The sequence below is a fragment of the Panthera pardus genome, unplaced genomic scaffold, assembly GCF_024362965.1.
Source record: "Panthera pardus isolate Hobbes unplaced genomic scaffold, ASM2436296v1 HiC_scaffold_1, whole genome shotgun sequence".
In the NCBI taxonomy this organism is placed as follows: Eukaryota; Metazoa; Chordata; class Mammalia; order Carnivora; family Felidae; genus Panthera; species Panthera pardus.
Window position 1 is genome coordinate 57,707,930 of NW_026526654.1, and position 144,179 is coordinate 57,852,108.

At 34.8% G+C, this 144,179-nt stretch overlaps 1 pseudogene; it reads right to left on the bottom strand.

The window, feature by feature from the left end:
* Positions 1–122,018: 122,018 nt before the first annotated feature.
* On the bottom strand, positions 122,019–123,005 carry LOC109265828 (nuclear ubiquitous casein and cyclin-dependent kinase substrate 1-like; annotated as a pseudogene).
* Positions 123,006–144,179: the final 21,174 nt, after the last annotated feature.

The window sequence follows — 144,179 nt, forward strand, 5'->3', positions numbered from 1 at the left end:
TGCACGGACTGGTGGGAGAGAACCGGGGTGGAGGGGCAGCCTGCTGGCCAAGCAGAGCCCCGAGTCTGGCTGGCAAAAGCGGAGGGGCCGGACGGAGTGCGTTCCCACAGCAAGCAGGACCTGACATCTGGAAGGTTATAAGCTAACAGCTCTGCTCTGAAAGCGGGAAGGCTGGAGGACAAAGGGAGGGAGAGTTGCTGAGCCCCGGACGACAGAGCTATTTGGCGAGGAACAAAGGCGCTCACCAGCGCCATCTCCCTCGCCCATCCCCCAGCCAAAATCCCAAAGGGATCCAGTCCCTTCCAGGGAACTTGCTCCCTCCGCGCACACACCCAACGCTGTGCTTCTGCGAAGCCACCCCTCTGGCAGCAGGTCTGACTCACTCCAGCTGCCACAGGGCCCCTCCTGAAGTGGATCACCTAAGGAGAAGCAAGCTAAGCCTGCCCCTCCTGCCCCTGTGCACCTTGCCTACCCACCCCAGCTAATACGCCAGATCCCCAGCACCACAAGCCTGGCAGTGTGCAAGTAGCCCAGATGGGCCACGCCACCCCACAGTGAATCCCGCCCCTAGGAGAGGGGAAGAGAAGGCACACAACAGTCTGACTGTGGCCCCAGCAGTGGGCTGGGGGCAGACATCAGGTCTGACTACGACTCCGCCCACCAACTCCAGTTATACACCACAGACAGGGGAAGTGCCCTGCAGGTCCTCACCAATCCAGGGACTATCCAAAATGACCAAACGGAAGAATTCCCCTCAAAAGAATCTCCAGGAAATAACAACAGCCAATGAACTGATCAAAAAGGATTTAAATAAGAAAACAGAAAGTGAATTTAGAATAATGGTCATAAAATTAATCGCTGGGCTTGAAAACAGTATAGAGCACAGCAGAGAATCTCTTGCTACGGAGATAAAGGGACTAAGGAACAGTCAGGAGGAGCTGAAAAACGCTTTAAACAAAATGCAAAATAAAATGGAAACGACGATGGCTCGGATTGAAGAGGCAGAGGAGAGAATAGGTGAACTAGAAGATAAAGTTATGGAAAAAGAGGAAGCTGAGAAAAAGATAAAAAAATCCAGGAGGAAGAGGGGAAAATTAGAGAACTAAGTGATACACTAAAAAGAAATAATATACGCATAATTGGTATCCCAGAGGAGGAAGAGAGAGGGAAAGGTACTGAAGGGGTACTTGAAAAAATAATAGCTGAGAACTTCTCTGAACTGGGGAAAGAAAAAGGCATTGAAATCCAAGGGGCACAGAGAACTCCCTTCAGATATAACTTGAATTGATCTTCTGCACAACATATCATAGTGAAACTGGTAAAATACAAGGATAAAGAGGAAATTCTGAAAGCAGCTAGGGATAAACATGCTCTAACATATAAAGGGAGACTGATAAGACTCCTGACGGATCTCTCTTTTGAAACTTGGCAGGCCAGAACGGATTGGCACGAGATCTTCAATGTATTGAACAGAAAAAAATATGCAGCCGAGAATCCTTTATTCAGCAAGTCTGTCATTTAGAATAGAAGGAGAGATAAAGGTCTTCCCAAACAAACAAAAACTGAAGGAATTTGTCACCACTAAACCAGCCCTACAAGAGATCCTAAGGGGGATCCTGTGAGACAAAGTACCAGAGACATCGCTACAAGCATAAAACATACAGGCATCACAATGACTCTAAACCCTTATCTTTCTATAATAACACTGAATGTAAATGGATTAAATGCACCAACCAAAAGACATAGGGTATCAGAATGGATAAAAAAACAAGACCCATCTATTTGCTGTCTACAAGAGATTCATTTTAGATCTGAGGACACCTTTAGATTGAGAGTGAGGGGATGGAGAACTATTTATCATGCTACTGGAAGCCAAAAGAAAGCTGGAGTCGCCATACTTATATCAGACATACTGGACTTTCAATTAAAGGCTGTAACAAGAGATGAAGAAGGGCATTATATAATAATCACAGGGTCTATCCATCAGGAAGAGCTAACAATTATAAATGTCTATGCGCCGAATACCGGAGCCCCCAAATATATAAAACAATTACTCACAAACATAAGCAACCTTATTGATAAGAATGTGGTAATTGCAGGGGACTTTAACACTCCACTTATAGAAATGGATAGATCATCTAGACACACGGTCAATAAAGAAACGAGGGCCCTGAATAACACATTGGATCAGATGGACTTGACAGATATATTTAGAACTCTGCATCCCAAAGCAACAGAATATACTTTCTTCTCGAGTGCACATGGAACATTCTCCAAGATAGATCATATACTGGGTCACAAAACAGCCCTTCATAAGTATACAAGAATTGAAATTATACCATGCATACTTTCAGACCACAATGCTATGAAGCTTGACATTAACCACAGGAAAAAGTCTGGAAAACCTCCAAAAGCATGGAGGTTAAAGAACACTCTACTAAAGAATGAATGGGTCAACCAGGCAATTAGAGAAGAAATTTAAAAATATATGGAAAAAAACGAAAATGAAAATACAACAATCCAAATGCTTTGGGATGCAGCGAAGGCAGTCCTGAGAGGAAAATACATTGCAATCCAGGCCTATCTCAAGAAACAAGAAAAATCCCAAATACAAAATCTAACGGCACACCTAAAGGAAATAGAAGCAGAACAGCAAAGGCAGCCTAAACCCAGCAGAAGAAGAGAAATCATAAAGATCAGAGCAGAAATAAACAATATAGAATCTAAAAAAACTGTAGAGCAGATCAACGAAACCAAGAGTTGGTTTTTGAAAAAATAAACAAAAGTGACAAACCTCTAGCCAGTCTTCTAAAAAGAAAAGGGAGATGACCCAAATAGATAAAATCATGAATGAAAATGGGATTATTACAACCAATCCCTCAGAGATACAAACAATTATCAGGGAATACTATGAAAAATTATATGCCAACAAACTGGACAACCTGGAAGAAATGGACAAATTCCTAAACACCCACACACTTCCAAAACTCAATCAGGAGGAAATAGAAAGCTTGAACAGACCCATAACCAGCGAAGAAATTGAATCGGTTATCAAAAATCTCCCAACAAATAAGAGTCCAGGACCAGATGGCTTCCCAGGGGAGTTCTACCAGATGTTTAAAGCAGAGATAATATCTATCCTTCTCAAGCTATTCCAAGAAATAGAAAGGGAAGGAAAACTTCCAGACTCATTCTATGAAGCCAGTATTACTTTGATTGCTAAACCAGACAGAGACCCAGTAAAAAAAGAGAACTACAGGCCAATATCCCTGATGAATCTGGATGCAAAAATTCTCAATAAGATACTAGCAAATCGAATTCAACGTCCTATAAAAAGAATTATTCACCATGATCAAGTGGGATTCATTCCTGGGATGCAGGGCTGGTTCAACATTCGCAAATCAATCAACGTGATACATCACATTAATAAAAGAAAAGAGAAGAACCATATGATCCTGTCAATCGATGAAGAAAAGGCCTTTGACAAAATCCAGCACGCTTTCTTAATAAAACCCTTGAGAAAGTCGGGATAGAAGGAACATACTTAAACATCATAAAAGCTATTTATGAAAAGCCCACAGCTAACATCATCCTCAATGGGGAAAAACTGAGAGCTTTTTCCCTGAGATCAGGAACACGACAGGGATGCCCACTCTCACCACTGTTGTTTAACATAGTGTTGGAAGTTCTAGCATCAGCAATCAGACAACAAAAGGAAATCAAAGGCATCAAAATTGGCAAAGATGAAGTCAAGCTTTCCCTTTTTGCAGATGACATGATATTATACATGGAAAACCCGAGAGACTCCACCAGAAGTCTGCTAGAACTGATACATGAATTCAGCAAAGTTGCAGGATACAAAATCAATGTGCAGAAATCAGTTGCATTCTTATACACTAACAATGAAGCAACAGAAAGGCAAATAAAGAAACTGATCCCATTCACAATTGCACCAAGAAGCATAAAATACCTAGGAATAAATCTAACCAAAGATGTAAAAGATCTGTATGCTGAAAACTATAGAAAGCTTATGAAGGAAATTGAAGAAGATATAAAGAAATGGAAAGACATTCCCTGCTCATGGATTGGAAGAATAAATATTGTCAAAATGTCAATACTACCCAAAGCTATCTACACATTCAATGCAATCCCAATCAAAATTGCACCAGCATTCTTCTCGAAACTAGAACAAGCAATCCTAAAATTCATATGGAACCACAAAAGACCCCGAGTAGCCAAAGTAATTTTGAAGAAGAAGACCAAAGCAGGAAGCATCACAATCCCAGACTTTAGCCTCTACTACAAAGCTGTCATCATCAAGACAGCACGGTATTGGCACAAAAACAGACACATAGACCAATGGAATAGAATAGAAACCCCAGAACTAGACCCACAAACGTATGGCCAACTCATCTTTGACAAAGCAGGAAAGAACATCCAATGGAAAAAAGACAGTCTCTTTAACAAATGGTGCTGGGAGAACTGGACAGCAACATGCAGAAGGTTGAAACTAGACCACTTTCTCACACCATTCACAAAAATAAACTCAAAATGGATAAAGGACCTGAATGTGAGACAGGAAACCATCAAAACCCTAGAGGAGAAAGCAGGAAAAGACCTCTCTGACCTCAGCCATAGCAATCTCTTACTCGACACATCCCCAAAGGCAAGGGAATTAAAAGCAAAAATGAATTACTGGGACCTTATGAAGATAAAAAGCTTCTGCACTGCAAAGGAAACAACCAACCAAACTAAAAGGCAACCAACGGAATGGGAAAAGATATTTGCAAATGACATATCGGACAAAGGGCTAGTATCCAAAATCTATAAAGAGCTCACTAAACTCCACACCCAAAAAACAAATAACCCACTGAAGAAATGAGCAGAAAACATGAAAAGACACTTCTCTAAAGAAGATATCTGGATGGCCAACAGGCACATGAAAAGATGCTCAATGTCGCTCCTCATCAGGGAAATACAAATCAAAACCACACCCAGATATCACCTCACGCCAGTCAGAGTGGCCAAAATGAATAAATCAGGAGACTATAGATGCTGGAGAGGATGTGGAGAAACGGGGACCCTCTTGCGCTGTTGGTGGGAATGCAAATTGGTGCAGCCACTCTGGAACACAGTGTGGAGGTTCCTCAAAAAATTAAAAATAGACCTACCCTATGACCCAGCAATAGCACTGCTAGGAATTTACCCAAGGGATACAGGAGTGCTGATGCATAGGGGCACTTGTACCCCAATGTTTATAGCAGCACTCTCAACAATAGCCAAATTATGGAAAGAGCCTAAATGTCCATCAACTGATGAATGGATAAAGAAATTGTGGTTTATATACGCAATGGAGTACTACATGGCAATGAGAAAGAACGAAATATGGCCCTTTGTAGCAACGTGGATGGAACTGGAGAGTGTGATGCTATGTGAAATAGGCCATACGGAGAAAGAAAGATACCATATTTTTTCACTCTTATGTGGATCCTGAGAAACTTAACAGAAACCCATGGGGGAGGGGAAGGAAAAAAAAAAAGAGGTTAGAGTGGGAGAGAGCCAAAGCATAAGAGACACTTAAAAACTGAGAACAAACCGAGGGTTGATGGGGGGTGGGAGGGAGGGGAGGGTGGGTGATGGGAATTGAGGAGGGCACCTTTTGTGATAAGCACTGGGTGTTGTATGGAAACCAATTTCACAATAAATTTCATATATTGAAAAAAAAAACACAATAGTTGGAAATGGACAGAGTGGTAAGTGCCTTAGCCAAGGGAGTACAGTGAAATACTTGTTGCCTACACAGGGAAATCCCAATTAAAAAGAAGATAGCTTTCCCTGAAGAACTCCTGAAATCTACAGAAAGTCGTTGCATGAGGTCCTGTGAAGGATAGGGGTGAGAATAGGCAATAAAAAGCAGGAGGTTGGTCTACAGAGTTTAGACAAAGACAACTTTGGTCCCCAGAAAGCTACAAAACTCTGAAATCTTCTCTATCCAGTTTATCCCAAGAATCAGGAAGCACATAAACTGGAGAGATTGAATCAAAAGTCTCCGGACTGGAAGACCTAGACACAGTAAAGAGAAGAATTAAAGAAAGTATAGGAGAGAAAGCAACAGATTAAACAAACATTATCTCAGTGAATGGTGAGGATGTTACAGGACTGATTTTTTCCTATTCAATCACTTACAGAATTTTTTTCTTCTGGGAAAAAGTTAGCCTTGGAAAGCCTGTGGGAACTGACTTTTGGGATGACTCCACAAAATATTTCTTACTCCCTGGCCATCCTATATTCGGTTCCACCAGATAAGCAAACCTGTCCTTAACAGAACTTTCAGTTATCTGTTTAGTACTTACATTTTAAATCTGAGACGCCAAAAAAGAATCGATAGTTTGTTGAGAGTCTTCATCAGGAAAGACAGAAGCTAAACAAAAGAAAAACAAAAATAATGGAAATAGGAAAAGAATACAGTAAATGCAACAGAATAAAGTGTCAAAAACTGCAAACTCTGATTAAAGTCCTCAGAGAGAAAACTTAATGCATCTGTAACATCAAAAAAAAATCACAAAAAACGCACTGAATACAAAGTTAATATAAAACGATACCAGTCAATGTCAATAATTAATAGAAAAGTTGGAAAACTAAATTAATGAAATCCTTAAAAGTAGGAGGAGTATTGAAACATAGAAAATAAAATAAAATAAATAGATAATTAAGGGTGTGTGGAATCCAACTAACAGTATTTTCAAAAAGAGAAAGTACTTGGAACACAGGGAAAATATTCAGATAATGACACAAGAAAACTTTCTTTGACTGTAGGTAATCACCTCAAAAGGGTCTAGAAAGGACCCTCAGAACGAAATAAAGACGCAGCCCAAGGCATGTATCAGTGTGAATTTTCAGAATACCAGGATTAAAATAAAGATTCTAAATCCTTTCAGAGTAAAAGAAAAAGTAACACAGGAAGGATGGGAAATAAACAAAATATCTTAATATCAACAGCAAAAGAGAGTAAGACAACGGAGGCATAATTTGAAAATTCTTATTGAAAATAATCTGTATTGGAGATTTCTATAGGGTATAGAATATAATAATTTTCTGATGGACAGCAAGCTTAAAAAGATATTTCCTATTTTTATAAATCAACTGGAAAATATTTTTCACCAAAACAAGATAAACCAACAAAAAAGGGAACAGGCTGCTCCATGGATGAGAAAGGAATAAGAGAGAGAAGAATATCAAAAGAGAGAGTAGAAATAAGAACACAGGGGCGCCTGGGTGGCTCAGCTGGTTACATATCTGACTTCAGCTAAGGTCATGATCTCGCAGTTGATGGGTTTGAGCCCCTCGTAGGGCTCTGTACTGACAGCTTAGAGCCTGGAGCGGCTTCAGATTCTGTGTCTCCCTCTCTCTCTGCCCCTCCCCCGCTCATGCTCTGTTTCTCTCTCAAAAACAAACAAACAAGCAAACAAAAAAATATTGAAATATTAACAATAACTAATATCTCTTCAACATTTATGTACAAAGTATAGAATTAATACTTAAAATAATTGTCTGAAGTATGAATAAATACCACAGTTGTACTATTGAATGGGAGAAACCAGCACAAAAGAGAACAAGCTATATTACTTGTATTTCTATGAAATCAAAAGTAAAAAAGTAAGGTGCCTAACATAGACATCTTTATTCTAGTGGAAATGCTAAACTATAATGATGCAAAATAGATAAGAAAAACGAATCTTTTAAAATCACAAACCATAGAAAGTTTTTTGTTTTTTTTTGTTTTTTTTTTTTTTACAGAAAAGGTTTTAGGTCACAATTAAGATTTAGGGTGACTATATTGCATATGCAAAAAAATAGGATAATTTTCAGAACTGTGGAAATCACCTGCCGTGACTGGAAATCATTCCAAGTCTTTGCGTCCCACTCTATGACTACAAATGATTACCTCTAATTGCATGGACCACCTTTCTAAAGATTAGGAAAGAAAAATACTTGGGCTGCTCACAATTTTTCTTGGACTAATTCTGTGTTCTCATTAGCATACCTGTTCCCTTCAGTTTCTGCCCTCATTGGTACCTTGTAAACAGTTTTTAATAATTCCCCTTCCGTATTCATTCAAATGCCGACCTTTATATTTCAAAAGAAAATTAGTAGTGAGGAAAGCTTCTCAACACACATACACAAAACAGAGGGCAAATTATTTAACTTACACTTGAATGTTTTTCACTCTGAGCTCACATTAGCTCTACTCACATCTCACTTATATTTTTTCACCCCATACCTGTAAATGAGTTAATTTTGGATAACCTTTAACTGAGTAACTTAATTGTGGAAAAGATCACTTGTGTCATTTTACACTCTTGTAAATAAAAATTGTTTTTTTAAAATTTCACATATGTATATAAAACTTCATATATACATATATATGAGATTTTTGTAGCAGCATGGTAAAAATCTGTAAGAATAAATGGATAAATATAATATTAATTTAGGTATAACAGCTTGCTGGTCTATTTTTTTAATACGTCTAACATTTATTGAGAATTACTATTCTATTTTTTACACACAAATTTTAGTTAAAACAGAATTAATGTACCTTAAATTTGTGTTAAGTCACTAGGGATAGGGAGATATCTTTAAAAGAGTCATGTGTATGGAAGTTTATTTCTGCAATGTTCAATTGCCTTTTTAATGCACTTTTTAACGGTTGTAGTTACCTATGTTAATCTGGAAACACTTTAATGTTAATGACATTTTTGTAGTAGTAGTAAAAATACTCCAAAGTCAATAATATGTCTCAAAATATGATTATAGGGATGGAGAGAAATATGTTAGGCTGTTTGCTCTTCAATAATTCATAATTTCTTGAATGTTCACATTCATCACCTTAGTTTAAAGAACAATCTGCCCGTAACTCTGTTGGAAATGTGCTTATTTGTTTAGACAGATGGGCATGCCCTGAGGTTCATTTTCTAGCTTAAATGCACAATTGGCTTTATTATTTTAAGGAGCAACTGATGAAAAAAAGTTGTGGAATGAAGAGTTTGTAGGACTGTTCAACAAAGGAGATGCAATATGGCAAATCATTTAATTGTCAAGACTCCTCGACATGTTTTTGTTGTTGAAGATATGATGTTTTTATTAAGAATAAATTTTAAATACTTGAATTGCAATGATTAGGCTAAATTTGAAAAAAAATTAATGCAAACTAGAGTTTTTTGACACTCAAAAGAAAAAACGTAAACATGTATATCATCATCCAAACTAAGAATTAATAGTCACTACTTATGATGGGTCAGACATATGTAGTTATTTTTTACAACAAAAAGCAAAGGGTCTCATTCCAGAAAAGCTTAATTTTCCCATTATTTAAATGTTTTTTTAATATGAATTTCCATTAATTTCTGTGAAATGAAAAATTTTTATGTGTATAGAATTTCAGTAAAATGATAGAAATTATACATCTCCCAACAAATAACATTTAAGACTTAAAAGAGTCTGGGGTGCCTGGGTGGCTCAGTTGGTTAAGTGTCTGACTTCAGCTCAGGCCATGATCCCTCAGTTCATGGGTTTGAGCCCCGCATCGGGCTCTGTGCTGACAGCTCAGAGCCTGGAGCCTACTTCAGATTCTGTGTCTCTCCCTCTTTCCACCCCTCCCATGCTCATGCTCTGTTTCTCTGTCTCTCAATAATAAATAAACGTTAAAAAAAAAGAGGCCTGTGTTCTAGAATTTCACTTCTTCTTAACTGACTTGCTCTAAGGGTGTGTCCCTTAACTTTTCCATGTCTCTGGCTCTTCCTTAGTAGCTTACAGACAAAAACATTAATGTATATCATAAGATGTTTTGAGAAGTGTTAAACTAAATTCTGGAGATATAAAACCCAAACTGGGAGGAAGGGCAGGAGAGAAGGAAGGGAGGGAGGGAGGAAGGGAGAGAGGAAAGAAGGAAAGAAGGAAGGAAGGAAGGATAATTAAAACAGAATAGTTTTATTCAGCTCTGAAAATAACCTTCAACATACCCTTGGGAATGTTGAGTCAACACTATTGGTGATATATCCAAACAGGACATTTAATTTAAAGAATTTTTAAATAGATTCTTGGACATTTTCTCACACATATTTTTTTTTCCAGGATTTGTTGCATATCTAAGAGTTGGTTAATTAAAGTTCATCCTATTCCAGAGTATTCCAATATTCTATCCTATTCCAATATTCTGGAATAGGATAGAATTATATCTCAAATCGTTGGCTAAATATTTGACATCTACCTTCACTGATGCAATAGCAATTTTTAAGGCAAATACCTTGAGCTCTTTACCAGTATAAATTCTACTTTGATATTAATAGATTATTGAATTATCTTTTCATGTAGTTACATAGAAAGAATAAATGCAACTACCCTATGGCCCATAAATTGCATCAGTAGGTATTTATCCAAAGGATAAAAAAATACTGATTCACAGGGGCATATGCACCCTGATGTTTATAGCAGCATTATCAACAATAACCAAACTATGGAAAGAGCCCAAGTGTCCATCAACTGATGAATGGATAAAGAAGGTGTGAGAAATATGTAAAGACTAAAAAGAATTAAACCTTGCCATTTGCAACGATGTGGATGGAGCTAGAGTACATTGTGCTAAGTAAACTAAGTCAGAGAAAGAAATATCATATGATTTCACACATATGTGGAATTTAAGAAATAAAACAGATGAACCTGGGGAAGGGGGAAAAAAAGAGTGAGGAAAGCAAACCACAAGGGACCCTTAACTGAAGAGAACAAATTGAGGGTTGATGGAGGGCTTCTGAGAAGGAGATGGGCTAAATGGGTGATGGGTATTAAGGAGGGCACTTGTTTTGTTGAGAACTGAATGTTATATCTAAATGATGAATCACTAAATTCTACTCCAGAAATCAATATTACACTATATGTTAACTAAATAGAATTTAAATATATTTTTGAAAGATAAATGCATGTAATTCAAGATTGACTTGTACTTCACCTTAGTCTGAAAATGTGTCTGGAAGTGGAAGGGAATATGAAGTTCAAATTATTTGCAGTTGAAGCAAATTGATACATGTTATAGAGAATTCAGACTATTTTTCTAATCAAAATCAACATATAATCATGTCATTATCTTCATTTATTATTTATTTCTTGATAAATTATATATTTATTGACACAGTAAAAGAATATAGCAAAGTTTAGACTGGCATCATAAACTGCTAAAAGCACATAATTTTCTTCTTGAAGCTTCCAATGACTCTATGCAAAATTTGCATTTATTTTCATCTCAATTTGGCAGAAAATCTGATTGTAGATTTCCTGTCTTATAAACATTTTAATTCTCTTGGTTTCATCTCATACACTATTTTTTTTCAAATTTCATAGCCATATATCAGTTATTTACAGCACAGAATGCCAAGACACTATCATTTCTGACAATGAATCAGCCTTAGTTCAATTAAGTTTAGGAAACTTGTAGAGATAGCGTCAATATCAAAGTTACCACTATCAACAGTGATTACTCTCTATCAGTTGCACACATTTTAAGTATGGCAAACAAACAAACCAAAAAACACTAAGATGCTCTGAAGTGAATCTTAAGGGGAGATGGTAAAATTTGGTAAGTTTTCTTTGCTCAAGACGTCCCTCTATGTTTAAAATCAGGAATGCTAATTCATGGTGCGTATATTGGGGCTGGCTAATTGCACGCACACAGACTTATTTGATAGCTCAAATAATAAATAAGTACACTATTCCATACTTGTATATTATGTTCTGCCATATTAACTGGAGTCATATTCATTAGCAGAGAGAGTTCTTTCCTCCTTTGCTGAGCCTGTTTCTTTTCCAGTCATCATTCACTGCACTTACACTCATGAAATATACAGTATAGAAAATGCTGTAGAACAAGAGACCAGGAGCACAGTCCAGAGGATGGCCTGTTTTAGACAGCTGACGAACTAAAATACTTCTTACATTTTAAAAGAGTTGCAAAAACAAATCTAAACAAAACACAAAGAACAAAGTGCACAAGAGAATTCAGGTAGCCTACAAAACCTAAATATTTACTTTTTGCCCCTTTAAAGAAAAAAAATTGTCAGGCTTTCCACAATAGTGACCATCGTGTGTGTGTGTGTGTGTGTGTGTGTGTGTGTGTGTGTGTGTGTGTGTGTGTGTTTACTTTGAATTACTCTCAAATTTTTTCTGAGGTTGTTACTGATTTATAAATCCATAAAGAATGGAGCCAAAAATCCTTTCTATCTCTTTCCTTGAAAATAGAGTCTGACAAAAATTTGCAGGACTTAGTTATTATTTTTATTTTGCCAGTATGTATTTCCTGATCCTATCTTATCTAGCTTTAAGTTCCCATAAACAAGGCAGGCCCAGATCCACTATATGTATGTATGTCGTTGTGTATGTGTATGTGTGTGTGTGTGTGTGTGTGTGTGTGTATACATATATGTATAAATTTACATACATACACAAGCTACATATATATGCACATGTACATACATACACATGTGTATGTATGCATTCTTGTGCTTTGGGAAGCAAAAAATGCATATTGTCTCTCAAATTGTCTACTCTCTATAAATACTTTCATTAGTGGGAATAAAGAAGTGAAAATATTCTATCAGTTGAGGGAGTTTTTTCTATTTTGTTCTTGATTCCTTAGAGAAACTATTGTCATAGACTATGATTAACAAATATATAATAAAATGTTTTGCTGAATTGATTGGGACTATATTATAAAGATCCCATCTACCAAGGACCTTGACATCCATATGTTGGAGTACAGAAAGAATATAAAATAATAATTTTCTGTATTATGAATTGTACTGTAGTATGGTTTATATACTACATTATTCAATTTCTTTCCCGCAACATTCCTGCAAATACCAATCATGCTTATCCAATACATGAAGAAATCCAGGTAAAATTTAGTAACTGCCTTAAGTATCAACTCTTCCAAATAAATACAACAACCTGGGAATAAATGATAAAGGAATGTAAAATATATGCAACGATAAATGAAAAGCTTACGTCACTTAGAAGAAAGGGAATCATCGCAGGTATGTGCTTGATCTCATATAAAATGAAATTTTTGGTTGATATAATTCAAGGTCATTAGGGCCAAAAAAGTAAATTAAAAATACTGAAATCCTATATAGTCAAGAAAAATTATACTTTACTGCTAGAATACTATCTTAGGCCAACTAGCTTAGTAAATGGCCCTTAGGAAGGGATTTTCAAATAGGTTAATTATTCAGAATGTTCTTACTACATATAAGGCAATAAGTGGGTCAGATTTGGGGAGAGGGATACATTGAGCTATGACACAGCACCAGAGACATCAGCCTGTCCTTCTGAGAGCTCTGGAGCTGAGATAGTGCATTAGATTTGGTAAGAATTGAAGTAAAAGGGTTAGGCCATTGTATTCTGTATCAGTCAATGGGGTTATGGGTACCCCTGGTTAGGGGATATAACCTTCCACACGGAAGGACAAATTCCACAAAAAATACTTGCAGCTAGGAATGAATGTCAAGTTCCTAAAGTAGAGAGTAGTTATCAGACCATAATATACATTATCGCCTCCTCTTTGCTCTTCTCAAGTCCTCTTGCTTCACACAGTCATTTTATTCCATCTGGGAACAGCTCCTTAAGATTCTGGTTGGTCTTCCCCCCTAGGGATTCATAGAGTAGGCAAGTTTGTGGGGGGAAAATGCAGCACTGGTCTTGAGGCTGCAACAGTTATTCATCATCTATTTCTTGTTCATTTCTACCAACCTTTCTAAATTCCCTTTACTTTTTCCAGTGTCATTGTAGACCCATGCTGTCTATCTGGTAGGGTGATCTAGACCCTCCTACTTGAGGAGTCTGAGTTCCTGGTTGACATAGATAAGCACGAGGCTGAGGGAAGTAGTTGCCACTAAAAGATCAGGATCTCTGGCCCCATTGCCAGATTGAGAAAGTTCACAGATTCAGAAAACTTTGAGGACAAGCTGGGTCCACACAAGAAAAAACAAAAACAAAAAACAAACAAACAAACAAAAAAACTGAAACAACATGGCAAACTTTTTCATAGTAAATCTCCTAGTTCTTCTCCAAAGAGACCTATAGCCCTTGTTTGGGTAACTACTAGGGAAAGGAGAGTATCAGATGTGTTGAGAAAAGTAACACAAAACTCTAGACTGTAGAAGCTCCAAAAATTAGTAGTAATGTATTTGTTAATATGTACAAAAAAAAAAGCATGTGACCACATTAACCACAATATGGAGAGAGAAATTGGGAACATACTGTTGTTAGAGTCCTTTTTCTATACATAAAGAAGTGTATTCTTATCTGAAGGTAGACTTTGGTTAATAAAAACTATGTTATAAATCTTAGGGCAACCATAGAAAATAAAACAATATGTTTAAAAGAATTAGAAATTAGAAATCAATATGGAGATACGTGGGACTGTACTATATGATTAATCCTAAAGAAAGCAGATAAACAGGAAACATAATAACACAAGGAACAAGTAGAAAACAACTAATATGTTGTTATATTTTAGTCCAAACATAGCGATAATCATATAAAATATACATGCTCTGAGCATGCCAATTAAGAGATTGCCAGATTAGGTGAAAAAATAAGAACTAGGTCTGTGCTGTCCACAACCAACCTACTTTAAAAATAGCGACATAGCAATGTACACATTTAATGTAATACCTATAGGGGCTCCTCGTTGGCTCAGTCAGTTGAGCTTCCAACTTCGACTCAGTTCATGATCTCACAGTTCACTTATGAATTTGAACCCCACGTTAGACTCTGTGCTGACAGCTCAGAGCCTGGAGCCTGCTTCAGATTCTGTGTCTCCCTCGCTCTCTGCCCCTCCCCCCAGGTCATGCACGCGTGCTCTCCCTCTCTCTCTCTCCCTCTCAAAAATAAATAAACATTAAAAAATTTAATGCAGGGGCGCCTGGGTGGCTCATTCGTTTGAGTGTCTGGCTTCGGCTCAGGTCATGATCTCGTGGTCTGTGAGTTCGAGCCCTGAGTCGGGCACTGTGCTGACAGCTCAGAGCCTGGAGCCTGCTTCGGATCTGTGTCCCCCTCTCTCTCTGCCCCTCCCCGACTCATGCTCTGTCTCTGTCTCAGAAATAAATAAACATTAAAAAAAAATTTTACAAATTTAATGCAATACCTATAAAAATACCACGAGCATTTTTTGCAAAACTAGAACAATCCTAAAATTTGTATAGAAACAGAAAAGACCCTGAATAGCTAAAGCAATCCTGAAAAAGAAAAACAAAACTGGAGCCATCACAATTCCAGATTTCAAGCTATACTACAAAGATCATCAGGACAGTATGGTATGGCACAAAAAACAGACACATAGATCTATTAAACAGAATGGAAAACTTGGAAGTTGACCCACAACTATATAGTCAATTTATCTTAGACAAAGAAAAAAAGAATATCCAATGGAAAAAAGTCTCTCCAACAACTGGTGTGGGGAAAACTGGACAGCAACATGCAGAAAAATGAAATGGGACCGCTTTCTTACACCATACACAAAAATAAATTTAAAATGGATGAAAGACCTAAATGTGAGACAAGGAACCATCAAGATCCTAGAGGAGAACACAGGCAGCAACTTCTCTGATTTTGCCTGAAGCAAGTTCTTACTAGACACATCACTGAAGGTAAGGGGAACAAAAGCAAACATGAACTATTGGGACCTCATCAAAATAAAAAGCTTCTGCACAGTGAAGAAAATAATCAACAAATCTAAAAGGCAGCCTACAGAATAGAAGATATTTGCAAATGAAATATATGATAAAGGGCTAGTATCCCATATCTATAAAGAACTTATCAAAATCAGCACCCAAAAAAAAAAAAAAAAAAACCACCCAGATAGAAATGGGCAGAAGACATGAATAGATACTTTTCCAAAGAAGACATCCAGATGGCTAATAGATACATGAAAGGATGCTCAACATCACTCACCATTATGGAAATACAAATCAAAACCATTATGATATAACATCTCACACCTGTCGAAGAGCTAAAATTAACAATAAACAACTGATGTTGACAATAATTCAAAGAAAGAGGAACCCTCTTGCACTGCTGATGGGAATGCAAACTGGTACAGCCACTCTGGAGACCAGTATGGAGGTTTCTCAAAAACAAACATAAAACTACCCTATGATCCAGCAATTGCACTATTAGATATTAACCCAAAGAATACAAATATATATATTTGAAGGGGTACAGGCATCCCAATGTTTATAGCAGCATTATCAACAATAGTCAAACTATGGAAGGGGCCAAATATCCATCAACTGATGAATGGATAAAGAACATGTTGTGCGTGTGTGTGTACACACACACGTGCGCGCGCACACACACACACACATACATACACATACACAGTGGAATGTTACTCAGCCATCAAAAAAGAATGAAATTGCCATTTGCGATGATGTGAATGGAGGTAGAATGTATTATGCTAAGCAAAATAAGTCAATCAGAAAAAGAAATACCATAGGATTTCACTCATATGTTGAATTTCAGAAACAAAAAAAGTGAACAAATGGGAAGGGGTGGGAGAGAGGCGAGAGGGAAATAAACCACAAAAGACTCTCAGTGATAGAGAACAAACTGAGGGATGATATAGGGAGATGGGAGGAGGATGGTTTAGATGGGTGATGGGACTAAGGAGGACCCTTGTAATAAGCACTGAGTTTATATGTAAGTGACACATCACTGAATTCAATTCCTAAAACAAATATCGCAGTATATGTTAATTAACTGAAATTTAAATCATAATAGAAAAGGAAACAAAAATAAGTTAAAAGTAGAAGGGCAGACCACTAACTAAAAGACAGATTAGGTGTCAGACAAAGGAAACACCAGAACAAGAAATTGTGCCATGGACAAGAAGTAGCATTACATAATGATAGAGGGGTTAATTTTACAAGAAGATCTAATCATTCTAAATATGTGTGCGTTTAAGAGAGTTTCAGTACACAATAAAGTTTTATAAAATTGAAAGAACTAGGTAAGTCCACAGTTATAACTCTGGACTTTAACTCTCTTTTTAATAAAATATTTAACACATCTACAAAAATTCAGTAAGAATAGAGAAGACCTAAATAAAACATGAATCAATTTGAACACATTATCATAACATGCTGCCTCCAACAAGAGATACTGTACACATTTTATCAACTGTATATGAACATTCACCAACCTAGACCATATTCTGAGTATAGACCATCGATAAATTTAACAGTATACACATCAATACTTTTTGTTATTCAGCTTTGAGAATCTTATAATTCATTTCATGGTTTGTCATTTAATTTACTTTCTATTACTTTTTCTTTTCTTTGAATTATGGAAGTGTTAAATAGATGTAAAACAAAACAAACAAAACAAAAACATGGGAAATTATTAGTCATTCTTTTGTATTTTGTCATAATCATGAAAAACGAAAATATCTGCCAATTTCTGAACATTTATTCAGAATTTATACCAATAAGTCATACCTGGATGATAAAGTATCATGGTTCAGATATGACAATCCCACACAGGAATGAAGATCTGTCTACTCCATATCCTATGTTTGTTAAACCATCCCAAGACATTTTTCTTGACTACTTAAATGAAGCTCCACCAGTGCAGTTTTCCCTTAAAATTTCTTGATACAAAATGATTCTGGAAAATTGTCTGCCTAAGACAAACAAAATTTCAAGAACTGCTAACCTTATACAATTAAACCTTAAAATACACATTCTCCTAGATTTACTGATATACATCCTAAATCATATTTTAACCAAGAGCTTTAAATCTCTTTTTGAAAGAGTGGGATATGAAGTCTAAAATGATAAGCACCTATGATCTATAATCCTCTTTTAGAATAATTATTGGAACACTATCAAAATTCCACACCAAAATATCTATAACATTAAGTGTGCTTTACAGGATGTGCACATTGAGGAACTAAGTAAATGTTGTGCCTTGTTAGATAAAGGAAACAACATATGCTGCAGCTTATAAATATGTATTTAATTTAATCCCCAACAGGGCAAATGAGTCATGTATAATAAATGAAATATGTTTAAAAACAGAATTTATTCATAAATTATTTTAATTGTCAGTATTAAAAAGGATAACATTTGTTTTGATTTTAGCAGTGTTTTATAATGTATTATATAAATTTTGTACAAAATAAATTCCTATGCTTCGATTCATGAATACAGATTCATGTAAAATATAAACCCTTATCAATCCCACAGCAATGGATTGTCAAAAAATGGACTATAAGAAAATATTTATGATAAACATAGACATAGGCATCAATTGCCTGATGGAAGGTCCACATAGATAACTTTGTTATTAATGATCTGAGAGAAAGAATAAACAGGTTTTAAATAAGACCTTCATAAACATATCAAAATAGGGCTACTTCATGGAACTTTGAAGAATATATTAGAAAGTAAAGAAATCAAAGAATTACATTTTACAGTGATAAAGGGATCATCACTTGAAAGTGGAAATGCAAACTAATCTTATAAGAAAAATAATCAGATGCTATCAAAGGGATGGGTTGTTTGGAAAAATAGAATTTATTAGTGTTTGTAAAAGGTGGTGCTAAGCTAACAGTGAAATGAGTGAGCATTGTGCTGTGGTGCCCAGAAATATTAGTACGTGTGACTCAGTATTCAGAGTTTGTCACTATGAAAGGTATTTCCATTTCTTTTCAAGCACTCCTGGTGGGAACAAAATTACATATTTTAAAAATCTGAAGCTGTTATGATCATGAAATATAAACAGCATTAACCAGCTTTAAGAGCAATGCATAGCACTGAACCTTGGAGGAAAATAATGTATAAATAAAATCTTAAAAGATTAATAATTTTTCCAGAGCAAAATCTTCAAAGTAATATTATTGGGTATTTTTAAATATGAATCTCAATAGTTGATTGAAATATTTTTTTCCAGAATATTATAAAATGAGTAGGGATGGTCTTCTCATTTATAACTTACTTGAACAATAAATATTATCTTGTAGTACCCAAAACATTCATTTTTATGGGTTGATTTGAAAACAATTAAACAAGGTGAAATGAATGAATCCTATGATACAGGTTGAAGAAACATAAATGAGTTGTCAGGAATTCCGAAAGATGTGGCTTCCTTACGCTCTTCTATTTTTTTTCAATTGTATTTTCTTCTCTCTGGAAACAGTAAACATATTTTTCCCATTGCAATCCATTCCTCAAGAGTTACTGATTCGGAGATGGTAGCAGATCTCTCAGTCTGACCTTTAGGATATTTTTCCTGCAATTAGTTATTTGTAGCTTGTAGTTGTAAGCACAACAGAGCAGTCAGTGACTCAAAGAAGCAGCTAATCTTGATGTGGTTATAACTCTTACTAGAATGTTAGGGAATAAAAGCTTGTTTTCCCACTCAGGCACAGAGGGAAGTTAGTGTGAAGTCGTTATTTTGGTATTCACTATTTTTAAAATTCAGCAATATTAGCTAATAAATAGAAAATGTTTGACCATACATTACTGTTTCCAGACCCAAGACCTATTCTCTGTATTTTACCTTTGTCAGGAATACCCTTAATTGTTTTACATGCACCATTTCAATTCATATCCCAAGAAAAACTCTGAATTAATAATGTAACTGAGGGTTATAAAATTAAAACCATGTTGACATAATGCATATCAAAATAACTTTATTCCAGTGGAAATTAGTACAAACCATATATTTCAAGTCATGAAAATAAAAGTTGGAAGTTAGATTAGTAGTAAAAATTAATCAAATTGCCACCCCTACACCTCAATGTTTGTTGTGTGTATTATTATAAAAGATTATAAAAGTCTATTTTTTACTCTCTGACCTTTTTTCCAAGGTCAGTTTATGAGGGAATTTCATGAAGATAAATGGAAGGGGACTTCAGTTTAGTTACAAATGCAAGGACATCTCATTTTCACAGGTAAATAGGAGTGAACTGCCCTAAGTGTGAAAAGCTATTTCTCAACTAAAATAGGAAAAGATCAGATCAAACCACCTGTGACCATATCTAGCGCAAATCACCCTGGTAAGAGAGCAAAATCAGTTCATTTTCTTCTTGAGAACAAAACATATTTGCCAGAGGTTTGTTGTTTCTCTGCCTCTCGCTGACATAGAGAAATAATAAGCCAATTTCTCCCCAGTGCCTAAGTCACTCCCTCACAGTAGATTTAGATACCGAAGAAGAAAATGTTAACTTCCTTCTGATCCATAAACTTGCACTGAATGCATTGTTACTAAAAGATAATTTAAAAAAAAAAAGTAGAATGGCTATGAAATATGCTTATTTTTCAATTGCAGGTTTGGGTGTTTATGTATGTGTGTACATGTACACATATATTTGTATATGTGTTAATACTCTCGTGTATGTTATATGAAATAAAGGTTATGATGTAACTAATAGAGACATTATTTTACTGTTTGTCTATTTACAATTATACTTGACTGAGTAGATATTCTGAGTGTAGAAAATAATGAAACTGAGTTACTTTTAAGTGCATCAAATATTTGGTATTTTTAACATTTGATAGCAAATAAAATCTTGCTTTTTAAAAAAAACCTTTCTGAATTTCTTAAGAACATTCAAATTTAGAAGGGAATTTCTTGGTCTTTGTGTGATCTTAGGGAGTAATTTCACCTGAGTAGTATTTTCTTTATGTTGAAAATCAGAGTGTTGAAACATTTCCCTACTGTGATTGCTTCTAAAATATAATTCTGTGATTCAGTGAATTATCTAAGCACAACATGTGTATCAACTTTGACACTTTGATGTTATTTGTATTTTAAATTCAAACGTTCCCTTATTCAATTAAGATTTATTGACCATCTATCATGTGTCAGGGTCTATGGTAGACAGGGGAGACAAAATTACACCAAACCCAATTTATCAACATGGAATATATAATTAAATTATCAGAATAACATATGTCAAAGATGCCTTAGATATCACTTAGGGCAGTAGTTATCATTAAAAAATGAATAATCTGATTCCAAAACATGTTATGAAATTGATCAAATTGTATCGAACTTAGTGAAGATTGGATTTTCATATTTCTTGGCTTTGTTTCAAAGTGTTTATTGTATTTTGCTTTATAACATATGTTACATACTTGATAATACATACGTGGTTTTGTATCTATACACTTTACATATTAGAAGATTTTTCATATTTAAAAAAATTAATTCCAGTATAGTTAACATAGTTAAACTATTATATTAGTTTCAGGTGTACAATATACAATTCTTTGCATTACTCATGCGTATCATAATTAAGTGTACTCCCCTTCCCTGTTTCAGCCATCCCCCAACCACCTCCCATCAGATTGCTTTCACAAATCATCAATTCTCTATATTTAAGAGTCTGGTTTTGTTTTTGGTTTGTCTCATTTTTCATTCATTTGTTCTCATGTTCATTTGTTTCTTAAAGTCCACATGTGAGTGAAATCATGTATTTGTCTTTCTCTGACATAGTTCACTTAACATTATACACTCTAGATCCATTTATATTGTTGCAAATGGCAAGATTTCTTTTCTATGGTTGAGTACTATTCCATTATTTACATACACCACTTCTTTATCCATTCATATAGCAATGGATAGATGGGTTGCTTCCATATTTTAACTATTGTAAATAATGCTACAATAAACATAGGGGTGCATATATCCTTTTGAGTTAGTGTTTTTATATTATCTAGGTAAATACCCAGTGGTGAAATTACTGGATCATATGGTAATTCTATTTTTAATTTTTGAGGAGCTTTTATACTGTTTTTCACAGTGGGTACACTAGTTTGCATTCCCTTCAACAGTGTACAAAGGTTTCTTTTTCTCCACATCCTCACCAACATTTGTTTCATGAGTTTTTGATTTTAGCCATTCTGACAGATGTAGTTTCTTACTCTGGTTTTGATTTACATTTATCTGATGATAAGTGATGTTGAGCATCTTTTCATGTATTTATTGGCTATCTGTATGTCTTCTTTGGAGAAATGTCTGTTCATGTAGTCTTCCCATTTTTAATTGTGTTGTGTTTTGTTTGGGGCTGTCGAGTTGTATAAGTTCTTTATGTATTTTAGATACTAACTCTTTATTGGATATGTCATTTACAAATATCTTTTCCCATTCAGTAGGTTGCCTTTGGTTTTGTTGATTGTTTCCTTCACTGTGCAGAAGCTTTTTATTTTGATATAGTACCAATAGTTTATTTTTGCTTTTGTTTCCCTTGCTTAGGAAACATATCATCATGTGATATTACAGCCGATGTCAAAGAATTATTGCCTCTGTTCTCTTCTGGGATTTTTATGGTTTCAGGTCTTATATTTAGTCCTTAATCCATTTTGGGTTTATTTTTGTGAATGGTATAAAGAAGTGATCCAGTTTCATTCTTTTCCATGTAGCTGTCCAGTTTTCCCAATGTTTCCCATTGCATATTCTTGCCTCCTTTGTTGAAGATTAATTGAATATATAATTATGGGGTTATTTCTGCATTTTCTAGTATATTCTATTGGTCTATGTGTCTGTTTTTGTGCCAGTATTATATTGTTTTCATTGCTACAGCTTTGTAGTATATCGTGAAATCTGGAATTGTGATACATCCAGTTTTGTTTTTTTCTTTTTCAAGATTGCTTTGGCTATTTGGGGTCTTTTGTGTTTCCATACAAATTTCAGGATGGTTTGTTCTAGTTCTTCAAAAATGCTGTTGGTAATTTAATAAGGGTTGCATTAGATGTGTAGATTGCTTTGGGTAGTATGGACATTTTAGCAATATTTTTTCTCCCAATACATGAGAATGCAATATCTTTCCATTTGTTTGTGTCATCTCCAATTTCTTTCACCAGTGTTAGAATTTTCAGATTACAGGCTTTAACCTTGCTGGTTAAGTTTATTCCTAGGGTTTTATTGTTTTTGGTGCAATTGAAAATGGGATTGTTTTATTTATTTATCTTTATACTACTTAATTATTAATGAATAAAAATGCAACACATTTCTGTATATTGATTTTGTATCTTGTGACTTTACTCAATTCATTTGTCAGTTCTAGTAGTTGTTTTGTCGACTCTATAGGGTGTTCTTCTATATAGTATCATGTCATCTGCAAATAGTTAAAGTTTCACTTCTTCCTTACCAATTTGAATGCATTTTATTTTTCTTGTCTAATTGCTGTGGCTAGGACTTCCAGTATTACATTGAATAAAAGTGGAGAGAGTGAACATTCTCATCTTCTCCCTGATCTTAGAGGAAAAGCTGTCAGGTTTTCACTATTGAGTATGATGTTGGCTGTGGGTTTTTCATAGATGGTCTATTTTGTTGAGGTATCTTCCCTCTAAACCTACTTCGTTGAAGGTTTTTATCACAAATGAATGTTGTACTTTGTCAACTGCTTCTTCTGCATCTACTGAAATGATCATTTGATTTTTATCCTTTCTCTTGTTAATGTGATATATCACATTGATTGATTTGTGATTATTGAACCACCCCTGCATTCCAGGAATAAATCCCCCTTGGTTGTAGTGAATGAATTTTTAATGTACTGTTGGATTCTGTTTGCTAATATTTTGTAAGGGATTTTTGTATCTATGTTCATCAGAGGTATTGACCTATAGGTATGTTCTTTGTGGTATCTTTATCTGGTTTTGGTATCAGGATAATGCTAACCTCACAGAATGAATTTGGTAGCTTTCCTTCTACTTTTCTTTTGGAATAGTTTGAGAAAAATAGATATTAACTCATCTTTAAATGTTTGGTGGTATTCTCCTGTGAAATAATCTAGTCCTGGACTTTTGTTTATTGGGATTTTTTTTTGATTCCTGATTCAATTTCATTGCGGATAATGATTCAGTTTTGGGAAGTTATGTTTCTAGAGATTTATCCCTTTCTTCTAGGTTGTCCAATTTGTTGGCATATAATTTTTAATAATATTCACTTACAGTCCTTTGTATTTGTGTGGTGTCAGTTGTTATCTTTCCTCTTTCATTTCTGATTTTCTTTATCTGAGAGTTTCCTTCCTCTCTTCTCTCTTCTCTCTCTCTCTCTCTCTCTCTGTTTTGCAAGTGGTTGACTAAAAGGGTTGTCAATTTTGTTCATCTTTTCAGAGAAGGAGCTCCTAGTTTCATCGATCTCTTCTATTGTTTGTTTTGTTTCTATTATGTTTTTTTCTAGTCTAATCTTTATTATTTCCTTCCTTTTACTAGTTTTGGGATTTGTTCTGTTTCTAGCTCCTTTAGGTGTCAATTTAGTTTTTTATTTGAGATTTTTCTTCTTGAGGTAGACCTGTATTGCTATAAACTTTCTTCTTATAAGTGCTATTGCTGCATACCAAAGATGGGGACCATTGTGTTTTCATGTTTATTTGTCTCCATGTATTTGTTTGTTTGTTTGTTTGTTTCTTCTTTGATTTCTTGGTTGACCCATTTATTGTTTAGTGATGTGTCATTTAACCTCCATGCATTTGTGTTCTTTCAAGATTTTTTCTCATGGTTGATTTCTAGTTTCATAGTTTTGGGGTGGAAAGATGCATGGTATGACTTTGAGCTTTTGAATTTGTGGAGACTTTTCTTGTGGGCTAATATGTGATCTATTCTGGAGAATGTTCCATGTGCACAAGAAAAGAATGTGTATTGTGCTTTTTAAGGATGGGATCTTATGAATATATCTGCTAGATACATCTGGTCCAATGTGTCATTCAAAGTCACTGTTTCCTTGTTGATGTGTTTCTGTATAGATGATCTGTTCATCGAAATAAGTGTTGTATTAAAGTTCCCTACTATTATTGTATTACTATAGATTACTTCCTTTATGTTTGTTATTAGCTGTTTTATGTATTTGGTTGCTCCCACTTTGGATGCATAAATATTTACAACTTTTATATTTTCTTGTTGGATTATTCCATTTAACATATCATATGTCCTTCTTTGCCTTTGCTACAGTCTTTGCTTTAAAGTCTATTTTGTCTTGTGTAAGTATTTCTACACCAGCTTTCTTTTCACTTCCATTTGCATGATAAATTCTTTTCATTCCTTCACTTTCAATCCGTAATTTTCTTTAGGTCTGAAAGACACTCTTTCAGATGTGTCTTCTAGGCAGCGTATAATAAGTCTTGCTTTTTTTTATCCATTCTTTCACTGTATGTCTTTTGATTAGAGTTTTTGGTCCATTTATATTCCAAGTAATTATTGATATGTACTTATTGCCATTTTGTGACTTGTTTTATGGTTGTTTTTGTAGTTTTTCTCTGTTCCTTTCTTCTTGTTCTTTTCTCCCATGGTTTGTTGGCTTTCTTAGGTGATATACTTAGGTGATATACCTTTATTTTTATTTTTTCTGTATCTTTTACTGGTTTTTGATTTGTGGTTACCATTATGTTGTATATAACATCATCTGCATATAGCAGTCTATATTAATTTGATGGTTTCTTAAGTTTGAGCCCATTCTTTACTCTTTCCTCCCCACAGTTTAGGTATATGTTGTCATACTTGACATCCTTTTATTTTGTGAATCCCTTGACTGATTTTTATAGATATACTTAATTTTACTGTTTTTGTGCTTCATACTTTTCTTACTTCTACTTATGGTCTTTCCTTTCCAGTCAAAAGGTCCCCTTTAACATTTCTTTTAGGGCTGGGTTAGTGGTCATGAATTCCTTTGTCTGGGAGACTCTATCACTCCTTCCATTCTGAATGACAGCGTGGCTGGATAGAGTATTTTTGGCTCTTTTTTTTTTCCTTTCAGCATTTTGAATACATCATGCCTCTCTGTGCTGGCGTACAAAGTTTCTGTTGAAAAATCTGCACATAGCCTTATGGGGTTTCCTTTTTATGTAACTGATTTATTTTCTCTTACTGTTTTTAAAATTCTCTACTTAACACTACCTTTTGCTATTTTAATTAGTATGTGTCTTAACGTGGCCCTTCTTGGAATGATCTTGTTGGAGGCTCTTTGTGCCTCTTGGATCTGGATTCCTGTTTCCTTTCCCAGATATGGAAGTTTTTAGCGATTATTTCTTCAAATAAATGTTATGCCCTCTTTTCTCATTCTTTTTCTGGGATCCCTATAATGTGAATGTTACTATGTTAAATTGTGTGACTGAGTTCCCTAAGTCTTTTATGTTTTTTTAAAGTTTAGGCTCTGTGCTGACAGCTCAGAGCCTGGAGCCTGTTTCAGATTCTGTGTCTCCCTCTCTCTCTGACCCTCCCCTGTTTGTGCTGTGTCTCTCTCTGTCTCAAAAATAAATAAATGTTAAAAAAATTTGTTTTAAAGTTTATTTTGAGAGGAGATGGAGAAAGTGAGTGAGGGGTGGGCAGAGAGAGAGGGGGAGAGAATCCCAAGGAGGTTCTATGCTGTAAGCATGGAGCCCAAAACAGTGCTTGAACTCACAAATCATGACATAATGACTTGAACCAAAATCAAAAATAGGACACTTAACTGACTGAGCCACCCAGGCACCCCACTCTTTTAGATTTTTATCATTATTTTTTTTCTCTTTCTTCTATTCAGAGTGATTATTATTACTCTGCCCTCCAGGTCACTGATCCACTCTTCTGCTTCTTGTAATCTATGTATTCCATCTACTATGTACTTAATTTCAGTTATTGAGTTCTTCATCTCTGATTAGTTTCTTATGTTTTCTATATCTTTGTGAAGTATCTCACTGAAGTCCTAAATTCTTATGTCCAGCGAGTATCTTTATGACCATTGTTTTAAATTTTCTATCAGTTGTAATACTTAACTCCATTTCATGTAGTTTTCTTGCTGTAATTGTGTCCTGTTTGTTCATTTGGTACATATCCCTGTGTCTCCTCATTTTGCCCAACTCTCTGTTTGTTTCAGTGTATTAAGGAAGTCCGTTACATCTCTTGCTCTTGAAAGTAATGGCCTTATGAAGAAGAGGTTGTATCGCACCCTATAGTGCAATGCCCCCTGTTCACCAGGGCCTGGTATTTCAAAGGTGTCTCCTATGTGTTCTGTGTGTGTTGTGGGTTCCCGAATGTTGTGGCTAATTCGGGATATGCGGTACCAGCAAGTGGGGTATGCCGTACCAGCAAGTTCTGTGTCACCACAGGAGGGTACCTACAGCCACCAGGGATGAGACAGTCTTGGTGGAAGGAGGGGGTCTGCAGAATTGTGCAGGGGCAGAACAGTGATGTTAGCATGATTTGCACAGGTCCCCTGCAGGAGGGGCCCTGCAGCTGCCTGAAACTCTTGCCAAGGCCAAAGGATTGGAGAGGGTGGACCCACAGATATGTGTGGGGGTGGAGCCAGTGGTGTTGGCAAGTTATGGAGAGTGTTATTGCTGTGCTGGTACCTGCAGGTGTCTGTGTAAACAGGCTGGGGTGGGTGGAAGGAAATGGTGCCTGCCAGCTCTTTGTATCTGGAGAAGTCTCCCAATGATCCTGCCCCTCCAGCACAGGCTCTGCGATTGGTAAACAAATCTCCTTTCATATACCCAAGGCAGTTTTTAAACTGCTGCTTCTATGCTGTATCTTTGAGGAGCTATTTGTTGTGCTATTTCTTTAAGGGTGGGGACTCAGATTTATGTCACCTTCTGGCTTTCCCAGAACCAAACCTACTGATTTTTAAAGTTCCAGGTCTTAGGCCTCACTGTAAGAATTTGCGAAATTCAGCCCCTATGGTTTTCAAAGCTAAATGTTTAGGGGGTTCATTTTCCCCAGGTGGGTTCCCATCCTTGATGTATCTGTTTCTCTCCCTTCTCTGTACCTAGTGTCCCTTCCTCCCACAGACAGTCCGGCTAGTCTGTTTAGCTCCTGACAGCATCTCCAGTCTCCCTACCTTCTGTGATGTGGCCTCTTCTCCACATTTAGCTGTGGAGAGTCTGTTCTGCCAGTCTTTGGGTTGTTTTCTGAGTTATTTACAGTTTGGGTGTTATCTATAGTTGTATCTATGGGGTGAGTGAGTACCTACTCCATCTTCTGCTTTACAAATTCTTTTTTGTTTGTTTTATTTTCATATTTTTAATTCTTCTTTATTCAGCATTATATCACAAGCATTTTCTGAATTCATTTTTTCAAAATCATAATTTAACTACTTCCATAATAACCCATTATAAGGCACAACATAATAATTTTGCACATTCAATTTCAGAAGTTAATTTCTATTTCTTTAATGTTAGTAAAAGAGTATAAATAAATATTAATATTGCTCATGTTATCCAGAAACCTATGAAATTCCAGCATTTCCTTATGTTTGGGAATAGCATTTTTCTCACACTTTAACCATCATAACTAATGTAATAAGAATATTTGTGAATAATTTTTGTTCTGATTATTCATTATTTCCCATTAATATATTCCATGCAGTAAAAGTCTTCCAACGATTCAAATGTCAGTGAAACTAACTCCCAAAAGCTATAAACTTACACCTATGCAATTAGCAGTCTCCCTATCAACTCATATATAACTGCAAATTTCTCTAATCTACACTTATTAGTGGAAAATAGCATGAAATTGTTTTTACACAAATACAGAATATTGTTTACATGTATTTCTTCAAACATCTTCAGTGGTTTTCCACTTATTAGAGTATGAAATCTGGGTCTTCGGACACCAGTTCAGGTTTATTTTTCCCAACATATCTTCATGCATTTTCCCAAACAAGAAAATTATATCTGAAGAGATCAAAAAAAAAATCACTTTTTTACAGACTTTTACAGATCACTTATCTATGTTCTTGATACTCTCATGCTGACTTAGTTCCCACATGTCTGCCCAAAATTTGGGCATCTATCACTAACAAACCATCAGGCAATGTTGCTTTTTTTGTTGTTGTTGTTATTTATTTATCAGAATTCCTGTAGCATTCACTGATATAACTACACATTTAATGGCTATTTACACTTAAATTCCTTTTAGTTTTTTAGTGAAGTTTTAGTTATATTTCTTATATACTAACCATACCAAGTTAAATGGAAATGAGGGTTTTATAAAGCCCTTTGTCTTTATCACCATAGCATGCGGTTCTGCATGACATATAGTAGATGCTTGATAAAATAATTATTGATCTATTCATTAACTGCTTCATTTGCCTACATATAAAACAATGATAGTGATTATAATTCTAGAATGATGCAGAATATAAAGGATATCAGACAACAGTATGAAGAAATATAACTTTATTTTACTTTTGTTCCAAATTATGCATCTCCGACATCTCCCATAACCTTTATTCACCAGGCAAATGGATCCATATGAAATAAATTGAAGGTCCACCTAAATAGTTTTACTTATGAAGACCCTGATGGATATGAAAAAGTTCTGAAATTGCTATAAAAAGAGGCTTTTTTTCTAGAACAATCATTGTCACTTAAGAGCCAGAAATTCAACTTATCATCTCTGGAAAAGACAAGCTATGTACAGCCTGCCCATTTTTCATGATTATTTGGAGAAGCAAATGAAATAATAAATTTTATAATACTTTGAAAATTTAAAATATCTATTAAAAATAAACTGGCATTTTCCTTTGTACTCTCTGTCTTCTAATATGTTCAGGATTCTTCTAAAGGTCCCTTATAATACATAATAATTGGGTATACTTATGTTCATAATATAGACCAATTCTCAGAGAAGATGACAGTAATAATCCATCATATTTTTTGCACGCTCTTTAAAATGATTATTCTATTGGTTCCAGCTATTGGAAAAATTAGCATCATCAATTTCATATCCTTTATGAAACATCACAATTTCAAAAAGATAAAAGAAGAATAAATCACTTCCAGGATTCTTTCTGCATTTAAAATGCTAAAGGGAGTCAAAAGTATTATTTCTGTTCGCGGTAATTAACAAGAGTCAAATTAAAAATAAAATAAAATGGGGGGCGCCTGGGTGGCTCAGTCCTTAAGCTTATGACTTCAGCTCAGGTCATGATCTCGCAGTTCGTGAGTTCGAGCCCCGCATCAGCTCTGTGCTGACAGCTCATAGCCTGGAGCCTGCTTCTGATTCTGTGTCTCCCTCTCTCTCTCTGCCCCTCCCTTGCTCACACTCTATCTCTCTCTCAAAAATAAATAATAAACATTAATAAAATTTAAAAATAAAATAAAATGGAACAGGAGGAGAGCATATGTGTCAGTTTTGTTATCTGGGGGATGATTGGTCAGTTATAATAATAGAAATAGCCACTAGCTGTACTTCAATATAATTGTACTTCAATATAATTGTTATTTGGCCTGGATAAGTATAATATTATGGGAAAATAAAACAATCTGGGGAATTTAAACAAATAGAGCTTTGTATGAAAATTTCAAAAATGCAAATAGGTGAAGTAAAGAGTTATAGCTTCTAGAATCTTTTCACCTCTCAGATTAGGAAAATTCCAAGACCAAATTATAAAATAACCTATTAAATGTGTATTTGCTTTATAAAATTTCTGGAAAATATATGTATGTTAGAAAAAGTCAGTCTCTTTCAAAAACAGTCCCCTAAATGCATCAGAATTTGCTGTCATTACAATGGAAATCATAAATCTGATGACCTGACCTTGAAATATAAAGTAACCCCTCTACTCTTTATCTCTTACTTAAACAGTCTCAGTTAAGGGTGACAATGAAAGGTAACTGGCATATTTTAGGAATTTATATGTGGGATAAAATAAATAAATATATTATTTATGATTGGTTTTGTACCATACACACACACACACACACACACACACACATATATATATCTGTTGCCTAATGTCTAATAACCAAATGTCACTTAAGTAATTAAACACTGAAACTAAACACTTGATAGTCTGTTGAAAACATTTTATTCTTTTTATAAATCATTTTTTATAATAAATTAGCAGATCTATCTTTCCATTTAACCAATAACAACTCTAAAGTGATGTGTCCTAACAAAATAATTGTGTCTTTTAGATTCACATGAAAGACCATTTAAAGTCATATTTTCTATGTAGTTAACAGTTTCAGGATATGGCAAAAAAAAGTCTGTAACTTTTTTTTCCCAGTTTGTAAAAATATTAACATTAGAAGGAATGAGATGCTGTTGTAATGGGAGTCTAGCCTGTGATTTTCAAACAGCTGTGGTTTCCTGAAAGCCAACTTTCAAAAATTAGGTTATTTAATTCATCCAATTTTACTGAAAAAAATTATGTTATCCAGCTCGGATCTGGATTAGCATTTGTACATCTTCTAATCTGTGGTAGGATGACCTCAGGACAGACATCTGTTTGGATGTCTTGGTTGAGTTCACATACAACCATCTGTTCGTGGAAGAGTAGCCTCTTCAAAATTGGTCAGAACTTTTCATGAGACATTAAGGGCACAGAGATTTTTCAGTATCGCTGTACTCTTGCTATGTTACACTGAAAAAAAAACAAAAACAAAAACAAAAAATAAAAGCATGAGAGTTGCCATGTTCTATGTCTAATCAGTAGCATACTAGGTGAAGTGGTCTAAATCCTTTCATAGAACATTTAACTTTAATATAATGAACACCAAAATAAGTGGATATTTTAAATCTGATGTCCATATTTTGAACAAATATCTACACTAAATCTATAACTTTTAACAAGTTAAATGTGTTTGAAAAACAAAAGCAAAATAAAACCTACCATTTTCTCAGCACATAATAATAAATTTGAAGGAGAAGAATGACCCACAAGATTTTCAGAATCATTAATATTTTAAATTTTCCATAAACTAATACAACTATGATAATTATATTTATAAAAATAAGAAATCAGAAAATGTGGCATTCTTAGCTACATGATACTGCACTGATCTACTGTTGAGATGTCTCAAGTGTACTATCATTGGGACTATCAATATACTTAGAGATTAGAAAATTTATTATGAATATTCCATCAGTCAGCATAGACAATCTGTTTTATGTAAACACAACGCCTTAAGTAAATAACACAACAGAGTATCTTTTTTTTTTTTTTTTTTTTAATGGGAGAGTGAGTTTAGGGGTTTGTTTGTTGTTTTGTACTTTATCCTTACTCATATAAAATGCACCGCAGGTGTGGTTTATTTGCCCAAGCAGCTGATTTCTAATCTGTGGCTACACCTAAATACATTCTTCCATGATTACCATAAGGAAGAAGAGTCTTACGCTAGAAACTGAATACATTGGCCAGAAAGAGACACATGCCACTTTTATCCCAATCTATTGGCCAAGATAAGTTGCATGGCCCTATCTAACTAAAGGATGGGGTAGAAAATATAATCCTGTGCCTGAAAAGACAAAAACATAGTCAGATATATATGAGCAAACATGCATGTGTATATGTACAGATGTAGATTACACATGTGTATACATGCACACATATGTATGAAATATATATGTTTATATATTCTTAATTTGGAAGATTAGACATTAACCTATGTGCCAGCTGTAGGATGTTTGAGAAATATTTTTAATTTTATCATTTCTCATCTTTCATTAATACTTTCTTAAGTCACATTTAAAAAAATCAAAGAATATCAAGTCCTAATTTCACTTTTATCAAAACATTTTTCCTCATACTATACATTTTCACTTCATACTATACATTATTTTTATCATTATACCACACATTATTATTTCCACTATACATGTGCCTAAGGCACATGTATGTGTCTTTTAAAAACAACTAGAATATTTTAGCCCATATATTTTTTTCTGTATCTTACGGTGATTTAATTGTGGTGTTTAAAAGACACAATGGGGTTACTTTAAGTTTGGTAGTCAGGATATCAGATTTGTTACTTCCTTAATGTATTTGTTACATATGAAGCATAGTGCTGAACATGAAGCATTTATTTATTTCATTGTATATCTTTTAAAATTTTTCCATGAAGAAGAATCATGGTTTATTAACTTTTTCCTTTCTTTTGGGGAAAATGAGCTCCTAAGATGATGTCATTGTTTTCAGGGCCAGATGTTTTGGATAAAATGGATCCACAGGAAGCACTACAGGCAACCATAAGATTCAGGTAACATAATGAATATATTCTTAACTGCATAACTTCCATAATAGTACTATTTCAGATAAAGAAATCAGAAAACAAATGTTAACTGCCTGTCTTCATTGTATTTACAATAATGGGTGAAGCTATAGTCTGGTGACTACTAGAACCTAATTTCAAAGTCTTGTTAGTGCAGGAAATGAAGATCAAGAGAATACATTCTAAAATCTGTAGTTTAACAGCTGTTGAGATTGCTATTCAAAGATACAACATTGTCTATGTTTCATTATGGTGTTCTCATATAAAAATATTTAAGTAATTTCAGTAGCGTTTCTATTTGTCCAAGAATTTGGTGGTGATGTGGGAGATGCTGGCTAGAATCGTTTGCCTTACGAGGTCTGCCGTGCGAGAGATGCAGAGACCAAAAATCTGATCATTTCATTTAATGGATGATGGAATTAATGTTCAAAAGAGTTGGGAAGGGGGTCTCAACTCACAAAGCTCACTAATGATGGTGCCAGGATTACAATCCATCCCTCCGGATTTACATAGCATCTATTCCATTTTCAAGCAAGATTTTTCAAAAGTAACTACCTGAAATCATACTTTTGATTAGATTTCCAAACCTATCTTAGCCTTTAACTTGATCTGTTCCAAATTCTGCCATTTTTAATCACAGCTCATTTTGTGCTCTTCACCGGGAGTATCAAGTAAATATGAAGTAAGTACTGCTTGAAGAATTAAAAAACAAAAACAACAACAACACAAAAAAGGTCTATTTACTTGAATAAATGAATGGATTTCTTGCCTTTTTATTTTTTTTAAAGGCTCTTCACTATCTGCCTTCTCCAAGCCTCCTACGGGGCAGCTAAAAACAGTAGGAGAAAAAAACACACACTGAGGAGATTGTTAGCAATGTAAGTGCATAGTCACTAACCTCAGCTGGACCTCAATGCTGGCTGAAAATTTTATTATTACATTTCTTTTATCTAGTTTCTATAGTCAAACTTTTCTATTCTCCACACTCCTCTACTTGAGTGGTTCTCAGCAGATGACCTGGCCTCCTACCTGGTAGAACAAACAGAGTCTGTCACAAACAACCACCTCAAATTCTTGCCATCGTGTCTTCAATTCTACTTTTATTGCACTTACTCACTTAATTTATGTAAACGATAGTTTTCAATAGAACCTATTTTTTTTTTCCTGTCAATAAAGTCTTCAGGGAATATCCATGTTGACTGTGTGAGTATGTATGTTCATGATTGTGTGTGTCTGATATTGGTCGCTTCCAACCGCTGCATTGTACACGGTGTTGTATATCTACCGTGGTCTTCCTGTTTCCCCAGTGTGGATTTCTGGGAGGATTCCAGCTTCCCACGACTGTAAACAATTCTGTGATAAACATCCTCAAACGTACACATGGGCGAGAATTGTTTCTATACTTCCTTTGAGTCCAGATATCACGTAACTAGAATGGCTTCATTCCTTTACGTTTTCAACTGCAATGCTTCGTCATTCTATCATTTACACAGCTGATAACAAAATTCAGCATATTCCAGGTTTTCCTGATGGAATGATGGCAGTGTGCTAAGAGGTTGTTTTTAAGTTGCAGTTCTGTAATGCATTTGAATATGTCTTTTCATTTGGTGAAATTTTGGGTTTCATCTTCTCTGAAATGGCTATTCATATCTGTTTTCCAGGTCTTCTGTTATGTTACCTGCATATTTATTTTTGATTCCTAAATATTTCTTTTTATTTTAATGCCATGAACTTATTTATTTTAGATAATACAAATATCTTTCATATTGCCATTTTTTGTTACCCTGTCCATGATTCTCTCCATTAAAAATGACCCACAATAAAAATCAATTTTTTGCCTCAGTGTTTGCACTTATGGGTTTTATTAAGTAGACATTTTTACACTTGCACAGCAATAATCTTTTTACATTTTTTAACTTTATAGTTTCCCTTTTTTAACTTTAAAAAGAGATAGTTTCCCTCTTTCAAACAAATGTCCTTAATCCACATGGATCCTTGTTATATATAGGAATTCAGTACATTATTGTTTCTCTGGGTTAACCCAATTTCCCCTACATTTCTCAAACTATACATACTTTCCCCCATTAAATTAGAGGAATATATGTACTAAGTATTAATATATAAATATTTCCTGTACCCCTCTCTATTATGTACCAATGTAAACTTTATTTCTGTTCTTGCATCAGTATTACACTGATGAATATTTGCAGTCTTACTTTTTGGCTGGTAAGTTTTGTCTTTTGTTATTGTTTTGCTTTGTTTGGTTCCTGTTTCTTTTTTATATGTTTTTTATATATAAGTTTACTCAGCTATCCTTGGTGTTTTTATTCTCCATATATATTTTCTTATATAAATTTATCAAGCTTCTCAAAAATTTAGATGGAAATTTGGTTAAAATTGCATTGAGTATATTACCATATTTTTAAGTTGGGCTTTTATTTATTCAGATCTTATTTTATACTCCACCATAAAACTTTTTAAAGTTCATTTATTTGTTTTGAAAGAGAAAGTGCAAGTGGGGGAGGGGAAGAGGGAGAGAGAGAGAATCCCAAGCGGGCTCCACACTGTTAGTGTGGAGCCCAATGTGGGGCTTGAACTCCCAAACTGTGAGATCATAACCTGAGCTGAAGTTGGATGCTTAACCAACTTGAGCCATCCAGGTGCCTATTGTTCATAGAATTTTAATATGTTCTATATAGAGATTGTATATATTTTTGTTTAAGTTCCTAGATTCTTGAGATTCTGTTGCTACTGTAAATAGTATCTTCATTTTTGCAAGACTGTTTCTTTTATTGAGACATAATTGAAACCAAATGGTAAGTGAAATCAACTGCTCCTAAGTGTATATTTGGATCAGTTTTGACAAAGACATAAATCTGTGTAAGCATCCTTATCAATACATGTTTTCTGCCCAAAAATTCTTCCTCTTGCCCATTATACTGGGCAATACTTCCTCTTGCTCAGTAAATTTCAGCTTTTGCTCAAGCAAGCATTGTTTTGATTTCTCTCACCATGGATTTCTCTTACCATGGGTTTGCTTATCCTCAAATGTCATATAAAAGAAATTACACAGTTATGTACTCGTTGGTATCTGAATTCTCTCACTCAGTTTAATATTCTTGACATTATCCATGTATTTTCATGTATCCTTAATATATTCTTATTATTGCTGAGTAGTATGCTATTATTGTATGAATAGATGAGTTTGTTTTTCTCTTGATGAAAATATGGGATGCTTTCAATTTGGGCTAGAATGAGTAGTTATGAATGTCTTTGTAAAACTCTTGGTGTGTGCATGTTTTTATCTTTTAAATAATATCTAGAAGTAGAATTGCTGAATGATAAAGTGAATGTTTATAAGAATTAACCAACAGTTTTTACTATTTTATTTTATTATTTTATTTTATTATTATTTTTTTATTTTATTTAAATCCAAGTTAGTTAACACATAGTGTAATAATGGTTTCAGGAGAATAACTTAGTGATTCATCACTTACATATAACACCCAGTACTCATCCCAACAAGTGCCCTCCTTAGTACCCATCACCCATTTAGCCCATCCCCCTACCCACTTTCTCTCCAGCAACCCTCAGGTTTTTTCTCTGTATTTAAGAGTTTCTTATGGTTTGCCTCCCTCTCTGTTTTTCTTGTTTTTCTGCCCTTCCCCTATGTTCTCAGTTTTGTTTCCTAAATTCCACATATGAGTGAAATCATATGGTATTTGTCTTTCTGACTGACTTGTTTCGCTTAGCATATTACATTCTAGTTCCATCCATGATGTTGCAAATGGCAGATTATCATTCTTTATCATTGTCAAGTAATATCATTGCCAAGTAATACATACACACACACATACACACACACACACACACACACCATGTCTTCTTTATCCATTCGTTAGTCAATAGACATTTGAGTTCTTTCCATAATTTGGCTATTGTTGATAGTGTTGTTACAAACATTGGGGTGCATGTGTCCCTTCGAATCAGCATTTTTGTATCCTTTGGATAAATACCTACTAGTGCAAATGTTGGATTGTAGATAGCTCTATTTTTAATTTGTTGAGGAACCTTCATACTATTTTCCTGAGTGGCTGTATCAGTGTGCATTCCCATCAAGAGTGCAAATGGGTTCCTGTTTCTCCACATCCTTCCCAACATCTGTTTTTTCCTGGTTGTTAATGTTAGCAACCTGACAGGTATGTGGTAATATCTCATTGTGGTTTGGATTTGCATTTCCCTGATGATGAGTGATGTAGCCATCTGGATGTCTTCTTTGGAAAATGTCTATTCATGTCTTCTGCCCATTTCTTCAATGGATTATTTATTTTTGGGGTGTTGAGTTTGATAAGTTCTTTATAGATTTTGGATACTAATGCTTCATCAAATATGTCATTTGCAAATATATTCTCCCTTCTCCATAGGCCACCTTTTATTTTTGTTTGTGGTTTCCTTGGCTGTACAGAAGCTTTTTATCTTGATGAAGTCTCAATAGTTCATGTTTGCTTTTGTTTGCCTTGCCTGCAGGGATATATCTACTAAGGTTGCTGTGGCTGAGGTCAAGAAGTTGTTTTCTGTTTTCTCCTCTAGGATTTTCTCCTCTAGGATTTCTCCTCTAGGATCTCCTTACATCCATTTTGAGTTTATTTCTGTGTATGGTGTAAGAAAGTGGTCCAGGTTCATTCTTCTGCATGTTGCTGTCCAATTTTCCAACACCATTTGCTGAAAAGACTGTCTTTTTTCCATTGGATATTCTTTCCTGCTTGGTCAAAGATTAGTTGGCCATACTTTTGTGGGTCCATTTCTGGGTTCTCTATTCTGTTCCATTGATATACATGTCTGTTTCTATGCCAGTACCATATTGTCTTGATGATTACAGCTTTGTAATACAGCTTGAAGTCCAGAATTGTGATGCCTCATGCTTGGTTTTCTTTTTCAACATTACTTTGGCTATTCAGAGTCTTTTCTGGTTCCATACAAATTTTAGAATTGGTCTAGCTCTGAGAAGAATGCTGGTGTTATTTTGATAAGGATCGCATTGAATGTGTAGACTGCTTTGGGTAGTATAGACATTTTAACAGTATTTGTTTTTCTAATTAATGAACATTCCATGTTTTTCCATTTCTTTGTGTCATCTTCAATTCCTTTCATAAGCATTCTATAGTTTTCAGCATATAGATCTTTTACCTCTTTGGTTAGGTTTATTCTTAGGTATTTTATGGTGGTTGGTGCAATTGTAAATGGGATCGATTCCTTGATTACTCTTTGCGTTGCATCATTATTGATGTATAGATATGCAACTGATTTCGGTACATTGATTTTATATCCTGTGACTTTGCTGAATTTATGTATCAGTTCCAACATTTTTTGGTGGTCTTTCAGGTTTTCCACATAGAGTATCATGTTATCTTCAAAGAGTGAAAGTTTGCCTTTTTCCTTGCCAATTTGGATGCTTTTTATTTCTTTTTGTTGTCTGATTGAAGCTAGGACTTCCAGTACTATGTTGAACAACAGTGGTGAGAATGGACATCCCTGTGGTTTTTCTGACTTTAGGGGGAAAGCTCTGTTTTTCTCCATCGAAGATATTAGCTGTGGGCCTTTTATATATGGCCTTTATGATATTGAGGAATGTTCCTTCTATCTCTACTTTTTTTATCAAGAAAGGATGCTGTATTTTGTTAAATCCTTTTTCTGCATTTATTGAGAGGGTCATGTGGTTCCTATCCTTTCTTTTATTAATGTGATGTAGCATGCTGATTGATTTGTAAATATTGAATTAGCTCTGTAGCTCAGGAATGAATCTCACTTGATCATGGTGAATAATTCTTTTAATGTACTATTGGATTTGATTTACTAGTATCTTGTTGAGAATTTTTTTAATTTAGTTTTTTATTTAAAACAATTATAATGTTTATTTTTGAGAGAGAGACAGAGTATAAGCAGAGGAGGGTCCTGGAGAGAGGGAAAGACAGAATCCAAAGCAGGCTCCAGGCTCCATCCTGTCAGCACAGAGCCTGACACGGGGCCCAAACTCATGAGCTGTGAGATCATGACCTGAGCCAAAGCTGGACGCTTAGCCAACTGAACCACCAGGCACTCCTCTTGTTGAGCATTTTGCATCCATGTTCATCAGGGAAATTGGTCTGTAATTCTCCTTTTTAGTGGGATCTTTACTTTTGGAATCAAGGTAATGCTGGCTTTAGAGAATGAACTTGGAAGTTTTCCTTCCATTTCTATTTTTTGGAACACATTCAAAAAGTAGGTATTAACTCTTTAAATATTTGGTAGAATTCCCCTGGGAGGCCATCTGGCCCTGGACTCTTGTTTTTTGGAGATTTTATATTACTGATTCAATTTCTTTACTTGCTATGGATCTTTTCAAAGTTTCTATTTCTTCTTGTTTCAGTTTTAGTACTTTAGTTACTTTGTGTTTAGCAATTTATCCATTTATTCCAGATTGCCCAATTTGTTGACATATAATTTCTCATAATATTCTCATGTTATTGTTTGTATTTTTGAGGTGTTTGTTGTGATCTTTCCTCCTTCACTCATGATTTTATTTATTTGGGTCTTTTCATTTTTCTTTTTGATCAATCTGCCTAGGGGCTTATCTATTTTGTTAATTCTTCCAAAGAACCAGCTCATGGTTCCCTTGATCTGTTCTACTGTTTTTTGTTTTGTTTTGTTTTGTATGTTTGTTTGTTTGTTTGATATCTTATTTCTGCTCTAATATTTATTATTTCCCTTCTTCTGCTGACTTTGGGCATTATTTCCTGTTGTTTCCTTGTTGTCCCCCCCCAACCCCAGTTCCTTGAGGCGTAAGATTAGGTTGTGTATTTGAGACCTTTCTTTCTTATTTAGGAAGTCCTGGATTGCTATATACTTCCCTGTTAACCTTTTGCTGAATCCCAAAAGCTTTGGACAGTTGTGTTTTCATTTTCTTTGGCTTCTATGTACTTTTTAATTTCCTCTTTAATTTCTTGGTTAACCCATTTACTCTTTAGTAGCATCTTGTTTAATCTCCAAGTATTTATGGTCTTTCCAGATTTTTTCTCATGGTTGATTCAAGTTTCACAGCGTTGTGGTCTGAAAATAAGCATGGTATGATATTGATCTTTTTGTACTTGTTAGGTCTGATTTGTGACCCAGTATGTTGTCTATTCTTAAGAATGTTCCATGTGCACTAAGAAAGAATGAGTATTCTGCTGCTTTAGGATGAAATGTTTTGAATATACCTGTTAAGTCCATCTGGTCCAGTTGTCATTCAAAGCCATTGTTCTCTGTTGATTTTCTGCTTATTTTCTGTTCATTGCTGTAAGTGGGGTGTGGAAGTCCCCTACTATTTTTGTATTATTATCAATGAGTTTCTTTATGTTTGTGATTAATTAATTTACATATTTGGTTATCTCATGTTGGGAGCATAAATATTTATAGTTGTTAGGTCTTCTTGATGGATAAACCCCTTAAATATGATATAATGCCCTTCATAATCTCTTGTTACAGTATTTGTTTTAAAATCTAGTTTGTCTGATGTAAGTCTCTCTTCTTCTGGGACTCCTATGATACAAATGTTATTCCTCATTAGTAAGTCGTCATGTTCTCTAAGTCTCATATTGTGATCTTTTCCCTTTGTTTCCCTCTTTTTTCTGCTTCATTATTTTTCATAATTTTATATTCTATATCATTGATTCACTTCTCTGCTTCATTCATCATTTCTGTCATGACATTCATTTGACACTGCATCTCAGAGAATTTCTAATTTCGACCTGACTAGACTTTAGTTCTTTTGTCTCTGCAGAAAGGGATTCTCTCTGGTGTCTTCTATGCTTTCTTCAATGTCAGCTAGTATTCTTACAATCATGGTTTGAAATTCTAGATCAGGCATCTTATATCTGTGTTGATGAAATTCCTGGGTGTCATTTCTTCCTCTTTTGGGGGGGGGGTGAATTCCTCTGTCTTGTCATTTTAGAGGAAGAAAAAATATTAATAAAATACATAATATTTAAAAACTTAAAAATAAAACAAAACAAAAAATCAAAGGTAGCTAGATCCTAGGTGTGTTTTGTTCTGCTTGATGAGAGAAACTTGATAGAAAAAAGAGAAAGAAAAAAAAAGGTTAAAGAAATGTAAAAAATTAAATAATAATAATAATAATAATAATAATAATAATAAAACAGGACAAAATAAAATAAAAATGAAATAGAATAAAAATAAAAATAATAAAATAAATTTGCTCTTTCTGTATCCAAGAAGAAGAAAAGAAAGAAAATAGAAAACAACAGAAGCAAAAACAGAAGCAAAGAAAATGAATAAACAAAGAAGCAAACAGAATGAAACCCAAATGAAGTTACATCCAGTTTCCCCTAGAACTGAAATGTTGCAGAACACTATCATCCATAGATTTAACAGATGGAACAGATTTGTGCTAGTCCTCTGGGGGATGTACCCAGAAGGTGTAGGAGGGTGTGGTTTGGTGTAACGGCTCCACTGTCCCCTTGGTGGTATTGCTTAGCTCACTGGGATCAATCTCTGTATGCCTGCATGCATGTTCTAGAGGTGAAAATGGCTTCACCTGGCTGTCTAGTCTCTGGAACAGGAATTTCATGCCCTCACACACATCCAATTCAATACCCCTCCTTTGTCTCAGTTTTTTATCCATTCCCTGCCTCCACCAGGTCTGTGTCTGGGTCTGTGTCTGAGCTATCCATCTGCCAGGTGATGCCTCCCTTCTGAGTTTTATCTCAGGTGGGGCTATGTCTCAAAACCCCATGCTTTGGAAACCCCTATGCTTGGACCCACACTGATTCTCTGGGGGAGTGTCTAGCCAAGGAATGGACAGGGGCTGGCCTATCCCAGAAAACTTTCATGTGATCACACAACAGCAGTGTTTCAGGGTTTATGGGAAATGCCAACACACAGCTGGTGCCAGGTTTGGCTGCGTTCTGGCATCTTTGTCTCAATACCAGCAAATGTGGTAGCCCTCCAGGGACTACCAGGAACTTGGCCCATGGGGAGGCCTTATGGCCTCTAGCAAATACACTCCAAGCAGGGGAATTTCTTTTCCCTATGTGGCACATAGCCCCCTCAGACTGCTCTACCTGCCCTACTTCCTCACTGAAGCACCACCAGGCACTGAGCTCCAAACCTTCAGAATCTGTGTTCCACTGTTTATAGAATCCTGGTGGTATTGAAACCCTTTCCTTTCTCCCTGTCAATGGTTTTAGAAAACAGCCTTCTTGTCCAGTCCTGAAGGTGTTTTCAGTCTTTGTCTCTTTCTTTCCAGCTACTTTCAGGGGATAGGGGGTGCTTTTATTGCCCAATCCCAAAGTGCTTCACTCTCCCCATTTCTCTTTCTCTCTCTGTCCTCTATCCTGAAAATGGATTCCTACCCTCCACAACTCCATGCCTTTTCTCTTCCCTAATTCACCTCTCCGGACTGCATACCTGCTCAGTTCTTTGGGTCAAATCATGCAGATTTTTGTGTTAATCCTCAGATCAGTTTCCTAGGTGTGCCAAATGATTTGATGCCGATCTAGCTGTGTTTCAGGGATGAGACAAGCTCAGGATCCCCATACTGCTCTGTCATTTTAACTCTAAGATCCCAACAGAGTTTTCCTTTTAAAGTTGGACCTTTTTATCCCTATTGGTGAGAAAGTTCAGTTGGCTCCATATTCTCAACAATATTTGTTATTATCAAATAGTTTTTAAGTCCCATGTCTTTTCTTCTATATTTTAGACATCGAAAATCATACAGTTGCTCCGAGGATCGCTATAGCTCCAAATATCAGAATGGCATGTTTTCATTATTCTTTAATTAAAATGTATTTTAAAAATTTCCCTTTTGATATTTTCCTTTGATACTTGGGTTATAGAAATGGGTTTTGTCTAATTTTCAATTATTTGAAGATTTTCTGAAGATCTTAATGATTTCCAATGTATACATTTGTGGTTCAGAAACCATGCTCTGAATGGCGAAACCATGCTCTGAATGGCTTTGATCTTTTGAAATTTATGGAGACCAATTGTTCTGGTGATTTTGAGTGAATGTTTTACATTAACTTGAGAAGAATGTACTTGATTTTATGGATTGGGGTTATATATATAATATATATGATATATATATATATATATGTCATATATATGTTATATATATATCATATATATATAACATATATATGACATATATATATGACATCACCTTGGCCATTTGTATTGTTCAAATTATATACATCAATTTAGATTTGTCTGCTTTTTTCTTTCAGTAATTCACAATGTAATGTTAAAATCTGCAGCTATATTTGTGGATGTGTTTATTTCTCCCTTTAATTGTGTCTTTTTTCCCTTATCCTGGATCTCTATTATTGCATGCATACATATTTTACACTCTAAGTATTTTTGATAACATGACCCCTTTTGTCAATATGAAATGGCCTTATTTACATTTTCCTCAATTGTTTTTATGAAATCACTTTTTTTCTGATATTAATAGAACCACTTCAGCTTTTTTATGCTGTGTACAAGAATGTTTGCATAAAATAAGTTTTTCCTTTTTAGATCGTCAATATCCGTGGCTTTATGTTGGAAGTGTTCCATTGTATGTTTGTGTATTTGTTTTTGTTATCTGCATATAATAGGAAGGTATACTTCAAATGACAAATAATTATATACTTTTCTACAAATAAATCTCCCAGGAATTATTGCCAGCTAGGCAAAAATGTTTGTATTTATCATCTTAAACAAAATTTTATATTATTGAGGTATCTACTGGGACTAGATTCAGATGAGCAATAATTTCCTGGGTATAGTTTCTTAGCTTCTCTGATACTAAGGCTATATTTCTCTCTGTGCTATATGATTGTCTAAGACGATCTTAGGGGCTTATAATTATTTTATTACTTTATTACAAATTACACCTGAACTCTGTCATTTTACATATTTAATTTGAGGTGTACTCTATTTTCTTATTAGATTTTTAAAACTGCAATTAGTCTGGTCTCCATTACTCTCCAAATGTCTAGATTTCCTTCTCCCATTTTTTCCCTTCAAGACAAGTTTAAAATATTAGTTCAGTATCTTGGCTACTAAAAACTCATCATTAATTTTATTTCCCTCTTAATTTATAGCAAGCTATTATCCTTCTTGTCTCATTCCCTTCTGCTACATTTGTTGCCTGTAGCTTTTATTTTATGCTCTCACTTATTTGCACTTGCTATCAAGCTTTAACCAATCAATGCATGTGAATGTGTATATGTATATTTGTGGCATCTTATTACTTTTTTATGTTGAGCAATTAATGTTTTTGAGTTTTTATATTGTTATGACTTACTTGTCTTGTCTTTCTATATTAAATATTATTATATTCCATGGTGGGAAAAATAATAAATAAAAATCCCATTAATAAAAATTCCTCTCTAATAATTTTATAAAAGGTACTCAGGAAGATAGTACTTTCTTCTCCTTTTCCCTTTTTGTTTCTCCCTAAACAGTGTCACACAATCATAAAGCCTTCTTTTCAAACAGATGGAACTTAGAAGTTAAAGTGAGATGAACAGTTTACAAAAGTGGTAATATAAAGAGAAGAAAACTGGGGAATTATTATACCTCAATACAGATTCCTTTTTTATTAATCATATGTTACTGCTCTACAGATAGGCAAAAAGGTAGACTTCAAAATCTTTGCAAACCATAAAAGGTCACATTTATTTTTGGGTAAGCAAAAAGAGTCAAAATAATAAGGGAAATTCCAGAAAAATATGTTGTGGAGTATAATCATGATTCAGAAATACCATTCTCAACAGGAGTATTTATAACTAAAAAATCTGAGATTTTTTTAGAAGATATTTCATCGGAAAAAAATAATGCTGCTGTTTAAATGGGATTTCTGCGGATTTGATTCATCTCTTTTGTGTAGTATTTTCGTTACCTTCTATAGTAAAAAAAAAAAAATCTCTTCCATAGAATTTTCCAATTGAAAACCGGAAACTGAATATTCAAACAAAGCAAATATAAACCCTCTGGAATTGGGTGTTGGATATTCAGGAAGAAATGTCCCTTTTAGCCAAGACCAAGTTTTGGAAACAAACTGACAACACTAACTGCGTTTTAATAAAAATCATTTCAGTGCCTCAATATGCATGGCAAACAGCTGCAAGTGTCAGGTTCAGATAAGCTGAAAGCAAGATGGCTGAAAGGTACATTTTCTAATCAACTTCCTGAATTATCTTTGACTCCTGGTATGGCCTCACATGTGACCTAATTATGAAGCATAACATGCCAATATTTTCATAACAAAAAAATGAAAATTGGTCTTTTAATTCTTTGGAAATGGTTCATGATGTTATCCTTGCCCTGTTACTTCAATGAATTTTAGATATACTCTTCCCCTTAAACTTTGTCTTCTGACTAAAAAGTGGCAGACACCAATTTTGGGTGACGTCACTTTCATTCTGTGTTCCATTATGTACATTTTGCAAGTTCTTAAATTTATATATTTCAGTAGCTAATATTTTTTTTTTCCTGAGGCCATAGTTGGTTAAAGTCTTTTGAAAATGAATTTTATCTAGGCCGTGGCCAAAGTGGTTTACTTCTTAAAAAGTAGGCAGTAAAGACATGGGAATTCAAAATAACATGCCTGGGTGTGTTTATTAAGAGTAGCATGGGAAAATATTGTTTAGATTATTTTTTTTCCTGCTCTATACTTCAGAAAGTTTAGTGGCTTCATTTTGATATTAATCTTCCTTTGTTCTTAATTCCCTCACCCCATCCTGTTCTCCTTCATTCTTTCCTTCCTCTTATGAAAGGCACTTTTTTTTAACCATGAAAAACCATGATACAGAATTTATATTTCTTAAGCTGTAGTTAGCATTAAAAAAATTGTACATGGAAAGATAAGAGCATTTCAACAAATAGGTACAAAAGGTTCTGATGTAGAAATGAATTTCGCTAGTTCAAGAAACTAAAAGAAGACTAGTAAAGAAATGAGAGTTCTAATTGATAAAATGTTACCATGTGGATTTTGATAGTACTGAAATGGTAATAGTTGGAGAAGAGAAGAAAGATAAACATGTATTTAACTTCTTCAGTGACTGCCAGGGGAAAGATCAAGAGATAAATAGGTGAAGGTAGTTAAGAGGGATGAGAATGTTTGAGCCTTGTTACTACACACAGTGAAAGAGGAAATTTACTGTTATGTTTTTGTTGGTGGTGGTAGTATCTTTTAGGACAGTAAAGACCCAGAAGTGACAATTGCAGGCAAAAAGGTATCAGGTTACCCTCCTAGTACAGGTATGTAAAACAATAAAAAATGGGTTCAGCTTGGTGAAATTATAGGAGAAGCGGATGTTCAATTCACAGCTGGTTTTCCATAAAAGCAAAGGTAGTAATAACAATGCAAAATGGTACATATCTAGGAAGTTTGTTGATTACAAAGTGGTGAAAATTATGGAGAGAACAGGAAGGGATGGACGATTGGATTAGGTTGGGAAATGTACAGGAATTATATCTTGCATCGACTGGAAGGATGGGACTTCTGTCAGTGACTGGGGTTGGCAGAACTGTAAGGCAAGATGGATTTATTCTAATAGTTTGAGTGAGGCAGGGTAGGTAGACTTACTGTTATATTTCTAAATACATCCTCTCAGCTGTAGCAGCATACAACGTAGATTCTTGAAAATTTCATGTTTACATATGGTGCTGATACACAAAAGATAACTTCTCAAAGTTTCCTGCTTATGAACCAAATAGTCCAGTAAAGGAGAAACAGTGGCAAGTAAAAATTGTATTTGTAGCATTAAAGAAATAGTAGAAACCCAAAGGCTCAAGTCAATGAATTACCCATGATGTGTGTTCATAAAGGAAAACAGGCAGTGTTAGTTTGCTGAGGCTGCCGTAACAAAATACCACAGACGGGCTGACTTAAACAACAGATTTATTTTCTCACGGTTCTTGAGGCTAGTTGTCTGTATTAGTGAGACTGGTTTCTTTCAAAGTCTCTCTCCTTGACTCACAGATGGCCACCTTCTTACTGCGTCTTCTCATGGTCATCCCTCTCGCATACACATGTGATTGCTGTTTTTATCTACGTGTCCAAATTACCGGTTTCTACAAGGATAGCAGTCACATTGGACGAAGGCCCACCCCAAAGACTTGTTTTAACTTAAGATTTTCAAAGACCCCATATCTCTAAATATTGACACATTCTGAGGCACTGGGTCTTACGATATAGGAATCAGCATATGAGCCTACAGATTTGGGGGGAACACAATTCAGCCCATAACAAGCAAGTAAGGCTAATGTGCTTTTATCTAAAAGTCCATCTGTGTACCTGTATAACAGAGAATTGTCTATTCTACCACCTGATCGTAAGGTTGGTAATGTAAAGCAAGGAAAGAGCAAAATATACTTAAGGAGGGCACTACTACTAATACTAAGGAGTTTATTCTTTGGCCTCTTCGTACCTCATGAAAATGCAGAACTAGATACAAATAATTTGACAAACAGACATGATATGCAGTGTTACATTCAGTGCACTCTACAAAAATTGTAAACTTCTAGGCATGTATGAGTGAACATAGAATCTACCATGTTTTTACCAAAAAAAGAACACTAACAATTAAATCTGCTCCTGATTACTTATGTGACATTAGACAAACCCACCCAGACATTATAAACATTATAAACACCCAAAGATTACTATCTTCAAAATGAGAGTTATGGACAAAGGCTACCTAGGGATTCTTTCAGTTTCTATCTGTATTTTTTTTCAAATACTAAATAAGACAAGCATAAAAATGAGGTAAGATTTGAAGAATCATAACAGTATGATAGATAATATTATTATTCTCACCTTATAATCTTAAGTATTTTTTTTACTTTCTCATAATACAATATTGTGTTTACATTTTGTTTTGGAGGGGAAGGGATGATATTAAACATAGCTTCAACTCCATATAAAGTTTCAATACTCCTTCATATCTCATGTTAAATCCTATTTCAATAACATTACTCTGTTTGAGAGGAGGATCAACTCTTTTTTTTGTGTTTGACAAAGTGAAGGAAGAGTTGTAAGTGTTCTCTTGCTACTAGGTTTACTTTACCAGGTGATCTTACTATAATGTAAACCACCCAAAACTCCCCTGAAAAGCTTCTAACATGATACTTTAAAAGCAATAGCCACACTTTCAGGTAAGGAACACAATAAAAGTAAACCAAACATAAAACAGAATAACTACAAAAACCTAACCAGATCATATCATTATCTGTGTAAAATATCTTCCACCTTGAAAGTTACTTTTTCTAAACTGAAAAAGATGTTGCCACATTCTTGGTTGCCCACACTCATTATTTCTTTAAAGTTCACATATATATCCACTTATTTTGAATACAATGGCCAAAATAAATGCAATGAATTGGGAACATAGAACCTTTGTAGCTCAGTATAGGTAGTGAAGGTAAAGTCTTTCAAAACTAAAACAAACCAAAAGACCGATATTTTTTCTTATTCACTCATCCATTTATTTCAAATTACGCTTTTCTTTTTCCTAATACTTCTTGGAAGACTTCCTACTTGCATATTCTCTAACATTTGAAATTTTTAAATTTGGAACTTCTTTTCTATTTTTCCTCCAGGAGGTCAAAATGTCAATACCTTTTTAAAAATTCTGATGTGGAGGCACCTGGGTGGTTCAGTCAGTTAAGTATCTGACTCTTGATTTTGGCTCAGGTCACAATCTCATGGCTGTGGGATCAAGCCCTGCATTGAGTTCTATACTGGGTATGGAAGCTGTTAAGATTCTCTCTCTCTCCCTCTTCCCTTCTACCCTGCTTATGTGCTTGCTCGCTTTCTCTCTCAAAAAAAAAAAAAAGTAAAAGAAAAAGAAAAAATTCTGAGGTACTGACAGGTGACATCAGCATCTTGGTAGCAGGAGTCATTACAAGCAGGCAGAGAGAGAGACAGAGACACAGAATCCGAAGCAGCCTCCAGGCTCTGAGCAGTCAGCACAGAGCCTGAAGCAGAGCTCAAACTCACAGACCCTGAGATCATGACCTGGGCTAAAGTTGGACGCTTAACTGACTGAGCCACCCAGGCGCCCCAGGTGTTCACTACTTCAAATGTGGTGGCAGAGGCACTTTTCATTGAACACCATGAAAAATCATGGTAATGCGGTATTACAAAAAGAAAATGACAATTTTCCAGCAAATGAACTCAAAGACATGGAATATTGCAATATAGCTGATAAAGAATTTTAAATAGCTGTTATGAAGAAATTCAATGAGCTACAAGAAAATTCAGAATACAAGGCGATACAATGATATTGGGAATAAAAATAACAAACAGAAGGGGTACTTTACCATAGAGGTTGAATTTCTTTTTTTTAAAATTTTTTTAATGTTTATTTATTTTTGAGACAGAGAGAGACAGAGCATGAATGGGAGAGGGTCAGAGAGAGGGAGACACAGAATCTGAAACAGGCTCTAGGCTCTGAGCTGTCAGCACAGAGCCTGACAGGGGGCTCGAACTCCCGGACCGGGAGATCATGACCTGAGCCGAAGTCAGCCGCTTAACCGACTGAGCCACCCAGGCGCCCCGAGGTTGAATTTCTATAAAGGAACAAAATATTCTGGAACTGAAGAACCTAATAATGACATGAAGAATGAACTAGAATTGATTGGAAATGGAGCTGATCATGCAAAAGAGAGAATTAGTGAGCATAAAGATTGAAATGTAAAGATGATTCAGGTGGCAAAAGAGAGAGAACTAAAATTTCTAAAAAGTGAATAAATCTTACAAGAATTATATGAATCCACTAGAAAATCCAACATAAAAATAATGGACATCCCAAAAAGAGAAATGAGGAAGGACGAAGCAGAGAGTATATTTAAAGAAATAATAGCTGAGAATTTCCCAAGCCTTGGAAAGGAACTGGATATACAAGACCAAAAAGCCAATAGAACACCTCATTATCTCAATGCACAAAGACCTTCTCCAGTTTTATATTAAAACTGTCAAAAGTCAATGATAAAGAATTTTAAAGGCAGTCAGGGAAAAAAGACAGTAACCTACAAAGGTACCCTCATTAGGCTACCAGCAGGCTTCTCAGCAGAAACTTTATAAGCCAGCAGAGAGTAGAATGACACACGCAAAATATTGAAAGATAAAAACTGCCAGCCAAGAAGAGTAGTCTATCTGGCAAAGTTATCCTTCAGATATGAAGGACAAATAAAGGCTTTCCCAGGCAAACAAAAGTTAAAGGAGTTTACAAACCCTAGACCTGGCTTACACAAAATGTTGAAATGAGCTCTTTCAGCTGAAAAAACAAACAAAAAAATACAGACAAAATTTTGATCAATATGAGAGTCAGAATTAGAAGAAGTCTTTTTAAGAATAGTATGTTAAACTTTTAATTACAGCATAAACTTTAGAATAAATGAGCATTAAAAATAACTATAGCTACCATAACTTGGCAATGAAATCATAGCAAAAAAGGAGATAATTTGTGACATCTAAACTATAACAGAGGCAGAATATAAGAATGGAACTTTTATAGATGAATGAAGATAAATTGCTGTCAGCAGAAAAAGGACTATTTTTATCTATGAAATATTTCATGTAAGCCTCATGGTAATCATGAAAGCAAAAATCTAGAGAAGAAACACAAGACATAAAAAAGGGAGACACTGAACAAATCACCATGGACAACTACCAACTTACATAGCTAGACAGAAACAGAAGGAAAAAGAAACAATTCAGAGACAAGATAACCAGAAGTCAAAAGTTAAAATGGCAGTATAAATTGTGACATATTCATAATCACCCTAGATGTAAATGGAATGAACTCACCAATCAAAAGTCATAGAGTGGCTGGACGGATAAAAAAATAGTGAAACCCAATTATATGCTGACTACAAGAGACTCATTTCAGCTCTAAAGACACACGTAGTCTCAAAGTGAAAGTATGGAAGATGATATTCCAAGCAAACAGAAATGAAGAAAAGGTAGGTGTAGCCAAACTTGTATCAGGCCAAAAAATGTAATAAGACAAAGGAGGTCATTTTATGATAAGGGATCAATACATCAAGAAGATATAACAATCCTAAATGTACACATTCCCAGTACCCAAGCCCTAAAATATATTAAGCAATTAGTAACAGAACTTAAGAGCAAAATAGGCAAAAAAGCAATAATTGTAAGGGACTTTAATACTTCATCATCATCAACAGATAGATTCTATAAATGGAAAATCGACAAGGAAATATTGGAATTGAAGCACAGTTTAGAACAAATGGATTTAACAGACAAATACATCCAACAGCAGCAGAATACACATTCTTCTCAAGTGCACATAAAACATTCTCCAGACCCCATATCCAGGATAGATCATATAATAGGCCAAAAAACAAATCTTAGCAAATTTAAGATTGAAATAATACCAACTATCTTCTCTGGCCATAATGTTATGAAACTTAGAAATCAATAATAAGAGGAAAGTGAGAAAATTTACAAATATGTGGAAGTTAAACAACACACTTCTAAACAACCATGGGGTTAAGGAAGAAGTCAAAGGGAAATAAAAAAGAAATCTCAAAAGAAATACAAATGAAAACACAACATGTCATGTATTGACATGTATTGACAGTTCTGAGAGTAAAGTTTATAGCAATAAATGCATATATTAAGACATTAGAAAAATATAAAAACTTAATTTTATACTTAAGGGAACCCAAAAAAGAAGAACAAACTACAACCAAAGATATCAGAAGGAAAAATATAATAAGAATTAAAGTGGAAGTGAATGAAATACAGACCAGAAAAAATAGAATGGGTCAACAAAAGAGAAGATTCTTCTTAAAGAGAAGAATTATCTCTTATCTTACAAGAGATAAACAAATTGACAGAACTGTAACTGGACTAAGGAAAAAAGAAAAGCCAAATCAGTAAAGTTACAAAGTTACAAACAAAAGAGGGGACCTTTCAACTGGTACCACCAAAGTACATGAAATCATGAGACTACTGTGAATAATTATGTGCCAGCAAATTACATAATCTAGATGAAATGAATACTTTTCTAGAAACACACAAGCTACCAAGACTGAATAAAAAAGAAACAGAAAATCTGAACAAAATAATAATGAGTAGAGAAATTGAATCAGTAATCAAAAAACTCCCAACCCAGAAATCTTCAGGATCAAGTGGCATCACTGGAGAATTATACCAAAAACTTAAAGAAGAATTAACACCAATCTTCTTTTTTTTTTTTTATTTAAATTTTTTTTTTAACGTTTATTTATTTTTGAGACAGAGAGAGACAGAGCATGAACGGGGGAGGGTCACAGAGAGAGGGAGACACAGAATCTGAAACAGGCTCCAGGCTCTGAGCTGTCAGCACAGAGCCCGACGCGGGGCTCGAACCCACAGGCCGTGAGATCATGACCTGAGCCGAAGTCGGATGCTCAACTGACCGAGCCACCCAGGCACCCCAACACCAATCTTCTTGAACTCTTTCAAGATACTGGGGAGGAGGCAACACTTATTCTCTGAGACCAGCATTACTTTGATACCAAAACCAAGTAAGGACAGAACAAAAACAGGAAAAATATAGACCAATGTTTCTACTGCACATGCATGTAAAAATTCTCAAGAAAATATTAGCAAACCAAATTCAAGAACACATTTAAAGGATTATACACTATGACTGAGTGGGATTTATCCCTGGGATGCAGGGCTGTTTAACATATACAAATCAAGAAACATTACCTCACATCAATGAAATGAGAGATAAAAATCACATGATCATCTCAATAGATGCAGAAAATGAATTTGACAACATGTAACAATCATTGATGATGAAAACCCTGAACAGACTAGGTATAAAAGGAGCATAACATAACGAAGGTATTATATGACAGATCCACAGCTAACAATCTACTCGATACAGAGAAATTAAAAGTGTTTTCCATAAGATCAGGAGCAAGGCACGAAAGCCTGCTCCCACTACTGGTACAGATAATACTGAAGTCCCAGCTAGAGCAATTAGAAAAGAAAGAGGAATAAAAGGCATCTAAATTGGAAAGGAAGAAGTAAAATGGTTATTATTTGCTGTTGGTATGATTCCATATAGAGAGAATCCCAAGAATCAATAAAAAAAAATTGGCATTAATTAATGACTTAATTAAAGTTGCAGTATACAAAATCAACCTACAGAAATTAATTAATTTCGTTCCTTCACACTACTGATGAAGCACTGGAAAATAAACAAAATCATCCCATTCACAGTAGCATCAAAAACAATAAAATATGAAGGAATAAATTTAATGAAGGAAGTGAAAGATCTGTACATAGAAACTACAAAACTTTGCTGACAAAAATCAAAGAAGACACAAACAAGTGGAAAGACATCTGTATTCATGATTTAAACTTGTTAAAACTGTCATACGACATAACCTGCCTACAGATTCAATGTATTCTCTATCAAAACAAAAAGCATTCTTCAAATAGAAGAAACAATCTTTTTTTTAATGTTTTTATTTATTTTTGAAGGAGAGAGAGAGACAGAACATGAGTGGGGGAGGAGCAGAGAGAAAGGGAGACAGAATCTGAAGCAGGCTCCAGGCTCTGAGCTGTGAGCACAGAGCCCAATGAGGGGCTCGAACTCACGAACCGTGAGATCATGACCTGAGCCGAAGTGGGATGCTTAACTGACTGAGCCACCCAGGTACCCCGAAATAGAAGAAACAATCTTAAAATGTGTGTGAAATCATAAAAGACCTCAATTAGCCAAAGAAATCCTGAGAAAAAAAGAACAAAGCCAGAGGTATAATGCTTCTGGATTTCAAACTATACTATACAGCCATAGTAATAAAAACAATATGATACTGGCACAAAAATAGGCATACTAACTGATGAAACAGAGCAGAGAACCTAAGATGAGGCCCCAGCTTATATGATTAACTAATATTTGACAAAGAAGCCAAGACTTTTCAATGGGAAAGGATGGTCTCTGCAACAAATGGTGCTGCAAAAACTGGGAAAACATATGCAAAACAATGAATTTGGACCCCTATTTCACACCACTCACAAAAATTAACTGTAAGTGGAGCAAAGACTTAAATATAAGATCTGATATCATAAAGCTGCTAGAAGAAACTGTAGGGAAGAAGCTTATTATATGGGTCTTGGGAATAGTTTCTTGGGCATTGCACAAAAAAGCACATACAACAACAACAACAAAAAAACCAATCCATAAATGGGACTATATCAAACTTAAAGCTTCAGCACAGCAAAAGAAACAACAAAATGAAGACAATCTGTAGAATGGGAGAAAAATTTTGCAGACCACATATTGGATAGATAAGGGATTAATATCCTAAGGATATAATGAACTTTGTCAACTCAATAAGGAAAACCTCCCAAATAATCCAATTAAGAAATGGGCAGAACTAAATAAACATTTCTCCAAAGAGAACATGCAAATGACCAATATACACAAGAGAAGATGCTCAGAATCACTAATTATCAGGAAAGTGCAAATCAAAAACCACAATGAGATATCTAACAGCCACCCGTCAGAATGAATGGCTATCATCCAAAAGACAAGAGGCACATATACTCGTGAAAAGAGAGCCTTTATACATTGCTGAAGGTGATGTAAATGTCTAGCCGCTATGGAAAACAATGTGGGAATTCCTCAAGAAATGAAAAATAGATCTGCCATATGATCCAGCAATTCCAACTCTGGATATATACCCAAAGGAAATGAAAATGGCAAGATATATGCACACCTGTATTTATTGGAGCATTATTCCCAAAGCCAAGTTACGGAAACAGTTCAAATGCCCATCAAAACATGAATGGATAAAAAAGATGTGCTACATACACACAATGGGATATCATTCAGCCATGTGAAAGGAAGATATCCTCCCATTCGGGACAACATGGAAGGGCCTTGAGCACGTTATGCTAAGCAAGATAAACTGGACAGAGAATCACAAGTAATCTATGATATCACTTATATATGGAATCTAAAAAAAAAAGGTTAAACCTGTAAAAAACAGAGTAAAAACAGAGTAAAGTATTAGTTACCACAGGATGGAGGGAGGTGGAGGATATAAGTGATAATACTTAAGGGCAGAGACTTGTGATTAGTAAATAAGCCATAGAGATCTAATGCACAGTATAGTGAACATAGATTATAATAGTGTGCTATAATTATGTAATGTGTTAAATTTTGCTACATTGGCAGTCATATTACAACATTCAAAGGTATCAAAGTAACACATCATACTTACAAATGTTATATGTCACATTTATTACACAAAATTTCTTTTAATTCTATTTTACTGCTCAAGTAAAATATATTTAATTTTAGGTAGAAAGAACTTATACATAGGTGATATATAGGAAGACACAATTTATTAAAATATTTTTCTTCCGGTGCTTGGGTGGCTCAGTCCCTTAAGTGTCTGACTCTTGGCTTCAGCTCAAGTTACGATCTCGTGGTTTCAGGTTTCGAGCCCCATGTCCGGCTCTGTGCTGGCAGCATGGAGTCCGCTTGAGATTCTCTCTCTCCCTCTCTCTCTCTGCCCCTCCCCCACTCACGCTGTCTCTTTCTATTTTAAAGTTTTTTTTTTTGTTTTTTTTTTGTTTTTTTTAACGTTTTATTTATTTTTGAAACAGAGAGAGACAGAGCATGAGCAGGGGAGGGTCAGAGAGAGAGGGAGACACAGAATCCGAAACAGGCTCCAGGCTCTGAGCTGTCAGCACAGAGCCTGACGCGGGGCTTGAACTCACGGACCGCGAGATCATGACCTGAGCCGAAGTCGGACGCCCAACCAACTGAGCCACCCAGGCGCCCCTCTATTTTAAAGTTTTAAAATAAACTTTAAAAAAGTAAAATATTTTTTTTCTTTTTTTTACCAGACTCCTGCAAATACCCTGTATTTTTCTAATTCTTATCACCTAACAATTAGGTAACAAATTAGCTTTTCTTGACCAAAGATGTAAGTGCTGACTGATATATAAACTGTCTCCACTAATTTTTCTATGGTATGTATTTCTCTCAGAGGTATTAATTGTGTATCATATTACTCTGCTTTTGTTCTATCTTTGATGGCATTTAAATCAGACTCTTCTACTTACCAAATAATTTTTCATATATGCATTTTTTCTTTTATTTTTTTCTAGGTCTTCTGATGTTCTGTATGTAATATTTTGCTCCTTTCTTTTACCCAGAATTTTTTCCTCTATTTTAACACATGCTTACCTTAAGAGTTAAATATAACATAATATTGTATTGATTGTTAACTTCAAGAGAAGCTTAAGATAAATGTGTGAGGCACTAATTATGGGATTTAGGTCATAGGTATCATTATGAAATCATTGCTGTTATAAACCAATGTCATCAATTTCTAAGACATTCATGAATTTTAGAAAGCTCATTGAGATTACTCTCAAAATTTTCTCTTCATTCCTCACTCCCCATGTTCACAATTAAATTTGTTTTCTTATATCAGCATTTAAGTTTAATAAATACAATTCAGTGCAATTTTAATTAGGAGTTTTAGGACAGTATTTCCTGTATTTTTCACTATCAGTAATGTTATGTCATCTATGTATATTAGCTATTCATAATTGTGAAGAGTTACTTTGTATATCCACTTAGAATCTATTAAAGTTCTATTTCACGTTCCAAAAAACTCATCAGAAGTTGAGGATGAGGATTGAATTAAGATATCTACATAACTGTTAAGATATAACACTATCTATTTATGTTCTGGATTGTATTATTTATCAAAAATATTTATTTCCCTTTCCTCGTGGACCTTCTCCTGTAATAGGATTTACATCCTGCCCACTGATGAAAGGTTTGACAGTGCAACTTGCTTTGTTAATTGGAATGTGTGTGCCCTTGGCCATTGGTAATATGTGCCATTTCTAGGTACCTTATGTCATATGACTAGGGTTTTGTTTGTTTGCTTTTTTTCTTGGTTCTGTTCTCATACATAAGACTCACACACTTGATTGAGAAAGGTGCTACTCGGGTGCCTGGGTGGCTCCGTTGGTTGAGTATCCAACTCTTGGTTTTGGCTCACGTCATGATCTTGCAGTTCACGAGATTGAGCCCTGCTCCAGGCTCTGCACTGACAGTGAGGAGCCTGCTTGAATCTCTCTCTCTCTCTCTCTCTCTCTCTCTCTCTCTCTCTCTGCCTCTCTCTCTGCCCCTCCTCTATTCGTGTTCTCTCTAAATAAATAAATACAAACATACATACATAAACAAACAAACAATCATTAAGGAAAAAAAGAAAGCGGCTACCCCATGTTACAGTATGGTTAAATTTGTATCAATTATTGATGAATGTAGGGGCGCCTGGGTGGCTGAGTTGGTTGAGCGACCAACTTTGGCTCAGGTCATGATTTTGCAGTTTGTGAGTCCGAGCACTGTGTTGGGCTCTGTGCTGACAGCTCAGAGCCTGGAGCCTGCCTCGGATTCTGTGTCTCCCTTTCTCTGCCCCTTCCCCGCTCATGCTCTGTCTCTCTCTGTCTCTCAAAAATGAATAAGTGTTAAAAAAATTAAAAAAAAATATTGATGAATGTAAAAAGTTATAGAAAATGGAAATATTGCCGAAGGCAAATTTGATTATAGAGTTTGGCTGTTAATGTTACCCAAAATTGCTTAAAACTGTTAGGTTTGGAAGTATTATCATTTGTATGATTTAAATGAATTATGAGATATATGAATTATTTAAGAAAATCATATTTGGAAAAATTATAAAAATATTAGCAGCAAGTATTTTATTTGTTGATTAAATTCAGTTGCCTTTTTGATTGGATTTTATTTTAAAATAGAGTTAAGACCTGAGCTCTTTAATAATTAATCTTATTTTATTAGAAAAGAATATAGTTGCTACATTGTTTTCCATAGTATTTATGCCAGACAATGTCTTATGGGGAAATATAGATGGATAATGCCTTTGTGCTCTTTTGACTCAAGAGAATAAGCCAGGGTTACCAGTGTTGCCTCCCTACCATAGACATCCCATAGGATTCTGCACTGAAAAAAAAAAAATTGCAAAATTGCTCTTTTGTGTGGATCCAGGATACTTTTCCCTTCCTGAACTGAAATCCCTCCACATCTGTTCAACCAGCTCTGCTCCAGGTTAAAGAAAAAAAAGAAAAAAAATTGTATTGATGAACTGCAAGTCTTGTTTCACATTCTGTTATTCCTGGCAGCAAATTCTCTCTCTCTCTCTCTCTCTCTCTCTCTCTCTCTCTCTCTCTCTCTCTCTCTTTCTTTTGTAACATGCAAACCCAGAAGCCATTTTCAGTTCTCTGTCTTTTGTTTCATGAAATCTTCCCTATAAACACAAGCTACAAAGCATTGTCAAGATTTTCTTTTAAATTATAGAGTTCTTAATATTTAAACATAAATTAAGATATATTTTCAAGTGCCAATTCTATTTTTAAATTTATCCAAGAACCTGGTGGAAGATGGAGACAAAAGGAAAGGAAACTCTTACAAAAGGGTCACCTTCACTGATATTGGCAAATCCCAGTGTTTCCTGTCTGAAAAATGATTCATGTAATGTATTGAGGTTGCTTTCCTTTAGAAGAAGAGTGCATTCTTAAAGTGTAAGCCATACATAATACAAAGCAGCTTCAGTGTTTTTAGTACATTCAATACATAAATATAAATCTCTTGCCCATTTTGAATTTTTTTTTCTGAATTGTTTACATTGACTCTCTCCTTAGCTGTGTTTATCCATTGAAATAAAGTTAGTACTATCTCCTGCCAAAGGACTTATTTTAGAAGATTTATAGCATTTAATATCATGTAAAATTTTTAGCCTAAGTATGATCATAAGCTTTCTTTATCAAAAGGTATCAATATAAAATCTGAGTTGAAAAATCTGATGTGTGTTTCACCCCTGATACAATGATACAATCAGTGAGTATTAAATATAATTTGATCTAATAATGATCAACTTTAAAGTATTTTCCAATATTAATTATATATATATATATATTTTTTTTTTTTTTGAGTACCTTTAATTATACACCTCAGAAGTAGGATATTTATCTTTAGGCTACTTTGATGAATTAGAAGTTATTTTGTCCATAATTGAAAGCATAGGCTTCAATGATTGATTCAAATTAGTCCTAATTATTTCTATCTGGCAATACCGTATACAAAATGCATTTTTTTCCATTTGAAAATCCTTAAATGTTTTTGAATACCTAGCATATATTCCATAGAGTTTTCTTTGTCAAGGTTGAACATGCCTTGATCCTTCTACCAATTAAATTTTGGATGTTCTCTAGTGCTATCACATTAGGTTACATTCTTTTGAATGTTTGTTGGCTTGGTATCGCCCTCTACTTTGCCCTTCAGGTGTGTAACAATAAAATGTGGTACAGCCAGTGTGGAGTATATTTAAAATGTTAACAATTTGGTATCCTAGAGACCCTCTTCCTACTCAAGCAGCTTAGAATTGCATAAAATTTTTGGAAGGCCATATCAAACCGTGACACAAATCAAGCTCATTATCTTTGAGTATTTTTAGTTGTCATGGATTCTCCAATACAATACGCCTATGTTAATGTTCATTTGATGAGCATGCCCTCAGTACCAAAGGTTATTTGCTCAATGTCTGCTCACTCCTTGGCTTTGAGCCTTTATACTGTAACTTGGAGAGATTCTGTCTGCAGCTCTCATCTTTATTTCGCTGTCATTTTTACTCAATGCTTGTTAGCATGGTAGCAGGGGCAGAGGAGTGGAACATTTCATTCTCTACTGTTCTGATTAAGACCCAGTCTCAGCAGGCACTGTGTCCTTGGGTCTTAGGGATATAACCTAAGAAAATTTTCTTGCCCTTTCTATAACTATAGCTCTGGACCTGGCATGTACTATTGCTTTCTTTCAGGGTTTGTACTTGTGTTTGTTTATTTTTAACCCTGTTCCCTTTGCCTCCACAGATTAAACATTTTGTTTGGGGGAAGAAAGGAAAAGGATGGTCTGTGCAGAATTTCAGCAATACCTGCTGTTTCCCTACCCCAGCCAGCATCACCATAGACATGTTCTCAGGATTGTTTCCACTATCCCCTGCCAATGTCAATGGGGCTAATTGAGGAAACACAGCAAGTGGGAATAAATCCCCCTACATGGGCAGCCCCCAGTGGCTTCATGTTCTCACACTAATTCACACACAGCTTTAGCAAATCATTAAACATTTTCAACTATGTCTTAACTGGCTTAAATGGCATATGGCCATATGTACCCTAGATAAGCAAATGTGTGTGTGTTCGGCTTCTCCCTGAAGGTGCCTAACTCTCTCTAGTTTTGGAATTAAGTGCTTTGCCTGAAACCTCAGTTTCTCTGGAAGGCTAGAGGAAAAAATCATTAATTTGCAATTTGTCCCTCTTTCTCTATTTTGTAAGGATGAGAGCAGCACTCTTTCTAGCTTACTACATCTAAGGTGATATTCAGAGATGTCTTATTAGGGTATCTTCTTAGGGTTTTTAAAAATTCTAAATCAGTTTGCCCCCATTTAAGTAAATAACCCATACAATACACTAATCAGCTTTTGATTATTATTATTATTTTTTTTTATAGTCCAAGCACTACCATCAATTTATTATTATTTTTTTCTAAGCTCCTCTTTTGTTGGGCCAGTTTTAAACCTAGACGTGTGAGTATGTAGAAGGAGGGGTGAAAGCCTAGGACCCATCTTATGCTGCCTCTACAGAAAACTTTAAAGTTCAACCACGCCCTCTTTGCCACACTCCCTCCTCCCTACTCACTTACAGTAGTGGCCCTGAGCCAAACAAAACTCTCAGAAGTTATACTTATTGTGAGCACTTTTTTTTCTCTCGAAAAGCTGACTTCTCATTGTGTAGCCCTTTAGTTTCCACAGTGTAATTAGCTTAGGTCTAGGTAGTCAGTTTTCCTCTTTCATTATCTGCTTTGCACTCTCCCTGGGTACATACTATCCCTCCTGATTTGGGCATTTCTAGTTTCTTACTCTAAACCAATGAGGCAGGCAGAGCTGGGGATAAGTAAGGGCACCGTTAGAAACTCTTGGTTTCTTTCTACATTTCTTTACACCAAACCACAACTTTCCAACCACCATCATCACTACCAGCACACACAATGTGCACGCACACACACACACACACACACACACACACACACACACAGACAATCTAATTCCCAAGTCTGTGATATCCCCCCTGTCATTAATCTGCTCTCTTATATTTCCTAGTTGAGTTGTGGGTAGAGCGTCATCAGCCGAAGCTAATATGCTATCCTATAGGGAAGAATTGTTCTAGTATAAACTTTTCTTTCCAGAGGACACTACAAATGCTTAAAATTTCTTTGGTCAGTTCAAGTATCTCTGACAAACTCCCCTTTCTTTGATGCTACACTCCACGCGAAAACCAGTAAGAGAGATTTTAGACAACCTATGTGCGTTTTAAATTTCATGAAGTAATTCATAACGCTCTTGGATAAGAATCACTGAGTGCACAGTCTGTGAGTTAACTTAGGCATAACATAGAAATCAGGACAGGTCATAAAGAGGCTCAAGGGCTGAGTATAAGATACATAACACAGGGTTGATACTTGTGGTGTAAGCTACTCAAACATATTTTCCTAGATGCTGATTTTTTAAAAACAGTATGATAGTTTCCTAAAACTGGGAAATAAATTCATATCAGAGACTTAAGTCTTATATTTTTATTTCTGATAAAGTTAAGAATATGATTTTTCTTACTTTCCAGAGCTTGTAAATATTATTTGCCATTTTTTTAATGTTTATTTATTTATTTTGAGAGGGAGAGAGAGAGAGAAACAGTTAGAGAAAGTGTGTGATCAGGGGAAGGACAGAGAGAGACAGAGAGAGAATGTCACAAACCTTGAGATCATGACCTGAGCCGAAACCCAAGAGTCAGATGCTTAATCAGCTGAGCCACCCAGCCACCCCATTTGACATTTTATTTTGCTTTATTTTATTTTATTTTATTTAAATTTTATTATTTTTAATTATTTTTTATATTTTTAATCTTTAGAGATAGAGAATGAGATAGCACCAGTGGGGGAGTGGGGCAAAGGGAGGGAGGGATAATCTTAGGCATGTTTCTTGGTCACCACAGAGCCTGATGCAGGGCTTGATCACATGACCCTGGGATCATGACCTGAACTGACATCAAAAGTCAGAAGCTCTCTGGGCACCTGGGGGGCTCAGTCGGTTGAGTCTCTGACTTTGGCTCAGGTCATGATCTCACAGTTCATGGGTTTGAGCCCCGCATCAGGCTCTGTGCTGACCTCTTGCTCAGAGCCTGGAGGCTGCCTTAGGTTCTGTGTCTCCTTCTCTCTCTGCCCCTCTCTCTCAGGCTTTGTCTCACTCTGTTTCTCAAAAGTAAATAAATGTAATAAGAAAAAAAAATTTTTAAAGAGTCAGAAGCTCAAATGACTTAGCCACCCAGGTGCCCTATTTAAAAAAAAAATTGTTTTGCTCCTTGTCCAAAGGGACTTTGTGGGAAAATATATATATATACATACACACATACACATATATATACATGTATGTATATATATGTGTACATACATATATGTGTATATATATGTGTATATACATATATGTGTATATATGTGTGTGTACATATATATGTATGTATATGCGTATGTATATATATGTATGTATATGTGTATGTATATGTATATATATTTTTGTTTGAAGACAGGTTTCTTTTTTTGTTTTTAAGAGTTTTATAAATTTATTTATTTTTGAGGGAGAGAAAGAGTGCTAGCAGAAGAGGGGCAGAGAGAAAGATGGGGGGAGAAAGAGAGAGAGAGAGAGAGAGAGAGAGAGAGAGAGAGAGAGATTGAGAATCTGAAGCCGACTCCAGGCTCTGAGCTGACAGCTCAGTGGGGGAGCCCAATGAGGGGCTTGAACTCATGAGCCATGAGTTCATTACCTAAGCTGAAGTCAGATAACCGACTGAACCACCCAGGTGCCCCTGACAGTTTTCTTATTATTACTTCACGTGTACTTCATAGTTAAAATTACAAATAATATTCTAAAGTTTTAGACATTTTAAAGATGCTTGAAATAGAAAATTTTGGCTAATAAAGTAAACATATAATTGTAATAGTTTTCTATCTAGGCTCTATGCTCTCCGATTTGCCTGACATTAGCACAATTCTGTCTCTGGTTCCGAGCATATAGTAGGATCTCAATAAATATTTGTTGGATAAATGAAATGTTGGTGACCACTTAAAGCTGCTATCATCTACATTTTTCATTTTCAAAGATTTTCTTCTCATATGAGTCCATTTTTTTCATTTGAGGTTATGGTGCTATCTTTTGTCACCTAGCTTGAAAACAACTGTTCCAAGCTCTTTTATGTTTTCTTTTTATTTATTTTAGCACAGGATAAAATAATTAAAGAGAAATGAAGTTTCTGGAACATCATTCTTAGAATAAGAACTGTGTCATAAAAGAGAATTAATTTTATTTTGGCTTAATCTTATTCTGATGGAAGCTCATTTAAACAAATATGTTTGAGTTTATTTTCTGGTAGCAAATCAACTTCCATTCTCACTTGGTGGTTTATAACAACACTATTTCTCTGACACACATTTGTTAGAATAAGCGATCTTAAGTACTTTCAAAAGATCACCTACAGATTAAAATCTTATTTTAAAAGATGTTTCTTTGGTTTGATATTAACATATAACAATGCTTATTATCTATACAAGGATAGCTATTCTTCAAAATTGTCAAAGGTGTTTCAGAATATTGTTACCTTGTATCTGGGGAGAGGGTATATGTTATGTGTCTAACAACACACATATATTTTGGGGCGCCTGGGTGGCTCAGTCGGTTAAGCGTCCGACTTCGGCTCAGGTCATGATCTCACAGTCCGTGGGTTCCAGCCCCGCGTCGGGCTCTGTGCTGACAGCTCAGAGCCTGGAGCCTGTTTCAGATTCTGTGTCTCCCTCTCTCTGTGACCCTCCCCCATTCATGCTCTGTCTCTCTCGGTCTCAAAAAATAATAAAACGTTAAAAAAAAAAATAAAAAAAAATGTTTCTTTGTGAGGGAATCTTGATGGAAGGCTGTTGGCTTCCATGATGTTCCAGAGCTTGGTTTTTTATCCTAACAGATTTTAAAAAATGTAGACAAACCTGTTAATTTTAATGAAATTATAGTATCTATCCAGATATTGAAGTGTGAGATTTACTTAAGTAAGGGATCTAGGCTAGAAGCTCAGAGAACGATTTTTAAACTATTTTAGCAACTCATGGCTTACTTAGCTTAATAAACTGTGGTTGAAGGGATTCTTCATTTTAAAGACATGAAAATTAAGGCACAAAAAGAAAAAAGCTCAGCAATGTCCTGCTGTAATTTTACGCATTCTTTCTGCTTTGGTGTAGCTCTTATTTGGTCTGGAATAGGAAAATGTCACCGGTTTGGCTCCCTCTAGGAAGAAGAGAAAATAAGCTGGATATTGTGGGAACTGGGGCAGGCTCTTTTCTAAATACAATATATATTCTCGTGGCGGCTGGGTGGCTCAGTCAGTTAAGCTTCTGACTTTGGCTCAGGTCATGATCTTGCGGTTTGTGATGTTGAGCCCTGCATCGGGCTCTGTGCTGACACCTCAGAGCCTGGAGCCTGCTTCGGATTCTGTCTCCCTCTTTCTCTGCCCCTCCCCTACTCATGGTCTGTGTCTCTCTCTCTCTCAAAAATAAATAAACGTCAAAAAAAATTTTTAATGCAGTATATATTCTTATTGTAGTTGGTTATTCAATGACTAGTCGACTAAAAAAGTGTTTTTAAAATATTAGGATTAGGATTTGTTTTTATATGGTAAACATCTTTGCTCCATGTCTTATTGCTATGAAAAAATCTATTTTTAAGAATACTAAACCTAATCACTAAATCCTCACCTGAAACTAATATTAAACTATATGTCAACTAACTGGAATTTAAATAAAGTTTGAAAAAAATGAAAAAAAATACTAAACCAACATTATTCTGAAAAAACTGCATATTACAGTTCAGTGGCTATAGCATCACTCTAAGATGAAAACTAATCTCCTTAACGGGTTTTATTAAGAGACAAACATTTTTCACGAAATAAGCGTTACATGCAAAGTGGATAACCTATTACTGTTATGCTTTCTGAAATTCTGATCCCTAAAGAAATCCCTGGGTTGTTAGGAAAAAAAAATAAACTGTAAACTTTTCTTTTTTTCAACAATTCTATACATTACTCAGTGGTCATAATGATAAATGTACTCTTAAACCCCTTCACCTATTTCACCCATCTCCCCACCTACCTTCCCTCTGATAACTGTCAGTTTGTTCTCTGAGGTTGAGTCTGTTTCTTGGTTTCTCTCTCTCTCTCTTTTTCCCCCTTTGTTCATTTGTTTTGTTTCTTAAATTTCCCATAAGGGTGAAATCATATGGTATTTGTTTTTCTCTGCGTGACTTATTTTGCTTAGCATTATACTCTCTAGATCATCCATGTTGTTGCAGATGGCAAGATTTTGTTCTCTTTTATGGCTGAATTATATTCCATTGTATATGTATGCCACATCTTCTTTATCCGTTCATCTGTCAGTTGGCACTTGGGCTGCTTCCATATCTTGGCTACTGTAAATAATGCTACAATAAACATAGGGTTGCATGTATCCATTTGAATTAGTGTTTCGTATTATTTGGCAAAAACCCAGTATTACAATTAGTGGATCTTAGGATAGTTTTTACCTTTTGAAGAGCCTCCATGCTGTTTTCCAGAGTGGCTGCACCAGTTTGCATTCCCACCAACAGTACCCAAGAATTCCTTTTTCTCCACATCCTTGCCAACACCTGTTCCTTGTGTTTTTGGTTTTAGCTCTAGCAGGTGTAAGGTAATATCTCACTGTGGTTTTGATTTGCATTTCCCTGGTGATGAGCGATGTTGAGCATCTTTTTATGTGTCTGTTGTCCACCCTGTATCTCTTCTTTGGAGAAGTGTCTGTTCATGTCTTCTTCCTGTAGTGTACAGAAATGCAACAGATTTCTGTATACCAATTTTGTATCCTGTGGCTTTACTGAATTCATTTATCAGTTCTTGTAGTTTTTTGGTAGCATTGTCAGGCTTTTCTACCTAGAGGATCATGTCATCTGCAAATAGTAAAATTTTTACTCCTTACTTGTCAATTTGGATGGTTTTTATTTCTTTTGGTTGTCTGATTGCTGTGGCTAGGACATCCAGTACTGTGTTGAATAAAAGTGGCGAGAGAGGACATCGTTGCCTTGTTCCTGACCTTAGGTGAAAAGCTCTCAGTTTTTCCCCATTGAGTATATTAGCTGTGGATTTTTCATCTAAGCCCTTTATTATGTTGAAGTATGTTCCCCCCCTCCACGTACTTTGTTGAGAGTTTTTATCATGAATGGATGTTGTACTTTGTCAAATGCTTTTTACGCATCTATTGAAATGAGCATATGGTTTTGATCCTTTCTCTTATTGAGGTGATGTATTAAACTGTTACCTTTAAGCACAACTGTCCATATTACATTTCACACTTAGAAATTATATTTGTAAAATTAAAAATATGTAGCAATATATGACTCTTCTCCTTCCAATAGAAGTTATAAACTAGCTACTCTTAATAAAGGGTAGATCTCAGATTCACTAATGAAGGTTTTAAAAGACTATCATGCCTACCACCTAAACCCACAGATACGGAGTCTGTACTGATTGGGTGGGCCTAGTGCATGTATGTTTTAAAACTTCCACAGGTGACTCCACGTATAGGTAAGATTGAGAAACGCAGCTGAAGAGATTCCCTCACAAAAAAAGAACATTCCTTTATTTCTACCTTCTATTATTGCATCCTTTTATTTCTACCCTCCCTTCCAAATTTTCCTTCCACATTATTTCTCCGTGACTGGCTCTGAGAATGTAGATGTGTCCCAGAATTCTCACAAACATCAAAAATGTATGACGTCTCATTCCTGTTATGGCAGATTTCTAGAAGAATACATGGGTGGCTTTTAGTTGTGCGACACACACACACACACACGCGCGCGCACACACAGAGACATAACATATAACTGCCATTAAAACATTCACATAGTGCCGTAATTCAGGGTTCTTTCAGATGATTCGTTGTCCAACTCACCTAACAGTAAGTTAGCAACCCAAGATTTTTCTTGGCTCCTCATTATTTCACTTTATGTTCTAATGGAAGTGGTAATGTAATCATTAGGCCTTTGTATGATGTGGATCAAAATTATTGTAGAAATATTGTTGAAAAGAGTACATTCACACTTGCAGAAGAGTAACACAAAAAGTGCTAAGGAAATGGTGGAACTTTATAGCCTCTTGCTTATTGGTCATTTGTGCTCGGCTATCAATGTGTATAGCGGTCAACTCTGAATACATTACATTTAGTTCTAAACTGAGGCTCTCTCTTCATAATAAATGACTCCATTGTTAGACCTATTTTCACAGGTGGTAACATGGAAATCATCAGTTGCTTCTCTTTCTGCCCTTAGTGATACTATTCAGATACCGAGTACTGACATTTCTATTTCTTAAGCGCCTACCAAATTCATCCATAGTCATCCTTCTAGTAAAGGCAATGATCATATCATCTCTTGCCCCAACTAGTACAACAGATTGTCAAATGGCTTATCATTTTGCAAACTGTAGCAGGATCATCTCTTAAATCATGTCTACTCTGTTTCAATTCTTTCATTGGATTCCCATTGTCCTAAGAATAAGACCCATGCCTTACTGGGTCTTATATCATGGGGCTTTGCCTTTCTCTCCAACCTCATCTTGTGATTTCTCTCACATATTCAATGTCCATATACTCTAAACCTCAGATACATTGAACTTTGTCCCCCAAAGTGACCAGCTGTGTCTTCCTGTTAGGCTTTTGATTTTGTTCAAAAAATGAGTCTCTCACCATTTATCCCCCACTACCTATCCTTCTTCACATTTCTCACTTTCTTGAGCAATTCTTATTTATCTTCCTAGTCTCTCCCTTAAATCGTCTTCCTTTGAAACACTTTTCTGGTCCTGAGACCAAGTTCATCCTATCTATTTTTTTGCTTTTGTCTCACTCAGTATTTCCCCCATCACAATACTTGTCACACCTTAGTATAATTACCTATTTTAAATGTCTTTCTATTTCCCCCAATTCTATGAGAGGGCTACACCTATTTTTTGTGTATGTGATGGCTGAATTCTAAAGATTTTACAAAAAAAAAATAGGTACCAAACTAATATGTATTTAAAAAATGGAAGAAAATCTAATAGTCACCAAAGCATATTAAGGAATGTGTCATTTGAAAGATTCAAGTAAAGATAGAGAAATTTTGTAAACTGGGAAAAAATATGATATTGGAACTGAAAAGGCTATGGGTGTGTTTGTAAATAGAGTTTTGTTGCAGTCGCAGACACCAGGGATCATGCTAAAACCATATATATAATTATATATATATGTGTGTGTATATAGTTTTTTATGCATATATAATTCTATACGTATATAATTTTTTTTCTGAAACAACACAAATGGAAGACCTTTGGGTGGGTACTTTTTTTTAATGCTTATTTTTGAGAGAGAGAGAGAGAGAGCGTGTATGAGTTGGGGAGGGGCAGAGAGAGAGAGAGGGAGACACAGAATCTGAAGCAGGCTCCAGGCTCCGAGCTGTCAGCACAGAGTCCGATGTGGGGCTTGAATCCACAAACCAGGAGACCATGACCTGAGCTGAAGTCAGAGGCCCAACTGACTGAGCCACCCAGGCGCCCCTGGGTGGATACTTTTTAAGTGACTCCTGTGCTTAGCAGTTTTTTGATTAACATACTCACATTGCTTTGAGACAAGTGGTTGTGGAACACTGTGGCACAGAGAGGTCAAGGGGCAGTCCCACAGCATATAAATTGGCAGTACTTTAGGAGGTTATAAAGAATGTACTTTCATAATTAACACAAAAATGAAAGAGTACAATAATGCAGTGTATCACTTTTATTAGGATTAAATTCCAAACTCGGGAACAGAAGGTGAGGCTAGGACAAGGTGTCCTTAACGTCTTTCAACTTTGTGGGTTAACTGCTCAAATGTTCTTAGAGATCATTTTTTTGAATACAGTTCCATCAGCCCTGTAATAGCTGGTAGATATGGGTCCAATATTCTAGCAAGATTCCAGCTCTCTTCATGCACATTGGAGCCTATACTTTTCACACTTGCTGCTTGGAATGCTTCTCTGCCTGCCTTTTTGGTATCAACTATTCACTACTCCATAATTATTAAAAATCTCCTTGTCTGTGAGGATTTCCTTGATAGTTCCTTCCCTTAAAGAAAAAAAAAAAAAGGTTCATTCTGTCATTCTGCCTCAGAGAAACTTTCTTTCTTATTTCAGTATTTGATTTATGTTTATTGGTTTCATTTCTGTCTTTCCAACTCTTCCATATGGGTCTATTAGCATAGGAATTGGTTTGATGTTTTCTCTTTTTCAGGAGTATGTCCTCAGAGTCTAATTTTGTACTGGAATACAGAGTAGGCATTTAATACATATTTTTATATGAATTCATAATTAAATTAATATACATAAAAATATAACTGGAAGGAGTTACATTATTGCTATATTACCAAATCATATTTTTTCTTTTTCTTTTTTGATTGTTGATATTTTAAAAATCATTGTGAATTTTTGTTGTGATTAAAAATTTTAATATGATTAATACAGTGTAATACAGTTTTACAGTTTTAATATGACAACAAATATAGACTGGCCTTACTGCACATCCGGCACTATTAGAAGAGTTGAAGACACAGCAGTGTCTCTAATTTTACTGACTTATAATTGAGAGATATCTAAGAATGGTAATTATCATAACAAATCCTGTACCACATCTGTAAGTTATATGAGAAGAGCTTATCATTATAATTTGATTACTGTGGAATACTGATAAAGCAGGACCCTAAAGTTTTACATAATGACAGAAATAAATCAAGCTAGTAGGTTATGTGTAATTACCATCTTGATCAAGAATATTCAGTTATAGGATGTGCAATTTTATGAAAAGGGTGGCTAAGTTACTCACCGTCTTCTGCCAATTTTGTTAACTAGTGTTTTTTTTAGGCTTTAAAAACAGGTCACATATTGTGCGGATTGAGCAATTATATTTATTAGCTATTATTTAACTTATGTCAGTACTTAAAACAGTAAGAAAATACCAGTTGAAACTTTTTTACCTGTAGTCAATCACTGTGATTGACATATTACATTTAAATGATCAGGTATACATGTATTCATGTTATAGGAGCTATAACATTACCGTACCAATGATAAAATATTGAAACCTCCACCAAATTATTTTACTTCATTAATTTATTTATACCAATAATTTTGCTGAAAGCAGTCAAAGGGAGTCTAGAGTGTATTTTGTTTCTCTAAAAAATACAGCTTATAGTGTATTTTGTTTCTCTAAGAAAGATATAAAAGCCTTGTGCACATTTTTCAAATATACATTAAAAGTAAGATCTAAATTATGTATCTGTTTTAGTATCTATTGCTGCATAACAAATTATTCTACAGTTTGATGCCTTAATCAGCACTATTTATTATTTCACATTTTCTCTACGTAAGGAATCAGAGTATAGCTTAGCTAGTTCCTCTGACTTTGGGTCTTTTACAAGATGCAATCAAGGGACCAGATAGGGTTGCAGTTTTATATGCAGGCGGGAAAGGATCAGTTTCCAAGCTCATTCACATGGCCCATGGCAGGATTCACTTCCTCAAGGGCTGTTGGCCAGAGGTCACTCTTGGATCCTTGCCACATAGGTCATTTCATAGGGTAGCTCAGAACATGGCACCTTGCTTCATTAAAAGAAGCAAGCAAGAAAAACCAGAGAGAGCATATACCAGCTAAAAGTGTGTCATAGTCATTTATATTTTCAAAAAAGAAAACTCATTTTACTGTGGTAAGCACACTTAACGTGAGATCTACCCCCTTAACAAATATTTAAGCGCACAGTGCATTAAAGTTTACACCAGGTGCAATGTTGTACAACAGATCTCTAAAGCTTTCTCATCTTGCATAACTGAAATTTCATGCCAGTTGATGGATAACTTTTCATTTCCTCCTCTCCCCAGTCCCAAGTAACCGCCATTCCACTCTTTGATTCTATGAATTTGACTATTTCAGATACACCATATAAGTGGAATCATATAGTATTTGTCTGTGATTTATTTGTTTCACTTAGATTAATATCATCAAGGGTCATCTGTGTTGTTCTATATTGAAAAATGCCCTTCTTTTTTTAAGGCTGAATAATATTCCATTGTATGCATAAACCACATTTTATTTATCCATTCATCTGTTGATGGACATTAGGTTCTGTCTATAACTTGGCTATTGTGAATAGTTCTGTAATTAACTAAAGATTAGTAATAAAACTTTCAAATTCTGATTTCAATTCTTTTTGGCAAATACCCAGAAGTGGGTTTACTGTGTTATATGGTTGTTCTATTTTTATTTTTTTTATGTTTGCACAATCATTTTTTATTATAAAATTTTTGGAGTATATAGCAATTTGATCTAAATTTCTTTTTTTTAATTTTATTTTTTTTATTTTTTAAAATTTACCTACAAATTAGTTAGCATATAGTGCAACAATGATTTCAGGAGTAGATTCCTTAGTGCCCCTTACCCATTTAGCCCATCCCCCCTCCCACAACCTCTACAGTAACCCTCAGTTTGTTCTCCATACTTATGAGTCTCTTCTGTTTTGTCCCCTCCCTGTTTTTATATTATTTTTGTTTCCCTTCCCTTATGCTCATCTGTTTTGTCTCTTAAAGTCCTCATATGATGAAGTCATATGGTTTTTGTCTTTCTCTGACTAATTTCACTTAGCACAATCCCCTCCAGTTCCATCCACGTAGTTGCAAATGGCAAGATTTCATTCTTTTTGATTCCCGAGTAATACTCCATTGTATATATATACATCACATCTTCTTTCTCCATTCATCCATCGATGGGCATTTGGGCTCTTTCCATACTTTGGCTATTGCCGATAGTGCTGCTATAAACATGGGGGTGCATGTGTCCCTTCGAAACAGCACACCTGTATCCCGTGGATAAATGCCTAGTGGTGCAATTGCTGGGTACTAGGGTAGTTCTATTTTTAGTTTTTTGAGGAAGCTCCATACTGTTTTCCAGAGTAGCTGCACCAGCTTGCATTCCCATATTTTTAATTTTTTGAGGAGCATCCATTCTGTTTTCCATAGTGGCTGTACCATTTTGCATTCCTAATAGTGCGCAAGGGTTCTAACTGCTCCACGTGTTTGCCAATACTTATCAATTTTTTTTCATAATAATAGCCATCTTTACAGGTTTTAGTAAACCGAACTCAGGAGATGAAAGACCCATCTACCAAACATCCTGCAAAGCAGAGAACAGACCACAGCTGGAGCATCCCTAGTTTCTACCCATTAGCTACAATAAGCACAACCCCTGTAGTGACAAAACTGTCTCTAGACACTCTCAAATATCTTCTGAAAGGCAAAATCGCTTCCAGTTGAGAACCACTGCTTTCAATTATTTATTACACATGAAGTTACTAAAAGTTTCCGTACTATCTAGCTATACAATTCTATGTAACCTATATGATATTATTTTTTATACTGTCCATTAGGGTTTTTAATTACTTTTCTATGATGACACTGAAAGAAGGGATATAAACTCCAACTAAATGAAACAAATGAACAAACAAAAACCGCCTGAATTAGAGGTCGGATCAGATCAGTAAGTGGATTAGAGTTTGACAAGTCCCAGTAGTATGGGTTATTGAAAGGGTCTCATAGGGGCATCTACCCATTTAGTTACTATTCTGTGTGAAATTCAAGTAGTTGTGTTTATTTGCCTTATGTATATTTATAGCTTCGATTTAAGGACATCCGGGGAATCTTTCCCAAAATACAAATAACTTTGTGAATAAGAATACATGAGCTATTTTTAAACATTGTTTTATACAATCTTTTCAAGTTTGACTATCAAATGTCATGTTCATATGTTTATAGGCTATGAATAGTACACTGAGAAATGCTGAGTGTGAGGCAATTAAGGTTTAACTTGAAATTTTAAGTCATTAATTATGGAGGGCCAAGAGAGAAAGTTATGGAAAATCAATTTACGGAAATAACATATTACCCATCTTGAGGGAAGTATGCTAGTGACAATTACAGATCTCCTTAATACTGCTTTTTGGAGAGAAATCTGACATCAGAAAATATTTTAATAAGGCCTGGTTTTTAAGTTGCTCAACTCAACCAAATGTCATAATGTTTGTGAAAGCTTCTCTTTTCAAAATTGGAATATATGCCTATGTAAGAGTTGATGATAATGAAAATAGTGAAAATGTCACAGCTAAAGCAGTTTTACTAGTAATTTACTGTGTAGGTGTAAGAAGATGTTATTAAGATTTACCAAATATGTGTTGTAGCTGATATATAATAAAATTGCCTTGTCTATTGAAATGGCGTAATTCTGAAACAATAAGACTAAAAGAGGAAAGGAGAGAAATAAGTGCCTTTGGGGGAGGTGGGGGCTGGATTGTATAGCTTGTTAAAAATATTGAGCCTCCAAGATCCATCATGTTAGGGCATCGTGAAGTTTGCTTTCCGGCCTTGGCCATCTGTCTATACATTAACATGATAGGCATTAACGGGAAACATAAATTTTACTTTCTGCCTTGCCTACCTCAGGCAAAATACCCTTTTTTCTAGTCATACGCATCTTTTTTCACTGTTGTATCATGTTTTTTTAATCAAATTTTTTCTTTGCCTTATTCCTTAATGGCCATCATCAATTTATTTTCTTCTTTAAATTCGTACAATTCCATTTTTTGATACGCTCCCAGAAAAGTGGTTAATCTCCCAGAGCTCTTCTTTTAAAAAGACTTTCCCTGTATCACAAAATGTTATTTATCTATTTAATTGATTGCAAATAGTATTCAACGTGCTTTGGTCAGTACAGATGAGAATAAAAGATTGATAAGACACAGTTTTTGTTTTCAGTAAATTATGGACAAATAGATTTGTATACTGACAACCACAATACAAGTCAGGACACTCTTGTTTACTGGTCATAAAAAAGTGAAAACAAGTGGAACACTAACAACATACCCGGTTGGTGGCATACAGGAGGGAGGAATTTGCCTTTGAGATGGACTGTGCATAATAGTTATTATTTAATCAGGAGGAGATAAGGGAATTATCATTCCCAGCAGAACTAGGAGCACAAATAACGCGTTGTGTGTGTTCAGATAATGGCAAATTGCAAAAGGGGTAGTTGTGAAAGGATTGGTTGGGAAAGGCAGGTTCTAAGAATATCCTGAAGGACCGTGAAAGTCGATAGAACAGTCTATAAAAATCTATTCACATTTCAGTGTTTTTAATTGCTTCACCCTTTCCCTTTGAACACACTTGTAATACCATTTACTGTCTGCATTGTTTCCTAGAACTGCCATGATGCAGTACCATGACCTGGATAGCTAAACACAAAAGAAATTTATTACGTGATAGTCCTAGGCTAGAAGTCTAAAATGAAGGTATCAGCAGAGCCATGCTCCCTCTGAAGGATCTAGGGAATAATTTTTTCCCCCTCTCTTCCTATCTTCTGGAGGTTACTGACAATCTTCAATCTTCCTTGGTTGGTGGTGGTGTCTTTCCAGTTTCTAGTTCTGTCTTCTTATGACCTTCCTCCCTATTGGTCTGTGTACCCCTGTATCTCTGTATGTGAATTTCCTCCTCCTTTCTGATATTAAGGTGGATTCGGGGCCCACCTTAATCCAGTATGATTCAATGTTAACTCAATTACATCTGCACAGACCCTATTTCCAGATAAATATTGACAGGCACCTGGAATTAGAACTACAACATATCTTTTTAGGGGACACAATTCAACCCATAATTCTCCTAAAATAAATTTAAATATAGTATAGCCTATTATATATATATATTATATATATATAATATAATATATTATATTATAATATAATATATTATAATATATAATATAATTTAATAATTATATAATATATATATAATATATAATATAATAATTATATAATATTATATTATGTAATATTATAATTATATATATTATATTATATATATTATATTATATATTATATATAATATATTAATTATATTATATTATATTATATTATATTATATTATATTTAATATATAATATATATAATATATAATATAATATAATATAATATATATAATATAATATATAATATATAATATAATAATATAATATAATATATAATATATATAATATATATAATTAATATAATATAATATAATATATATAATATAATATAATATATATATTATAATATATAATATATATACACATAATTTACCAAATAAATATAACACCCTAACAATAAAAGGGACTACATATAAATACTTCAGAGTAAATATGTATTTTAATATGCTTAGGTACTACTATACTAAAATATATAGTGAACTAATCAGATACTTACACTTGCAGATGGAGACACCATGTGAGAACAAACAAAAAACAACCATATTTTAATATTGGTGATCTAGTACCATAGCAACATTACTATCAGTAGGCTGATTTTTATAAATAAATCATCACTGTGATAAAGGTCTGATCAAAAGGAAAAACAACCTCACCCCAATTCACAAGATACTTGGATTTTGGAATTAGGTTTACAGAAAAACATGCAAAAACATTTTGTGTTTGTATATAACACAAAATTGATTTTTATGCTCAGATACTAACAAACATTTATATGAATAGATATTAGGACGTATGAAAGCCATGGAAAAGGCAAAATAGTTATTTTGTGTATGTGGCAGTCCCATGCCTAACAGTAGAACAAGCATCTCTAGCCCCTAGAAGCCTAGAATGCCTCCACATCCCCATTTTGTGAAAATGGAAATAGCTGCCCTCTACCAACTTATAAAAAACATAGTTTGGGGGCATTGTAGTTTCTGTGGAAACCCAGTCTTAAATGTAAAGGGATTTGGCCTATAGAATTTGACCTCTCTGGTATGATAAAAGAATATTCTTGGGGTGCCTGGGTGACTCGGTTAAGCGTCTGACTTCAGCTCAGGTCATGATCTCACCATTTGTGAGTTCGAGCGCCGCATCAGACTCTGTGCTGACAGCTCAGAGCCTGGAGCCTGCTTCGGATTCTGTGTCTCCCTCTCTCTCTGCTCATGCTCTGTCTCTCTCAGAAAAAAATAAATGTTTAAAAAATATTAAAAAAAAAGAATATTATTAAATAAATTCTTTTTTTTCTAACTTTTTAAAGTTTATTTATTTTGAAAGAGACAGAAAGTACAAGCAGGGGAGGGGCAGAGAAAGAGGGAGAGAGAGAAAATCCCAAGCAGGCTCCACACTGACAGCAGAGATCCTGATATGGGGCTTGAACTTATGAACTGTGAGATTATGACCTGAGCTGACCAAGAGTCGGACGCTTAACCGACTGAGCCACCCAGACGCCCCTTAAATTAATTCTTAAAGCAAATAATTCATCAAATATATACCAAATACACCAATAATTTTATTGTTTACTCAAGATATTGACTGCATTGTGTGCTAGGTACTAAATTATGATCTGGGGACAAAATGACAAACAAGAAAGGTAAAAATTGCTTTCTTATGAAAATAATAAAGCCATCATTGAATTGTGTATGCCCTTTTGTAATATATGGTTTAACAAAAAGTATCTCAAATCATATATGTAATGCATATATACGTATATAGTTTGCAAACATATGCACATACAGAATCAAGACTAGAATCAAGAATATCAAAAGATTAATCATAGTTAGATATTGTTTTTTCTATTTGAATGTTATCACTTATTTCTCATTTTATGGAACTTTTGTATAATTATAAGCAAAATCAGAATAGCTTTTATAACTACTATGATAGTCGACTTACGTGTACTCTTTTCACCTTCCGAATTATGTAATTTTTGTCCTCAATTTACTATTTGGGAAATAGACACGTATAGAAAAAAGGAATGGATTTTTGCTATACTGGTACATTTCAGACATTTCGTTTTGGATTGACTGAAGTGTATTTCAGGACATGCTACCCTGCAGGAACAGTTCGGATCACACCATACAGGCAGATACCTAAGCAGGCTGTATGTAAAGGCAGCTGATATCTCTGGTTCTGGTCTCAATCCCCTATTCATCATAACTTCACAAAGAATTGAAAATTCACATGAGGAACAGATTGCAAACATAAAACCTCTACACGTGTGCTTGATGAATAATACAAAATGGAGGAAGGCCAGGTGTTGGAGCTATGCTGTTGCAGAACAGGTGGAACTATGCACATGGCACACCCATGAGAATAGAATCAATAAGACTGTTCATGTAGGGATAGAGCTTTACTGTGCTTAAGAAATAGAATGGACATATATTACTGAGTGAAATGCCTCTAAAGTAAAATGAAAGGACCAGTCTTCAATTATTATAGTCTCTTCCTCCTTCTTCATTTTATTATGAGGTTATTCAAAGTTTTATATTCCTATGGAGAGAGTAAAGATATTTGCGATTTAGGATTCACTGGGGACATTTCTTCTAGTGCCTCAGAAACCTATTACCTGATAGCCTGGAAATACACTAGTGGACTTTATTTTTGAAAAAGTTAAGCATTAATTCTTTCACACGAGTAAGTATGACTTAATGTAAGGTATCCAGGGTGTCTGCTGTGAATACAGAGATGGTGCAATAAGAGGGATAAACACAAATAATTTTACATTACTTTTTCATTTTTAAATTCCAATTCAATGGGAGGTTTTGTGTGTTTTTTTTGTTTTTTTGGGTTTTTTTTGTTTTGTTTTGTTTTTTGGTTTCCATCAGGTGGATTTTGCCTTTAGATAAAGTAGAAATGGGAAAGAAGAAAAATATGCAGACATACACTTCAGATTTTTTGTGTGTGTTGATAAGGAATTTTTCTTTTAGACTTTGATCCTCCATGACCAGCAACACTTTCTATAGTACCAATTTGCCTAGACTCTCTTATTTAAAGAAAGCCTTACTCTACTTAAAAAAAAATGGCTTTGAATTTGTAGCCTAAAGTAATTTGTTTGCAAAGTAAATGTGGTTAAACTCATTACATGAAAAGCTATTAATATTTTTTTTAAACAAAAACAAAAATTCAGCAAATTTTTAACTTATTCCATACTACCATCAAATATTTAAAAAGACCTTTAAGTAGCTTAAACATGGTATTCATTAGCTCAGGGATCTGATTAAACAAAATCTTTTTAAATTGGGCATAGGAATGTTTTATCAGCTAAAGAAAGAATCTGTAAAGCAAATCACCCATGCTAACAGAGAGGTAATTAAGAACTACACTAGTGTTAATGGAGTTCTCTGAATGACATGTCTAGAATAGGAAGTGATAGGAGACCATTAGCTAGTGAGTATGTGAGAGAGGTCTGCAGAAACCAAGTAGGCTACATAGAACCTGGAAAGGGCACCATAAATCAGAAACCCTACACCTGTTACCCTCACTCGATAAATTTGTGACCTTGGATTGATTGAGAAATAATTAGCCCTTTTCCTCTCATCTGGAAAAAGAAAAAGAAAGGCACAAGGTAATGTAGTTGAAAATGTAGTTGAAAGGAATGAAAAAAAAATGATGCAAGCAGGTATTTTAAAACCTTGACATAACAGTAATTTATTTTAGGCAGTCTGAAAGCACAAAAGTAAAATTATCGATAGCAAACATTCTTATCTTTTTTTTTCCCTTTTGGGTAGATGTTTTAAAGGGAATATATCAAATTGTATGAGAATGATCCCTTCCCAACTCCCTGTCAAATGGGAAAATGCTTTTAAGAAAATGTTGATACAACTTTGGAAATCTTTTATTTGTATTCTTTACCAACCAAACAAAAGGTTTTGACATAATTCAAGTTAAGGTATAGTTATGTGCACTCTTATTTCCAGATGCATGTAGCCCAGAAATTAGATATAAAATTCTACTCACTTAGAAACTGAATGGAAGCTATAATGTGTGAATTTAAATAAATGCTCTTAAAATTTGGAATTAGACATACATCATATCTTAGGCAGATCAAACTTTAATTCATTCATAAAATGAGCTCTCACAAAGAACAAAGGACATGAGGAACTAAAGATTAACCATGGATACCATCAATATTCAGGGATTTAACTTCAAAATTAGGAGGATAATAGTATAGACAAGGAATCTGGTAAAAGAATACTTATCTGTGTGGTAGATATCAAAGTTCCTGACTCCACACTTAAGGAGTTTGGAAGTTGCCAGTCCAAACTAACAAGTCAAAAGCTGAACAGACTGAGAAATCAACGACTCTTTTTGGATCCAAAAGGAAGAGGAGAACATAGGGCAAACAGCTGTCAATGGAGACCCAGGCAGACAGAGGGAGTTGTGATTTGAGGAACGGAGACTCATAAATGCAAACCACCTCAGGAAGCAGTGGCAGGGCAGAAAAACCTGAACTCTAACTGACAAACTGACAAATTTGGGACGTTCAGTGTGGACAAGTTGGAGAGTTTAAAACCCCAGGGGAATCTAGTCATGGGGAAGGGGTGTGCGATTTACCTCCAGGAGCTTGACAGGTTCACATGGTAAATATCAGAGAAAAATCCCCTTGTGCTTCTAGCAAGGAAAAGGGAAAAGGAACCATTGTGAACTACACCAGAGCACTCCATTCTTAACAAGTCCTGCCCTCAGGGCAAACTAGTTAACCAGAACCTAACCTACTAGGGTATTATCAGAGCCTAAGTGACTTAAGGGAATAGAAATACCCAAATCCAGCCCACCCTAGCCATCCTGTCCCACCTAAGGGGGAAGAGAAAAAAAAAACAAAAAACAAAAAACAAAACTTAGAGACACTTATGAGTCCACAGTCCAGAGGCACAGGCTCATTAAAAAATTGAAATCTAATCACAGGACTTTATAGAACTCTGCCTCTCCCCACACACCTCCCCACCAAATTACTTAAGACTTATTTACAGCAGCTTCTTTTAGTATATATCATGACTGACCGTCAAGAAAAACTTACAAGTTATACCAAAAGGTAAAATGAACACAACGTGAAGAGCATCAGATCCAAACACGACAGGAATGTTGGACTTAATCAGCTCAGAATTTAGAACAATTATGATTAATATGCTAAAATCTCTAATGTATAAGGTAGTCAGCATGTAGTGACAGAAAACAATGTGAACAGAGAGATGGAAAGCCTAAGAAAGAACCAAAAAGAAATACTAGAGTTAGGGGCACCTGGGTGGCTCAGTGGTTTGAGCATCTGACTTCGGCTCAGGTCATGATCTCGCAATTCATGGGTTCAAGCCCCGCATCAGGCTTTGTGCTGATAGCTCAGAGCCTGGAGCCTGCTTTAGATTCTCTCTCTCTCTCTCTCTCTCTCTCTCTCTCTCTCTCTCTCAAAATAAACATTAAAAAAAATACTAGAGATAAAAAAAACACTGACAGAAATGAAGAATGCCTTTGATGGGCTTATCAGTAGACAGGATCCAGCTGAGGAAATAATTTATGAGCTAGATGATATTTCAATAGAATCCCTGAAAACCAAAAAAACAAAAAGAACGAAGACTGAAAAGAAAAGAAAACCAAAGCAGAAAAGAACATCCAAGGACAGCAGGACAAATACAAAAGATACAACATATCTGTAAGGAGAATACCAGAAGAAAAAGAAACAGAAGAAATATTGGAAACAATAATTGACTGAGAATTAACTTAAATTATTATCAGACACCAAACCACAGGTCTAGAAAGCTCAGAATAAACAAGCAGAATAAATGCCAACCAAATGATACCTCATCATATCATTTTCAAAACACAGAAAATCAAAGATTAGGGAAAACTCCTGAAAGAAGCCAGAGATAAAAAAAAAACAAAACAAACAAACAAACAAAAAGAACAAAGATCAAAATTACATCCAACGTCTCTCCAGAAAGCAAGTAAGCAAGAAGAGGGTGTAGTGAAATATTTTAAATGTTGAGAAAAAAACACAAAACAAAAAACACCAAACTTAGAATTCTCTACCATGGAAATTATGTTGCCAATAGACCGGCTTCACAAAAAAGAAAAAAAAAATGTTAAAAGTTGTATAGAGAGAAGGAAAATAATACAGGTCAGAAACTTGGATCTACATAAAGAAAGGAAGAGCATTGAAGAAGAAATAAATGAAGGTCAACCAGAAGCTTTTATTTTTCTTTTCTTAATTGATCTGATAACAGTTTGTTCAAAATAAGAATAACATCAGTGTATTCTATTGTGTATGCATATGTATGTCTCTTACGTATATATTACACATGCTATACATAAATGAATTATGGGTAGTGATAGACACGAGAATCTTAGCTCCAGAGAAGCTCCTTTGAAATGGCAGCATGAGCGACACCCACAGGCATAATATAAGCAGAGATCAACTCCAAGAATCAACATCCACTCTACTGTCCTATAGGGAATTCAGATTTGAGGACTAGTCCAAGTTTGGGAAATGGAGAGAAAAACCAGACTCAAACAGAAGCCTTGGAGAGAGGAATTATATTCTGTGTAAATTGGAGATATTTACTGTTATATATCCCTGCATGCATTCAAGGTCTCAGTTCATTCCTGAGAACCCGGATAGTACAGATGAGGCCAGTTGACTAGATCTCATTTCTTAAAGCTATAATCTGAACATCAATGATCCTGGGAGCCTATGTTTTTCCCTTGACATTAACTTTTTTAGTATGTGTTTTGCTACTATCCACAAAGTTATTAACCACAAAGATACATCAAGTAGAATGTATATACTATGGGGAAAATGGAAGGTGGAAAGTCAAAAACAATATGATTTACATTATTAATTTTCCACACTGGCACTTTGGCACACATGGAGAATGAATAAATTAATAAAATTGGAATTTTCTAGAATTTTGCCTTTAAAGAAGAAGTAGAAAGGACACCTTACCTATAGTTATTACTAAAAAAGTCCTGCAAATTGCTGTTTGGGGTTACTTAGTAAGAAAATGTAATCAATTGAGTAACCGACATTTTGAACAAATTTTGCCAGATTATGAAGTCCAGAAATTAACACACCCTCATTGTAAATAAATTTCAACACAGAAACTCAAATAACTGAATAATTATAGTTTCAGAAAGCATAGATAGTATTGTTGTTTTGTTATAAATACACATTTTATATATTATGCAGAAAAAAAGGGGGGTTTTGACTTAATTTAACCTTACTCCTCTGAATAAATCACTAATTCTTGTCAACGCTACTGCTAAACTTCCTTCGAATCTTTTAATTTCTTTGGGTTTGCTCTGACATCTTTTACTGCAGACAACTATCACTGAATACCTAGAAAATAGCCTTTTAACTGCTTTCCTACATTTAGATGTTTTTCTTTTCAAGATATTCAGTCTCCCTATGTATTCAGAGTCTTTATGTAAAACAAAGTTTATTTATGTAAAACGTAAATCAAGTCATGTCGCTCTCCTGCTGAAGCCCTACAAGTGTCGAATCACTCACTTAACTGAAAAGACCCTTGAAGAGGTAAACTGCCATTTATTTTTCCAGCCTCACTACAAGTTCTGCTGATGCCTCTCCCCATTTCTTCTAATTCAATCTGTAATTCATTTGGGCATGCCACTTCCTCTGAGGCTTCTTCCATGTTTCAGCCTACAGATGAGATTGGGTTTAGCACCTCAAACCTTCACTCTCATTGATCTGTACTCCTTAATAGCAGTTTTAATGGTCTTTCCCTCACTAGCTTATAAATTTCATAAGGGCAGAGGCCATGTCTATTGTGCCTGCTTTCGAACCTCCAAGCCAACTTGTAAAGCTTTTGAATAATAGGATGAATTTTTTTATTTTTTTAATGTTTATTTTTTATTTAATTTTAAAAATTGTTTTTATGTTTATTTTTGAGAGAGAGAGAGAGGGAATGGGGGAGAGGAAAACAGAGACACGGAGTCCGAAGCAGGCTCTAGGCTCTAAGCTGTCAACACAGAGCTCCATGCGGGGCTCGAACTCACAAACCAGGAGATTATGACCTGTGCTGAAGCAAGCTCAGCCTGCTTGACTGGGCCACCCAAGCGCCCCTTAATGTTTATTTTTGAGAGAGACACTGTGGGGGCGGGGAGGGGAGCAGAGGGAGAGGGAGACACAGAATCTGAAGCAGGCTCCAGTCTCTGAGCTGTCATCACAGAGCCTAATGTGGGGCTCGAACCCACAAACCATGAGATTATGACCTGAGCTGAAGTCGGACGTTTAACTGACTGAGCCACCCAGAAGCACTTAGGATGAATTTTTTAAAATAGTAAATTTTTAATGAAATGTATCCTTTCACTATGCACATATTATTCCCTCCTCTTGGAATATTCTTTTCCTCTAATATATTTGACTGACTCTTATCCTTAAGGCTTAAACTTAAATGCTGTTTTCTCAGAGATGTTCTCTGGATCTTCAACCTAAGATGCATCCTTTTGTAATACTGTCTGTATTTTCCCAAACAGTGCATATTGTGTTTTATAATATATATTCATTTCTTTGAATATTTGGGTATGTCTGTGTCTCTCACTATAAAGTCCATAAAGGCAGGGGAGGTGATGATTTAGTTCATTTTCTCTCTGTTGTCCTAGTGGAGGGCTGCACACACAGCATGAAAATGGGTGCTCTGTAGACACCTATTCAGTGAATGGTGGATGGTGAATTTGTGTTTCATTTTACTGCTTTTGTTTTGTTTGGGACTTGTTTTCATTTTATGCCCTGTCTTGGCAAAAATACATTTTGCCAGCGTTACGACAACCCACAGTTCCCAGTTGCTTCCATCGTTTCTGGTTTATGAAGCCAAATATCTGGAAAACACGGCTGCAGAAAATGCATTTTGATTTTGGCAGAATAAACACAAAGGATTTGGGGTCTACTTAATTCAACATTTAAGTCAGAGAAGTAACTCTTTCTATTTGTACTTCATTTCACTGTCAAAGTACTGTTTGAGAAGAAGACATGTTTCTTATTTTCAAAATTGTGGATATGACAGACACATGTATCATTCAACAGTTTATGATATTTTTACCTTAACTTTATGAACAAACTGATTCAGGGTTACTCCTCCATTGTCTCTGTGTCTGGGAATCAAAATGTGCAAGCAGAGGTTGAAGCTTTAAATTGCTCGCATTCTATTGGCAAACTGTAAATTTTTCAGCTCATTTATGCAAAATAAAGATTACCTCAGACCTGGAAGTTAAATTAGATTAGCATTTCAGTAAGGATCAGCATGCAAGGTGAGTAATGTCTCTTTCTAACAGATTAGTAAACAATATGTACTTCTTGGATAATGATAAGTATATCATTTCTGAGGCCACCTTCAAGGAGAACGGTGCAAGAAAAACAGTTATTTCTGGCAGTTAACAAATGAATAATTTATTTATAATGATTTGGAAATTTTAGTCACATAGAACTTTTTTTTTAAGAACAGTAACTCTTATACATATGCATCTTGAGAAACAAGTTTTATAAAACCAGTTTTAATAATGTTCCTGCAGGAGTACAAATAGGATTTAACAATAGAAATGAATTTAAAATGCTCATCTATTATTAATACTGAATGTATAAACCCTATTAAGAGAGCAGGAATAGTTTAATAAGACACTATCCTATGGATATGGATGTGTCAATAACTCTCAAATGATCGTTATCTTTATCCATTCTTCATTAAAAATGCATGGCTATTTAATTCCTGACAAACTCAAATTTGAACACTATGTTCTGGAAAAAGAGGCAAGCCTTTTAATAATAAGTTTATTTATTTTTAATATAATTTATCAGTGATACTTTTGTAGCAAAATATTTGTCACCGCAACTGGAAATTTGGCTAAGAATTTATTAAAGATTTATTGCCATTTCCCCTTAGAGGACTGTTTATATGAGATGCATTTTAAAATACTGAAGACCAACAGAGAAGTTAAGGTGGAGATATGTCTCTTAAAGTACTATTGTGTAAATAGACTCAGCCTTTACTTTTGCACTACAACAGCTTTGATTTGGAAAAGCACACTTTCATTATCCAATTATATGGTATTCTACCCTTAAAAATTTGAAGTAATGCTGTTATACTCACTGAAATATAAATGAATTTATTTATTGACTACTTACCCTGTCAAGAGAGGATAGAACTTAATGGATGTGTTCCTAGTGGTCTAGCTTAACATAACATAAAATTTGATATATAGGAACAGCAATGACAACAAAATAGGAGAATATTAAGTAAAATAACAAGCACTGGGAAAAGGGCAAGGCAACAGGGGAAGGTTAGAATGATGTTTGTTTATACAACATGTATAAACAATATGTAATGTTTATAAATTATATACATAATTTTTATATTACTGTTCTAAAGTGATTATATAACAATAAAGCCTTTTTAGTCCCTTAAAGCCATATATCATAAATCACTAAGAGGTTTCCCTGTTTTTGCAACATTGTAGAAAATTTCAGATTTTTAAAGGAGTGGACTTAATGCTTTTGAATTTGTTGATTTAGGCCAACACATAATACTACACTTTTAAAAATTCATTCACTCAGTCAAAAAATATTTATTAAAAATTGCTTACATTCCATGCCTGTTGTAAGAACTGAGGATAGAGAAGTGATGAAATAGATGTGAGTCTTGATCTGGAAAAGCCTACAGTATAAGGAGAAAAAGGCATTGAGCAAATAATAAAATACCCTAAGAATTATGGCCTGTGATCATTTATCTATGGAAAATATATAGCACAATGTGAGAAATTATACCACAATACCAAATTTGTATTGTGGTTGATGGAAAGCTTGCAAAAAAAAAAAAAAAAAAGTGTATATAAGGTAAGACCTGAAGCCTAAATAGAAAGTGTCAACAAAGAGTCAGTGAAGAGGCAGAGGCAGTTAGAGCAAGCATCATGTGTTTCCATGTCCACAGATGATACAAGTGCTGAATGGATTCAGTGTTCTGAAAGTCTGCCAAAATGGCTGGAAATAAGCAAGGGAGGTAGATCTGAGATTAAGGAAACTCCAACATGAACATGACTTATTGGCAAAAAATTAAGGAATTTGAATTTTGCCACATGCTTATTTAGGGGGCCCATGAAGACTTTCAAGTAGGAAAATAATATGCTTTTATTTCCATTTTGAGAATAAAATTTAGCTTCAGGACAGGGGAAGGGGGGGAAGGCTAGGTTGGAAAGTGAAGAGACAGGAGACTGCCAGCAGGACAGAATTATGGCTTGAATTAGAGAAGTCACAGTTGCAACAGATAAAACTAGATAGATTTGAAATAGATTTTAAAGTTAAGTCAACATAACCTGGTAATTGCCAGGTGGTGGATGGAAAAAGGCACCAAAGCAACACGCACTCTCTTCTCAACACACAGCTGAGTGGCATCACCATGTATAGACTGGGAAGTTTGAAGAAAGAGAAGATTTATGGGAAATAAAAAAAAAAAAAAAGTACACTTGGTATATATGTTGTCTAAAGTCCATTGAGACATCTGAGTAGAAATATCTAGTACTTAACTGGAAATAGAGGATAGTTTGGGGCTCCAGATATATTAGTTGGAGGTCATAGTTTATATGTATTTGAATGTATTAGAAAGACAATATAACCCAGAGAAGAGGTAGAGTGAAAGTGAGGGAGAATGAGAGAGACAGAGGGGGAAAAAGAGGGAGAAAGACAGACAGAGAGTGGGTAAGAGAGGGAAGACATAGAAGAAGGGGAGAGGGAGGAAGGAAAGGAGAGAAAGAGAGAGAGATCTAAGGCAAAAGAGATTTTTTTGCAAAGAAGGAAGAATGGGAAAACGTGGTGAATTCTGCTTAGAGGCTAAGGAGAATGCTATTGGAAAATGCCCAAATGTCAGGGCACCTGGATGGCTCAGTCGGTTGGGTGTCTGACTTTGGCTCAAGTCATGATCTTGAGGTTGGTGAGTTCCACCCTACATGGGGATATGTGCTGACAGCTCAGAGCCTGGAGTCTGCTAAGGATTCTGTGTCTCCCTTTCTCTCTGACCCTCCCCTGCTTGCTCTCTGTCTCTGTCTCTCTCTCTCAAAAATAAACATTAAAAGAAGATTTTTAAATGCCCAAATGTCAAGAAGAGAGTGTAAGAAAACAAGGCAAACACTTCCTTCTCTCCCAAGAATTACATATCAATTTAGATAAAAATATTTTTAAACACATTTTAAAATGAAAGTCATACCAAAAACAAGATAAGCATCTCTCTGGGTTAAAAATGGAACAGAATCATATTCTGTAAGTAGGTCTGTACCAATAGATAAAACTTTGCTGCAAAATTGGAACATTGAGACCAGGAGGTCAACCTCACAGGTGTATTGGGAACCTTAATTTACCACAAAGCAAGAAAACTGAATTTGTGGAGTAAATCTGTGATATTGGGGATTTTTTTTAAGTTGTGAAAACTCCCCGTTTCCCTTAGGTTGTATAGAACTGCAAATAATATCTTTATCACACCAAAAAATGAGTAAACACTGATTAAGCTAAAATATCATAGCTTTCTTTGAGTCTACCAGAAAACTGAGATCCCCAAACAAATATATAACCTAAAATTTAAGAAAGATGAATCTGAGAAAGATGGAAGGTAAGAATTGCCTCAACTGTGATGGAGGATAGGAAAAGTATCTGTGTGTTCTCAAAACAATTAATCAGGTGAATCACAAAGAATGCTGAAAGTCAAGTGGCCTAGTGTCAGTCTGAAATAGCTGAGATTACTGTATACCTCAGTCTTTACTGCTTGACTACACAAAACAACTAACATTCTATTAAAAATTTAAGAATACACACACAAGCAAAAGGACCCAAACCTATTATAAAGAGACAAAGCAATAAACAGAACCAGATTTGTAAATGACTTAGATATTGAAAGTATCATATGGGACACTTTAAAATAACTGTGATAAAAATATTCAAGCGTGTTGTGAGAAAGATGTGCAACAGGTATGAATATAGTGGATTTTAGTCCAGGTTTTCTAGAGAAACAGAACCAATAGGTATATCAGTTATAATACATCCTTTTATATATAAGTATATACTAATGTTTTATATAAAACATTTTATATAAAGAGATTTATTATAAAGAATTGGCTCATGTGATTAGGGAGGCTGAAACGTCCCAAGATTTGCATTTGGTTTACTGGAGACCCAGGAGAGCCAATGGTGTAGGTTCCAGTGTTTAAAGCAAGAGAAGATAGATGTCTCAGCTCCAAAACAATCAGACAGAGAGAATGCATTCTTTCTTACTCAGAGATTTTTGTTCTACTCAAGCCTCCTCTAGGTTAGAGTAAGCCATACCTCCTGGGTAGGGCCATCTGATTTACTCAGTTAATGCAAATGCTAATCTCATCCAGAAACTCCCTCACAGACACATTCAGAATAATGTTGAACCAAATAGCTGGGCACCCAGTCAATTTGACACTTAAAATTAACCATTACAGGAAATTTCAGCAGAGATGAAATAGTTCAATGGAAATGTCAGAAATAATGACAAATTGTTAGATATGAGAGAATAACTTCAATAGGAACATCAATAGACTTGAGAGAATGAAGATAAAACCATTGAGCTTAAAGTTGGGTAGTTAGAAATTACCCAAAGTAAAACACAGAGAAAGAGAGAATGAGAGGGAGGAGGGGTGGGGGGTGGAGTGTAAGCACACACACACACACATATTCAAGAGCTCTAATACAATATCAAGTGTCTAATATATGTATAATTTCAATCCTAGAGGAAAAGACCAAGGGAAAGGGGTAGAGAAAACATTTGAAGAAATAATAGCCAGTACATTTCCTCAGATTGATTTTCTGATTGTATATATAATAAAACTTTGTTCTCTACTTAAAACTTAAATGTCTCTCTTTGCTTTCAATATTAAGTACCATTCTTTTAGCCTGACTTAAACCTTTAGATTATCTTCATTGGTGTCTAAGTCATATTTTTTGTTGTATCCTCTCAAGCATTCAATATATGAGCATACCTAAGTGTCTCAAGTTCCAGATATATACCATGTTCTCTTGCAACACCCATACTCATACGTGTGGGTTCCCAATTCTCAGAATCCCTGTCCACATCCAAGTCAACCTGACTTTAACTCAATGTCAAGGATCAAATTGAAGGTTGTTTTTATTTGAGGTCTTTCCTGACTTCCAGGTTATGTTAGTAAGTTCCCATATCACCACCAACTTGCTTTCACCACAGCATTTATAATAATCTATTGCAATTTTTCCTAATACATGTTTTTCCAAGTAGGCAGTAAATCTCCTGAGTTTGGTGAATATATTATAGTTTTCTTGTATTCCTCTGTGTAGTTCAATGACTGACTAGTGTGTGACAGATACTTGATAAATGTTCATCAAATTAATAAATGACTTATTTAATAAGATCAAAATAATGACTAATGTTTATAATAACAAAGAAAATATGACTGGCCAGCTACAGATTTCAGTCTAGTGTTTATGAATAATTATGTGTTTTTTAATTATTACTTTTAAATATTCAAACCACTTTTTAATTTATTTTCCTATGCTCAACACATTTGTAAAGACTCATAACTTACAAAAATCTAGGCATTAAAAGTTAAGAATAACAAAAGCAATTTTACATAGTTTAACCGTCTATAAAAACACAAGTTAGCAGTTATTGTAAATCACTAATAGAATACACAAACTTTCTCAGAGCACAATGTAACCATGCTGAAAGAGGCTGTAGATATAACTCGTAGCAAACCTTTCAAAGCAGACTCTATTAATCTTAATTTTTACTGTTGCATTTATCAGAATTAATGCATGAAAGATTATATATGTGAGCTATTTATATGATAATGAAATTGTATAAAATCTGTAGTATGCACAAATCAAACATTTATATTTGCTTTCTTTCTTGCAATGCTTATTTTGTTATATTTGTGGTTTGTAATTTATTTTCATATTCCATATTTATGAATAGGAAATTGTAATCTATATAAACTATATTCACACAAGATACTGTATTATAAAGACTTTGTTAGTCTTTTGCTGACATATGTCTCTTTCTCTATTATGAGTAAATCCTCTAAATAATGGTATATATGATTGTACTCTCAACAGACAAACTCTACATGTAATTCTAAATGAATTTGGAATTTGGTTCAGTCATCCAATAGAATATATTTAATACAGTTAGTCATTCTGTGAATGAACATTCTGAATTAAGGAAGATCATCCTAGAAAAATATTTATCAAGTTTAAAAGGGGCATCCCCCTTGACCCCAGGATTTGAAGGTAATGAAAATCTAGCACAGATGAAAGTTTTTTATATATATTTTGGAATGTAAAATTGATCTCTATTCATATTTTATCCTTTGACTTTCTACAGAACATTAATTTTTGCATAGCTACCTCAGGAGCACATTACTGCCCATTATGTCCTAAAGGAAATCAAAAATGAAAGGCATCAGTTTGTCTTTGTTCTGTTTTGAAGTTGAAGTTGTGAACTGGTTGTATCATCCACATTATACAAGATCTCACTTAACCATTTCTCCTTTCCTCAAACTTCTTTGTAATTTTTAAATGCCACTTATTTAAAAATTCAATATTTGAAAATGGTGCCTCATTAAGATTTGTTGGTTTGTTTTATGTCTTCCTAGAGCCTTGATTTTTCCTGCTAATCTTTGAGTAAACATTTGTAAAGTTTCTTATCTTCTATTCAACATCTTCTGTATTCTCTTACACCTTTCATTATTCATTTAAACTTAAGTCATTTTTCCTCTTTTGGACTGCACATGTCATTATGCAATAAAATTTCATAAGAAATCACTTACCAAGCAATTTAGATTTACCAGTGAGTTTTCAAAACCTGTTCAATGTGTGTTAACATACCGCACTAGTTTTTACTAAATTACTTGAATCTTGATTACGTACACATACATACATATGTGTACTGTATTAAAAGTTTATATAACTAAATACATAAGAAGTATAGCCTAACTTTTTGGAGGGGTAATTCATAATTAAAATTATGTATTTAAGAAGTACAACTTTGATCATTTGATATACGTAAACATGAAATAATCATGACAATCAAGCTAATTAATACATGCATCACCACCTTTGCTTTCTTTTCTCTCTCTCTCTCTCTTTCTCTCTTTTCAGGTAAGAACACTTCAGATCTACCCTCTAAACAAATTTCAAGTATATAGTACTGTATTGTTAACTATAATTAACTATAGTCACACTGTTATATATTAAATCTCCAGAATTTATGAATCTTTCCTAACTCATACTTTGTACCCCTTGACCAGTATCTCCCTATTTCCCACTTCCTCCAACTTCCGGCAACCACTATTGTACACTTTCTAAGAGTTTGAACATTTTAGATTTCACTTACAAATGAGGTTATACATTATTTGTCTATCTGTGCTTATTTTATTTAACATAATGTCTACCAGATTTACCCGTGTCTATCTGTGCTTATTTTATTTAACATAATGTCTACCAGATTTACCCGTGTTGCTACAAATGACAGGATTTCCTGATTTTTCATGCATGGCTGAATAATATTCCATTGTGTGTGTGTGTGTGTGTGTGTGTGTGTGTGTGTGTGTGTGTGTATACCACATTTTCTTTTTTGTTTTCTCCTTTTTTTCAAGTTTTTATTTAAATTCCAGTTAGTTAACATACAGTGTAATATTAATTTCATGTGTGGAATTTAGTGATTCATCACATATACAACACCCAGTGCCCCAGTGCTCATCATAACAAGTGCCTTCCTTAATACCCATTACATATATAACCCATGCCCCTGCCCAACTCCCCCTCCAGCAACCCTAAGTTTGTTCTCTATAGTTAAGAGACTGTTACCTAGTTTGCTTCTTTCTTCCTCACTATGTTCATTTGTTTTATTTTTTAAATTCCCCATATGAGTGAAATCATATAGTGTTTGTCTTTCTCTGACTCACTTATTTCAGTTAGCCTAATAGTCTTTTTTATTTTTTGAAAGAGCGTGAGCAGGGGAGGGGCAGAAGAAGAGAGAGAGAGAGAATGTTAAACAGGCTCCACACCCAGCATGGAGCCTGACACAGAGCTTGATCTCACAACCATGAGATCATGACATGAGTTGAAATTAAGAGTCAGTCGCTCAACCAACTGATCTACCCAGGTGCCCCAGAATAATACTCTTTAGCTCCATCTATGTCATTTTAAATGCAAGATTCCATTCTTTCTATGGCTGAGTAATATTCCTGTGTGTGTGTGTGTGTGTGTGTGTGTGTGTGTGTGTGTGTGTGTTTGTTAGCCATTCAGCAACTGATGGACATTTGGGATCTTTCCATAACTTGGCTATTGACAATGCTGCTATAAACATCAGAATTCATGGATCCCTTCAAATCAGCATTTTTGTATCCTTTGGGTAAATACCTAGTAATGCAATTACTGGATCATAAGATAGTTCTATTTTTAACTTTTTGAGGAGCCTCTATACTATTTTCCAGAGTGGCTGTGCCAAATTGCATTTTTATCAATAGTGCATAAGGGTTCCACTTTCTTTATATCTTCACCAACCCTGCTGTTTCCTGTGTTAATTTTAGCCATTCTGACTGGTGTAAGGTGGTATCTAATTGTAGTTTTGATTTAAATTTCCCTATGGTAAGTGATGTTGAGGACCTTTTCATGTGTGTAAGCCATCTGGAAGTCTTCCTTGGAAAAATGTCCATTCGTGTCTTCTGCTCATTTTTTTAACTGGATTATTTGTTTTTGGGGTGTTCAGTTTTATAAATTATTTATTTATTCTGGATACTAACCCTTTATCAGATAGGTAATTTGCAAATATTTTCTCCCATTCAGTTGTTTGTTTTTAGTTTTGTTGATTGTTTCCTTCATTGTGCAGGTTTTTATTTTGATTTAATCCCAATAGTTTACTTTTGCTTTGGTTTCCCTTGCCTTAGGAGACCTATCTAGTAAGAAGATGCTATGGCTGAGGTCAAAGACGTTACTTGCCATGTTCTCTTCTAGGATTTTGATGGTTTCCTGTCTACATTTAGGTCTTTCATCCATCTGAATTTATTTTTGTGTATGGTATAGGAAAGTCGTCCAGTTTTCCCAACACCATTTGCTGAAGAGACTGTCTTTTTTCCATTGGATATTCTTTCCTGCTTTGTTGAAATATAGTAATGGGTTTATTTCTGGGTTTTCTATTCTGTTCCATTGATCTAGATGTCTGTTTTTGTGTGAGTATACCACATTTTCTTTATCTGTTCATCTGTCAGTAGACACTTAGGTTGTTTCTATCTTTTGGTTATTGTGAATAATACTGAAATAAACATGAGAGTGCAGATATCTCTTTGAGAAACTGATTTCATTCCCTTTGGATATATACCTGGATGTGAAATTCCTAAAACATAAGGTAGTTGTATTTTTAACATTTTGAGGAGCTGCCATACTATTTCCCATAATGGCTGTACCAATTTATATTCCCACCAGTAGTGTACAAGTGTTCCTTTTCTCCACATCCTCACCAACACTTGTTATCTATTGTCTCTTTGGTAATAGCATTCAAATGGGTATGAGGTGATATCTTATTATAGTGGTGATTTGTGTGTGTGTGTGTGTGTATATATATATATATATATATATATATATATATATATCTATCTCAGATATCTCTAATATACTTACTGGCCATTTTCATGTCTTCTTGGAGATACATTTAATCAGGTCCTTTGCCCACTTTTTAATCAGGTTGTTATTTTTCTAAGGCATTATAGGAGTTCTTTATATATTTTTGATATTAACCTCTTATCAGAGACATGATTTGCACACATTTTTTCCCATTTCATAGGCTGCTTTTTTATTTTGTTGATTGCTTCCTTTGTTATGCAGAGCTTTTTAATTGATGCAATCTGATTTGTTTACTTTTGCATTTGCTACCTGTATTTTCAATGTCATATCCATGAAATCATTGCTAAGACCAGTGTCAAGATTTTTCCCTACATTTTCTTCTGGTCTTTATTGTATCTGGTCTTATGTTTAAATATTTAGTCCACTTAGAATTGATTTTTATTTTTCTGCTTTGTGCATTTTTGGCACCCTTGTTGAAGGTCAGTTCACCAAATATGCGTAGATTTACTTCTGGGCTCTTTATAGTATTGATCTATATATCAGGTTGTGTTGTTGTTGTTATTGTTGTTTTTAGAGATCCAAATACAAAATGTTCTATCCATTGGCAGCAGCTTGATCGTCATACATGTCCTGTGTAACACCTCTAAACCCCTCTCCTTGTCAAAGCAGCACAGAGGTGTTCCTGTTAAATCACAATGCACATGATGTTGTCTTGGTAACAAAGTATTAGGACACAAAACAATTTAGATATAGATTAATTCTGAGTCTCAGAATTGATTTTTCCATTTTTCTTTTAGTCTAGAGGTGAATAATAAATATACCAGAGATAAAAATACAAGGATTTGCTATACAAACTTCTAAAAATGCCCATTATTTTAGAGAGCCAATAGCTAGTATAGAAAGCATGAGATCCCTACTAGACCCACTGAACAAAGTACGTGGGACCATTGTGATGGTAGTGCTTGAACATGACCTGATGTTCTTTAATATCTTCCCTAGATAAGTAGTTAGTGGAGGATGGTATAAGCAGGTATCTATATATGATTATGAAAGAGAATAGAATATGTAATCTTTCTTAACTAAAGGAAAACTTGTCCCTCTGTGATAAAGTAGACTATCTTAACATGTGTAGCAAAAGAGTATGGGAGCAGTAGAGAATCTAAAATTCATATGCTTTCAATTATTACCATATGCTGACAATTATAAATGATGTCAATTATAATATATCCCCCCCTCCTACTCCATCCCTCCCATAATCCTGCTATCCCTTGCACCACTGCCAAGAAGTGCTTCTCATGAAAGATCCACTGCTTCCTTACTTGAGGTGATCTGTTATTCTGTAAATCCCCCTCCATAGTCAGTTCTTTATGTAAAGGAGGCAAACACGTAGAACATAGAAGTGGGAGGTAGGGAATTAATGAGATGGGTAGGGGAGCTAAGGAAGAAATGGAAGACTTATTGTATTTTGTGTTTGACTGCTAATCTATATATTTCCCCTGAATTAGGATCTATAATGTAAATAAAAAGTTCCTAATTTTATGCAGGTCATGGAGAAACCTAGCAATGGAAACTAATGTTGAGGACTATAAGTTGTCTCTATTCTTAGTTGTATTTTGAGTAAATAATTAGAAGTATATCTATTGAGTTTAGTGTCTAACAATCCAATGTCTACCTTGGCTCTTTGTTTCAAAACTTTATTTAAATTCTAGTTGGTTAACATGTAGTGTAATATTGGTTTCAGGAGTAGAATTTAGTGATTCATCACTTACATATAACACCCAGTGCTCATTATAACAAATGTTCTCCTAATACCCAACCCCCATTTAGCCCATCCCCCACCCACATCCCTCCATCCATCCTCAGTTTAAGACTCTTAGTTAAGAGTCTCTGTTAAGAGTCTCTTATGGTTTGCTTTCCTCTCTCTCTTTTTTCCTTCCTTCCCATATGTTCATCTGTTTTATTTTTTAAATTCCACATATGAGTGAAATCACCTTGGCTCTTCCTTACATTCCTTCCATCCTTCTTTTCTTTCTTCCACTAGTGTCCATTTGATGACAGCTGGGCACTGTTTAGGTACTAGGGGTATAGTATTAAGCGAAACAGGCACTATTCTAATTCACATTATGTTTATAATTTGGAAATAATACTCTACTTAGGAAAGCATTAATTTGCAGCAAATAAAACCTTATCAGAATAGAAAAATTATAAAGTAAAATGTATGTAATTGTTTGAAAATATAAGACATAAAATAAATGAATAAATATAATTACAGACATTTTATTGTTATATAATTGCTTGAGCCACTTACACAATAGATATACTAATTTAAATGCATTTAAATGATTGTAACTTGTTTGCAAAATTTAAAAATGCAACTAACCAGAGGAGCCTGGGTAGTTAGTCAGTAAACACAAAAAAACAAAAACAAAAACAAATCCCAAACAAACAAAACTTAACAAATTGTTCTTTAACCTGTCCAAAACATGGTGCTCCAAGAATTCAGCTTGACAGTTAAGAGAAACTCTATAGTGGTGATACTCTCAATTATGCCACAAGGGAGTGAAACTTTACATAATAAATTAACACTTATTGCATTTCTTTTTTTAATTTTATTTATTGTAGTAAGAAAAATTAACATGAGATTTATCTTAACAAAATTTTAAGTATACAATATTATTAACTATAGGCCTAATGTTGTACAGCAGATCTCCAGAATTTATTGGTGCTGCATAACTGGTACTTTATATTCAATGAATAGTAACTCCTCATTCTCCCTATCCCAGCCCCTGGTAATTACCATTCTATTCTCTGCTTCTATGAGTGATATTACTTTAGATACCCTATATAAGTGGAGTAGTATAGTATTTGTCATTCTGTGACTGGCTTATTTCACATATCATAATGTGCTCCAGATTCATCCATGTTATTGCATATTGCAGAATTTCTTTTTTAAGGCTGCATCATATTCTCTCTTATGTATGTGCCACATTTTTTTCATCTATCCTTCTGTTGATGGACATTGAATGGATAGCCTTGAATTGATGGAACCTGTTTCCACCAGCTGGTTATTGGGGAAAATGCTGCAGTGTACATGGGAGTGAAGATCCTGATTTTAATTTTTTTGGAAAAATACCCAGAAGTGGGATTGTTGGATTATAATGTAGTTCTATTTTTAAATTTTGAAGAAACTCTGTACTGTTGTCTCTAGTGGCTATGCCATTCTACACTCTTACCAATAGTGTATAGAATTGCTGCTTTCTCCACATCCTTAGGAACACTTACTATATTTGCCTACTTTGGTAATGTCCATCCTGACAGGTATGAGGTGATATTGTGCTTTTGATTTGCATTTTTTGGATGATTAGTGATATGAAATGTTTTCTCATGTATCTGCTGGCGATTTGAAATGATTTTCCAAGTCCTTTGTCCATTTTTAATCAGGTTGTTATTTTGATACTGAAATGTAGGAATTCCTTATATATTTTAGATACTAATCCATCAGATACAAGGATGACAAATATATTCTCCCAATCTGAAGGTGGCATTTTTATTCTGTTATTTCTTTCTGTGTGTAAGATTTTTAGTTTGATATTATAGTCTCAATTGCTTATTTTTGTTTTTGCAATCTACAAGTTCAATGCAATTGCTATCAAAATCCTAATGGCATTCTTTAAAGAAATAGAAAAAAAATCCTAAAATTTATATGGAATCTCAGAGGACACCCCAAATAGTTGAAAAATAAGACAGAAAAAGCTAAAGCACCACACTTCCTAATTGCAAAATATATTACAAAGCTCCAGTAATTTAAATAGTATGCTACTGGGCATGAAGATAGTATATAGACTAATGGAACAGAGTAGAGCCTCCAGAAATAAAGCCTCACATACATAGTCAACTGATATTTGAAACTGGTCTCAAAAAAAATACACACTGGGGGGAAAGAAACTCTCTTTAGTGGTGTGAACACTAGATATTCATATATTAAAGAATGAATTTGGGCCTTTTTTACACCATGCACAAGACTCAACTCAAAATGGATTAAATACTTAAATGTAAGACTTGAAACTATAAATATCCTAGAAGAAAACACAGTGAAAATCTTCATAACATTGGCTTTGGCATTGATTTCTCAACAGTGACACCAAAAACACAGGCAACTGCATTTCTTCTTAAATCACAATTAGAAGATTTTAATTATGTGACTAAAATTGTTTTTAGGAAACATGACATAATATTTAGTGTGCTCTTCTGTTGATAATATTACTGTCCATTGATATTTTCAAATATATGATGTGCTTTATATTAAAGAAATTATGATACTCAATATCACAAATTGTCAAAAAAGGAAGGTCAATACCAAATTTATCAGAATCCAATTTTAAAATAAATAATAATATATATAAATTAATGAGATAAATATGTAACTTAAACTCTCCTTCATTTTGTATAGCAGAGAACAAATTATGATCCAGCATAAAAAATTATTGACAATCCTATGAGATACAATTATATGGATTGTTTCTGTTTTCTGAATATTTGATGACTAAAGATTCAGTTATTTTGTTTCCAGACATCTATTAATGCCATTTTAAGTTACTTCAAAATACAAAAAGAAAGAAAGAGAAAGAAAGAAAGAAAGAAAGAAAGAAAGAAAGAAAGAAAGAAAGAAAGAAAAAAACACAGGCATTCTGTCTTTCAGAATGTTCCAATAAGAACAGACGTGAACATTTTATTGTAACAATAACAATATTGTATTACTCAGCTTTATTTCATTAACAAAACAAAATCTCAGTGTATCGCAAAAGAACATTTATTTCCAGATTACATTACTTATTAGTAGTTGAAAATGAATTGAAATTGTTCCATATTTTCTTCTCCTTCTGATACTGACTCTGAAGACTAAGCACTTTTTGTGGAAAACGTTCTTGATGGCATGTGAAAAGAACATGAAGTAAGAAACATGGGTTCTTTTTAAAGCCTCAGCTCAAAATTGGTACATTGTCACTTCTCATATTGATCCATGAAAGTCATAAGACCAGGCCTGAAACTGAGGTGAGGAAATATTTTCTGCCTGCACATGACAATGGGAGGAGATGCTTGATCTGTGAACAGAGAAGGAACGCATTGGAATAATAATATCATCTATCATACTTTTGTTTTTAATTTCCTTTTACCATTAGAGTAAGAGATATATGAAAACAAGAATGACCATTAACTACCCTAAAACCCTTTCTTTTGATAGCATTTTTTGAAATACATTTGAACAGGAGATATTTGTAAGTTAAATTGAAAGGTGAAGTACTTACATAAATCAGCCACAAGGTCAATCTCTGCCTAATTCTTTTATTGTTATTACTATTTCTACTTATCTTTTGATACTGAACATAAAGGAAAGAGAAAGCAACCAGAGTCTGATGCTCTGGGACAATTTCGTATTTTTCCAAACAATATAAGACCATATATTCAAAATTGGTGGACACAATAATGTTCTCTCCATGTGATAAGAGTAGACATTTTTAGGGGTGCAATTTCTAGAAGCTCTACATCTTGTTGCCAGAGTTCAGAGGAGCAAAGATTGAAATTAGGGATTCTTAGTGGTCCCAGGAGGTAAAAATTGTTGTAATTGAGATTCACACTGAGAATATAAAGAACATTAAAATGCCATTAACTTCAAATACTCGCACTCTGATAATACATTAAATCTAATTATTATGATATTATAGAAATATGTAGTATCCAAATGTTCTTTAAGCTATTTACAAAAGTGAATATAAAAGTGTATTTGGCATCAGAGAACATGTTAACTTAATTGTAGGAAAAAAAATTCCACTGACTCCATGTAGAGAAAATTCAACACAAAGTGTATTTGAATCTATGTCCACTTTTCTCATGAATAGCAGAGTGAATTCAATTCACTGAAAGTGAATGGCTTTTAAATAAACTTGTTTCACAGGACTACAAGCTGAAATAGAAGTAAGAGAGAACAAAGAATAGTATACCTCATTTACTGATTTTTTTTTTCTTTGATAAATTGTCATTGTTTTGTTTTGTTTTTTCTTCTCTCTCTTTATAAATTGCCTTTTGACTGGCATTGCTTTGATATACTGGACAACTGTTGCCAAATGTGCCCAAAGCAAATTTTTTCTAAATGCCCATTGAATTTTTAATGTCTTTTTTTTGTGTGTTAACACTGTTAAAATCACTAGATGACTTTCTAACCAATCATTCCAGTGGGCTATAGTTATTTGCCCTGCAAAACAATCTGCATGAGCAAAGATCTCTCTGGTTTCATAATAATTTAAAACAAGTAGGCATTTTAAAGGTAAATATGCTATGATCATGCTTAAAACTAGATATGAAGCATAAAACTAAATATTTAATTGCATAAAACCCCATCAACTAGAAGGTACTATGTGCTCACACTGGAGTGCTGTCTCTGTCTTTCAATCTTTCTGTGAAGAGCCAAACTATCAATGAGTGAAAGAAAGATCCCCTAATAACACATGTGCAAGCCTTGTTATATTTTGTGTATACATATTAAGGAGAGACTAATTTAGAAGCAAACAAAAAAGTGGACCTGTGGCATTTATTAATTTAATTATAAACATGAGCTTATGATATCTCCCCAAATTATAATCAGACTCACAATATAAAATGGCTAATTCATATCTCCTATCTAGAAATTGCTAAAGCTTCATTGTCCCTATAAAGTGTATATGTAAAAGAATTTTTATTTATTAAAAAATTTTTTTAAATATTGGTTTATTTTTGAGAAAGACAGAGCACGAGCCAGGGAGTGGGCAGACAGAGAGGGAGACACAGAATCTGAAGCAGGCTCCAGGCTCTGAGCTGTCAGCATAGAGCCTGATGTGGGGCTTGAACTCATAAACCATGATATCATGATCTGAGCCAAAGTCGGACGCTTAACTGAGTCACCCAGGCGTCCCCGTGAAAGAATTTTTAACAAATTGTTTCAACATTCAAAAAGCCTGATTTTTTTTGCCATTTGTGCAGATCACTGGAATAAAACTGCATTATAAGACAATTTAAATATGAATGTATTTTTGTTATTTAAATAAGATAGTTCTGGATATAATTTTTATTTTTACTTGTTTTTATTTTGTTGTTATTTAAAAAAAAATTTTATCTTAATTCCAGTGTAGTTAACAAACAGTGTTATAGTGGTCACAGGTGTATGATATAGTGATTCATCAATTGCATCAAGTGCTCATCGAGATAAGTGTACTATTAATCCCCTTCACCTATTTTACCCATACTGCCATTGGTAACCATCTGTTCTCTATAGTCAAGAGTCTGTTTCTTGGTTTTTATATTTTTCTTTTTTTCCTTTGTTTCTTAAATTACACATTTGAGTGAAACCATATAATATTTGTCTTTCTCTGATTGGCTTATTTTGCTTACCATTGTATTCTATATCCATCTTGCAAATGGAAATATTTTATTCTTTTTTATGGCTGAATAGTATTCCATTATATAAATATACATTTCTTTATTTAGCTATTGATGAACACTCAGGCTGCTTCCATAATTTGACTATTGTCAATAATGCTTCAATAAACATAGGGGTGCATATATTCCTTTGAATTAGGGTTTTTGTATTCCTTGGGCAAATACCCAAAAGTGAGAGTACTAGCTCATATGGTAGTTTTATTTTTAATATTTTGAGGACCTCCCTACCGTCTTCCACAGTGGCTGCACCAGTTTGCATTCCCACCATCACTGCACAAAGGTTCTTTTCTCTACATTCTTACCAACACTTGTTTTGTCAGTTTTCGATTTTAGTCATTCTGACAGGTGAGGTGATATCTGATTGGGGTATTGATTTACATTTCCCTGATGATGAGTGATGTTGAGCATCTTTTCATGTGTCTGTTTTCCATCTGTATGTCTTCTTTCAAAAAATGTCTGTTCATGTCTTCTGCCCATTTTTAAATTGGATAATTTATTTTTTTTAGGTGTTGAGTTGTGTAAGATCTTTATATATTTTGGATACTAAGCCTTTATCAGATATGCCATTTGAAAATATTTTCTTCTATTCCATAGGTCTTCCTTTAGTTTTCTTGATTGTTTCCTTTGCCATGTAGAAACTTTTTATTTTGATGTTATCCTAACAGTTTATGTTTGCTTTTGCTTTCCTTGCTTTAGGAGACATATCTAGAAAGATATTGCTGTGGCTGATGTCAAAGAAATTACTGCCTGTGTTCTCTTTCAGCATTTTTCTGGTTTCAGGTCACACATTTAGGTCATTAATCTATTTTGAGTTTATATTTGTGTATGGTATAACAAAGTGTTCCACTTTCATTCCTTTGCATGTAGCTGTCCAGTTTTGTTGAAGACACTATAATTTCCATTGCATATTCTTTCCTCCTTTGTTGAAGATTAAATGACCATAACCTTGTGGATTATTTCTAGGCTTTCTATTCTGTTCCACTGACCTGTGTCTATTTTTGTTCCAGTAATATATTGTTTAGATTACTACAGCTTTGTAGTAGTCTAGATGTAGATGTCTAGAATTGTGACATCTCCAATTTTGTTTTTCCTTTCCAAGACTGCTTTGACTATTCAGAGTCTTTTCTGGTTCAATATAAGTTTTAGGAATATTTGTTTTAGTTCTGTGAAAAATAATTTTGGTATTTTTGATAGTCATTACATCTAATCTGTAGACTGCATTCAGTAGTGTGGACATTGCACCAATATTTCTTCTTCCAATCTATGAGCATGGAATATCTTTCCATTTGTACTGTCTTCAATTTCTTTTGTTGATGTTTTATACTTTTCTAGAGTACAGGTCTTTTACCTACTTCATTAAGTTTATTTCTAGATATTTTATGATTTTTGGTATAATTTTAAGTGGAATATTTTTCTTAATTTCTCTTTCTGCTGCTTCATTATTAGTGTATAGAAATACACTGTACATTGATTTTGTATCCTGTGACCTACTGATTTAATTTATCAGTTCTAGCAGTTGTTTGGTGGAGTCTTTAGGGTTTTCTTTATATTGTACCATATCATCTGCAGATAATGACAGTTTTACTTCTTCCTTACTAATGTTGATGCCTTTTATGACTTTTTCTTGTCTAATTCCTGTGGCTAGGACATATGGTACTATGTTGAATAAAAGTGGTGAGAGAGGACATCCATGTCTTATTCCTGACCTTAGGTAAAAAGCTCTCAGTTTTTTCCCATTGAGTATGATGTTAACTGTGGGTTTTTCATGATGGCCTTCATCATGATGGTAAGGTAGGTTCCCTCTAACTCTACTTTGTTGAGAATTTTTATCATGAATGGATGTTGTATTTTGTCAAATATTCATTCTGCATCTATTGAAATGATTGTATGGTTTCCAACCTATTATTGATACAATGTATTATGTTGATTGATTTGAGAATAATGAACCACTCTTGCAGCCCAGGAATAAATCCCACTTGATTGTGGTGAATGATTTTTTTTTAATTGTCGGGTTCAATTTGTTAATATTTTGGTGAGGATTTGTGCATTTGTGTTCATCAGAGATATTGGCATGTAGTTTTCTTTCCTGTGCATCTTTATTTGGTTTTGGTAGCAGGGTAATGGTGGCCTCATAGAATGAATTGGGAAGTTTCCCTTCCTCTTCTAATTTTGGAATAATTTGAGAAGAATGGGTATTAAGTCTTCTTTAAATATTTGATATAATTCATCTGTGAAAGCATCTGGTCCTGGAATTGTGTTTATTGGGAGTTTTTTTGATTACTGATTCAATTTCACTGATGGTCATAAGTCTGTTCAACTTGTCTATATCTTCTTTCTTCAGTTTTGGTAGATAATGTGTTTCTCGGAATTTATCCATTTCTTCTAGGTTGTCCATTTTTTGGCATAAAATTTTTCATAGTATTCTCTTACAGTCCTTTGTATTTCTGTGGTGTCAATTGTTATTTCTCTTCTTTCATTTCTGATTTTATGTATTCAAGTCCTCCCTCGCCCTCCACCACCCTCTGTCTCTTTGTGTGTCTGGCTATAGGTTTATCAATATTGTTGAGCTTTTCAAAGAACTAGTTTCTGGTTTCATTTATCTGCTCTATTTTTTTTAGTTTCTATTTCTCTAAACTTTATTATTTCCTCCCTTCACTGGTTTGGGGTTTTGTTTGTTCTTTTTCCTTTAGCTAATTTAGCTGTAAGGTTAGGTTGTTTTTGTTTTGTTGTTTCATTTTTTTGCTTCTTGAGGCAGACCTATATTGCTATAATCCACACTTTTAGAACCACTTCTACACTCCAGAGATTTTGGACTGTTGTGTTTTCATTTTTTTCTATGTTATTTTTTTTTTCTTTCTTCTTTGATTTCCTGGTTGGCCCATTTATTGTTTAGTAACATGTTATTTAACCTCCATGTATTTGTGTTATTTTTAGATTTCTTCTTGCAGTTGATTTCTGGTTTCATAGTGTTGGGGTCAGAAAAGATGTATGGTACAACTTCCATCTTTTTGAATTTGTTGAGAATTGTTTTGTGGCCTAACGTGATCTGTTCTGGAGAATGTCCCATGTACACTTGAATGTGCACTTGAAATGAATGTATTATTATGCTGTTTTAGGATGGGATATTCTCAATATACTTGTTAGATCCATTTTGTCTAATGGGTCATTTAAAGCCATTCTTTCCTGGTTTATTTTCTTTTTGAATGATCTATGCATTGATGCAAGTAGGATGTTTAAGTCCCCTGCTATTACTGTATTACTATTGATTACTCCCTTTATGTTTGTTAATAGTTGTCTTGTGTATTTGGGTGCCTCCATGCTTGGTTCATAAATGTTTACAATTATTACATCTTGCTGGATTATTCCACTCATGATTTTGTAGTGTCCTCTTGTTACAGTCTTTGTTTTAAAGTCTATTTTGTCTGATATGTATATTGCTACCACAGCTTTATCTGCACTTCCATTTGCATGGTAAATCTTTCTCTGTGCCTTCACTTTCAACCTTCATGTGTTGTTAGGTCTGAAATGAGTTTCTCGTTGGCAGCGTAGAGATTGGTTTTCCTTTTTTATCCATTCTATCACCCTTTGTCTTTTAACTGAAGCCTTAGTCCATTTACATTCAAAGTAATTATGAATAGATATGGACTTACTGCCATTTTCTTGTTTTACAGTTGTTTTTTGTACTTGTTCTTTGTTCCTTTCTTTTTTTTTCTCTCCTGTCACAGTTTGCTGGCTTTCTTTAGTGATATGCACAAGAGAAAGAAATCCAAGTATATCTATTACTTGTTTTTGATATGTCATTACTATTTTTATATTTAACACATGCATATAACAGTGTGTATTAAGTTGATGGTTGCTTAAGTTTGAACCCATTCTAACAGCACTAAAGTGAGGCGCCTGGGTGGCTCAGTCGGCTAAGCGTCCGACTTCAGCTCAGGTCACGATCTCGCAGTTTGTGGGTTCGAGCCCCGCGTCGGGCTCTGTGCTGACAGCTCAGAACCTGGAGCCTGTTTCGGATTCTGTGTCTCCCTCTCTCTCTGACCCTCCCCCGTTCATGTTCTATCTCTCTCTGTCTCAAAAATAAATAAACGTTAAAAAAAATTAAAAAAAAAAATAAAAGCACTATAGTATTACTCTTCTTCTACCCACATGTTATGTATATGGGGTCATACCTTACATCCTTTTATTTTGTGAATCCTTTGAGTTTTGTAGATATATGTAATGTTACTGTTTTTGTGCTTCCTACTTTTCTTACTCTTGTTTATGGTCTTTCCTTTCTGTTCAAAGAGTCCCCTTTAATGTTTCTTGTAAAGCTGGGTTAGTGGTCATGAATTCCTCTAATTTTTGTTTGGGAAACTCTTTCTCTCTCTTTCTATTCTCAATTATAGCCTTGCTGGATAGAGTATTCTAGGCTGAAGATTTTTTTCTTTCAGCACTTTTAATATATCCTGTCACTCTGACCTAAAAAGTTTCTGCTGAGAAATCAGCTGATAGTTATATACAAGGGAAACCCTGTAAGACTATCTCATTTTTCTTGCTGGTTTTCAATTTTTCTCTTCATCTCATTATCATGCCATTTTAACTACTATGTGTCTTGATGTGGACTTGATTGGGTTAATTTTATTGGGGGCTATGCTTCCTGAATCTGAGTTTCTGTTTCCTTTTCCAGATTTGGGAAACTTTGAGCCATTATTTCTTCAAATTGATTTTCTTCTTCCTTTTTGCTCTCTTCTTCTGGGATCCTTATAATGTGAATGTTATTATGCTTTATTGTGTCCATGACTTCCCTTAATCTATTCTCATATTTTATTCATTTTTTTTTCCTTTTTCCTGTTCAGCTTGATTTCTTTCTCTTACTCTGTCCTCCAGGTCATTGATCCATTCTTCTGCTTCCTCTAGTCAATTATTTATTTCCCTCCAGTATATTTTTAATTTTAGTTGTTGAGTTCTTTACCTATGCTTGGTTCTTTATCTCTTTGTTGAGGGTCTCACTTAGCTCCTCCACTCTTCTTCCAAGTCCAGTGAGTATCTTTATGACCATTACTTTAAATTCTCTATCAGGCATATTACTCATTTCCATTCTGTTCACTTCTCTTGTTGTGATTTTGTCCTGTTCTTTCATTTGGCATTTATTCCTATGTCTCCTCATTTTGTCTTACTCTTTGTGTCTATGTGTTAGGAAACTCAACTATATCTTTTGTTCTTGGAAGTAGTGGCCTTATGCAGAAGAGGTCCTTTTGCTCTGCAGTGCAATGTCCCCTATTCAACAGAACCTGGCACTTGAGGGATGTCTCTGAGGTATGTTGTGTGTCCCCTACAGTTGGGGCTAACCTCTGTTTGTCTTTGGTCCAGTCATGTCCAATAACTTTCTGCCTGTTGTGGGCAGGGTTTTGTCCCTGTATTATTAATGGGCTAGTCTGGGCCACGTTGGGCTTGAAGTGGGACAGATCAGATAATCACTACAGTTGTGGTCACATAGAACTGCAAGGTACTCTCCCTGTGTTGTTCCCTGAGAATCTTCCATTAGGGGGTGGGGCCTGCAGTCATATAGATGCCTGCCCCCAGCCTATTCCTGAGCCATAGTCAGCTGTTGTGTGTGGTTATTTTCTTTTCTTCCCAGGGCAATGGAGTCACTTCAAAGTGGTGCTGGCCCATATTAGGGCTGCTTGCACACTGCCATGCTTATGGCATCACTTTGAATGGACTACTGCCAAAAGCAGGATGTCAGGGGCAGTCAGCAAGAGAGGGCAGGTTTAGGTACATAGTGTTAGCGAGGTTTGTGCTGTTCTACTTGTGGGAGGAACTCCTGCTGAGGGGCAGTTTAGAGAGGGAGGGTCTGCAGAAGAGCACATGGACAGGGCACACTGTTAGCCAGCCAAGTGGACATTCTTTATACTGGTTCCCACAGGTGTCCACATATCAAGGCTGGGGAATCAGGGAGGGAAATGTCACTCATCCACTCTTCTTCTCTTGGAGAAGTCTCTTGAAGATCCCTGCCTTTGCAGCATTAGTTCTGCCATTAGTAAGTAAATCTCTTTCCCATATGCCTCAGGCATTTTTCAAATTACTGCTTTGTGGTAGACTCTGGGTCTAAAGTTCTCTCTTGTCTAGCAAAAGAGCAGGACGCAGGACTGAAAGTGAGAGATGGGTCATGTCCTGGAAAAGACAAGAGCCCCAATAAGCATCCTTGCCCTGTATTTGTTCAGATCAGAAGGCTTACAAACGTGATGGGTGTGCACAAAGAGACAAACTGTGAACATTAACTTGGTGACATGAGGGAAAAGGGGAGTTTTGAAGATAGTTGGGGTTTGGGTGAATATAAAACAAAATCTTGGTGCCTGGCAGATGGGTAGATGTTTGTTAACGGCAGACAGGAGGCGCCTTGACTGTTTAACTTAGCTAACCTAGGGGATGAGACAGGGGAAATAACCTCAGGGTTAATAGGCCACCTTTTCTTTTGTTAACTGTCTCTGCTCTTGGCTGCTTGCCTGCAGTACAGTGGTCCATAGTCCAATTCCCCAATTTACCTAACTTGGCCCTATCCTCCTGTGAAAGCAGCTTTACTGCTATAATACTAAATTGGGGGTGCTTCCACCCTGAATATCTAATCTTATTCATTTCATATACCTATGTATTGGGCACCTTTGTGCCGTTCCTATTTTAGGTCTTTGCCTCTCTCTATTCTGGGGGCCTTTACATCTCCCTATTCTCAGGGTGCCAATCTGGTTTACCCAAACTGAGGTGTGAGCATTTTATGGCTTTGTATTTCTTTATGCCTTGTTAACCTATTGGTGTAAGCTGGAGGGATTCCTAAGCTTATCACCCACACTGCTTCTAGGCTGAATCTAGGGTCATTTGTTTTGCTGTCTGTGTAGGGGCAGGGACTCAATTTCCTATCACCCTTTGACTCTTTCCAAGCCTAGTCCACTGATTTTTAAAGTTTCAGGTGTTAAGTCCAATGATTGTAACAACCCACAAAGTTAAGCCCCTCTGTTTTTCAAAGCCAAATGCTATAGGGATTTGTCTTCCTGGTGTGGATTCCTGATGCCTAGAATGTCTGATATGAGCTCTGCTCTTCTCCCTTCTCTGTGCTTTCCGTGTCCCTCCCTCTCCCTTCTTCCCACAGACAGACTCACAGGTCCGTTGGCTCCTGACCACATTTCCAACCTTCCTACCCTTTTCTATGTGGCCACTTCTCTACATTAACTGTAGGAGTCAGTTCTGTCAGTCTTGGGTGGGTCATTTTCTGGGTTATTTACACTGATATGGGTGAGACCTTGGTGTATCCATGGGATATGATAAACTTAAGATCCTTCTACTCTGCCATCTTCCCCAGAATTCTCCTAAAAAGGATATATTTTTTTTAATAAAGTGTTTTTAAAAATGAAATGATAAATGAATCAATATCATTCTCTTTTGTCACTTTCACTTGTATAATACTGATAATAGTAATTGGACATTATAAAACAACATATTCTGTAGATTCTCAACAATTGATCAATTTTTCCTTCCTTTTCTTTCCTGACTACTCTAGGAAATTTACAAGCTTCTCTAAAATCAGTATTGCATTCACTACATATTACAGGCATACCTTAGAGATAGTGTGGGCTTAGTTCCAGACTGCTGCAGTAAAATGGGTCAAATAATTTTTTTGGTTTTCCAGTGTTTAGAAAGTTATGTTTATACCCTACTGCAGTCTATTAAGTGTTCAATAGTATTGTCAAAATATTTACATACCTCAATTTAAAAATACTCTTTGCTAAAAAATGTTAATCGTTCTCTGATCTTTCAGTGAGTCATAATCACAGATCAACATAACAAATATAATAATAATGAAAAGTTTGAAATATTGTGATAATTACCAAATTGTGACACACAAAATTAAATGAGCAAATGCTGTTGGAAAAATGGCGCTGATAGACTTGTTCAGTGCAGGGTTGTCACAAACATTCAATTTGTAAAAAATGCAGTATCTGTGAAGCACAATAAAGCCAAACTTAGTAATACAAGGTATGACTGTATGTTTGCATTTGTCTTTCCTGTTAAACCGGGATTTTGTTTGTGTGTGTGATACTATAAACTTGAAGAAAAAATGAACACAAACATATGCTAACTACATCATGCACATACAAAAATGTTGGCATGGACATGTATATTATCTCCATATATGAAATAATATTTTGCTACCAGTTTTATTATACAAAGAGTTTGGGCCATAATAGACACCTGTCCCAAATAACAAGTATTTTCTGAGCAAGAAAAGGAAAAAAAAGTGAAATTTCAGTCCCTGATACTACTGAACAATCACGTATACTTCATATGTTAAAATATACACACAGATTACAGAAATAAAAATTTTTCCTGTACTTTTTCTCCCCATTCTGTGCCTTAGGGATGAGAGTAAGAAAATAGTAATAGGTACAGGTAAATTATGTCAGTGATGTGCTGATAGAAAAAAGATAAAGGTAGTTGGTATTTTAACTGTCTCTACAGTATGCAAAATAAAGCCACTAATCCAAAAAGTATGAAGAGAATACTCAAACTACACCAAGACTGAGATGCTGTAAAATATAAAATGATAGCTCATTTTTACCCGTTAGTCTATTATAGATTGTGTATTTATAATAGAAAAGCATAATAAGCTCTTTTGTTTTTCTGACTTACAGCTAGTTCAATAAAATTCAAAAGCAACGTATTTGACACTGATAATCACCTAAGATGGTTACAAGAATATACTATTAAAAACAATTTTATAGAGAAATAAACATGCAAGAGACAACACTTTTGTCATCAGAATATATAACGCAATCCATTTTGTCCGTATTCTGAGCCTTAAGATTCTCTTCCATACCCCTCCCTCCCAACTATTTGTTTAGTAGATATAAATGGCATCTGAACTAGAAAGAATCAGGGGCTTACTTTGCTTGGATGAAAAACAAGTTATATATTGCACATGAGATTTATATATTCTGTAGAATCTTGGGTTTGATAGGCTAGAAAAAGCTTATTCCTCAATTTTATACTTTAGGTACAGACCTCCTCATATTTGCCTCAGAAACATTTACAAGCATGTCATACCATTCTTTTCAAGAATCCATAAAAACCAGTACCATCATTTAAGAATTTTATCTTTTTTTTTAAAGTAAGCTCTTTTCTCAGATTTTGAAACATCCCTTTGCACAGCATGGGGAGCACAAATAACTTTGGCTTTAAAACCACTAAACCCCATGTATGCTCCTTGCAATGCACAATGTAGCCATTTATTTTATGACATTTGTAAGTGAACATTATATGATGCTATCTCCAAATAGGGGTGTTTATAGAGCTGGTGAAAGCGTAGAATGCAGACAGTTGGTAAACTGCCAATTAACCAAACCAAAATATATAGAAAATGAAAGACTCCAAGAGAGAATAATGATGACATGGATGAAAATAAATGCAATATCGTGTGATGTTTCAGATGTATAATTTTAAATGAATGTAGAATCTCCTCTCATCCTTTATAATTTAAAGGTGGGATAATTCTTTTAAGGGAAAGCTTTAAAAATATTAGGTCTGTTTTATAACATGTTAGCATTTAAATGTGTGAGTTATTGAATCCTTACAAACAAAGTAAAATGAACAATGAAATTAAAGATTATTATATTGTCCCTCTTTTCTTCACCAGTTCTGTACTTTGTTCAGTGTGCTGGCCATTACTTTGAAAATTTTTATATAATGTTTTTATTATTTCTTGAAGAAATTACTATAAAATATATTTGCTAGTAGGAAATTCTCCCTATTCATATTTTAAACACATCTTTAACCTTTGCAACTCTATTTTTTTTTCTTACAATAGCAAGCTGGAGCTGGATATTTATAAAATTGTAGCTCATTAATATTAGGTGAAGGTTGATAAAAAAAGGATATATTTGTCATACTTCATCTGGTATATCATAATGTAAAAGTAGAATCATAATCACACATCACCTAATAGTGATGTTTAAAGGAACAATTTATCTGATGATGTATCATTTCTAGTCATTTGTCACAACTGTTTTTCTTCAACATAAATCATAACTCCCTCAATACTCAAAACCTCTTGTCCATAAATAGTAAATTTTTCTATTACTCCCCGATTGGCTTTTAAGAACTTTGATCCCTTTGCTGCTAAAATTAAGGCTTCCTGAATATACGTATTATTTCCATATACTTGCTTAGTCTCCCCCAAAGTATCTTTTGGAAATGACCCTGTTTCCTCAATAAGTTCTTCTGGAAACTCATACTTTTGCTGTTAATCTCCTTCTACTTGTTAATTCCAGCTAAATGCCAGAATACTTCGGATGCCACCATATCCAAAACCCCTTATTCCAAATAGAATATTCTTTTTCCCTTTCAGGGTGACTCACATTAAGGAAGTAAACTATATTTCAATACCCTTGATTACTTTTTTTAAAAAATCAGTGTTAGCATATTCTCATTGCTCAACAACAACAACAAAAAACCTTCACCGTCAACCTCTGCTGTATATCAGTCCTGAACCCACTTAGATTTTTGGAATACCTTGATTTCTCTTTTTCTTGTCAGTTATCAAGCCTGGATAAAATCATCACAAAATATGTAAGTAAGTAAAGCAGCCTTACATAACACATGAGGCTTAAATGAATAGAGAAGTCCTGATTTTTTTTTAATTCAAAATAATAAAAAGAAGAATTTTCAGGAAAAAAAAATTACCTGAGTTTTAGGAGTCTGGCTGAAGTTGAAAACTAACCTTATGAATAGAAAATGATAAATAAATAAGTATGTAGGTAGCTATAAAAGAAGTGCTTGAGATTTAAATTTTTAATTTAAATTAAGCCACCTTAGTTAAACTTAACAGCAAAAAAGTCAGCAACTACATACACAAACTTATACAATAGACTAGGTTTGGGAAAGCTATCCCTTATTGGCCACAAGTAATAGGACCTATATTTTAAATATTATCTTTAAATGGGCATATTGTTTGCAATGGATGCTAATATCATTTATTTGATAAAAAAATTGAACTAAATTCAAATCCCTTTGATACAACTATATTTTATCATAATTTGAAATTATTAAATACATCAAACAATCTAAAGATGATGGTACTTATTTCTAGATTCATGTATATTTCTGGAAATTTCTGAGGATATCCTTGGCTTTTATGAACAATATAGGATCATCCTAATAATGTCATCCCCTTCAGTCCTATAGTTGTCTGATGCTATTACTTTTCCAGTTCCCCAATCCTTCATCACCTTTGAAATAATCTAAAATTCAGCAAAACAGAGCTTTGGTAATAAGAAAAATATCACTCTTTATAACATGATTCCATTTGTAAAAGCTGAAAGATACTTTTCAGTTATGTATTTTGAAACACAAATTGAGAACGATTAAAAAGTGGGTGATAAGACATTAGAATAATTAAAGTTTTGCTTATGCGTTGGTTCTACTTTATTGTGGTGTGCTGTAATTATTAAATTTAGAGACAATGGTAAATTAGAGAGGTGACCTAAGCAAACTATATCTGTACATGATTCTATACACGTACTCAAAATGAATTATTACATCTATGCTGACAGTGCAGGTATCTGTGTTTTCGCATCACATTTCTGTTTGACTATGCCACCAACTACCAATGCATCTACTTCAGTTTAGGCTCTACTCTTACATTTAGACCTAAGGGCTATATGTAGATAAACTTTTAGTTACTTTTGGAATTTCTGGTCCTGTTGTACACTATTTTGAGGACAATTTGCTACTATTGCCTTTTTAGTTGTGTTGCTTCCCACTTAAATTTAGGGAACCAGTTGCCTCCTCATATTCCCCATAGATTATTAAAATCAATTGGCCATAAATTATTCAAAATGTGAACCAGTTTCCATCTTGACCTCACATAGTCAAAAGACAGTAGGATCCCATTGTTGAATTGTTTTCCCAACTACCAGTGGGGTTCAATTAATATATGTAATTATATAGGAGAAAGGAATAAAAATGCTCACAGATTTCTCTCAAAGTCTGGCTCTTTGCCTCCAATGCAGGGTTGAGTGAGAAATATGGCAGTAAGCCAAACTATCCTTCTTCCAAAATCAGCCACAATAGAATCTGCTGGATTGAAATAGAACATTAGGAGTTTAGTTTGGCACTCAGTACTCTCGGCCAGTTCTATATTTGTGACATGATTTACTGGGCCAATCGCCCAAAGAAGCTCTGTGTCTAGCTGCCCAGTTTTGAAATACAGAGAAGAGTTCATGACCACCATGCTTTGTAAACCTACATTTCTGAAAATTATGTTTCTTTATTTAAAAAGGCTGTGAGATAGCCAGATGTGTGTATTGGGGAAAATCAACCATTTTGTGAAAAGGCTTTTGTGCACAATTTCTAAAAACCATCAGTATCACTTGAATTGGTTACACATTGCTTTCTGGCAGAGTAATTTCTGTTTTTATATAGTGGGCTAAAAATGATCAGCATTGAAATTTCATTCAAAGATTCTACAAATGTATCATTAGAGATATTGTGTTTTATTAAATATGCTGTTAGGAAAACCATGTGGCCCAGTGGAAAGAACATGAACTTTGTGTCAGGTATAAATCCAAATTTGTTCACAGACTTGCTGTGGCGGAATGACCAAATTTATTAACTAAATTTCTCAAGATTTCCTTTTCTAACCACTTGTAAAATTGCCTCATTGGGTAGTGGTAAGATTACATGAGTTAACCTATGCAAACCCTGACAGCAACATCCCATGAGCTATTGTTACTTTACCCATTTTTAAACTAAGAAAATTAAGGCTTCAGTAATTTCTTCATGGTCAGAAAGGAGACAGGTGGCCAAGCTCATGTTTCAATGTAGACAAAGTGACCACCAAACCCAAAATATATCTGAGCAAGCATCATCCCTTCTAATATCACCTAATTTGTTTGTTCATCAACATCCTCCAAATTGGCAACATTTTTTTTAATGTCACTGGTATCATTGTCTCATAGTCCCTGGATTCATTAAACTACCATAGCATCACCATTGTTGTTTTCATTATACACATAAGTTCTCAAATCTGGAACACCACTCATGTTGTAATGCTACAACCTCCCAGCCATGTAAACTTGGGTGAGTCACAACTTTTCTAAACTTTAGTTTTTCCATTTTCACATTGAAACTGATATTTTTAAGTTTAAGGAAAAATATTTGAGTAATCTCTGGAAGAATAAATATATATGCTTATTGCAAAATGCAGTTAGCAGTAACAATTTGATCAATTATCAATAGGATGAAGTATAATTCGTAAAGAGTGTTTGGCCTTAATGGATGTTCAATAATGACAGTTTTTTATAAGTTCTCTTAGATTTGGATTCAGGTTAATTATTAGGCCAAAATACATCAAGTTTAAGACATTATATTCTAATTAAAAATATACTAGGTAGGAAACAAAAATTCTAAGTTGAGGTCTTATAATTGCCACTAACAAAGTTGTAACCAGTCTGAACCTCATCTTCATCAAAATCTTCATTAATGTTAAGTAGAAACTTCCTTCCTTACTTCCAAGAATGGTAGAAAAAAATATACTAATAAAAATATGAACTGAAATCCAATATCAAGGTAACACTATTTGGAATGTTAATTCTTTTTAATAGTCCTAGTTTTTTGGATGGAAATGGGAAAGATCACTAGACATTTCTCAGGATCAAATCCTGTGAATGATAAGTCTGATTAGGGCGTAAATGTTGCTAATTTTGGATTTCTTTTAGACAAATAGAAAGGTGACCATAAATTATACCACAAATATTAGTACTCTTGCAATTGTCACAAATCAGAAAGTAATCTAGAAGACTAGCAATAGTTATCTCTGCATATGAATAAGTGAGGATTTAATATTTTTTTTAATAATTAGAATTCACGGAGCAAAACAGGCTAAGGGAAGGAATAGCAAACTTCTCATTTTAGTCTAAAAAGTATTTAGTCTTCATTTATGCAAATGCTCCTAATGAGGACAGTGTTGATGATTTTGACCCTTTGTACATCACTTTTTTTCCAAGACAAAACTTTGTTTGCCCTCTTTCTCATTATGCTTCTATTTGAAATTGATTCATATTCAGAACCGAAGGTGAAGAAACCTGGGCATTCATTTAGATGATTAATTAGGAAGAAAAATTGTATTCAGTCTGAAAAAAAATGATACACAACCCTAATAGTCACTCAACATTGGCTGAAAATGAGGTGAGATTCCCAGAAGTATGATTTATTTTCCTGGGAATGAAGGAATTACTATCAAGATTAGGCTTCAACTGACTGAGCTGACTCTATGGCACTGGCTAGACATTGCAAATGCAGTCTTGACATCGGCTAACACCCCTTTCTCTTAAAGCACAGAATCTGAACTAACATTGGAACTAATTACTCACATCCTTCATATTTAAGTTAACAGATGGAATAATCTTTTTCCAAAAGACAATACTGATATATACCTGACTCTCGTTAAGGTTGAATACTTTTTTCTACTTTAAAAATTAATAGGCTAGAGTTTACAAATACATATTTCATAGATATCTTTCATATTTTTTCATCCACAGACTTTCCATCTAATATACTTTAATCACTGTCATAGTCACAAGTAATTAAGAAGCCTACCTTCCATGTCTTTCATTGAATTTAATAAATAATATAGCCCTACCTTGTGCTGCGTAGATAACACATAGAATTAGTATTTTTACCAGTGTTTACTTTTAGATTTTATTTCAGAGTATATAGCTCTGAAACAAATGAGGGAAGCAAGTCTTTGTTATTTTAGAAAAAAAACTAATAAGCTGTAACTGGATCATCTAAAGAAAGCTTCTCTAACAAAAATATATTGTTATAATAGTAAGACAAGACTGTAGGAGATTTGACTAACAAAGACCTGGAAACTTTACAGCACTAAAATATGAAGGGAATAACAAGGAAATAAATCACATTTATGGTCTGAGACTAATGCAAACTGAGTTAAGCCAATTTTGATAATTACATTTATTACTTTCTTTGGTCAGATATCAATAAAATTAAATAAAGACAAGTGAAGGGTAAAAATATTTTCTCTCCCCCTACTTAAATCTGCTATCAACTGGAAGCAAATATAGAGTGAGGTTTTGACACAGAACAATATGGATTTAGCAAGAAGGCAAAAATGAACAAACAAAACTACCATACAACCTTTAATTTGATAAAGCCACAACTCTGCCACTGTATCACACTGAAAAGAACCTTGTATGGAAGGTTTATTTGAGATTATTATGACAATATCCTGCAGGCAGACTGTAGCCAGTAAGAAGATTTTCATGCAGTAAGATTAAAATGTAAGCTCAACATTTAGGACTGGATGGGGGTCTAGGCCCAGGGCATCATTCTGAAGGGCCAGCTTCTGATTCTTAGAGCTTTTAAATATTATCCATGGAAGATAAGGGTGCTTGAGCAATATTTTCCTTCAAACCACATGTCTTGAACACCATTTAAATTGAGAAAAAATGTATAATGTGAATTATGTTAATTAAGAAATTCTATACTGCTGGTCAGAGATAAAGATAGTTGAAATATCACTGATTCAAGTCTTTCAATGCTAACTAAAAATGCCTTGAGTATATATCTTCTCTTAAGTTTACTTCAAATATGAACTATATAACTCTAATTCGTACACTGAAACTAATTTACTTCCACATGTATCTATAGTTAATTTTAACATTTCAGAAGAGAAAATTAGAAATATAGTTTTACCCCCCTAAATATTTCAGTATGATTCTGTAGAAAATGTAAACATCCCTTTATATGGTGAGAAATACATTCTCACAAGCTTTCTGATTTAATAATAATTCATTAAATATTCTAGCCTAACGCTTTCCCCCCAAATTATCTTTACAGCTCATTTTCAGTATCAAGATCTAATTTAGGACTAATCACATTTGATTGTTCGATGCTTCCAGACTCTACATTTTTAACAGTGCTTTTTGTTAACAATATTCTTAGTTGTTGAAGGGAGCAGATGTGACTGACTGTTCTATTTTGGTGAAGATTGAATTACCCCAATTCCCTATAATTCTTGTAAATTGGGAAGTAAAAACAAGGGATTTATTAGATTCAAAGTTAAACTTTCTTAAAATTATATTATTTAATTGTATATGATAATTAATGCTTAATTTTGCATTAAATGTTAAGTTATATTTGGTCACCCCAATATGAATAATGGTGAGATTGGCCAATTTATTAAATGGTGACAGTTTGATTCCTTCCTCATGTACTGTTTTTCCTTTTGTTAATAAAACATAACTTAGCATCACATGAATATCTAACATCTCTCCCTTTTCCCATCCAACAATTGCCAATGCCACTTGATGACTCTTATCTAAGTTAATGATCACATTAGAAATTGAGATGTAGTGATTTTTAAGAGATTTATAATTTCATCTACATTGATTAGCTTTCATCTCTAAAGTAGAACTTCTGCTGATTGTGCAGGGCTATTCATCTCTATGGGATGCACTTTGTACTCCATAGGAATGATAATGATCAGTTCTTTACTTAGGTTTCCTCTAAAACTCTTACCTAGAAATCATAATTTTTCAACATAATTTTCCTTGTTTCTGCTTTGTGATAGACGACTTATAGAATTATAAAATTATTTTCATTGTTCAAATGTCCATATTAACCCCCAAAATCTACAGATTCAATGCAATCCCTATCAAAACACCAATTGCATTTTTCACAAAACTAGAAAAAATAATCCTAGAATTTGCATGGAACCACTAAAGATCCCAAATAACCAAAGCAATGTAGAGAAAGAAGAACAAAACTGGAGCTATCACAATTCCAGATTTCAATATATACCACAAAGCTATAGTAATCAAAACAGTATGGTACTGGCACAAAAATAGATACATAGATCAGAATAACAGAATAGAGAGCTCAGAAATAAATCCATGATTATAAGATAAATTTATGAAAAAGGGGCAAGAATATACAATGAAGAAAAAGCATATTCAATATATGGTGCTGGGAAAACTGGACAAGTAAAAGAATGAAACTGGTCCACCTTTTAACACCATACACAAAAATAAGCTCTAAATGTGAGACCTGAAACCATAAAAATCCTAGGAGAGAACACAAAGTAATTTCTCTGACATCAGCCACAGTAACATTTTTCTAGATATGTCTCCTAAGGTAAGGGAAACAAAAGCAAAAATAAACTATTGGGACTGCATCAAAATAAAAAGCTTTTGTGCAACAAGAAAACCACCAGAAAAAGAAAAAGGCAACCTACTGAATAGGAGAAGATATCTGTGGATGATAAATCTTATAAGGGGTTATATTCAAAATATAAACAGAACTTATATGACCCAATACCAAAAAAACAATCTGATTAAAAAATGGGCAGATGACCTGAGTAGACATTTTTTCCATTGAAACCATACAGATAGACAAGACACATGAAAAGATGGTCAACATCATTAATTATCAGGGAAATGAAAATCAAAAGCATAGTGAAACATCACCTTATACCTGTTAGGATGGCTAAAGTCAGAAGATAATATATAACAAATACTGGTGAGGATGTGCAGAGATGAACCCTTGTACACTTTGATGGATATAGCTCTATGGAAAACAGTATGGAGTTTCTTGAAAAAATTAAAAATAGAACTACCACATACATGATCCAGTAAGTGCACTACTGGATATATGCCCAAAGAATACAAAAACACTAGGAGCACCTGGGGACTCACTTGTTTAAGCATCTGACCTTGGTTTCAGCTCAGGTCATGATCTTACAGTTCATGGGTCTGAGCCCTGTATGGGGCTCTGCATTCACAGTAAAAAGCATGCTTGGGATTCTCTCTCTTTCTTTCTGTCCTTTCCTCCTTGTGTTCTCTCTCTCTCTCTCAAAAATAAATACATTTAAAAAGAATAAAAAACACTAATTCAAAAGTATATATGCACCCCTATGTTTATTGCAGCATTATTTATGGTAGCCAAGACTGGAAACAACTTAAGTGTCCATCAACAGATGAATGGATAAAGAAGATGTGGTGTACATATGTATGTATGTATGTGTGTATAAATAAATATACATATATAGCAAAATATATAATGTACAAGTGTAAATATACATATTTAGAATATTATGCAGCCATAAAAAGTATGAGATCATGACATATGAGACAACATGAATGGACCTAGATGGTATTATGCTAAGTGAAATAATTTAGGTGCAAAAAGACAAATCCCATATTATTTCACTCGTAAGCTGAACCAAAACAAAACAAAACAGAATCAGACTTCAAAACACAGAGAACAGGGACACCTGGGTGGGTCAGTCAGTTGAGTGTCCGACTTCAGCACAGGTCACAATCTCACAGTTCGTGAGTTCGAGCCCCGGGTCAGGCTCTGTGCTGACAGCTCAGAGCCTGGAGCCTGCTTCCAATTCTGTGTCTCCCTCTCTCTGGTCCCTCCCCCACTCGCTCTCTCTGTTAAAAGTAAATAAACATTAAAAAAAAAAAAAAACACAGAGAACTGATGATTGCCAGAGGGGAAGGGAGTTGGAGAGTTCAGCAAAATGGGTGAATGGGAGTGGGTGATACAAGCTTCCAGTTATGGAATGAATAAATCATGAGAATAAAAGGCACAACAGAAGGAATACAAGCAATGATATTAATAGCAATGTATCAAGACAGATGGAAGCTACACTTATAAACACAGCATAATGGGGGCACCTGGGTGTCTCAGTTGGCTGAGGGTCTGACTTTCAGCTCAGGTCATGATCTCACGGTTCGTGGGTTTGAGCGCTGCATCAGGCTCCGTGCTGGCAGTTCAGAGCCTGGAGGCTGCTTGGGATTCTGTCTCCCTCTCTCTCTGCCCCTCCCCCACTCACACTCTGTCTCTCTCAAAAGCAAATAAACATCAAAAAAATAAAAATAAACACAGCATAATATACAAACTTGCCAGATTGCTATATTGTACACCTGGAACTAATGTAACATCATGTGTCAACTGTACTCTAAAAAATAAAAATGTAAAGAATAAAAAAATAATTATTTTATTAAAGTGATTTAACATATCACTGTAGCTACTTGGGAATGACAATATGAATTGTTTCTTTTCTTTGTTTCAGATTGCTATTTAAACTCTCTTCAATATCTGAAAATAACCTAGTCGTAGCCCTTACCAAATCTATCATCATATGAATTGACGAAATTCAATTCATCCAGATCTACCATTCTTGACTAGGAACATTTTTTTTCTTTTTGCAATTTTTCAATGGATGAATTGTTGTATGTGAATTGGTCATACTATAACCCTGATATTCTCTTGTTTTTCATCCTTCCACAACAAGGCAACTTTTCTCCATCTACAGTGATTACAGTAATGCTCTTTTAATTGGATTGAGGAATTCTTTACATAAAAAAAAAATAGTCCTCATTCCTAGCAATCATCTTCAGAAACCTTTAGGGTATTATGTCATAAGACTGTCTTGTATATAAAATCATTTAGTTTTATCAATATGTTTTTGCTGTTAAGTTTCACATTGATTGGTACTTTATTTGCTTAAAACCTAAACATTGTCAGTTGAAAAGAAATCCACTCTGGTGTCTAGATCTTGCCATTTAAATTCTAGGTTTGCTTTTTGTTTTTTGGGTTTTTTTATGTATGTATTTATTTATTTTTGATACTTGGTAAAATTTTATCCAAGAAGCAGAATACACACACACACACACACACACACACACACACACACATATATTTAAAAACAGAGGCTTGCCTGGGTGGTACAGTCAGTTAAGCATCCAACTTTGGATCAGGTCATGATCTCATGGTTCATGGGTTTGAGCCCCGCATTGGGCTTTGTGCTGACAGCTCAGAGCCTGGAGCCTGCTTTGGATTCTCTGTCTCCCTTTCTCTTTCTGCCCTTCCCTGCTCGTGCTCTGTCTCCTCAGTCTCTCAGAAATTAAAAAAATAAATTAAAAAAAAAGTAAAAACAGGAACCATTAGACAATGAAATAGGAAACTAAGAGTGATTTAAGTTTTGGTGGCCCTTGACTATTTTTTTTTTTAATTTCCTTAAAGACTGTATCAAGATAAAAGGATGGTTTTGGGCAGCTCTGGTTCTGGGTCTCTTGGGGCTAACAAGTGATGAAATTAAAAACAAAGCAAAACAAAAACACTCTCAAACAGGTCAGATAACACCATTCCCTGCCCTGCCCCCAAGATAAAAAAATATGAATACTTTTAGTAATAATTCAGAATTCATCTTTATCTCCTACCTGCTTCATCAGTGGAAGTTTTTTGTTTTTTGTTTTTTTTTAGACATTTATACTGTGTATATAGGTATAAACATGTATTAGATGACAAGTGTTATTTTTAAGTCCAGGTAGAGAAAGAAGCAATCATTTTTAACTAAAACACTTCTACATTTTTTGATTATTGTTCAACTTGCTACCATTTAGAAAAAAAGCAAAATTTCCATAGTGTTCATTTCAAATCTTACTGCTTTACAACTGTGGTATACCTTCCACTAAAAATAAAAATATGAAGCAGTCAATCCAGTGATTCCTTAGACATGGCTTCCATTGGGAAGAGATGGGAAGGACGTGATGGCAAAGAGAGGACCAATAGATAAAAGGTAAGTTAAACATACAAGAGTTTTCTTTAAAGAAAGAAAAAGAAAATGTTTCAAGAAAAAGGAAAAACATTGAAAGCCCATGTGTCAAGCTATAACCAAAACCATGTTCTATCTTAAGTAGGTTTTGTTTTTTACCCCTTTTTCTTTTTTCTCTTTTTTCTCTTTTTTTTCAGATAAAATCTCTCCCCAAACCATCATCACTTTTTTAATGCTGCCCACACTGTGCTTCATCTTCAGATCCTTCATCTCCAAATTTCTCAGGTGGAGGGCTTGCAGAAGGTTTCTTTTCTGGAGAGCTTTCTGGTTCCTCCTCTTTGGGAGAAGGAGTCTTTTCCTTTGATGCCCTGGAAGCTGTTGGAGAGAGCCTTCTTCCCTTTGCCTTTCTTTCACGGGGATTGGTGTCACTGCAGCCTTTAGCCTGAGTTTGGGAATTTGCTTTACTTTTCTCTCAGGTTTGGACTTTTTAGTCATCTTTTTTTTTCTTTTCTATTTTTAAATAACTTTAAAGTCTATTTATTCATTTTGAGAGAGAGAGAGAGAGAGAGAACACGAGCAAGGGAGGGGCAGAGAGAGAGAGGGAGGGAGAGAATCCCGAGCAGACTCCTCCATGCTGCCAGCACAGAGTTCAACACAGGGCTCAATCCAACCAACTGTGAGATCATGACCTGAGTCAAAAATCAAGATTCAGGCCCATAACCAACTGATCCACCCAGGCACCCCTGTTTTTATTTTTTGAACTGCCATAGTCACTTTCATTATTGTCTTCTATTAGGAAATCATCTCAGCCAGAATCTTTCTCATGGAATGGTGCCTCATCCTCCACTTCTTGTTCTTCTCCACTGCCCACATCTTCTATGAGCCTCTCTCTGTGTTTGGAAGCTACTTTAGAGCCCGCCTGTCATTGCTGGAACACACTTTTGTGACCTTCTTTTGCATCTTCACACTGTCCTCTGCTGAGTGAGAATCATCCTTCTTGGTCTCCACATCTTTTTCTTCTGAGTTCTCACCGTCTTCTTATGAATTCATTCAAGATCGCCTCTTAATTTTAACTTCTCAGGAAGATGATTGAATTTTCTTAGCTGGAGTGTCTAAATCTCTTCCATAATCTTCATCAGCATCATCAGATTCCTGAAACTGAATAATCAATGACCTTTCTATTTCTGACAGGCTGAGACATGTTTGTTGTCAAAACAGGACCCAGTGTAGAAGCCGAAGACCAGGACCCCTCTTCCCAACTTTGGTCAATGGGGCCATTGATGTGGAACCTGGAGCTGCTGGCTTCTCAAACTCCACTGCTTCTTGGTTCAGTGCCCCTTAATCAGACAGGCCCCCCTTCTCCCCCATCTCTTCCTTCTTATTTTTTTATTAATTTGTCTTTTGGGGCTTCCTAGGAACTTACCTATTTAAATAAAGGCCACATTGATACAGTAACCCAAGTCCTTTTGTACCCAGTGGAGTCAGTTTTCCTAACCTAGCATACTGCAAGTGCTGGTCTAATCTAACGTGGATAAACATGTTATTGAAGAAGGTTTTCAGCAATATTTCATCAAATAAACTTAGATTGACATTCAGATTTTCCCAGTATAAACCTGTTGATGGTGTGATTAGGGCTTGACAAAGATCATAACTTTGTAAAATTATGAAACTGATCACTGATATCCATGTGAAGTCCTCTTTCAAACAGTTGGTTTAAGTTGCAAAGTTTTAAAAACTGAGCATGGTAGAAAATATGTAATACTGAACTATTCTCACCCTTTGGGGTTGTGTCACAGTCCTAGAACTCTGAAGAAGTCCACGTTTTATCATGAACAGAGGAGATAATTCTATCAATGGCCAGACTAGAATATTACTTGAATCCTAAAATACAGTATTATCATATCTGCCTACAGTCAACTCTAAAAATACTTGTCAGAGTAGATAGCTGTGTTTCTATCAAACCTCCAAGATAAAGTTACATGGTTATTTTTTGTGTCAAATTGTCAATACCTGCTTTCGTGGAAGAATTTAATATGAGATTTGTTTTTACTGTAATAAAACACCTGGTGTCTCAGTTGTGAGGAAAAGGAACTATGTCCTAACCTACCTTTAATTATGTGAGATTATTTATATTATTGATATCTACCAAAAGAACTCGACAATAATGAATAATCAAATTGGATCTGGTAAGTTAGCAAGAAAGAGCACCAAAATATTAATACTGCATATGGCTGGATAGTATGGAAAGACTTCCTCTGTTTAAATTTAAAAGAATGTACTAAACTTTAAAGGAATTATATTATATCCAAATTCAATAGACTACTGGATGCTTAAAAAGTTCTATAGCCCTCTCATCTGACCAACAGTGTATCATACCATAGCTAAAGCCATAATTTTGAGAAAAGTATTCAGACATTCTCAGTTACCATTTATTTGAAGCAATAATGGTAATTTCAAAGAGAATATATTCTTTCATGCAGTATTTCAGCTTAGGTGAAAACCCAGAAATTACATCACTTATATTTCCAGCACATCTTTGATCCTGGCTCCTAAAGTGACACTGTTTCACTGATAAAAATGTAATGTAATATATATGATTTTACTTAGGCATACCTTATTAAACATATCTTTATTTATTATCAGAAAGAAAACATTACAGAATCATATTACATTACTGTAAGGACTTTATTACCAGATTTAAGGATGTCAATATAATGTAATAAAATTACTTTAAAATGATGAAAGGAATAAAACATTCTGCTAGAAAGCTCATAAAGAGCATAGGATGGAAACATGAGATAAATACTGTATACAATAATTTAATAAATGTTACATTTAATGTTATTAGTGGTAGATTCCAGTCATGCCATATTTTATTTAAAAGTTTACATGCCAAGATAACAAAAAGATGCCCAAGGATTGCTCAAATTCTATCATTTAATATATGTATGCAGTAATATATGAAGGGAAAAAGAGTGTTATATATTCTCTCTAATATCTCTTATTATTTTATGGTACAAGTTTAGTATACTGCAGATATATCTGTGAGTATAAATCAATATTAGAAACAAAAGCCATATGACTATCACTTTTTTTCAATGGAGAAACAAAATGGATAATTGTTCCATTTGCTACATTTTATTAATTCTAAGATACATTTAATCATATAATGCTCCTTTCAATAATTTACTACTATGTATGAGAAGAATAATGCAAATTAAACTATAACCCAATTCTTTCTTTTTCCTCGTGAATCCTTATGACAATCTTGTTATTTTATGACAATCTTTCCTGTTACAATCCCAAGTCGTAGGTATCAGGCCTATGCCTCCCTTTCATGCTGGGGAGAAACCAATATTCCTCAAACCATTAATACTGAGATTTCAATATAGAACTGGACCGGTGTTGGGTCTACCTCCAGGGAAGATGGCAGAGTTGAGGGATTCTAAGCTTACCTCAACATATAGATACACCTAGATAACACACAATCAGTATAAATAACCCAGAAAATAACCCACCCAAAGACTGGCAGAACAGACACTCCACAGCCAAATAGGCCACATTGAAAACAGTAGGAAAGGCAGAGACGCCGGGAACCAAACTGAACCAGGAGGGAGGATCACTGCAAACAGAGAGGACAGAAAGGAGCACACTTCATATCAGGCACCACGGGCATGGGGGACCCACACTGGAAAGAAAAATTGTCATAACATTTGGCTTTGAAAACCAGAAGGCTCTAATTTTGTGAGTTCATACAGTTAGCGGGGCTTAACACCTAGAAATATAAAAATCAGCAGGCCTGGCTCTGGGAGAGCCAGAGGGCCATAGGAAACTGAGTACCCACCCTTAAAAAGATAGCATATCAAATAACTCCACTGTGAGACAGCATAGTAACAGCAGTTTGAAAAATGCCTGGGGTATATGGCAAAGAGATTTATTTGCTAATGTCAGAACATTTGCAAGAGAGGCAGGGATCTTTAGATTTCTCCAAAACAAAAGAGCCATTTCCCTCTCCCAGCCCCCAGCCTAGATACAACACTGGAACTAGTGTGAATACTCTCCATCCTGCTTGCTAATAGTGTCCCCTGCCCATACATTTTCTTGACAACCCACCATCTCAGGAGTTCTCCAAAGTAACTCCAGGTCTCCTCCAATAGCAGACCTTTGCAAACATTAACATCATATGACCTGACCCTGTGCTTTCCTGCAGTGTTGCTCAATACAACACGTCTCTGGCAGGAGTCCATGCAAAGCAACACCACGAGCTTGGCATTGTGCAAAAAGCAATCACAAAGCCCAGCACCACTGAAAACTGACTCCTGCCTAGAGGAGAGGGGAAGATAACCACACACAGAGCCCAACTATAGTCCCAGCAATGGGACTATAGTCAAGCCTGACTGTAGGCCCCATCAACCAATGAAAAGGGCACTAAGAGAAAGCATCCTGCAGTTTGGTGTGATCATAGTTCTGTCAAATGCCTGCTCTGATCCAACTCAAGTCCAAACCGGCCCCAGACTGTCTCACTAAAAATACAAGGCCACCTTGAGCTTGAGTAATATCAGACAAAACCTGCCCACAACAGGCAAAGAGAGCCATGGCAGATGACTGGACTGAGGCAAGCAAAACTCAGCCACAACAACAGGGCACACATAACACACATAGGAGACATCCCTGAAGCATCATGTTCTGGTGAACTGGGGACACTGGACTACAGAGTACCATAGGACCTTGTCTTCATTAGGCCACTACTTTCAAGAGAAGGAGAAGTAGCTGACTTTCCTAACAGAGACAAAGAGTTAGACAGTATGAGACACAGGAGGATGTCCCAAATGAAAGAACAGGACAAAATCACAGCAAGAGAACTAGGTGAAACACAGACAAGTAATACCCTGATAGAAAAGTTAAAGTAATGTTCACAAAAATACTCACCAGACTTGAGAAAAGAGTGGAGGATCTAGTGAGACCCTCAACAAAGGGATAGAGAACATAAAAAAGAACAAATAAGAGATGAATAACTCAATAAGTGAAATTAACAATACACTAGTTGGGGGGGGGGGTGCGCCTGGGTGGTTCAGTTGGCTAAGCGACCAACTTCAACTCAGGTCATGATCTTACAGTTCGTGGGTTCAAGCCCTGCATTGGGCTCTGTGTTGACAGCTCAGAACCTGGAACCTGCTTCAGATTCTGTGTCTCCCTCTCTCTCTGCCCCTGCCTCACTCCTGCTGTGTTTCTCTCTCTCTTTCAAAATTAAATAAACATTAAAAAAATAAAAAAAAATACACTAGAGGGAATAAATAGTAGACTAGAGGAAGTAGAAGAACTAATCAGCAACCTGGAGGACAGAGTAATGGAAAGCAATCAAGCAATGAACAATATAAAGAAAAAAGAATAATAAAATATGAGAATAGATTAAGGGAATTCAATGACACCATCAAGTGTAATAACATTTGCAGAAGGAGAAGAGATAAAAGGGAACAGATTATTTATTTGAAGAAATAATAGCTGACAACTTTCTAAATCTGGGAGAGGCAGGGGAGAAATCCAAGTCTAGGAGGCAAAGAGATACTCCAACAAAATCAATCCAAGGAGGTCCACCCCAAGATATATAGTAATTAAAAAGGCACGAAGTACTGATAAAGAGAATTTTAAGAGAAGCAAAAGAAAACAGTTACATGCAAGGTAAACGTTGTAAGACTATTAGCTGATTTTTCTGCAGAAACTTTGCAGGCTGAGAATGCCATGATATATTCAAAGTGCTGAAATAAAACAAACAAAAACAACAAAGAACAAAAAAACCCTGCAGACAAGACTATCCAGAGAGGCTATCATTCAGAATACAAAGAGAGATAAACAGTTTTCCAGATAAAAGTTAAAGGAATCCAGCATTGCTGGGTGGCTCATTCTGTTAAGCACCTGACTCTTGATTTCATCTCACGTCATGATCTTGCATTTTTATGAGTTCAAGCCCTGCATTTGTTTCTGCACTGGTAACATGGAGCCTTCTTGGGATTCTCTCTCTCTCCCTCTTTCTCTTCCCCTCTCCTATCCACACTGTCTCTCTCTCAAAATAAATAAACTTTAAACAAAAGTTAAAGAAATCCATCACCACTAAATAAGCCATACAAGAAATGTTAAAGGGGACTCTTTGAATGGAAAGGAAAGACCATAAGTAAGAGTAAGAAAAGCAGGAAGCACAGAAACAGTAATATTAGTCAAGGGATTCACAAAATAAAAAGAAGTAAAGTAGGACACCATATACCTAAAAAATGTGTGTGGGGGTGGGGGGGGGTGAGGGAGTAAGAATTTAGTGCTTTTTAGAATGGGTTCAAACTTAAGGGACCATCAATTTAATATAGACTGCTATATGCATATGATGTTATATATAAATAGTAACCACAAATAAAAATGTGAAAGAAGGGAGTGAGAGAAAAAAGGAAGAGAGAAGTACAAAAACAACTGTAAAACAAATTTAAAAATGACAATAAGTACATATCTACCCATAATTACTTTGAATATAAATGGACTAAATTTTCCAATCAAAACGCATAGGGCAAAGGAATGGATAAGAAAGCAAGACATATCTATACGCTGCCTACGAGGGACTCATTTCAGACCTAAAGACACATGCAGATTGAGAATGAAGGTCTAGAAATACATTTACCAAGCAAATTTAAGTGAAAACAAAGGTAGGGTGGCAATACTTTTATAAGATAAAATAGACATTAAATACTCTAACAAGAGACAAAAAAGGACCCTATAATATCTTAAAGGGAATAATCCAACAAGAATATATAACAATTGTAAATATTTATACATACGACATAGGAGCAGACAAATGCATAAAGCAGCTATTAGCAAACATAAAGGAAGTAATCAATAGTAATACAATAATAGTAGAGGACCTTAACACTGCACTTACATCAATAGATACATAATCCAAACAGAAAACCAACAAGGAAACTGTGGCTTTGAATGACACAATGGACTTAATGGATCTAACAGATATATTCAGGATATTCTATTTCCAAACAATGGAATACATATTCTTTTTCAAGTGCACATGGAACATTCTCCAGAACAGATCCCATGTTAGGTCACAAAACAAGTCTCAACAAATGCACAAAGATGGAAGTCATACCATGCATCTTTTCCCACCACAATACCATGAAACTAGAAATCAACCACAAGAAAATCTGAAAAGAACATAAATACATGGAGAGTAAATAACACGCTCCTATATAATGAATAGGTCAACCAAGAAATCAAAGAGGAAATAAAAGAAAAAAAAAACCTGGAACAAATGAAAATGAAAATACAATTGTCCAAAATGTCTGGGATACAGCAAAAGGTTTCCTAAGAGGGAAGTTTATAGCAATACAGGCTTAACTCAAGAAGCAAGAAAAATCTCAAACAACCTAAATTTATGCCTACCAGAGCTGGAAAAACAAGAACTAAACACCACCAAACCATTAAAAAGAAGTAAATAATAAAGAGTAGAACAGAAATAAGTGAAATAGAAACTTAAACAATAGAAAAAAAATCAATGAAAACAGGAACTAGTTTTTTTTAACTTTAATGTTTATTTTTGAGAGACAGAGAGAGAGAGAGAGAGAGCACACAAATGGGGAGAGGCAGAGAGAGAGGAAGACACAGAATCTAAATCAGGTTCCAGACTCCAAGCTGTCTGCACAGAGCCTGATGTGGGACTTGAACTAACAAACTGCAAGATTATGACCTGAGCTGAAGTCAGATGCTTTACTGACTGAGCCACTCAGGTGCCCCAGGAACTAGTTCTTTGAAAAGATTAACAAAATTGATAAGCCTTTAGCCAGATTCATAAAAAAGAGATAGAAAGAACAGAAAGAGAGATGAGACTGAGACAGAGAGAGAGAGGACTCAAATAAAATTCAGAACTGAAAGAGGAGAAATAACCATTAATAACAGAGAAAACAAAGGATTTAAGAGAATATTATAAAAAAATTAAATGCCAACAAATTGGACAACCTAGCATATATGGATAAATTTTTGGAAACATAAAATCTCCCAAAGCTGAATCAGGAAGAAATAGGTCATTTGAACAGATTATCAGCAATGAAATGAAATCAGTATTCAAAAAACTCTCAAGGAACAAAAATCCAAGACCAGATGGCTTCACAGGTGAATTCTACCGAACATTTAAAGAAGACATAATACTTGTCCTTCTCAAAGCTGTCCTTTTATTTCAACAAACAGAAGAAGAAGGAAAACTTTCCAATTCATCCTGTGAGGCCAGCATTACCTGGATATCAAAATCCATTGAAGAAACTACCAAAAAGAACGACAGGCCCATATCTCTAAAAAAACATAAATGCAAAAACCCTCAACAAAATATTAGTAACCTGATTCCAATAATACATTTAAAAAATCATTCACTACAATCAAGTGGGATTTATTCCTGAGTTAGAAGAATGGCTCAATATTTGCAAATTAATCAGTGTTATATATCATATCAACGAGTGAAAGAATAAAACCATCTGATCATTTCAATAGATGCAGGCAAAGCATTTGACAACACCCATTCATGATGAAAACCCTCAACAACATAGGTTGAGAGGGAACACATCTCAACATAATAGTGGCCATGTATGAAACACCCACAGTTAACATACGCAATGGAGAAAAACTGAGAGCTTTTCCCGTAAGGTCAGGAACAAGACAAGGATGTCCACCCTCACCACTTTTATTTAACATAGTACTGGAAGTCCCAGTCACAGCAATCACACAAGAAAAAGGAATACAAGGCATCCAAATTGGTTAAGTAAGAAGTAAAAGTTTCACTATTTGCATAGGATATGCTATGTAGAAAAGCCTAACAATGCTATCAAAAAAGGACAAGAACTGATAAATGAATTCAGTAAAGTCACAGGATACAAAATCAATGTAGAGAAAGTTATTACATTTTTTATACACTAATAATGAAGCTAATAATGAACTATACACTAATAATGAAAAAGAAATTAAGAAAACAATCCCATTTTCAATTGCACCAATAGCAGTAAAACACCTCAGGATAAATTTAACCAAACAGATGCAAGACTGTACTCTAAAAAATAGAAAATATTGATGAAAGAAATTGAAGATGACACAAATAAATGGAAAAGTATTTCAGGCTCATGGATGGAAAAACAAATATTGTTAAAATACCCATACTACCCAAAGCAGTCTACAGATTTAATGCAATCCCTATCCAAATACCAATAGGATTTTTCACAGAACTAGAACAAACAATCCTAAAACTTGAATGGAACCACAAAAGACCCTGAAAAGCCAAATCAATCTTGAAAAAGAATAACAAAACTTGAGGTATCACAATTCTAGACTTCAAGTTATATTATAAAGCTATAATAATCTAAACAGTCTGGTACTGGCACAAAAATAGACATATAGATTAATAGAATAGAATAAAAAAATCCAGAAATAAACCCACAACTATATCCTCAATCTCCAACAAAGGAATCAAGAATATGTAAGGGGAAAAAAGACAGTCCCTTCAACAAATGGTGTGAGGAAAACTTGACAGCTACAGACAAAGAATGAAACCAGACCACTTTCTTACATCATACACAAATAAACTCAAAATGGATTAAGGACCTAAATGTGAGACCTGAAACCATAAAAATCATAGAAGAGAAGACATGCAGTAATATCTCTGACATCACCTGTGGCAACATTTTTCTATATACGTTTCCTAAGGCACGGGAAACAAAAGCAAAAATACACTATTGGAACCATATCAAAATAAAAAAGATTCTGCACAGCAACACAAACAAACAAACAACAACAACAACAAAAACCTACAATTGAGGAAGCAAAAAGAGAGCCTACTGAATGGGAGAAAATATTTGTAAATGACATATCTGATGAAGTATCTATAAGTTATCTATATGTTAGTATCTATAAGATACAAAGAATTTGTGCAACTCAACACTAAAAACAATCCCGTTTAAAAATGAGCAGAAGACATGGACATTTTGACCAAAGTAGACATCCAGATGGCCAACAGACACGTGAAAAGATGCTCAACATCACTAATCATCACAGAAATGAAATTCAAAAGCACAATGAAATATCACCTAACACCTGTCAGAATGGCTAAAATCTGTAAGATAATAAGCAAGAAGTATTGGCTGGGGAGGAAAAGCCACCTTTGAAAATTCCCACAGCTGGTGGGACTGCAAACTGGTGCACCACTGTAGAAAACAGTAGGAAGGTTCCTCAAAAAGTTAAAAATAGGATTGCCACATGATCCAGAAATTATACTACTGGGTATTTTCCAAAAGAATAGGAAAACACTAATTTGAAAAGATATTTGCATCCCCATGTTCATTGCAGCGATATTTACAATAGCCAAACTATGGAAGCAGTTCAAGTACCCATTAATTGATAAATGAGTAAACACACATATGCAATGGAGTATCACTCAGCCATAGAAAAAAGAATGAAATTTTATCATTTGCAGCAACATGGATGGATGTACAACGTACAATACTAAGTAAAATAAGTCAGAGAAAGAAAAATACCATATAATTTCAGTCATGTGGAATCTAAACAAAAGAAACGAACAAAGGAAAAAAAGAGAGAAACAAAAACAGACTCTGGAAATATAGAGAAAAAAACTGTTGATTACCAGAGGGGTGGTGTGTGGGGGGTGGGTGAAATTGGTGACGGGTAACTATACAGTAATCATAAAGAGTACTGAGTATATGTAAAATTGTCGAATTACTATACTGTAGACCTGAAACTTGTATAACACTGTATGTTAATTATACTGAAGTAAAATATAATTAAAACAACAGGGGCAGTCAGTTAAGCGTCTGAACCTTGATTTCAGCTCAGATTATGATCTTACGTTTCTGGAGTTCAAGCCCTACATTGGGCTGCGTGCTTAACAGCGTGGTTGCTTGAGATTCTTTCTCCCTCTCTCTCTGTCCCTCTACTTACCCCCTCTCAAAATAAATAAATACACTTTTAAAATAATAAAATAAATATTAGAAAGAAAGAGAAAGAAGAACAGGACCTGTATTGCTGCCACGTCATCTGTTGCTAAATATCTGCTTCTTTCAGGAACATGTCTGTTTCTTTATGCAGCTAAAAACACCACAATCAGAGCTTTTCTTCTACATTCTGACATTCCGCTTGCCAAAATCACTGCATTCTGGCCTAAAATACAATGGGTCAAGGGAAACCCATGTTTCTGATACTGTTCCTGTTTCTGCAAATTTTCACAAATAAATGCTTCTTTAGCAGAGTTCGTGGATGTGTTTTGTAAAATTTTGACTTTGTTTTAGACAGAAATATTACAATCATTGAGTGAGCTACCTTAAATTTAATAGATGTTTTTCATATATATCAATTTAGGGCACATATAAACAAAAATGCATACATGAAAGATACATTAGAGATTGCTAAATATTCCCTCTCATTCATAGCCTAAATCTTGTATATTAATTTTGCAATCACGGTCAACAATTTCATGTTTCCACATAATGCATTACTCTTTGCCCTCAAGAGCATGGTTATCCAGCCTTTATAGATAAGTACTGAATTATTGTCTACAGAATTTTCTTCTAAGCCACTGAAACCCATTTTTCAAATTTAGATGCTGATATTACATAAGTGTGTTTGATTTTACCATATTCATAGTTGTGTTTTTTCTCAAGAAAATTACTTATTGCTGGAATTTAAGCCTCTGTGCACAAAATCACCTGGAAGTTCTACAAATTGATAAATAATATATAATGTCCCACAGTAGTCTCTCCCTCCCTTAGTCCAAATTTTTCTAGGAATTGATAATTTCTTGTTTCATTTTTTTCCCATGGCCAGTGATTGAAAATTCTTTTGCATATTTCAGAGAAATAAAATAAGATAGCTTCCCTACTTGGGAGTGTCTTCCTTGTTCAAGTCCCATAAAGTATCTGCTTGTTGCTTTCAAGAAAATTTGAAATTGCAGCCACATTCCTTCAACGATGAATATTTGCTTCACTAATGTCTTATTTATGCCCTGTGGTTCTGCTTCTGTGCCTCTGCATACACAATTCCATTTTGTTTTTCAATGCTGAGACATAGTTGGACATTTTAAAAGACATTTAAAATGGTAATCAAACTTGACATGTGTAGTTCCAATAACGCACATGATTCTATTGAAGTAATTACAATATGAATAGCTCAGACCAAGGTCATACATGGCAGGTAATGACAGCTCTGTCATAACTGCTAACAGTCTTAAAGTGATTGTAAGACTATAACAATTGTGACAACAATTGTCAGATGCATCCCACTATAACAAATACTAAAATGTGCAAAAATACATTTCTCAGCATCAATGAAATATTCAGGTAGAATCAATGTGATAAGTTTTTGCATATATTGGGTAAAGGTTTTATCCTAGAATACAGATATAATTGCCTCACTTAATAAATTTTTTTCTACTAAGTCATGGTATTTTTTGTTATTGAGAGTATAGTTACTAGTAAGTATTAAATATGTTTTGGAATATATACATTTACATTTCCAAATGTGTCCCAATAAATCTCATGTATATTTTAAAACCTAAAAGTTCTCCCTAAAATATTTAATTAGTAATATAGATATAAGCCAGTGTTTTTGAAATTTTAGAGAAATATCAACTTTTCATAAAACATACTCAAAACTGAAGCTTTTAAAAAATATTTATTAATTTTGAGAAAGAGAGAGAGAGAAAACAGGGGAAGGGCAGAGAGAGACAGGGAGAGATAGTATCCCAAGCAGGCTACATGCTATCAGCACAGAGCCCGACACGGGGCTGGATCTCACAGGCTGTGAGATCACAACCTGAGCCAAACTCAAAAGAGTGAGACGCTTAACTGATTGAGCCACCCAGGTGTCCCCAAACTGATGCTATTAATGCACTGATAAAAAACTTTAGAAATACACAGCTTTTAAACATAAGGAGATATATGTCTATACTCATGCAGATATAAGAAGTCTTCATATAATTTTATTAAAACTTTGAAAGTAAAAAATCCCAACAAAAGGAAAATTTTAATTTACAATGTATCATGAGATTTACCTTGAAAATGAGACACTGGAAGGATTCCTATCAAAGGCCTATGAAATTGAAAAAGACATTTACTTATAGATTTACTTACATGGCATCCTGTAAAATGAAAAAACAGCAGTCATTATAGTTTTTAGCTATGTGTATAATGATCAAAATTATAAACAGTATTTAATACTAGTGAAAAGACCGAATGGAAAATTTTCTGGCTTCCCTTTCTTATTTTCTTTGTCCTTTGGGCTTTCTTAGTTCCATTAATTGTCCTAATCCTCAGTTCACAGCTATTCTCTTTGACATTCCCTTCATTTTCTTTCTTTCTTGGGTCCCTCCCTTCTTGTCTTCTCTCTTGTCCCCTTTACATCCATCGTTTCTTATATCTACTTTAGAAGAATAACAGAGGCAAGTTGGAAGGAGTTTTTATGGATACTTTGTTCTTTTCAGTGGAAAAGATTTCACATCTCTCTTCTATACGTTTGGACTTCTTTCCTAGAGCATAAACCACTATACCTTTCACAGAAGGTAAAAGTAACGAAAGGGTAAGGCAGAGAGTATATCAGTGATGACAGGAGACAAAGAAGTGAAGATCGGTAATAATATTTATTTAAAGTATATTTTATGGGAATACATTTATAAAAGTGAAGAAATTGTATGGTTCATTATTTTATTTCAAAATCAGCATTTGTATGACTACTATGCAGACCCAAAAGTGAGATATTATCAGCAATCAATATCCCCCGCCAGTACCTTCTCCCAGTCTCCCTCCCCTCTATTCACTTCCCAAAGTTACCTCTCAGTTGGACTTATATCACTATGCATTAGTTTTGCCTGTTTTTAAACTTTACAGTAATGGAATCATACAATATGTTTGTATTTGGCTTATTTTGTTTAATATATGTAAGTTCTTCTATTTTGGTGCATGTAGCAGTCATCTGTTCATTGCTATTGAATTATAATATGCAGTTTTAAGATATAACATTATTATCCACACACAATTGCAGAAGCTTTGGGTTGCATCTAGTTTGGGGCCATTATAAATGAATATTCTTGAACATGTCTTTGTCACACACACACACACACACACACACACACACACACACGTTTTATATATATCCATTATATTTTACAATTATGAATCCAACATCAAAATGGTAAAGAACATATCCATCACCCTCAAAAGCTTCCTTAAACCCTGTTTAATCCATTTTGTCTGCCTCTCCCCACATCCCCCAACCTATCACTTTCCCCAGATAATCTGTAATCTACTTACTGTTACTAAAGATCAATTTGCATTGTATAGAATTTAAGACAAATGAAATTATACAGGAGGTACTTTTTTTTTAAGTTCCTATAAATCTTTTTTACCCAGTTTTTTTGAGGAATAAATGATATAGATCACTGTATACGTTTAAGGCATAATTTTTGAGTTGACACATGTTTTTATTATTATTCCAACTAAATATATATATAATACATTTTCTAATTATTTCATGTTACTGAATTCAACCTGAATTCCACTGAAGCCAGAAAACATATATTACATAATTTGTTTCTCTGAAATTGGTGGAGACTTTCTTCAGAGCTCACCTTTCATCAATTTTGGTAACATTTCCTTGAGATACTACAAAAAGAATATTTATTATGTTATTGCATGAACAAAACAAGAAGTTAACAAGGAAACAGCAACTACCATAAAAAAAGAAAGAAGGAATGAAAGGAAGCAAGGAAGAAAGAAAGAAAAAAAAAGAATGAAAGAAAAAAAGAAAAGAAAAAAACAAACCCTAGAGTTGAAAAATACAATAACTAAACCAAAGAATTCAACAGAGTTTCAAAAGTAGACTCAACCATGCAGAAGAAAGAATCAGAAACCTGGAGGATGGGATATTGGAAATTACTCAAAGTGAAATAAGTGAGAAATATGTGAGACAGAGAAAAACAAATACTGTATAATCTCACTTATAGGTAGAATTAAAAAAAAAAAAACAAAGAAAACCACCTTATAGAAAAAGTGATCATACTTGCAGTTACCAGAGGTGGAGGGATGGAAGAGAGGAGGAATTTGAGGAAGGTACAAACTTCCAGTTATAAAATAAATAAGCACCAGGGATTATAATGTGCAACATGAGAACTATAGCTAACACTGCTATAAAGTTGTTTATAGAAACTATAGAAACACTCCTAGAAAGTTGTTCAGAGTTCTCACCACAAGGAAAAAAATATTTTTTTTGTATTTATTTGAGAAGATGGGCATTAGCTGAACCTATTGTAGTAATCATTTCATAATACATGTAATTCAAGCCATCATGATTTATGCCTTAGCTTATACAGTGATGTATGTCATTTATTCCTCAAAAAAACTGGGGAAAAAAGATTTATAGGAACTTTAAAAAAAGTACATCCTGTATAAATTTCATTTGTCTTAAATTCTATACAATGCAAATTGATCTTTAGTAACAGTAAGTAGATTACAGATTATCTAGGGAAGATGATAGGTTGGGGGATGTGGGAAGAGGCAGACAAAACGAATTAAACAGGGTATAAGGAAACTTTTGAGGGTGATGGATATGTTCTTTACCATTTTGATGTTGGATTCATAATTGTATACAGATATCAAAACATCAAATCATAAACTTTATTTAATTACTGGATGTCAATTACAACTCAATAGAGTTATAAAAATAAAATTTTAGACTATATATGTAGTTTCAACTTGTGGTTTTTTGGTTATATTGCATTTTAATTCTTTATTTTAAAAATGAGAACTAAAATTATGTGGATTTATTCTCTTTGTAATATGTGAGCACACAAGTGATTTTTCCTTAACGTAGGTCACAGAGGGTCTGACAAGTAAAATAAATAACAAAAGAGTATTTGTGTCAGATTAACATTTATGTTAGCAGTTACTTGAAAGTTTAGCATGTTTGTTTAGCTTTTAATTTTTGATTCAAGCATATTTGCATAACATTTACTTAAAAACAACCTAAATGCTTGCAATTGCTTATTAATCATTGTAGTTAAGTCATCTACCTGTATAATTTAGGTTTGTTATTCTGACACCACTGCATAAATTTGCATGGTTGCATAAAATGTCAGTTTTATAGTTGCTCATACACAATTGTTAATGAATTCCTATTATGTGCATATCACTAATACACCTGTGAGGTTTTCTTTATTTTATCCAGAGAGGTTGCGAAGGTCTAGGGTGGTTTGTAGCTCACCGTGAACCAAAATCTATCATAGACTGCTCTCCTCAGGTTTCTCTATGCCAAAGGAACATTCTCCTTGTAATGAATATTGTGATCAGAGGAGTCTACATGGCTTACATCTGCATTTCTTTTTGCCTATATGAAAGCAATTTAGTAGTTTAAGCCTCAGTTGTTAAGGAGTAATGGCACATTGCCCAATAGCAGCACATATCCAAATGAGTGAAAATGGATATTCTGATGAGTAACAATGCAGTGATTGATGTGAAATACTTTTCTATTTTAAAAGGTCACTAAACTTCAGAACAACATTAATCAGGTATTGGATTTGCAATTAGAGATACTATCACTTTTAAATCCATCAGACATGTGTATGGACAGGCATAATCAATCACTCACTGATTGTTTGCAAAAAAAAAAAAAAAGTATTTTCATTCCCATCCCATTGAGGTCCTCTAGAAGAAATAGTAATATAATTTTTAAAGCACAATGCAGAAATTTTGATATTTAAACTGAACTCTACTATTATGTGATTCTGTTGGTATTTATTAGAAAAATTTGCTTATAATTATCAATTCAATTTCATATAATTTTCAGATTTTTGAGGTCTACGTCAATGAAGTAGTGTTTCCACTTTATTGAAGTTGTACATTTTTAAGACGAGAGAGAGAATAAAAGTAGGGGACTATGTAGATAAATAAAAGGACCTAGTGAAAGCTAGAGATATTTAATGATAAGATTTTCAAGTAATTTTTTTAGAATTCTTTTAATTAGTGAGCTCTTTAAATTTGACAAGTGCTTTTTAAATAGTAATCTTAAATATAGCCATTTTGCTGTTGTTAATTTCTCTTTTCCCTTTGCTTGTCTGAAAACATTAACATTTATTTACTTTACTTTTATATCCATGACGATTTACATACTCACGATTTTAACACATGCTCCTGTTACTAAAATGCCATGAAGTGTGTTTGACTTAATATACTGAATGCTTTAAATTTTTTTTTTTTCAACGTTTTTTATTTATTTTTGGGACAGAGAGAGACAGAGCATGAACGGGGGAGGGGCAGAGAGAGAGGGAGACACAGAATCGGAAACAGGCTCCAGGCTCCGAGCCATCAGCCCAGAGCCTGACGCGGGGCTCGAACTCACGGGCCGCGAGATCGTGACCTGGCTGAAGTCGGACGCTCAACCGACTGCGCCACCCAGGCGCCCCCTGAATGCTTTAAAGTAACAAAAGAGATTCAATATTCTGCCTGTTTTCATGAGCTAGACCAATAGGTTTAAATGCTGTCAGAATATCATCCAAGAGTCATTCAACTATTATAATTTAATTATTTCAGTAGCAGCCTTTTCATCAGATAATTCCAACCTTGAAAACTGGCAATTTTATGCTGCTAATGTTGTAGTTTCAATCCAGTGTTCTTCTGTTTCTAGAACCACGTACGTATGTGTGTCATAAACTTTGCTCCACATTCTGATGGGGAACCTCGTCATTTGCATGTAGGCACAGCATAAACATGGTGTAAGCGAGAACTAGGTTTCTACTTGCATCAAGTAGACTTAGTATATATATCACTCCTCTATTTCATGTTACTATCAAAATTAGAAGAAATGTGCTCTTATGAAAAAAATAATAACATTGTAGAATTAAATTGACCATGGATATTATAGGAAGAAAAAAGGAAATTACATTTATGAAGAAAATAATAAAAGTTATAATTCAGAATTATATGAAGTGTAATCCTTCTCTGAGGAGAATTAGGACATGCTTCTGGTTCTGAGTCCACATACACAGAGCAGTGGGTTTGGCAATCATCACGAGAAGAAAATGAAAAAATAGCAATTGGAGCTGTAGAGTGCATCAGGTTCCCTCATCTCCACATTTCCCACCCTTTCCCAGGCCTGCCACTCCTTCCACCTCACCATGAACTTTTCTTCATTCCTATATAGGTCATATACATGGTGCAGTAAAGACATGTAGCTCCTGGGAAACCCCAAAAATTCTATGTAACTTTACTCCTGAAAGTTTTTTTTTTTTTTTTAATTTTTTTTTTTTTTTTAACGTTTTTATTCATTTTTGAGACAGAGAGAGACAGGGCATGAATGGGGGAGGGTCAGAGAGAGGGAGACACAGTATCTGAAACAGGCTCCGGGCTCTGAGCTGTCAGCACAGGGGCCCGATGTGGGGCTCCAACTCACGGACCGCGAGATCGTGACCTGAGCCGAAGTCGGCGCTCAACCGACTGAGCCACCCAGGCGCCCCTACTCCTGAAAGTTTCTGATGTGAATATATAAAGGTCTGGATGGAGAGCTAAATCAATTTTTTAATGATTTATTTTATTTTATTTTATTTTATTTTATTTTATTTTATTTTAGAGAGAGAGAGTGTAGAGTATGAGTGGGGGGAGGGGCAGAGAGAGAGAGGGAGACACAGAATCTGAAGCAGGCTCCAGGCTCTGGGCTGTCAGCACAGAGCCCAGCACAAGACTCAAACCCACCAACTGCAAGATCGTGACCTGAGCTGAAGTCGGATGCTTAACCAACTGAGCCACCCAGGTGCCCCAAGACCTAAATCACTTTTAAGGAAGTTCTCTACCAGGTGAATCCATTTAGGATGGTAAAAGGCAAAAAGAAAAGGAAAAGGCAAAGCAACTCTATTTTACACAAGTGATATATATAAGAGGAAAAAATACAAAGGATGAAAGGTATTTTCATTTTAATCAACATAAATGCCTTTACAAATTTATGCCTGACTGACATCTTGGGGTCAGTTCTTTATTTTTGTCCTAACAACTCTGTTATTATCGAGGTCTAACTTGGGATGTATACCAGACTCCTTCTAGTACTTTTTAGGACATCTTTTTCCCCACCACACACGTATGTAACCTCAACATGATTAGCTGGGTGCTCATTTAAAAATATAACTTCAACCATGTCTCTCTTCTGCCCCAAAATACTCCCATATCTTATTATCTAACAAAGTAAAATGCAAAATCTTTACAAAGACAGACAAGGTCATAATGGATCTTCCCCAACGCCCCTTATCTCTGACTAAATTTCCACTATCCTCACATTAGCCTCCCTTATTTTTCAGTGAATACAGCAAGTACACATCTTTCCTATAGCCTATGAACTTTCAATACCTCTGCAGAGAAGACTCATCCTCCACATGTGTTTATGGCTACTGCCTTCGTATCTCCGTTACATTTTCATCTTAATAGTGAGGGCTTCTCGCAAACCCATGCCACCGTGTACTCTCTGTTTAGCTAACCATACTTTATTTTTATTCTCTTAACCGTAAACTGTGTGAATAAAGGGGGTTTATTTTATTTGTACTTACATCCTTAGCACCAAAATATATAGGCACCCCATAAGGATTATTTTAGTGAATTAAAACATATAGATATTGCATGAATTTCCTTGGAAATATATTTTGACTCTGATTCTATAATTTCATACTTTTTGTTTTCTGATTTGTTTAATGGTTTGGTATTTGTAACACGCTAAAGAAAATATATGTGCATATTTTTTACAGAGGTTGGGAGAGAAGACATATTAAAGGATGAGACTGATCTGACTGACTTTTTTCAAAATGATAGATTTGACTACTTACATACGTAAAACTTGTTAGCCACAATACCAAAGTCAGGATCCATAAAAGAAAGAATTGATAAACTGCACTTCATTAGCATTTAAAAATTCCACTCTGCAAAAGACACTGTCAAGAGAATGAGAAGACTAGCCACACACTGGGAGAAAAATATTTGCAAAAGACATGTATGATAGAGGAATGTTTTCTGAAATATACAAAGAACTCTTAAAACTCAATGATAAGAAAAGGAATAGCTCAGTTAAAAAAAAAAAAATGGGCAAAAGACCTAGACACCTCACCAAGGAAGATACACAGCAGACAAGAAGATACTCAATATCATAGGTCATTAGGGAATTATAAATTAAAACAACAATAGTATACCATTGCATACCCATTACAATTACCCCAAACAAAAGGCACTGACAACACTCAGTGCCAGTGAGGATGTCAAACAAGAACTCCCATCTACTGATGGTAGAAATGCAAAACTGGTACAGTCACTTTGGAAGACAGTTTAGCAGTTTCTTACAAAACTATACATACTCTTGCCATATAACCCATCAATCATGCTCTTGGGGATATACCCAAAGGAGTTAACAACATGACCACACAACAAATTGCACATTAATGCTTATATCTGGTTTTTTCAAAGTTGCCAAAACTTGGAAACCAAAATGTCCCTCGGCAGGTGATTTGTAAGTAAACTGTGCTATATCTGGACAAGTGATTATTATTCAACATTAAAAATTGATGAATTATCAAGTCATGAAAAGACACGGAAGTAACCTTGAATTATTATTACTAAGTGAAAGACGCCATGCTGAAAAGACAATATACTATGATTCCAATTATGTCACACAATGAAAAAATGCAAAACTATGGAGCCAGTAAAAGGATCAGTGGTTGCCATGGGTTAGGAGGAGGGAGGAATAGATAGGCAAAGCATAGAGAATTCTTAGCGCACTGATACTCTTCTGTATGATACCACAGTCATGGATACATATCAATATACATTTGTCCAAATCCATAGAATGTAAAACATCAAGAGTGAACCCTAAGGTACACTGGATTTTGGGTGATAATGATACTTCAGTGTAGATTCACTGCTTGTAACAAATGAACTACTCTGGCGTGGGCTTTTAATAGTGGGGAGACTTATGTATATGTGGGGGCAGGTGGTATATGGGAACTCCCAGTACTTTCCTCACAACTTTCTTGTGAACCTAAAGAATAAACATAAAAGACACAAAGTAGGAAAAGATAGATAAGCTTAACAGCAAGCCACACCCCCCCAAAGTGTAAACATCAATAAGAAAAAAAATGAACAAGCTAATATAAAAATATACAAAAATTGTGCCAAAGGAGAAAAATATTTTAAAGTTCAGAAATGAAAACCATAACATAATGTGATCCTGGCCTTACAATGAATTTTAATAATTCACTACCAAGTTTTGCCTCTGCCTAGTTTCTTGTATTTTTACAGTAATACTCACCACGGGTCATTAGGAGCAAATTTCCAGGAGAATGAAAGTGGTTCCCTGTAATGTGCATTTTCATTAAATCCAGGCTTGCCTTTTAACTAAATTTCCTGCTGGTCTTTCAAAGTGTCTTATCTCTCTTCAGTCCTTATCAGTAAAGAGAGTAAATGTTGCCATTAGAGGAAGCTGTCAACCATTGACCAGATGGCTCTACGGGGGCTACAATTGGTTGAGGACCCTGGTATAGTAATTTCTTGAGATTTAGAGATTTGGCTCTATGGTCAGCTCTGGGATGTGTCTGGTCAGACTGGAGCATCTTGGATGTCTCCATTTTATTATCAATGCCAATGGCTTGGGCTTTGATCATTTCCAAAGTCTGTTACGATTCAGAATGGGTAGTAAGCAGTTCTCCATTGGAGTTATTCTTAACAAAAATTCTTAGTCGTTTGTGCATGTGTGATTTTCAAAGTAGTACATACTTATTTTAAGAAAATTAAAGAAATATATTACTGAGAATTTGAAAAAAAAAAAAAAGAAGAGAAATGTGAAATCAAAATAGATATTACTTTTCAGTCCTCCCAGAGATTAAGGAGAAGAGGTAGTCTCATACAATCTTGAAAGCCATGTAAATTAGAACTACTCTTTCGGAGCACATTCTGACAACAGGTATCAAAATTAATTTGAGCCACTAGCTCCACTTGTTAAATTTGTCCCAAGAAGATAATAGTCAAGTATGCTAAGATATGCTATAAAGATGTTTAATATAGGATTTCCCATATTGGAAAACTATGGAGCCAGTAATTTGGGCATGCTTAAATAAAGAAGAACCATAAAATGGAGTTCTATGAAGCTATTAATAAAAGGTCAGTTATATCTGTATGTAAAGTTAATATTAGAAATATTTAATGGCTGGTACAGCATGTGAGCCTATAGTGACATTATAAACGGACATTTATCTCTCTGACATATTCTGGGTAACCTTTGGCACTGTGTTTAACCTACGACCATAAAGGATATATAGGACAGACAC